General features: G+C 45.9%; 1 protein-coding gene across 1 annotated transcript; it reads left to right on the top strand.

The window, feature by feature from the left end:
- Positions 1-31,496: 31,496 nt before the first annotated feature.
- On the top strand, positions 31,497-86,064 carry LOC120936173 (cysteine-rich venom protein triflin-like). The gene is made up of 8 exons (XM_040348327.1): positions 31,497-31,675; positions 38,879-38,946; positions 45,166-45,285; positions 48,901-48,991; positions 58,448-58,596; positions 66,203-66,300; positions 72,932-73,020; positions 85,479-86,064. Exons 2-8 carry the CDS (start codon positions 38,884-38,886, stop codon positions 85,601-85,603), a joined length of 735 nt encoding a protein of 244 aa, XP_040204261.1. The 5' UTR covers positions 31,497-31,675; positions 38,879-38,883; the 3' UTR covers positions 85,604-86,064.
- The last annotated feature ends 40,830 nt before the right edge of the window (positions 86,065-126,894 follow it).

Genomic DNA, 126,894 nt, shown 5'->3' with positions numbered 1-126,894 from the left:
CAGTAAACTGAAGTGACGTGATTGGAGATCTCGACGAATTGGCTGTTTGGACGGAACATCGCCAGAATGAAATAGTTGACGTGACCGTGCTGGGGGTAGGTTGGAGCCATCTAGTGTACGAGTAAAGGAAGTGCAAGTGCTGTGTGTGGAAAGTATAGGAGACAAAATTCACGGACGAGAAAGCAACGATAAGAGAAGGAAAAATTTGAAAGAGCAAAAGAAGAATATATTGTGTGTGACAAGCAGGGAGAAACTGGAAAATAATAATAATAATAATAATAATAATAATAATAATAATAATAATAAGCAAATAATAGATATAGGAGAATGAAAAATAATAAAACAAATATATATATATTGTCAAATAAAAAATAAATGCACACAAATATGAATACATTTAAAAAATGATATATGAGGAAAACAAAATACAACAAATATCACCACACACTCCGGCGTGTGCGGTGAAATTAAATATTTTATTTCAATCTACGCTTTCATGCACCCTTGACGTGAGCGGTCCTGAAAATATTTTAGGGGGGGTGTAACTTAATTTTTATGTGCTTGGGTGTAACTTAACCACTTCAGCTCCGGAAGGATTCACCCCCTTTATGACCAGGCCATTTTTTTGCAATACGGCACTGCGTTGCTTTAACTGACATGACTGCCACAAATTCTTTTGATGGTATTTGATCACATTTGCGTTTTTTTATTTATTTGTGCTATCAACAAAAAAAGATTGACAATTTTGAAAAAATAAATAAATATTTTTTACTTTCTGCTATAAAATACATCCAATAAAAAATGTAAAAAACATCAAATTTCTTCATCAATTTAGGGCAATATGTATTCTGCTACATATAAAATATAGATGCGCTAATATTAACTTAAAAGGTGATAAAACGTACAAAGAAAACTAATCAGGGAGAACACTCCATAAACTGTGAATTACTAATATGTCCTTAATTAGTGCACAGTGATTAGCAGGATTCCATGCAGGAAAAAAAATCACTCTCTTCAATCTGAATGCTAATCCAGCCCTCCACCGCTGTGATCAGATGATACAGGCACTCACAGACAGGGATTGCATGAAAGAAAAGAGAAAAACCTCATTGCGCAATATTCGATGACAGATCAAAAATGTAATCAGAGCATTGACATATGCACTCACGAATCCCCGCTTTCAGTAAAGCATGAAAACGCCACTCAGTATGCTGTTTCCTCAGCTCGATCCGATGCACTCGGATTCGATCGCAGGCTCCTCCCTACGCGTTACGTCACAGGCACGCGACTTACTCATGGGTACTACATGTTTTTGTTAAAAAAAAAAAATCCCAATAAGCGTAAATTGATTGGTTTGCGCAAAAGTTATAATGCCTACACACTATGGGATATTTTTATTTTTACCAGTAATGGTGGTGATAAGCAATTTTTAGCGGGACAGCAACATTGCGGCAGACAAATTAGACACTAAGTGACACTTTTTGGGGATCAGTGACACCAGTACTGTGATCAGTGCTAAAAAATGCACTGTCACGGAATAAATTACTCTGGCAGGGAAAGGCTTAAAGTGGAGGTTCACCCAAAAACCTTTTTTTTAACATTAGATTGAGGCTCGTTTTGTCAAGGGGAATCAGGTGTTTTTTTTACAATCGATGCCGTACTTACCGTTCTTCTCCGCCGCTTCCGGTTATGGTCTTCGGGACTAGGCGTTCCTACTTGATTGACAGGCTTCCGACAGTCGCATACATCGCGTCACGATTTTCCGGAAGTAGCCGAACGTCGGTGCGCAGGCGCCGTATAGAGCCGCACCGACATTCGGCTTCTTTTGACTACTCGTGACGCGATAGATGCGACCGTCGGAAGCCTGTCGGAAGCCTGTCAATCAAATAGGAACGCCCAGTCCCGAAAACCATACCCGGAAGCAGCGGAGAAGATCGCTCTCTAAAACGGTAAGTACTGCTTCGATTCTAAAAAAAACTACCCGATTTCCCTTGACAAAATGAGCATCAATCTAATGTTAAAAAAGTTTTTTCGGGTGAACTCCCGCTTTAACATCAGGGGCAATCAAAAAGTTAGGTGTGCTCCTAGGGAATGATTTCTAACTGTATGGGGGATGGTTTACTGGAGAAAGAGAGACATCTGTGTTCCTGATTAACAGGAATACAAGATCTCTCTCTTCCTCTTTGACAGAACGGCGATCTGCCTTGTTAACATACGCAGACCACTGTTCTGCCTCTCCAGTCATCACCAGCCATCGCAGCCGCCGGACCTGCTGATTGGGTCCTGTTGTGTCCAATCGCGCCCCCATTCCCTGAAGAGGAAAAACAGACAGGTACGTTGCTCTGTGCAGCCGAGCCACCCTGGCGCTGTAGATGTGTGGTGAGTGGTCCGAAAGCAGTTATATATATATTTTTTTTTTTTACAATTTTTACACAACTTCTATGTGCCATGTTTTCACCATACAAATGAGTCTGTGTATGTTGCATAAAAATTGTGCATGCCTGCATTTTTACTCAACACATTGCAAAACAATGTTTTCAAAGCACAGCTTTGCATTGTTACAGTGTACAGCAACCCACTGGTGTAAACCTGGCTCTAAGGCCTCGTACACACGACCGAACATGTCCGCTTAAACTGGTCCGTCGGACCAGTTTCAGCAGACACGTTCGGTCGTGTGTAGGGCCGACCGGACAATTTTCCGGCCGACCGGACAGGTTTCCAGAGGACAACTGTTTCTTAGCATGCTAAGAAACATGTCCGCTGGAAGCCTGTCCGTCGGACATGTCCGATGGTCAGTATGACTCATGTCACCCGCATGCGTGGAAGCATTGAACTTCCGGGTTCGCGCACGTCGCCGCCACGTCACCGCGTCGTAACCGCGTCGTCACTGTGTCGTCTGTCCGCGGGAAATTTGGTCTGATGGTGTGTACAGCCATCAGACCAAATGATCCCAGCGGACATGTCCGATGAAAACGGTCCGCGGACCGTTTTCATCGGACATGTTGGGTCGTCTGTACGAGGCCTTAAAGTATATTTCCAGCCAAAATGAGTAATGCGGCAACCGAGTAAAGTTTGGTTCACTGGATGCTGTGCAAAGGAATAAAATCTGAAAACCTCAACGCCCCCAAACCCTGTTGAGGTCCAAAGGGGCTGAATCATTATTTATTTTTTGTAGCTATTTTCAAGGCCAACCTTTTAGTGAACAAAAAAAAGCATTGGTAGCTGCGCGCTGCCAAGGAGGAAATATCTAGATTTCAGGCCAAACGGATCCAAACCTGAAGTTCATCCCTTGGCAAATTTCTTTAGGGGGTGAGTATTTTTTTTTTTTTTATTTGGGTAGGGGTAAGAAGGCTTAGAACTTCTGTCAGGTTTCTATTGTTGCCTGTGTCAAAACTAAAAAGATTTAAAGGGGTTGTAAAGGAAAAATGTTTTTTTCATAATAAGCATCCTTTACCTGCAGACATTCCTCTTTTCACTTCCTCATTGTTCGTTTTTGCTCAGAAGTTGCTCTATTTCTTCTCTGTTCTGTTCACTTCCTGCTTGTCTGATTTTACTGACCACCGTGATGGGAAGCTTTACTGCGGTGGTCAGAAACGTGCTCACCCCTCCTGGGAACTACATCTGTGTGGCAGGACGCTCTCTACGTGTTAGGCCCCGTACACACGACCGAACATGTCCGCTGCGGACCAGTTTCAGCGGACATGTTCGGCCGTGTGTATGGCCGATCGGACAGGTTTCCAGCGGACATTTGTCCAGCCGACCGTTTTCCAGCGGACAAAAATTTTCCGTCGGACATGTTTGGTCGTCTGTACAGACTCACCGTACATGTCCGCTCGGCCGCCATCCCTCACATGTGTCGAAGTGATTAGACGCATGCGTGGAAGCATTGACCTTCCAGGGCCGCGCACGTCGCGGCGACGGCGCGGCCACGTCACCGCGTATCGTGTATGCGCGGATTTCTGTCTGATGGTGTGTACAACCATCAGACAGAAATCTCCGGCCGGACATGTCCGCTGAAAACGGTCCGGCGGACCGATTTCACCGAACAGTCTGGTCGTCTGTACGAAGCCTTAGTTTTATGCTTTGAATTTCTTGCAAAAGAGTATTTCACAGCACTTACACCTTAGGACTCCTCGGGAGGAAGGGAAACTTTGCGTTCAGACGTGAGCGTACAGTTTCAAATTCTGACCCTGGAGGTTGTACATACATAAAAAAATTATTTTGATACTTCAGAATGTATATTGTATAGTTTGTATGCTACTTTATCTTTTTTTCCTATACAGGTTTTTTTTTGGACCCACCTATTATCAACACTGCGGAGACTGGGCAGCTAGATAGATAGGGTTGTGTATGTTGTATGTCTTATGCCATTTAAGTATTGTAATACAATGTGTGAATTCTGTCCTTCCTTCTTTTCCTCCTTTTTCTGTCTGGTTAGCAGGTATCAGGCCAGCATTCGGGTTTGAATGCTTTAGGACACTGGAGACAGTGTCATTTCAAGTGGGGGGAGTATGTAGCACCCCCTTACTTTCAGTAAACCATCAGTACAACCATCAGACAGAAATCTCCGGGCGGACATGTCCGCTGAAAACGGTCCAGCGGACCTTTTTCAGCGGACAGTCCGTCCGTGTGTACGAGGCCTTAGAGACTTCAAGGAGGTGTGAATTACTGGGCGTGCCGCAATTCATACTGGGAAATGTAGTTCTTACATGAACGAACAATGCAAACCAGGAAGTGAATGAGAGAACAGAAACTAGAACGCCGGAGGTGATATAGATGAAGGAATTTAATAGGTATTTACTAGTTTTTTAACAGAATCATTAAACTATTCTGTCTGTCTGTCTACCTTGCAGACAATGGGGTAGATTCAGTAAAGAATTACGCAGGCGTATCCATAGATACACCACGTAATTCAAACGCTACGCCGGCGTATATGCTTTCTGTATTCAGAAAGCTAGATACGCCGACTGTAGCCTAAGATACAACTGGCATAAGTCTCTTACGCCGTCATATCTTAGGCTGCATTCTTACGGTGGCCTCTAGGTGGCGCTCCGGTAGTTTTCAGCGTAGAGTATGCAAATTGCATACTTAAGCTGATTCACAAACGTACGCGCGCCCGGTGTTCGAGTTTTACGTCGTTTGCGTACGTCGCTTCCGTCGTAAGGCTGCTCCTGCTATTAGGAGGCGCAGCCAATGGTAAGTATGGACGTCGTTCCCGCGTCGCGATTTTCGAAATTTGCTTCGTTTGCGTAAGTGGATCGTGAATGCCGCTGGACGCCATTTACGTTCACGTCGAAGCAAATGACGGCCTTGCGACGTCATTTACCGCAATGCACGTCGGGAAATTTTCCCGACGGAGCATGCGCAGTACGTTCGGCGCGGGAACGCGCCTAATTTAAATGATCCACGCCCCCTACGGGATCATTTAAATTACGCGCGCTTACGCCGGCCCCTTTTACGATGCGCCGCCGCAAATTACGGAGCAAATGCTTCGTGAATGAAGCGTAGCTCCAGTAATTTACGGAGGCGTAGCGTAAAAATGATACGCTGCGCCGCCGTATTAGTGCGTGCCCGTACCTGAATCTACCCCATTGATTTTAGGCTAATTTTTTTTTTTCCTTTAGAGAACCTTTAACCTCAATCCTGTTAAGACTAGTGATGCAAAATCTCTCAAACAGGCACACATAAAAAAACAAACACCTCTTTAGTAGAGTGGAGAAATTTATAAATGACAAACATGTTATACTTTTTTTTCCCTTTTTTTTTTTTTCTTCTTTTCTGACTGGAAGTAAGGTGTAAAATCTAAAAGAATACGTGTTGAAGACAGTGGCCCAGATTCAAGAAGCTATTGCGCCCGCGCAACCATAGGTTGCGCGGCGCAATAGCTGTTTTGCTCCCGCGTAGCGAATGCCCCTGATTCAGCAACATCGCTACGCGGACTGCAGCCTAGGATATGACAGACATAAGCCTCCTTATGCCTTCATATCTCAGGCTGCATTCTTGCGTTGGCCGCTAGGGGGCGCGGCCATTGTGATCGGCGTATAGTATGCAAATTGCATACTACCACCGATTCACAAAAGTTGCGCGGGCCCTGCGCACGCAAGGTACGGAGTTTCCGTACGGCGACTTTAGCGTAAGGCTGCTCCTACTCATAGTAGGCGCAGCCAATGCTAAAGTATAGCCACCCTTCCCGCTCGTGAAATTTGAATTTCACGTCGTTTACGTAAGTGATTCGTGAATGGCGCTGGACGCCATTCACGTTCACTTAGAAGCAAATGACGTCCTTGCGACGTCATTTGCCGCAATGCACGTCGGGAAAGTTTCCAGACGGAGCATGCGCTGTTCGCTCGGCGCGGGAGCGCGCCTAATTTAAATGATTCCCGCCCCCGGCGGGATCATTTACATAAGGTGCCCTTACGCAGGGCAAATTAGCATAGCGCCCGCGCAATTTACGGAGCTACTGCTCCGTGAATTGCGGGCAAATCAAAATATTTGCGTGGGCGCAGAGCAAAAAACGTTGCCCTTTGCCCACGCAAATATTGCGCGGTTCTACCTGAATCTGGGCCAGTGTATGTGTTAGGTTTTTTAGACTAAGGTCGCTGGTAAATCACCACAGAATAATTCCCCAGAAAGTTACTATATGTTTCAGGAAAAAGGAATTATATATATACATACATATACATACATATACATACACATATGCATATACACACATATATATATATATATATATATATATATATATATATATATATATATATATATATATATATATATATATATATATACATATACACACACATACACATACATATATACACATACAGTACATATTTTTTTTTTAAATCTCTTTATTTAAATTTTCTCTCTTTTCTTTTTTTTTTTTTCCATACAAAAAATAAAATCATACTTATACAATACATTCATATTTCACTTACCGTATTTATCGCGGTATAACGCGCTCCCGCGTATACCGCGCACCCCCAAAGTGACCCCCAATCCTGTGGAAAAAAAAGTTATTTTTGTACTTACAGTTTTGGTGTCTTGCGCGGCGTCCATCGGTCCATCGGCGGCCTCGTCGGGTTCCGGCGTCCTTCTGCGGCTTCGGGTGTCCTCTTCGGCGGGTCCGGCATCCTTCTGCTGGTTCGGGTGTCCTTCTGCGGCGGGTCCGGTGTCCTCTTCGGCGGGTCCGGTGTCCTCTTCGGCGGGTCCGGCGTCCTTCTGCGGCGTCCTCCCCGCTCGTTTCCCGCGCCGAGTTTTGAATACTGCGCCAGCATATACCGAGCGCAGTACACTCGGGAAGGCTCGGCAACTGTCGCGCTCACGTCCTGTACGTCCAGGAAGTGACCGCGGAAGAAGCCGAGACTGGCCGACTATACCCGAGTGTACTGCGCTCGGTATATGTCGGCGCAGTATTCAAAACTCTGCGCGGGTATCGGCGTATATCGCGCACCCACGATTTTGCCCTTGGCAAAAAAGTGCGCGATATACGCCGATAAATACGGTAAATTCCAATAACATTAACATTAAACTTCTTCTATTCTCTTCAAAAACTTCCATTCAATCTCCTTCCATCCAGCACCATACATTCCTCTTTCTCCCTTCCCCCCCCCCTCCCCCAATGGTGTGATTAATTTCCCAATTTCCCCCTTTTATCCTGACGCTGTTATAGGGTTCTCTATCCAATTTGCCCATACTCTCCTATATTTCTCCCCACATCCTCTATTACAATATGTTTCTCTGTATAGTATCAGGTTGTTGTTTACTAAATTTTTCCACTGTATTATTGAGGGAGCCTCCGGCTTTTTCCAGTTTAGCACTATTACTTTTCTGGCATAGAAAAGCAACAGCCCTATCTGCGTCTTCCTTTCTTTTAAAGTAACATTACCCCCTATTAATCCTAAGAGGCAGATCTCCATTTCTTGTTCCAGCACTACCGATGTCACTCTTGCTATCATTCTCAAAATCTCACTCCAGAACACTATTATTTTTGGACAAATCCAAAATATGTGCATAAAGTCTCCCGAAATCACTACACACATCCAGCAATTCTGAGAGTTGATTGGTGAGATCTTCCAATTCTCCCTTAGTTTATTTATATCATAAGGTGTAATATTTATCAAATGTCTATAAAACTTTGAAATTGTCCTCTTCCCACCTTTTACCATTTGTTCTACTTTTGATTCCATCAATTGCGGAGTCCCCTCCGGGAACTGAGCCAATAAGGCATGTCTAAGTTGCCTATACCTAAACCCATAGCCCAAACATGTTATACTTAACTCCGTTGTGCAGTTCATTTTGCACAGAGTGGCCCTGATCCTCGTCTTCTGGGGTCCCTCAGCGGCTGTCTCAGCTCCTCACCGCAAGAGCTAACCCCCCTCTGGGAAGCGCTCTCCCAAGGTGGTTAGCTTGCGGGCGCGCTCCTGCGTGATACAGTCGGCGGCCATAGCCGCCAATTGTATCACTCGGCCCCACCCCCGACACGCCGCGTCATTGATTTGATTGACAGCAGCGGGGGCCAATGGCTGCCATGGCTGCGCTGCTATCAATCATCCAATGAAGAGCCCACTAGAGCTTGGCGAAAGCAATGCGGGATCGCGCACAAGAAGATTCGCATCTCAGGTAATTAATATGGGGGCTCGGGGGGGGCGGTGACTGCAAGTTTTTTTTTCACCTTAACGCATAGGATGCATTAAGGTGAAAAAACACGAAGCTTTACAACCCCTTTAAGACTTCGGACATGGTTTATATTGCTGTCCAAAGCTTTCTGTCCCAGCTGCACCCCAATCTCTTGTATGGGAGGGACAGGCTTCAAAATAGGGTGGGCTCGGGCGCAGAGAGTATGGCCCGATCCTACCCAATTGTGTGACCATAGCGAATAAATTTTCCATATTTTCACACTAACGTTCCTCCCCGCCAATCAGAAGGCAGGTGGTGAGACCTGTTTTCCCGATTGACCAAAGCGTCAGTCGATCCTATTGGATGCCTAGCACTTTGGAGCAACAGAGAGGAGATGCAAGTGTAGCGCCTGGTTACTTTGATGAACCGGTGCTATTTAAATTTAGAGGGAGATCAGAGTGTAGTTAAACTCTGATCCAAATTGTTATGCTTAAAACAGGATCTCTGTCTCAGCTTGGCTGTGCTGTGGGCACATTCTGTTGTACTGGGGTGTTCTTCCCACCCATGTGCAGTAGATGGCAGCAGTGTAGTCAAGGTTTGGGTGCTCTTCCCCAGCAGCCAATCAGGAGAGTTGAGCCTCGCTGTGCTGGGGGAGGGTATTTATGGGGCAGACACTATTGGTTCTGGGTCTTCTTCGTCCAGTGTGGCACCCACCTTTAGGGTGGCCACATCACGGCGCCCCGGGGTTATGGTCTACCTAGCCGGGGCGTGCATGCCACGCGGTGTTCCTGGTTCCGGGGCCATGTTGGCCCGGAACATCTGAGCAGCGACGGGGACCCAGTGATCACCTGTGTCAGGACCTGGATTTGAACCTGGGACCTCAGCTGTGTCTGGCAGTGAACCTTCTCACTGAGCTATCTGGGATGCTGGACAGCTCCCTGTCTGATCTGCTGAACAAACCCATCTGATCCATTGAACATTCCTGCCTTGTGTCTTGATTGTCTTGAACCTTGAACCCCTTGCTCCTCCCACGAACTTCCTGATATAAGCCATGTCTCTGCACTTCCTCCTTGCCAGAATATTGTGCTATCTCCAGCCTGTATCTTGCTCCTGTCTTCCCTGCTGCCGTCCATATTTGCTACTGCTCGTTATCGACCCTTGGCTTGTTATCGACTACGCTTCTGCCTGATCCCAACCTACAAATACTCATTACCGACCCCTTGGCTTGTTATCGACTACGCTTCTGCCTGATCCCAACCTACAAATACTCATTACCGACCCCTTGGCTTGTTATCGACTACGCTTCTGTTTGATCCTTACCTGCTTATCTGCTATTGTACCCCGGCTTTCTCACCTCCTGGTGGGGCAATCCTGAGGACCGCGACCTGGCGCTAACACGCAGCAAAATCCATCTTCACCTTCAGAAGCTCTGGTGAATACCGGTTAGCGCTTAGATTCCGCACCTCAGGTGACCCCGTGTCATCAGCCAGGGTGACCTGTTCTGCTGCTATAGCTACTGGCCTCTGAGCCTGACTCCAGACCGTGACAGAATATTCTGGCCCAAAACATGGAGGCCGTTGTAGCAGCTGCTGTAGCTCCTCTCAGGGTGCAAATCGCTGAGTTGCAGACGTTTGCTGTTAACTACCAGGAAAAATGTTCTGAGTTACAAATTGAAGTGAAAGCACTACAAGAGGAAATCCTTGATATGAATAAACAATTGCGTGACTTTCGTGCTCGAGACACTGCTGCCGTAGATACTAATAGACGAATGCCCCTACCACTTAAGTTTAACGGAGACCGCCGCCATTATAGAGGGTTCCTTAATCAATGTCGCATATACTTTCAGATGCAACCTGCTGCATTTACTTCGGACAGGAAAAAGGTGCTGTTTATTATCAACCTCCTGACTGAGGAAGCTTTAGCCTGGGCCTCCCCTTATGTGGAGAAAGATGATGTCGTCCTGGATAATTTAGATTCTTTTGTGACTGCGATGAACCAAGTTTTCGATAATCCTAACCGCTGCGCTACTGCTGAGGCAAAATTGCACAATTTACGGCAGGGTAGACGCTCTGTTGCAGAGTACACAACTGAATTTCGACGCTGGATCTCAGATACCAATTGGAATCCAGCAGCACAAAAGAGTCAGTTCCGTCAAGGACTCTCGGAACAAGTAAAAGATGAGCTTTCCAGAGTAGAAAGTTCTGACGACCTTGAGGCTTTTATTAAATTGTGTATTCGAATTGATCAAAGACTTACTGAAAGGAGAAAGGAGAGACTGGGAATCTTAGGCAGTAATGGTGGCATGCGTTTTTCTACTACTCAGTATCCTCCTAAGGTTTCAAGATTTACTCCTGATTCTGACACTCCTGAACCTATGCAGGTGGATGCTCTTAAAAGATCTATTACTACTCAGGAGAAAGAAAGACGACGTTCAGAGAACTTATGTCTTTATTGTGGAGACTCCGGACATTACGCAGTTAATTGTCCCAATAAATTTAAAAGAACAATTGCAGCAACAGATATTACAGTATCTGAACAAATAAACTCAATTTCTCAGTCCGTCTCTCCTTTGATTCAGGAAGCAAATAAGGTTAATTCTTTAATAACTCATTTTGTCATCCCCATTAAGCTAATTTCTGAGGGCCGTGAAATCCCCTGCTCTGCTATGCTGGACTCTGGGGCTGGAGGAAACTTTATGGATATAGAGTTTGCCCACCACAATACCATTCAAGCCATAAATACATCTTCTCCTATTGAGATGGAGACAGTTGATGGTTCACCCTTATCCTCAGGACCTGTTACCCATAAAACCGTTCCTTTGGTAATCCAGTTTGAGGCGGATCATCGTGAGACCATCAGCTTTCAGTTGATCACATCACCCAAATTTCCCATCATTTTGGGCATTCCTTGGTTCTCCACTCACAATCCCTCTATTAACTGGGGAGCACGGACCATAGATTTCACATCCTCCCACTGCAAGGAACACTGTAGGGAATCTTATCAAACAAGTTCTCCGCTGGTCAAGGAATTGCAAGTTGGTGTGGTAACTACCCAGTCATATGACGACTTGCCTCCACAATACCATGCATTCCGGGATGTCTGTGATAAGAAAAATGCAGATCAATTACCTCCTCATCGCCCATACGATTGCCCCATTGAGCTGCTTCCAGGGGCCGAAATACCTTTTGGCCGCCTTTTTAATCTCTCAGAACCTGAATTAAAAGTGCTCAGGGAGTGGCTTGATGAAAATTTAGAAAAGGGTTTTATTAGACACTCAACATCTCCTGCAGGAGCAGCTCTATTCTTTGTTGAAAAGAAAGACTCCACCTTGCGTCCATGCATTGATTACAGGCACATGAATAAGGTCACAATTAAAAACCGTTATCCACTCCCCTTGATCTCGGAAATGTTGGAAAGACTTCGTTCTGCCAACTTGACCTACGGGGGGCATATAACCTGGTCCGTATTCGTTCAGGAGATGAATGGAAAACCGCCTTTAGAACCAGATATGGGCATTTTGAGTCCTTGGTCATGCCTTTTGGTCTCTGCAATGCCCCTGCGACCTTTCAGCACTTCATAAATGATGTTTTTCAAGATCTGTTGGACCAATTTGTCATTGCTTATCTGGATGACATCCTTATCTTTTCTGATAACCTGGAAGAGCACCGCAAGCATGTTTGCATTGTCTTTGAAAGATTAAGGCAGAATCGACTTTACATCAAATTGGAGAAATGTGAGTTTGAACAAACCCAGATCCAGTTCTTAGGGTATATTATTTCTCCAGATGGTGTGGGCATGGATCCTGAGAAGATTAAAGCAGTGGTAGATTGGCCTGCCCCCGGAAACATTAAGGAAATCCAACGATTTGTCGGGTTTGCCAACTTTTACCGAAAATTTATAAGGAACTTCTCTAAGGTGATAGCTCCAATTACCCAGCTAACAAAGAAAGGGGTGCCCTTTGTGTGGTCATCTGAGGCACAGGCTGCTTTTGGAAAGTTAAAAACTCTTTTTACTTCTGCACCAGTATTGGTACATCCCAATCCTGAATTACCTTTTATAGTGGAAGTGGATGCTTCAAACTCTGCCGTGGGAGCTATCCTCTCCCAACGACATGGTGAAAAGATGCAGCTACATCCTTGTGCTTACTTTTCTCGTTTAATGTCTTCAGCCGAAAGAAATTATGACATTGGGAATAAGGAGTTGCTAGCAATTAAAGAAGCATTTTCTGAATAGAGGCATTTGCTAGAAGGCGCTAAGCATCCTGTAACCGTTCTCACAGATCATAAGAATCTGGAATTCATTCGTTCTGCCAAGAGATTGTCTTCTAGACAAGCACGTTGGTCATTGTTCTTTTCCAGGTTCAATTTTATTATCTCATATCGACCTGGGTCAAGGAATGGTAAGGCTGATGCCTTATCACGAATGTTGTCTGGGCCTCTCCAGGAAGACAACTCTGAATACACAGTCCTGCCTCAAAAGAACTTTCTAGGCGTCACAAGTTCTAAAGCATTCTTGAGTCTTCTCAAGGAAGGGTACGAGAATGACCCACTCCTCAAAGATCCTCCTATGAACATCATCCTTGATTACAAGAATGGCTTCTGGACTCAAGCACATCGCCTCTATGTACCTGAAGTTGCTCGGGTTGAAGTCCTCAAGTTGGTTCATGACTCCAAACTTGCTGGACATTTTGGAGTTTCTAAGACGGAGGAACTTTTATCCCGTTCCTTTTGGTGGCCTGGGTACAAAAGAGATGTCAAAAGTTATGTAGCCTCGTGCCTGGTCTGTGCTCGCAATAAGACACCCCGAGCTTCTCCTTTGGGGTTGCTCCAGCCACTCCCTGTCCCATCAAGACCATGGGGATCAATTTCTATGGACTTTGTGGTTGATTTACCCCCCTCTAAAGAAATGACCACTATCTTGGTTGTTATTGACCGCTTCACTAAGATGGCTCACTTCATACCAGTGAAGGGGGTACCCTCTGCAGAACAAACTGCAAAGTTGATGGTTCGAGAAGTCTTTAGACTACATGGAATTCCAGAAGATGTAGTTTCTGACCGAGGAGTACAGTTCACTTCAAAATTTTGGAAAAGCTTTTGCTCAGCTTTAGGAGTAACAATTAATCTATCTTCTGCTTTTCATCCTCAGTCTAATGGTCAGACCGAGAGGACCAATCAAACGTTAGAGCAGTACCTCCGATGTTTTGTTAGTTATCTTCAGGATGACTGGGTGGACTATCTTCCTACAGCGGAGTTTGCTTATAACAATTCTAAACATAGCTCCACCTCTCAGACCCCTTTTTTCCTAAATACCGGGCTTCATCCAGCTTTTATCCCTGATCTCCCTATCTCAACTCCAATTCCTGCTGTTACCAACAGATTAACTGCTTTACAGGAGATCCAGGGAAAATTGATCGAGACTTTGAGGGAAGCTCAGGAAAGTTACAAGAAGGCTGCAGATAGACATCGCAGAGCACTTCCTACCTTTCATGTGGGTGATCAAGTTTGGTTATCTACTAAAAATCTGAAGGTTCATGTTCCATCTGCAAAGTTGGGACAAAAGTTTGTGGGACCTTTCCAGATCTTGGCCCAGATCAACCCAGTTGCCTTTCGCCTAAAACTTCCAGCAAGTATGAAGATTCACCCTGTGTTTCACATTTCGCTACTTAAACCTTTTCACGAAAATACTTTTTCTGGAAGAACACTTCCACCCCCTCCACCTGTTGAGGTACAGGGTGAAGAAGAATACGTGGTGGAGAAAATTCTTGATTCCAGGATCTATAGGAACAAATTGCAATATCTGGTTCAATGGGAAGGATACGGGACAGAAGAAAATTCTTGGGAGCCTGAGCAGAACGTTCATGCTCCTAGATTAACAAGAGAATTCCACCAGAGGTTCCCTCACAAACCAGGCCCTAAGACGTCCAGTGGACGTCCTGGGAGGAGGGGAGTACTGTCAGGACCTGGATTTGAACCTGGGACCTCAGCTGTGTCTGGCAGTGAACCTTCTCACTGAGCTATCTGTGATGCTGGACAGCTCCCTGTATGATCTGCTGAACAAACCCATCTGATCCATTGAACATTCCTGCCTTGTGTCTTGAACCTTGAACCCCTTGCTCCTCCCACGAACTTCCTGATATAAGCCATGTCTCTGCACTTCCTCCTTGCCAGAATATTGTGCTATCTCCAGCCTGTATCTTGCTCCTGTCTTCCCTGCTGCCGTCCATATTTGCTACTGCTCGTTATCGACCCTTGGCTTGTTATCGACTACGCTTCTGCCTGATCCCAACCTACAAATACTCATTACCGACCCCTTGGCTTGTTATCGACTACGCTTCTGCCTGATCCCAACCTACAAATACTCATTACCGACCCCTTGGCTTGTTATCGACTACGCTTCTGTTTGATCCTTACCTGCTTATCTGCTATTGTACCCCGGCTTTCTCACCTCCTGGTGGGGCAATCCTGAGGACCGCGACCTGGCGCTAACACGCAGCAAAATCCATCTTCACCTTCAGAAGCTCTGGTGAATACCGGTTATAGCTTAGATTCCGCACCTCAGGTGACCCTGTGTCATCAGCCAGGGTGACCTGTTCTGCTGCTATAGCTACTGGCCTCTGAGCCTGACTCCAGACCGTGACAACCTGTCAGTCGGTACCTGGGCGACATTAAGAAGGAGATCCAGGCGTAATTCACTTAAGGAGGATTACCTCCGTAACTGCAACCATAGAGGGCCTGTGGCAGAGGCGTCTCCCTCAGGTCCATTCAGGAGGGTCTGTGGCAGGGACTTTATCCTACAAATGTTTGAGTGATACTCCGGCTGCCAGGTCAGTGAGAGGGGCCTGTCCGGGTACACTAAACCCACTCAGGCAAGAGTGGTACGGAAAGTGTTACATATGGGAACAGGACTGTTCCAAATACTACGCCTGAATCTGACGTTCTCCGTCTTCCTGCAAACTCTATCCCTTTATCACCAGTTTATTGTTTTTACCTGGCTGGGTAATAAAGAGCACAGCAAAGACACTTGTGCAAGCATGTCTGTGCCATCAATGCCATTTGAAAGGCTGTGACCCCCGATGTCTATGCCGGGAGTCAACACGATGTCTGCTACTGCTGGAGTACCCCTGACAGATACCGGAATCAGAATGCGGACTCCGGAAGAGTTCATCCTATTTTCCAGCGGTAGCGTGGAGGCCCTCGGACTGTCCTGCCCCCGCTGTTCGGAGCTGGCCATCCGGATTTTGCCCTTTGCTCGGTGCAAGAAGTGCCGGGACTATTTGTTCCAAGTGGAGCCACCAACTGAATCCCCCAGGGAGTACATGGTGAATTGGATTACTGGGACAGTGACCGTGGAAGAAGAGGCCCCATGGCCGGAACCCTCTTCAACTACTGCGATCCGGATATAGTGACTCATCAACGCTGACTCTGCCATCGGCTGCTACCCTGATCGTGTCACCGGAGGTAAGCGATGCTGAAGATAAGGAGTGCGTGCCTGTTGTAGAAGCGGATGCCGCAACGGAGACAGCACTTACCAATGTGGTCTCTGTTTGGCACACTATTGGAAAGATGGGCCCCGCTCAGGTCTCCCACGGCTGTGGTAGAGGCCTGCCCTTTTGCAAACATGACAAGGTCAGTTCCTTTGCTGGAGAGCGAGTGTGTTTGCCTGCTGAGTATGACACTTCTGACCTGGACTCATTATCTGATGCTGGGGATGATAAATAGTTCGAGCCGGAGTTTCTCCAGTCACAGCAGGGTAAAAACTCCCGGGTTGCCAAACCCTGCAAACACAAAAGACATTCCAGAGATGCCGCACCACATGCGAGTGTCCCACAGCTGACATGGGGAGTTGAGGTGCCAAGCATCAGTGTTAACCCCATGCCTGCTATTTTGCCTGTGTTAAAAAGAGTGCCTAACGCTATTGTCCTGCAAGGGCTTGGACACCCCCATACCTTCCCGAAACTGGCCCGCCTGCAACGCATCCTAATGAGAAAGTGGCCATGGACTACGGGTGGGAATATCCCTACGTGCCTCCAGCTATCATGCCCCTAATTAAGAAGATGAGAAAGGAGTGGTACAAGGATGCCATTTGGGAACGTCTAAATGTACCAAAAGCCGGCTGCAATATAGAGTATGCATTCATCTGCGTGGGCCAGCGGTTTGAAGGCTGCTTGAAGGACTGGAGTCCCGGTCGGTACATTTTCAATAACAAAGTGGTTCTCAAATGCCCAGGAAAAGTGGATCAAGTTTTCTCCTTTACCACTACAGACAAGAGAAGGCATATCATCACTTTGCCTGATCCAAGGTTCTACAAGTAGGACATTTGCCTACAACTGCTGTGTTTTTTTGTCTGCTGCTTCAAAGAAGTTACGGACGGGAATGATTGCCCCTTTTCAGTTTTGTTTTCATTTTTTACCGGATCCACGTTTGGTAGCATGTGCAGAACTTCGGGGGGTTTGATGAGTTAGTAATAATAGGGTCCCGCCGGCTTCTTCACAACACAAGAAGAGGAAAAAGTTTTTTTTATTTCTCTTTTTCTTCTGATTGCTTCAATTGAGCCATGGACTGCCTTCTTCTGGTAGTACCAGCGCACTGACCGCTAGGGGCAGTGTTCTGAAACTTCTTCCAGCGCAGAGAGACTATTGTACATAGTTATTTTTTTCCCTAACCTTGCAGTCCAGAGGAAAAAAAAATTGATTATTGCTCTATATGCCTTAGCACTTATTTGAGTGTATCTCTTCTGAAGAAAAGGAGATTTCACCCTTTAATCTGGGAAGGGGTGCAGTTTCAGTTCCAACCTTAGTGATGGTACATGCATAGTTAATGTATATTTGTACATGCTTTTCTTTTCCACTTTTTGTTTTACAGGAGATTTCCCAACTATCAAAAACTGTCGGAGAATGGGGCAGAATACATAGTCAGAAGTGTGAAAATGTTCTATGTATCACTGTACATAAATGCATACATTTTAAAATATAATTGTAATTTTCTATTTTCTTTTTCCGCTATCCTTTTACATTGTAATGCAGATTCAGGTCAGGTATTCAGGAGTGAATACCTTTTTGTTGAGACACTGAGGATAGTGTCTATTCAGGTGGGAGGAGTGTGTAGCGCCTGGTTACTTTGATGAACCGGTGCTATTTAAATTTAAAGGGAGATCAGAGTGTAGTTAAACTCTGATCCAAATTGTTATGCTTAAAACAGGGTCTCTGTCTCAGCTTGGCTGTGCTGTGGGCACATTCTGTTGTACTGGGGTGTTCTTCCCACCCCTGTGCAGCAGATGGCAGCAGTGGGGTCAAGGTTTGGGTGCTCTTCCCCAGCAGCCAATCAGGAGGGTTGGGCCTCGCTGTGTATGCTGGGGGAGGGTATTTATGGGGCAGACGCTATTGGTTCTGGGTCTTCTTCGTCCAGTGTGACACCCACCTTTAGGGTGGCCACATCACGGCGCCCCCGGGGTATGTCCTACCTGGCCGGGGCGTGCGTGCCACACGGTGATCCTGGTTCCAGTGCCATTTTGGTCCGGAACATCTGAGCAGCGACAGGGACCCAGTGAGCGACTGGGTTCCCACCTTTGAGGATCCCAAGCGGTATTGCTGTTCGGTTGGGAGTCCATCTGAGGAGCGCCAATGAGAGGCTGGCAATCAAAAAGGATTTTGACAAACCACCGGGGATCAAGGTAGCCGGACACTGAAGGATTGATCACCTGTCAGTCGGTACCTGGGCGACATTAAGAAGGAGATCCAGGCGTAATTCACTTAAGGAGGATTACCTCTGTAACTGCAACCAGAGAGGGCCTGTGGCAGAGGCGTCTCCCTGAGGTCCATTTAGGAGGGTCTGTGGCAGGGACTTTATCCTACAAATGTTCGAGTGATACTCCGGCTGCCAGGTCAGTGAGAGGGGCTTGTCCGGGTACACTAAACCCACTCAGGCAGGAGTGGTACGGAAAGTGTTACATGTGGCAACAGGACTGAATACTACACCTGAATCTGCCGTTTTCCGTCTTCCTGCAAACTCTATCCCTTTCATCACCAGTTTATTGTTTTTACCCGGCTGGGTAATAAAGAGCACAGCAAAGACACTTGTTACGGACATTCTTTTACTATTGCTATATGCACCTTTCACCCCTAGGAATTTCGGAAGAGCCACAAGGTAAATGTGCCACCCAAAACAACCAGCAGCTCCTCCGGGGGTAGTGCTACACGAGAGGAGGGGACACCGGAGCCACTGCCTGCACGAGTGAAGGAGAGAAGGAGAGGACACCACAGCCCCAGCCCCAGGCCTGGATCTGGTAGGTTTTCAAAATGCTGACAGCACGAGGGGGTGGGAGTTGTTAGTCCCATGCCGATGGCTGGGGGGAGTTGGTGTTTGTCAATTCCGCACGTGGGGTGTGAGCTATATACCCTGAGGCTGAGCTGTATACCCTGAGGCTGAGCTGTAAACCCTGAGGCTGAGCTGCATAACCTGAGGCTGAGCTGTATACCCTGAGGCTGAGCTGTATACCCTGAGGCTGAGCTGTATACCCTGAGGCTTAGCTGTATACCCTGAGGCTGAGCTGCATACTCTGAGGCTGAGCTGCATACCCTGAGGCTGAGCTGCATACCCTGAGGCTGAGCTGCATACCCTGAGGCTGAGCGGCATACCCCGAGGCTGAGCGGCATACCCCGAGGCTGAGCGGCATACCCCGAGGCTGAGCTGCATACCCCGAGGCTGAGCTGCATACCCTGAGGCTGAGCTGCATACCCATAGCTTCCAACTGTCCCTGATTTGGAGGGACTGTCCCTGATTTGGAACATTCGTCCCTCATTTTGGTCTGATCTATATAGTTGTATATAAAATGCACTTTTTATCTTTCATAAAGTGTTTCCCAATGCTAAACCTTTCATCCAATTTTTAAATTGCTGCATTTGTATTAGTAGTGGTAATAAAAGGCACTTGTGAGTTTAACTAATCATTATTTTTATATAATTCTCCTTTAATGGGTGTGTGGCAGAGAGTGTGCCCTATGCCTACAAAATTTTTCTAATAGGTATCCCTCGTTCCCATCTCAAAAAATTGGGAGGTATGTATACCTTGAGGCTGAGCTGCATACCCTTAGGCAAAGCTGTACACTATGAGGCTGAGCTATATACCCTGAATCTGAGATATATATCCTAAAGCTGAGCTGTATACCCTGATCTGTGATGTGGAGCTGTATACCCTGATCTGTGATGTGGAGCTGTATAGCCTGATCTGTGATGTGGAGCTGTATAGCCTGATCTGTGAGGTTGAGCTATATACCCTGATCTGTAATGCTGAGCTATATAACCTGATCTGTGATGTGGAGCTGTATACAATGATCTGTGATGTGGAGCTGTATAGCCTTATCTGTAATGCTGAGCTATATACCCTGATCTGTGAGGCTGAGCTATATACCCAGATCTGTGAGGCTGAGCTATATACCCTGATCTGTGATGTGGAGCTGTATACCTTGATCTATGATGCTGGGGTTGTATACTCTCTCCTGTGATGCTGAGCTATATACTGTATATACTCAAGTATAATCCGAGTTTTTCAGCACATTTTTTTGTGCTGAAAATACCCCCCCCCCCCGGCTTATACTCAAGTCACCTTTTTGCGCCTGATCTCCAAGATTTTGGGGAACCGGTACCGGTACCAAACTTGGCACACATATAGCCCCACTCTTCCTCTATAAGTGTGAAAAGTTTGCTGCCTGGGGGACCTACGGCCGGGGAGCACCGATTTTTCAAATCCGGGCACCCCTTCTATATACTCCCATGTTAAATGTAAGTGTAGCACCCCCTTACTTTCAGTATGGGCACTACGCTAAAGTTAGTGGGGAATGGGAGAGTTACTTTGCTCCCATTCACAATTTGCTAAATTGGGACTTCTGTCATTCCAGAAATGTCCACTGGGTCAATCTGTACTCCAGGGATGCAGTACCATCCCTGGCAGACAGTTGGCGCTAGAGGGGTTCTGGCAGAGCAAGTTTTCCCCAGCAGCCAATTAGAGAAGTTTCTCCCTCGCAAGGCATGCTGGGGAAGGGTATATCTGTGACAGGTGTCATGTGTTCTAAAATCTTCGCGGGGTCCCGGTTCCAGGTGCGGCATCCACCTTCAGGGTGCGCGCATCCATGGACTGCGCTGGCGTGGCCCATCTGGCCAAAATTGCAGGCTGCACAGAACCTCATCCGGAGGTACAAGGGGACCCCAATGACTTACTGGGTTCCCGGTTCTTTTGAGAGGATCCCAGGCTGGGTGCCGTTCGATTGGGGGGTCGGCTTGAGGAGAACCCAGAGGCAGATTGTCCAACAGGGCTTGAACGAACCAATCGGGGATCTGGTGACCGGAATGCTGACAGGTATGTTTTGCTGTCATCCGGTGACCTATGCAGAAATCTACTGGGAGGATTCACTCCATTCGACCATTTAGCTCACTTAAAGTAATTGGCCTGTGGCAGAGGCCCTAGAGCCAGGTCTGTGAGAGAGACCTGTTCCTCCCAGAAATCCAAAGTGACACTTCGGCTGCCAGGCTCTTGAGAGGGGTTCTGTCTGGGGGCACTTCACCCACTCCAGCTAGAGTGGCGACGAATCGCAAAATTAGTATTACTGAGAGCAGAGCTGCTCTGTTCATATCCAGGCCTGATACCGCAAGGTTCCCCTTTCTCTTTTCATCAACCTGTCCTTTCCTAATTGATGTTGATGTTGGCTATGTTGGCCTGGAAATAAAGCATGGGAAAACCCTTTATTCACTGTCTGGACATTCGCTCACTGCCTTGTTTCTACAACTGCACCCCTAGACAACACCAAGGTAACTTAATATGCCGATCCCAACATCAAATCAGCGGCTCCTTCGGGGGTAGCGCTACATAAGTCAAGTCATGGACACAGTGAGGCATGGGCACAGCGAGGCATGCACATGGACACAGTGAAGCAAAGTGAGGCACAGTGAGGCATGCAGATGGACACCCTAGGCTTATACTCGAGTCAATACGTTTTTACAGGTTTTTGTGGTAAATTTAGGTGCCCCAGCTTATATTCGGGTCGGCTTATACTCGAATATATACGGTACCCTGATCTGTGATGCTGGGGCTGTATACTCTGTGCTGTGATGCTGAGCTGAATACTCCTGACACTATAGGTGGGAGCAAGTGAAATACAGGGGACGGAGTGGGTGGATTCTATAAGGGGTACGGCTTATGAAAAGTGGGATGGGTCAAAAAGGAAGCGCCTCCCATCCTAAAACTTCACCAGCTGCCACTGCAGATTATGATAGACTTGCCTGATAATGAAGCCCTCCAGCAGCTGTAGGTCTTCCTTCTGGGTTTGCCGGGTTTGGCCATATGAATGGCCGAGTTGTGCTGATGTCACTCCCATGGCATGGAGTTCTGATTGAACCGGTCCATTCAGAATCCAGTGCACATGCACCGGTGATGTCATCAGCTGATTCTAAAGTAACTATCTAATCGTTGCATGTTTAGAAGATATTTACTGTACCTATTGGTAAGCCTTATTATAGGCTTACCTATAGGTAAAAATCAACAAAGGGAGTTTACTGACACTTTAAGGTGGCAAGCCACCTAGATCGATGTATATTCCATTGATATTGGTAAAGCCATTGATTGTACTGAGAATTTTCGTACAAATGTTTATCTGAAATTTTGATAATCTACTAGTGTATAGCCATGGCCGTTTAAAGGAATATGGGGGCCCCAAGCAAAATGCCCCCCCCCCCCCCGCACGCAAAGCCTATGTTAGCGCTACACTAATTTTTTACACCCATGTTCTTACTTCCCCTCCCCCTAGTCCCTATGTTTTTCTATACTTCCCTTCTTCCCTGTAGGCTGCCGCTGTAGCGTGGCCGAGCTCCTCTTCCTCCTGTCAGTCCGGTGTTCCATCATTATAGGTCCCCAGTCCACTATCAGATAGTGCCCCGGCCGGGTACCGCACGGTACAGGAGATTCTGTTTCCTGTGTTCCTGGCCGGACTGAAAGGAAGTGAGCACTCAGTGTGCACTTCCTGTCAGTCCGGCCGGGAACAGGAAACTGAATCTCCTGTACCACGCGCGGCACCCGGCCAGACTGACAGGACTCCAGGAGGAAGGAAGAGGAGCTAGGCCACGCTACAGCCTGGGAAAGGGAAGTTGGGGTCCCCAGGCCAGCTCGGGGCCCCAAGCAATTGTTTGCTTTGCCTGTCCTGTAGCGACGGGCCTGTGTATAGCCAGCTTTGGCATAGACAGACCACATTCCTTCCTTTATCATGGGCAGATCACATCTGGCACTGAGACCTATGAAGGGAGAAGGGGAGATAGGTAGAAGCAGAGGAGGAGAGGCTGCTGGACTTACACAATCGTACTTTCTCCATACAGTCTCAAACAGACATGTAGCAAAATACCCTACACTTCATAGACACCTAACCAATGCAAACATCTGCAAGTTAATACATGAGTGAATCAACTCTCCCCAGTACAGACATTCCAGGTCCCCGGGTCCAGCTGTGTCTGAACCCCAGGTGGGAAATACAAACATGTAGGAATTATTATGTAGCATTACGTGAGCTCCATCCATGCAGACAGGGCCACTACCACAATTATTCATTCAAATGTCATCGTAACATGGTGTTCTACCCACACAGTGTGTTCACCACAACAATGAACATAGACGTATTTTAGCCTCCTGGCTATTTTGACATACAGCTCTGTCTATTTCCTCCTTAAGACAGAGCTGCTTCAGTCTCAGCCTTTTTGTATAAATGGATCATTAAACTGCCAGACTCAACTAAGACAATGGTTTTGCACGGAACAGCCCCGATCCTCTTTTTTTTGGGTCCCCCACTGGTGGTTCTGGCTCCTCTCTTCTGCCGAGTGCCCCCCCAATAGCATAGCAAGCCTCTTTGTCCATTCACATTGATACAAAGACAGAGCTGTGTCGCTCCAGGTGGGAATGATTGCTCCCTTCAACCTTGTGGTGCAGGTCCAGTCCACAGCTCGAATAAGAGCCATTAGTTCAAGAAAGGTTGACAGCACTCTCAGGTATGAAGCAGTGATCATTACTTTATTGAAGAGAAAAATCCATCAAGATATACCATAAAACATCATAAGACCTCTATGCAGGCATGGCAAGATTAACGCGTTTCACGAATCAAGGTTTGCTTAGTCATAATCTAAGATTATGACCATAGGCGTGCGCAGCCTATTGCATTAGGGTGTGCGCATCAAAGCTCAAACACACATGAATGCCACCTGCTGTCACAGGGAGAAGGCTCTGGTGGTGGGAGACAGTTGATTGGGAGAATATTACGCTACACCCTAAATACGAGTGTAATGTGTTTCTAAAGTTGAACCTAGCCTTTAATATAATGGCAGCATTTACACTGGCCCCTGGCACCCCCCAACCACCCATCTGGTGCCCACCTGAATAATGCTAATTCACATGGGGTGATTAGGGTGTGCCCAGGCACACCCGGCACACCCTGTGCGCACACCTATGATTATGACTAAGTGAACCTTGATTTGTGAAACGTGTTAATTTTTCCATGCCTGCATAGAGGTCTCATGATGTCTTATGATATAACTTGATGTAAATTATCTTCAATAAAGTAATCATCACTGCTTCATACCTGGGAGTGTGGTCAACCTTTCTTGAATTATTGTTCATTCACACACAGAGCGTGGATAGATCCCCCCCTCTCTTCATTTGCTCACCTATAACTGGTCTTCACAGCAAGGAGCATAGGGAAGGGCAACACATGTTAGAGAGAACCAAAGATTAGTAGCAGACCTTGCTGGGAAGGCCAGTTATAAGTGGGGGAAGTGACCAGTTGATAGTTACTGATGTATAATTGGTGGGGGGACGCACTGGACACCTTTTCTGCCATTGTGCTGGGTCTCCCCCACCCCCCCCCCAAATGCCTGTTTTACTTACCTGACCCCTTGAAAGTCCCGCGCTCGTCCCTGTCATCCTCTTTGGTTCTCAGCCTGGCCGTTGATTGGCTACCCTGGATGGATTGAAAGCAGCGCAGCCATTGATGCGGTGCGTGGGGGGGCGGACCGAGTGATACAGTCGGCGGCTATGGTCACGGGAGCACGCCTGCAAGAGCTTTCCACCATGTGAGCTCTCTCTCATGAAGGTGGAAAGCTCTTGTGGGGGGGCTGAGACTTTGAATTGGTGGTCAGCAGAGAATACATTTATGGTCCGTAAGGAAAGAACTCTTAACATTGGTGGTCAGTGAAGAAAGGTCCCTGTACATTATAGTTGGGTAAAGAAGGAACTCTAAATTAATGGTGTGTTGGAGAAAGGCCCTATTACATTATTGGTGTTCAGTGGGAAGAATACTATTCACATTGGTGGTCAGTACTGCTTTCCCACATGGAAGAGAAATATATTTCCAATATATTTAGAAAAAGCATATATATGTGACATACATACATTTACAATATATTGTAAATATACTGTAACATATATAGAATATTTTTTGTACATATATTGGAAATATATTTTTCTTCCATGTGGGTCACTTAATTTATAGAATAATCTCAAGCAATATATATATTAATATGAATGCAAAAAGGTCAGGTACAAAACGTTCTCTTCTTGTGATTTTCCAGTTAATTCTTGAAAGGTATTTAAATCAAAAAGGTCATTAAACAGAACTTCTTCCTTCATTGCGTATCACACTTCACTGAATGCACACAAGTCTTATTGTCATCAGGAGGAAATAAAATCAGGGAAGTTTTCCGATGACTTATAAAAATTGTCCTATCTTTTGTTTAGAAAATGAATGACTAAAGGTTCTGGAACATAATCATTTAAAGCTAGCCTGACCTTGTTCATGCAAGTCAAAGTAACATTTCCACTTTGGAGGAGAATGCTGAGCTTATGTAAACCATCGTTTTCCATTGTCTTAATCTATTCCTTCCTAGCAATCCTTGTGTAGCAAGATGCCAGGCCTGGTTTGACCTTATGAGAACCTCCAGGGCCAGGGGTAGCTGACATCCTTCTGTATGTAGTGGGTTGTGAGGCATGGTGGGTGCAGAGCAGGGGTCAAGTCCTGGGGAAAAAAGTGTGGGAACTCCCACCCAAGATCCACTCCCCCACCAAAAAAAAAAAAAAGGTATACGCTCATATGCATATATATTTCACAGAAAATACAGTGCAAGATTTATTTAAAGTGCCAGTTTACAAAAACAAAATAAGTTAACTTGTCAAACTAATAGAATAATCACACATACCTCGGGGATACTCGGTACTGGCCTGGCTGGTCTTGGGGTGCTGTACCCCCCCATGTCCATCTCTGTACATCCCCATGTCCACCTCTGGGTTCATCTCTGTACCCCCCATGTCCACCTCTGTACCCCCTCATGTCCACCTCTGTACCCCCTCATGTCCACCTCTGTGTTCACCTCTGTACCCCCTCCACCCCTGTTCCCCCCCATATCCACCTCTGTACCCCCTCATGTCCACCTTTGTACCCCCCATGTAAACCTCTGTACCCCCCCATGTCCACCTCTGTGTTCACCTCTTCTCCCCCCTCCACCCCTGTTCCCCCCCATGTCCACCTCTGTACCCCCTCATGTCCACCTCTGTGTTCACCTCTGTACCCCCTCCACCCCTGTTCCCCCCCATGTCCACCTCTGTACCCCCTCATGTCCACCTTTGTACCCCCCATGTAAACCTCTGTACCCCCCCATGTCCACCTCTGTGTTCACCTCTTCTCCCCCCTCCACCCCTGTTCCCCCCCCATGTCCACCTCTGTACCCCCTCATGTCCACCTCTACCCCGTCCACCTCTGTGTTCACCTCTGTACCCCCCATGTCCACCTCTGTACCCCCCCATGTCCACCTCTGTACCCCCTCATGTCCACCTCTGTACCCCTGTCCACCTCTGTACCCCCGTCCACCTCTGTACCCCCCCCATGTCCACCTCTGTACCCCCTCATGTCCACATCTACCCTCGTCCACCTCCGTGTCCACTTCTGTACCCCCTCCACCCCTGTTCCCCCCCATGTCCACCTCTGTACCCCCTCATGTCCACCGCTACCCCCTTCCACCTCTGTGTTCACCTCTGTACCCCCTCCCATGTTTACCTCTGTACCCCCCATGTCCACCTCTGTACCCCCTCATGTCCACCTCTGTACCCCCTCATGTCCACCTCTGTACCCCCTCATGTCCACCTCTGTGTTCACCTCTGTACCCCCTCATGTCCACCTTTGTACCCCCCATGTAAACCTCTGTATTCCCCATGTCTACCTCTGTGTTCACCTCTTCTCCCCCCTCCACCCCTGTTCCCCCCCCATGTCCACCTCTGTACCCCCTCATGTCCACCTCTACCCCGTCCACCTTTGTGTTCACCTCTGTACCCCCCATGTCCACCTCTGTACCCCCTCATGTCCACCTCTGTACCCCTGTCCACCTCTGTACCCCCGTCCACCTCTGTGTTCAGCTCTGTACCCCCCCCATGTCCACCTCTGTACCCCCCCATGTCCACATCTACCCTCGTCCACCTCCGTGTCCACTTCTGTACCCCCTCCACCCCTGTTCCCCCCCATGTCCACCTCTGTAGTCCCTCATGTCCACCTCTGTACCCCCTCATGTCCACCTCTACCCCCTTCCACCTGTGTTCACCTCTGTACCCCCCTCCCATGTCCACCTCTGTACCCCCCATGTCCACCTCTGTACCCCCCCATGTGCTCTGTGTTAGTTCCTACCTTTGCACTTTCCTATTCTGAACCACAAGATAATGATTGGTTGCTAGGACCACCTAGCAACCAATCACCTGCTACATCTCCGGCATTTCCTGTCCTCTGTTTAACGCTGCCTTACCATCTCTCGATCTCCCTGCTGTACAAGAGAGCGAGAGACTGTGTTTTTTTTACTCCTGCTCGCGGCGGCCGTTCCGTATGTCACCCGGGTAGCGGTACAGTCCGCACCCGACTCGGGCACCCCCACACCCTGTCACAGCTCTCTCTCTGCACTGTCAGTTTTTTACATGCCGCGGCCACCCGACAGACACGCCGCACTGTCACTGGTGCATACAGGGGACTTGGAGGAGGGGGGTGCCGCGGCCGCCCGACACCCCCCCAGCGTGTGACACCCGGAGTGAATCGCCTCTTACCATCTCTCGCTCTCCCTGCTGTACAAGACCGCCCGACAAGACTGCCGCCCGACACCCCCCCAGCGTGTGACACCCGGAGTGAATCGCCCCTTACCATCTCTTGCTCTCTCTGCTGTACAAGAGAGCGAGACAGTGTGTTTTTACTCCTGCTCGCGGCGGCCGGTCCGTATGTCACCTGGGTAGCGGTACAGTCCGCACCCGACTCGGGCACCCCCACACCCTGTCACAGCTCTCTCTCTGCACTGTCAGTTTTTTACATGCCGCGGCCGCCCGACAGACACACCGCGCTGTCACTGCTGCATACAGGGGACTTGGAGGAGGGGGGTGCTGCGGCCGCCTGACACCCCCCCCCCAGGGTGTGACACCCAGAGTCAATCGCCCCCGCCCCCTAGTTAGTACGCCACTGCAGAGGCTGCTCGAGTCCTGCAAAGGGAACGGCGTTCCTGCTGTAAAATAAGTGCAGAGACGTCGTTTCCACGCGTTCCCGCAGGACTCGAGCCCTGGTGCAGAGTAGTTAAAGTTATTGGGCACCAGACACTTCTTGAATGCAAAAGAAAGTTTATTTCTTTTGACAAACTTTGTGTGAAAGAGAGGGTTAGGGCCAGGATACTCTTAAGTAGTTGCAAAATTAATTGGCAGACTCAGAGACTTCAATAGGAGCACAGCCATGCAAGGAAAGGCATCCAGCAAGACGCCACATCTGCTTGAGTGCTGTCTTTTATGGCAACAGTCTTTAACAGTTCCTAACACAAAGCGTAACAGTTTTTTCACTTTCACTACAATCGCTACTTGTAGTACTTCAGTCCACTGAGCTCCTGGTCTCTCACTAGACTAGATGATTCACTGCCACTGAATCCCTTGAGCTCCTCCAATCTTCACGGTGGTATCTTCCTCAAACATCACACCCGCTTCTCTGCTGGCACTTAAGGTACCTCCCAAGCTTCACCCCACTGGTCTGCTCAGTCCCTGGCTTGACACACAAGGTTTGTCTGCGAGCGTCACATCTGTTGGCTGGGTCCCTGGCTTGATACCCGCTGAAGTTTCTCAATTCTTCACCATCCCCGGTTGGTGAGAATGCTGCTTCGGTACTCGCTTCAGTTACTTACTGTGGTCCCTGGTAATTAGGTGGATAGTCCCTTACTGGCGACAGCTTCTCCTCTACCTCCGACCACAACAGGTTCTCCGATCGGCAGAACCGGCACCCTTGGTTGGACTGCAAGCTGCAGTCCCAACCCTGCGCTGCTTTCTTGCTTCTGGATAGGCCCTCAGACAGCCTAGCAGCCAGATGTGCCAAGGATAGGCCCAATATCCAGTCTAGGATCCTGGGCAATTCAACACAAGTCCACCCAGTCAGCCATCCAGGTGGCACAGAACACTGGCTGAGATGCCCCATATACCCATAATCTGACCTTACGTTGCCCTTCGCATATCTAGTACCACCAAGTACCCGGCCATCTAGTGGTAGAAGAGAAAAGTGAAACCAGGTCAAACGTAGGGAGAAATCAATAGATCTCTACCAATCAACCAGGATAATTATTCCTGGCAAGTGAATTTGTAAGGAGCAACCCTGCCTAAACTCCAGAGTGCTACATCTGCTATGAAATTCAAAATATACACTCTTGTGACCACACACAAGCCTGGGGGATTGGCTGCTTAAAGTGGTTGTAAACCCACATTTTTGACCTTTGCCTACAGGTAAGCCTATAATAAGGCTTACCTGTAGGTATAAAGAATATCTCCTAAACCTGTACGGTTTAGGAGATATTCCCCTCCCAATGCGCCGCTGATTGCAGCGGCGCATGCGCAGGGGGGATCCTCGGCTGAAGGGCCGGCCCCGCCGACCCATGCCGGATTGAAATCTCGCCGCTCCAGCCAATCATAGCGCTGGAGCGGCGATACCCGGAAGACACGCTCGGCTCGGCGTGGACCAGGTAAGTTCCCTACTTCGATCCGAGGTAAGTATTTCATAATGAGCTAATATGCGGTGCATACTAGCTCATTATGGCTTTTGCCTTGCAGGGTTAAAAAAAAAAATGTATATGCGGGTTTACAACCGCTTTAAGCACTGAATGCTGAGTGTCACATGTGCCCACTCAAGTTGCTTCAAAACAAATGGTGTGCAAAGTCAAAGTTATTTTCTTTAGAAAGCATCCACAGAGTAGAAAAGTATGGCCCCTAACAGCATGTTGTAGAGAAGAACTTTTCTTTCCATGTAGATGAAGTGGTCTTACTGCAGAGGTCCCACTAGCCTGCTGCTGTCCTGGGGAGATATATTTCCACTTCATATACTAGAGATACTAAATTTGATACAAGTAAGAGGAAATCTCTACAAAGTGAGGGGACATTTCCTCTTTGAGAGCATTTAATGGGGTTGTAATGGTACATTTTCTTTCCTAAATAGCTTCCTTTACCTTAGTGCAGTCCTCCTTCACTTACTTCATGCTTCGATTTTGCTTTTAAATGTCCTTATTTCTTCTGAGAAATCCTCACTCCCTGTTCTTCTGTCTGTAACTCCACACAGTAATGCAAAGGCTTTCTCCCTGGTGTGGAGTGTCGTGCTCGCCCCCTCCCTTGGACTACAAGAGAGTCAGGATGCCCACTAACACACAGCTCCTTTCTGTATCTGCAGCGTAGAGAGCGTCGTGACTCAGTTTTTTTTGCGGACCTGAACGGGCGCTCCGTGCTCCTCTATGCCCGCTGACATCCGACCCGCTCCGATCCTCCAAAGTGTGACGGAGGAAAAACCTACTTTTCCTTCCGTCTGGCGGATCGGATCGGGTGAACACGGACATACGGTCCATGTTCATCCGATCCCCCCATAGGGGGGAGCGGAGAAAAGACAGGGCGGTCTCTGCACTGTCATCCGCCGGCTCAGCGGGGATCAACAGAGCGATCCCCGCTGAGCAAGCTGAGGTGCACGGGGCGGATCATTACTGATCGCCCAGTGTGAAAGAGGCCTTAGTGCAGACATCCTTCACTTACCTCATCCTTCGATTTTGCTTTTAGATGTCCTTATTTCTTCTGAGAAATGCTCACTTCCTGTTCTTCTGTCTGTAACTCCACACAGTAATGCAAGGCTTTCTCCCTGGTGTGGAGAAAGCCTCTTGAGGGTGGAGGGGGAGAGCAGGAGTGTCAGGACACCCACTAACGCACAGCTCCTTTCTCTATCTGCAAAGTAGAGAGTGTCCTGACTTGCCTGCTCGCCCCCTCCCCCCTCAGGAGGCTTTCTCCACACCAGGAAGAAAGCCTTGCATTACTGTGGTGAGTTACAGACAGAAGAACAGAAAGTGAGCATTTTTCAGAAGAAAGAAGGACATTTAAAAGCAAAATGGAAGGATGAGGTAAGTGAAGGAGGACTGCACTAAGGTAAAGGAAGCTATTTAGGGAAAAAAAAATTCCCTTTACAACCCCTTTAAGCGAGCACCAACCAACAGATCTCACTGCTGGATTCCCACACGTATTTTGACATGTCAATAGGCCATTGTTCACTGAATAAATTATTAGTGTTGAGAATCTTTTCACTGTGTTTGATTACTTATTTAATTTTCAACAGAGCTGTACTGAAATCACAGCAGCAATTAGGTATTGCAATGTCATCATCGTTAATCCCATTGCCCAAGATCTGTGTTGGGTGGATCTTTTCGCCGGTGTGTTCTTTACTCCTTCCTCTATTTGTGTTGTCATTTCCAAGAAACCACATAGAGCATCCCTTATTACTCGGAAGAAAAGCTTAATAGGACAATCAATTGTGGATTTTTTTTTAATTGGTTATCCGAGTTTAATTAGCTAAACCATGTAAGCCACATAGGTCAGTTACACAACCCATTACATCAATCACTAAATCAATGATAGCATTGTTTTGACTCTTTATAAATACAGGACTTTTCGCACTTACCTAAAAACCTGTGTGAGATCTGTTTATCTTACACTTCTCTGGGGAACTGAAGAGTTATCAGGTAAGTGCCTTCAAACTATGTATGTGTATGTATGTGTTTGTTCACTGATAGTATAGCTCAGCCTTTCTCAAACTTTTTACCCTTGAGGAACCTTTATTTTAAGGTCTCAAGGAAGCCCTGCTATTTTTTTTTTTAGATCTACAGCTCAAGGTAAACAACCATGATTGTAAAGTTGTAGAAAGAAATAGAGCAGATCATTTTACAACCTCCCCCTGCTATATAAGACAACAGTAATCTTAAAATGAATAATGTTGACCATCAAAGAAACAGACAGTGAAAACTGTAGTTTTCTTTTATATGCTAGTTAGTGGAGAGTTGAACCACCCACCACCACTACCACACTGGTGGTCAGTGAAAAAGTAACCCCTTATATTTGTGGCCAGTGAAGAAAACCTTTAATTAGCCTTTCTCAACTACCGTGGGGATCGAAAGTTTGGGCACCCCAGGTAAAAATTTGTATTAATGTTCATAACGAAGCCAAGGAAAGATGGAAAGATCTCCAAAAGGCATCAAATTACAGATTAGACATTCTTATAATATGTCAAAAAAAGTTAGATTTTATTTCCATCATTTACACTTTCAAAATTGCAGAAAACAAAAAAATGGCGTCTGCAAAAGTTTGGGCACCCTGCAGAGTTAATATCTTGTACTGCCCCCTTTGGCAAGTATCACAGCTTGTAAACAATTTTTGTAGCCAGCCAAGAGTCTTTCAATTCTTGTTTGAGGTATCTTTGCCCAGTCTTCCTTACAAAAGTCTTCCAGTTCTTTGAGATTTCTGGGCTGTCTGTCACGCACTGCTCTTTTTAGGGTCTATCCATAGATTTTCAATTATGTTGAGGTCAGGAGATTGTGAAGGCCATGGCAAAACCTTCAGTTTACGCCTCTTGATGTAATCCCCGTGGATTTTGAGGTGTGTTTAGGATCATTATCCATTTGTAGAAGCCATCCTCTCTTTAACTTCAGATTTTTCACAGATGGCATCAAGTTACCATCTAAAATTTGCTGAAATATTATTGAATCCATTTTTCCCTCTACTCGTGAAATGTTCCCTGTGCCACTGGCTGCAATACAACCCCAAAGCATGATTGATCCACCCCCATGCTTAACAGTTGGACAGAGGTTCTTTTCATTAAATTCTGTGCCCTTTCTTCTCCAAACGTACCTTTACTCATTCCGGCCAAAAAGTTATATTTTAACCTCATCGGTCCACAGAACTTGTTTCCAAAATGCATCAGGCTTGTCTATTTGTTCATTTGCAAAGTTCAAACGCTGATTTTTGTGGTGAGGACGTAGAAGAGGTTTTCTTCTGATGACTCTTCCATGAAGACCATATTTGTACAAGTATCTCTTTATAGTGGAATAGTGTACAACAACTCCAGTGTCTGCCAGATCTTTCTGGAGGGATCGTGAAGTCAAACATGGGTTTTGAATTGCTTTTCTCACAATCCTGCGAGCTGTTTCTTAATTACATTCCGAACAGAGGATATTGACATCTGAAAATGCTTTGCTATCTTCTTATAGCCTTCTCCAGCTTTGTGAGCATCAACTATTTTCAGTTTCAGTTTTCTAGACAACTGCTTAGAAGAACCCATGGTGCTGATTGTTGGGGCAAGGTCAGATGAGTCTGGGCATTTAAAACCTTTGAGATTGACATCACCTGGTCTTCCCAGACGATGATTGAGAACAATCCATGACACTGGCAGGTCTCAGCTTTGCAAAGGGGGCAGTGCATGCTATAAATTCTGCAGGGTGCCCAAACTTTTGCAGACGCCATTTTTTTGTTTTCTGTAATTTTGAAAGTGTAAATGATGGAAATAAAATCTAACTTTTTTTGAAATATTATAAGAATGTCTAATCTGTAATTTGATGCCTTTTGGAGATTTTTCCATCTTTCCTTGGCTTCGTTATGCACATTAATGAAAATTTTTATCTGGGGTGCCCAAACTTTCGATCCCCGTTAGGTCTCCTGGATCCTAAACTTGGCACACATGTAGCCCCGCTCTGTCTCTATAAGTGTGAAAAGTTTGTTGTCTGGGAAACCTACGGCCGGGGAACACCGATTTTTCAAAGCCAGGCTCCCATTCCATAGACTCCCATGTTAAACGTCAGTCTAGTCATGGGCACAGTGAGGCATGGGCACAGTGAGGAATGGGCACAGTGAGGCATGCACATGGACACAGTGAGGCAAAGTGGGGCACAGTGAGGCATGCAGATGGACACCCTAGGCTTACTCGAGTCAATACGTTTTCCCAGTTTTTTGTGGTAAAATTAGGTGCCTCGGCTTATATTCGGGTCGGCTTATATACTCGAGTATATACAGTATTTCCTAAAGAGGAATCCATGAAATAACTTTCCGGGGTCAGGAATCCCCCTACTAAAAATTACTACGTATATCTACAACTCATGAGACATTAGTGTGATGGTCAGTGGCAAGAATGCTACTGCCCTTAGTGGTCATTGGGAAGAATTCCCCCCTTACAGATAGCCAAAAAGATCATTGGTGTCTGTGGGAACTTATCTAATGCCTCCTACACACAACCAGTTTTCCTGGCAGGAAAAATGCCATGAGAGCTTTTGGCTGGAAATCCCGTCAGTGTGTATACTCCATCCCAGTTTTTCTGACAGGAAAACCGCGGGGAATCACGTGGGAAAAAAGAGAACATGTTCCTTTTTTCGTCCTCGTTTTTCCCCTCGGTTTTTCCGGCGGACCTTTTACCGCCGGGAAAACCGATCGTGTGTACAAGGCATAAGAGGCAGAACTTGCTCATTGCTCAAGGAAGACCTAGCAACCTCTGGTGGAACCGTAGTTGAGAAACCCTGCTCTGAGATGACAACTCCTTGGTTTGGAGAGATTTCCTCACAATTCTTCTTGGGTTTATAGGAACTGAAGGCACATGTCCCCAGTGAGACACAGCAATAAAAGTCTGACAGTGGTGCAAAGCCCTTTTATGTGCACCTTACTTTAAAAGCTAGTTATAAATTGGTGTGGTTGCCATTTTCGTTAATGGACTTTATTCCTCCCCAACTCTATCCAAAATGTAAAAAAAGTGTTGGCTTATGCCGCGTACACATAATCGGAAATTCGGACAAGAAAAGTCCGATGTGAGCTTTTGGTCAGAAATTCCGACTGTGTCTATGCTCTATCGGACTTTTGTTGTCGGAATTTCCGCCAACAAAAGACTGAGAGCAGGTTCTCAATTTCTCAAAGTTCCTATCGGAAAATCCGCTCCTCTGTATGCAATTCTGACGCGCAAAAAAGCCTGCATTGTCAGAATCAAGCAGAAGAGCCGAACTGCCTATTGAACTTCATTGATCTCGGCTCGTCATACATCTTGTACTTTACCGCATTCCTAATAGTCGGAATTTCCGACAAGATTTGTGTGACCGCGTGTATGCAACACAAGTTTGAGCCAACATTCCCTCAGAAAAAATCCGCGGTTTTCTTGTCGGAATTTCCGATCGTGTGTACGCGGCATTATACTTTAGCAGAATGTTACCATGCCAGTACTCTACATATATTGGATATGTTTTCATGCCTTAAATTATATCACCAGCAAAAATCTGAACCAATGGAAGGAGCACCAGACCAAAAAAGAGTCCAAATAAATTTATTGATTTGCACTAAGAGACAATGCATACCAATAACTTAATTTGGACTCTTTTATCATATGAACTAACATTAAAATCCCAGCTCATCTTGGATGATTTTTTCTTCACTGATGAATGAATATCAGGGCCAACAGTCTAGTTATGATTTAACAACTAATTAGCCAGGACAACTTACTAGCCATTCCAGTTAAAAAAATATCTAAAGCCAAAAGTAAAAGTTTTGTTACAGCTTACCAGCCCTAACACCTCGTACACATGGCCGGGTTTACCGACGGGAAAACTGCGAGAAGAGCTTTTGGCCGGGAATCCCGGCCATTTGTATGCTCCTCGCAGTTTTTCCGACGGGAAAACTGCCCAAAAACCGACGGACAAAAAAGACAACCTGCTCTCTTTTTTCCTGCTTCCCGGCGGACTTTTTCCCAGCAGTTTTTTCCTATGAGAAAAACTGCGATGGAGCATACACACGGTCGGGATTCCCGACCAAAGCTCTTAGGCCTCGTACAGACGACCGGATCTATCCGCTGGGATTGATCCGCGGATCAGTTCCAGCAGATAGATCCGGTCGTCTGTATGTCCGAGCGGACATTTCCTGGCGGATAAAAATCCAGCCGACGGATTCCCAGCGGATAAAAATTTTGTAGCATGCTACAAAATCTATCCGCTGGAATCCAGTCCAGCGGACTGATCCGGTCGTCTGTACAGACTCACAGGATCAGTCCGTCCGCTCCCCTCCCTCGCATGCGTCGTAATGATTCGACGCATGCGTGGAAGTATTTACCTTCCAGCCTCGCGCACGTCGCCGCGTCATCGTCGCGGCGATGGCGTGACACGTCACCGCGGATGTATTCCGCGCGGATTTTGATCTGATGGTGTGTACAGCCATCAGATCCAAATCCGCCAGAGGATTTATCCGCTGGAAACGGTCCGCCGTGTGTACGGGGCCTTAGAGTTCCCGACGGGTGTACGGGGGAAAAGTTAGAGAGCAGGGTCTCGGTTTCCCCCTTGGGATTTCCGACGGATCTTTTCCTGGTCGTGTGTACGAGACATTAGAAGTGATGGAGTGTTTCATGAAAAAACACCATTAAAGCCACTAGATGGAGTTGATGAGCATAGGAAATAACCATATTAGACACAATACAGCTTTGTAAACATTGAGACATTCAGACAGAAAAGTTTTATAAGATCCTTTTCACAAAAAAATGTTTACTGTCCACGGAGAACAATTGAATTTGCAGAGGACAATGCCAAAGTGGAGGTAAGTATTGCAGTTGAAAATGCTTTTTTTTTTTTTTTTTAAGGTTTTAGTTATTTTTTTTGCTGTTTGAGTTGAAGGCTTGATTTGATTTTGTCTAGAACCAGAATTAATAAATAACAAATATAATTAGGCCTCATGCACACAAGACATTTTGCAAACTCTCCTAGCCTTTCTTCCTGGCAGCAGGGTTTTGGCAACAACAAAAAAAGCTTTTTTGTGCCAGCTTTTAGCAGCATTTAGGAGCATTCTGCCAGCAAACCACTCCCAAAAATGCAAAATATTTTTTTTTCTGCTCCTAGAAGCTGAAGCTTCAAAAGCGCTTCTAGATTAAAATAGTGTGCATGGACACAAAAAACGATTTGCTCCTAGAAAGCAGAAACAAATGCTTACAAGCTGCTGCTAGGAGGAGCATTTTTTTTAAAGTGTTTGTAAAGCTTTTTTTTAAATTAATAACAAACATGTGTATACTTACCTCCTCTGTGCACATCCTCCTCTTCTGGGGTCCCACAGCGGCACTCCTGGCTCCTTCTCTTTAGAGTACCCTCAAGAAGGCACTTGTGTGGGCGTGCTCCCGAGCCAAGCTGCTGCGTAAATTGACACAGACAGCAGGACTCAGCCCCACCCCCGGCTGCTGTGTCACTGGATTTGATTGACAGCAGCAGAAGCCAATAGCTCCTGCTGTTATCAATCTACCCAATGAGTGGCTGGAGCTGCTGTGCTTGTCCCCGTCACTGGAACAATCGGGTTCAGGTAAGAAAAAGGGGGGCTCTGGGGGGCTGCTGCATCACAAAAAGGTTTTTCACCTTAATGCATTGCAGTAGGCCTCATGTACGCTGCTGCTGGTAAACAGACGTTTAGCAGCAGTTGGGTGTTCTTTCAGCTGCCCCTGAACTCTCCTCTATGTTATCTTATCAGTACGTGTACACAGAGTCGTGTTTTTTGGAGCTCAAAAAAATATGGGTTCAGACGGATATTCCGAGGCATTTGAAACGCCAAATGCCTGTAACAGCTTGTGAACGCTGCTATACGCGGTAACTCGCGTTTAGCAGCGTTTTTTTTACAAAGTTTTTCATTTTAACAAAAAAATACACATTATATATATATATATATATATATATATATATATATATATATATATATATATATATATTACAAATGCTTCTAGATGCAAACAAAGCTAAACAGACATTTTTAGGCTCCATGTACACGGGACGTTTTTACAACTTCTCCTAAATGATTAAATTTAACAGATAGTAACCCACATTTAAAACGTCCATTTTGCCGCATTTACATGCCGCATTTAGCATCATTCTGTCGCGTTTTGCCACGTTTGCGTTTAGAAGCGTTTAAAAAAAAAATATATATATTTTTTAAATAGGCAAAAACGAAAAACACCTATAAACGAAACGCTGCTAAACCCGGGTTACCACGTTTAGTCGCATTTTGCATCTGAAACTTGGAAAACTTCTGCGTCTGAACCCATTTTTTTGCTTTCAAAGAAACGCTGTTAAACGCACCTGACTAAAAATGGCAATAAACGGAACTGTGTACATGGTCACATGGGATAACATTGAATGAGTTTAGGAGCAGATGATAAAAAGCGTCCAACTGCCTCTGAACGTACGTCTAGCAGCATCCCTGGGGCCTTAGATGCCATTTTTTAGCTGTCAAGTTAAAGCGTTCAGTAGAGGTTAAACAACATCCCGTGTACATGAAGCCTTAAAGCGGAGTTCCGCCGAAAAATAAGTATTAAAAGTCAGCAGCTACAAATACATGCAGCTGCTCACTTTTAATATTAGGACACTTACCTGTCCTGGGCACCCGCGATGACGGCACCCAAAGCTCTCCCTCGGCTTTCGGGTACTGCCGCCGCCATCTTCAGTACGGGAGTGAGGAGGTGAAGCTCTGCGGCTTCATTTCCTGGTTCCCTACTGCGCATGTGTGACTTGTGCTGCACGGTCCCACTGGCCCCATCTGTCTTCTGGGACCTATGTGTCTCCCAGAAGACAGCGGGGGGTGGGGCGAAGTAGGCGCCAGACGTGGCGTAGGTCACCGCGATCACCGAGATGATCTATGCCCGGAAGTGGGAGCAAATTTCCTGTATTACTCAGGTATCTGGTCCCTCTCTCCCACTCTCCTGCCACCAAACGCTGCTAAAATCAAATGTATGGACACATAAGCGAACATGCAGGGGAGATTAGAGGCAGGCAAAAACAAAAAAAACACCAGATGCTCCTAGAAGCAGCTGCCAAAGCATCCAGTGTGCATGAGGCCCTACAATTTATGTTGCATTCAAACTATTGAAAAAAGTACCAACAAATACACAAAATATGTTACAGGACAAATGAAGACCATACTGATCACCACCCTCTGCCTGCTGGCCTTGATAGCACAAGCTGCTGCACAGGTATGTCATTCATGTTTTGTTTGCCTTCACTATACTTACCTTCCTCATTAGAACTGTACCATACCTCCCAACTTTCAGAGATGGGAATGAGGGACACCTATCAGCAAAAGTAAGCAGGTATAGGACACACCCCTTGTCACGCCCCCTTAAAGGAGAATTGTACAAAAAAAAATTAAGATTGGTTCAACCCATAAGTGCTTTTTTTACCGCTACTATTCATTTATATTGGCTTTTAGAATTTACAAATGCAGCAATTTAGAAATCAGATGAAAAGTTTAGCACTGGGAAACACTTTTTGATAGATAAAAAGTTCATTTTATATACATCTAAATAGATCAGACCAAAATGAGGGACACATGAGAAGGAATGAGGGACAGAGGGACATTGCTCCAAATCAGGGACAGTTGGGAGCAATGGAAACATCAGATCACCCATCTCTAAGTTCCACAGAATAGTCTTTTTGATAAACCATACCTCCCAACTTTTTGAGATGGGAATGAGGGACACCTACTAGCAATAGCATGCAGGCATAGGTCACGCCCCCTGCCACACCCCCTTAAAAGCAGCATTAACCACTTGGCTACCGCCCGCCGTCAAATGACAGCGGGACGATAAGCCTCTCGTTCTGGGATGACGTCATATGATGTCCTCACCTTCCTGAGCCACTAGGGGGCGCCCGCGCTCCCGCTGCGTCACTGGGAACCCGATGCACGTGCCCGGCGGCCGCGATGTTTGCCGGGCACCCGCGATTGCCCAGTAACTGAGCAGGACCGTGGATCTCTGTATGTAAACACAGAGATCCACGTCCTGTCAGGGAGAGGAGACCGATGGTGTGTCCCTTGTACATAGGGACACCGATTGGTCACCTCCCCCAGTCAGTCCCCCTCCCCCTACGGTTAGAATCACTCACTAGGGTACACATTTAATCCCTTGATCGCCCCCTAGTGTTAACCCCTTCCCTGCCAGTCACATTTACACAGTAATCAGTGCATATTTATAGCACTGTTCGCTGTATAAATGTGAATGGTCCCAAAATATTGTCAAAAGTGTCCGCAATATCGCAAGTCACGATAAAAAAATCGCAGATCGCCGCCATTACTAGTAAAAAAAATAAAAATGCTTTAAACCTATCCCCTATTTTGTAGCCACTATAACCTTTGCGCAAACCAATCAATATACGCTTATTGCGATTTCGTTTTTTTACCAGAAATATATAGAATACGTATCGGCCAAAACTAAGGAAAATAATAGTTTTTTTAAAAAAATTTTGGGGGATATTTATTATAGCAAAAAGTAAAAAATATTCATTTTTTTTGAAAATTGATGCTATTCTTTTGTTTATAGCGTAAAAACTAAAAACCGCAGAGGTGATCAAATACCACCAAAAGAAAGCTCTATTTGTGGGAAAAAAATGATTAAAACTTCAGTGTTGCATGACTGCGCAATTGTCATTCAAAGTGTGACACCGCTAAAAGCTGAAAAATGTCCTGGGAAGGAAGGGGGTGAAAGTGCCCGTTATTGAGGTGGTTAACCTAAAAAAAAAAGATTAGTAAACCCACAATTTTTTTTTTTACCACTGCTATTCCGTTTTACTGGCTTTTAAAACTTACAAATGCAGCAATTTAGAAATTGGATGAAAAGTTTAGCTCTGGGAAACACTTTTTGAAAGATATATAAGTGCAATTTATATACAACTATATAGATCAGACCAAAATGAGGGACAAATGAGGAGGAAAGAGGGACAGAGGGACTTTATTCCAAATCAGGGACAGTCCCTTGAAATCGCGGACAGTTGGGAGCTATGGATAAACCAGCTCAAAGGGCCAGATTCTAAGTCGAGATACGACAGCGTATCTCCAGATACGCCATCGTATCTCTGCGTTGCACCGTCGTATCTATGCGCCTGATTCTTAGAATCAGTTACGCATAGATATCTGTTAGATCCGACAGGCGTAAGTCTCTTACGCCGTCGGATCGTAACTGCATATTTACGCTGGCCGCCAGGTGGCGCTTCCGTCAAATTCCGCATCGAGTATGCAAATTAGCTAGATACGCAAATTCCTGAACGTACGCCCGGCCGACGCAGCAAAGTTACGCCGTTTACATTAGGCTTTTCCCGGCGTATAGTTACCCCTGCTATATGGTGGCGTAAGTGCGGCGTAACAATGTTAAGTATGGCCGTCGTTCCCGCGTCGAAATTTTAAAAAGTTACATCGTTTGCGTAAGTCATCCGTGAATGGGGCTGGACGTCACTTCCGTTCATGTCAAAACCAATGACGTCCTTGTGGCGTACTTTGGAGCAATGCACACTGGGAAATTCCACGGACAGCGCATGCGCCGTTTGGGAAAAACGTCAATCACGTCGGGTCACACAACATTTACATAAAACACGCCCCCCTGTTCCAAATTTGAACTAGGCGGGCTTACGCCGGCCGATTTACGCTACGCCGCCTGAGAATACAGCACTTGCCTGTCTAAGTTGCGGAGGCGTAACGTAAATCAGATACGTTACGCCCGCACAAAGATACGCGATCGGACGTGAATCTGGCCCAAAGATCTTCTGCTGAGTCTGTAATTCTTCACACACATGGGATTGTATATGCCCACTATCAAAATGCACAATTTAGACAACAAATATACATGAAAAAATAGCAGCAAACAAATAACGATTGGCAGCACATAAAAATAAGAAAATTGTATAAGAATGTAGAAAAAAAAATGCACGTTAACTTTTTTCCCTCCAGAAGAGTGCGCCCACATCACTTCTAATAACCTTGAAGTGAACAACTTTGTACCAAGTTTACTATTTAGACTTTTAATTGTACAAAGTGGTCATCTCCCCTTAAATACTTCTTCCCAAGAGAGTAAGTTCTGTTCGGTTAATCTTTCCTCGTAGTAGAGCTCCTCTATGTTGCCTCTTTATACTTTCTCCAGTACCGCATCATCCTTTTTGTGAAATCGTGCACCAAATTAAACTACACATTTAAAGCGGTAGTAAAGTTTAACCACTTGCCTACTGGGCACTTTTACCCCCTTCTTGCCCAGGCCAATTTTCAGCTTTCAGCGCTGTCACACTTTGAATGACAATTGCACGGTCATGCAACACTCTACCCTAATGACATTTTTATGATTTTTTTTTCCACACAAATAGAGCTTTCTTTTGGTGGTATTTAATCACTGCTGAGTTTTTTTTTTTGTTTTTTGTTAAAGAAAAAGAAAAAAGTTTATTCGTTTCTGTCAGTAAATTTTGTAAATAAGTAATTTTTCTCCTTCACTGATGTGCGCTGATGAGGCGGCACTGATGGGCACTGACAGGTGGCACTGAAGGCACTGATTAGGTGGCACTGATGAGGAGGCACTAAGGCCTCGTACACACGATAGGTTAAACAGAGGACAACGGTCTGATGGGCCGTTTTCATCGGTCAAAACCGATTGTGTGTGGGCCCCATAGGTTATTTAACCATCGGTTAAAAAAAAGCCAACTTGCTTTAAATTTAACCGATGGATTCCTAACCGATAGGTCAAAACCGATCATTAGTAGGCACAACCATTGGTTAAAAATCCACACATGCTCAGAATCAAGTCGACGCATGCTTGGAAGCATTGAACCTCGTTTTTTTCAGCACGTCGTTGCGTTTTACGTCACTGCGTTCTGACACGATCGTTTTTTTAACCGATGGTGTGTAGGCGCGACGGACCATCAGTCAGCTATATTGGTTAACCGATGAAAACGGTCCATCGGTCTGTTCTCATCAGATGGACTGATCGTGTGTACGCGGCATAATATGCTGTACTGATAAGCACTGATAGGTGGCACTGATGATCACTGATAGTCAGCACTAAAAGGTGGTACTGGTGGGCACTGATAGGTGGCACTGATGGGCAGGGATAGGTGGCACTGGTGGGCATGGATAGGCAGCACTGATGGGCATTTATGGGTAGCACTAATGAGCAGGCACTAATGGACACTAAAAGGCAGCACTGACTGGCATCCAGTGGAGGTGTGTCGATAGTGGGTGTAGGAGCGCCGCCCCCTCTCTCCTGTACCATCACCGAAGTCAACAATACATAGATTCATGCATTGCATGAATCTATGTGTTGTCGCCGACGCCGATGCTGCCCACTATTCAGATGGCTGGCCCCTTGGTGAGCGCCGGCCATCTGAATAACAGCAGTTGGTTGGTTTTGGAAGGGTCTATCAGAGCCAGTGGCTCTGATAGGCTTTCCGATTACAGCCTGTTAGCTCCAATTGGCTTCCAAATAGTTAACCAATTTAGAATACCATAAATATGGTATTCTAAATTACGTTATATGTTAAACCTGGAACACCACTGATCTGCAATACTATGCGTCCCCTGGTTAACTATTTGGAAGCCAATTAGAGCTAACAGGCTGTAATCGGAAAGCCTATCAGAGCCACTGGTCAACGTAATTTAGAATACCATATGTGCGCGTATAGCGCGCACCAGTGGCTCTGATAGGCTTTCCGATTACAGCCTGTTAGCTCTAATTGGCTTCCAAATAGTTAACCAGGGGACGCATAGTATTGCAGATCAGTGGTGTTCCAGGTTTAACATTTAACATAATTTAGAATACCATATTTATCGGCCTATTGCGCGCACCGGCGTATAGCGCGCACCCCTAATCTGGACGTGAAATTCATGATTTTTTTTTTTTTTAATTACTTACAGTTTTGGTGTCTTGCCCGGCATCCATCGCGGCCTTGTCCGGTCCGGTGTCCGCCTGCAGCCTTCGTGGTGTCCTCCCCGCGTCTCCCGTGCTGGTCTCTGAGCCGATCCCCGCTTCCCGCGCTGTGTTTGAACGCCGCCGCCGACAACATATACCGAGCGCAGTACACTCGGGCACGCTCGGCCACGCTTGGCTCCTCTTGGCTTCTCTCGCATAACCGCGAACATGGCCGAGTGTACTGCACTCGGTATATGTCAGCGGCCGCGTTCAAACACAGAGCGATAAGCGAGTATCGGCGTATATCGCGCACCCACAATTTTGCCCTGATTTTAAGGGCAAAAAAGTGCGCGGTAAACGCCGATAAATACGGTATTCATTTGGGGTACTCTATGTTGCTGAAGAGACACCTCAATTTTCTGCTCCGGTAACCAGAATGTCTGTGAAGAACAAGTGGTGTCCCTGCGCTGATTCTACTCAATCAGGAACCTTACCCATGCTCTAATAACTATGCCTGACAAATGGTGTCTTTGGGCCAGATTCACAGCCAGTGGGCGCAACGTAACTTTTCTGATTTAAGTTACACCGCCGCAAATTACACAAGTTAGTGCCCGATCCACAAAGCACTTACCTGGAAATTTGCAGCGGTGTAACTTAAATCCGTCCGGCGCAAGGCGGGCCCAATCGAATGGGGCGAGTCCCATTTAAATTAGGCGCGCTCCCGCGCCGGACGTACTGCGCATGCTCCCGACGCTATTTTCCCAACGTGCTTTGCGCGAAGTTACGTTGCGCCGAGTTTTGTGAATCGCGACGGGTAAAAAAGAGTTGCGGCAGGAAAAATAAAAGATTTAAAACAAATTCAAAACCGACGCGGGAACGACGGGTATACTTTTGCATGGTAGAGTACCTTTACACTTTTGTAAAGGTACCCTATCTTTGCGACGGCAAACTAACACTTACGGCGACTTAACGAAGGGAAAAAGCTTTGTGGATCTCCGTAAGTGCTAATTTGCATAACCGACGCTGGATTACGACGAGAAATGCCCCCAGCGGCGGCCGCGGTATTGCATCCTAAGATCCGACAGTGTAAGTCCATTACACCTGTCAGATCTTAGGACTAGCTATGCGTAACTGATTCTATGAATCAGCCGCATAGTTAGAAACAGAGATACGACGGCGTATCTCTTTTGTGAATTTGGCCCTTTGTTCCGTACCTATTTACTTTCTCCCGGTGCACCCAAATGGCGTAGGTGCCCTATTTTATAGAGTCCCACACCAAGGTGGCTGCCAGAGGTCCTCAGAAGTTGTGGCGTACCAACAGACAGCTGCAACATCTGTGACAACTATGGAATCTCTCAAGAAACAAATTTCCTATAAAGATTCAGCCCCCTCTGTATAGTGGCACAGGGCCACCTACTGGATGGAGGTTGAATTGCATCTGCCTACATGGAGGGGACAGGAAGGTGTCCTTATAACTGTTTCTATTATTTGTATAATGAAAAGTACTGAATGTGATGACTGAAACTCTTTCAGGCTACTGATCCATCAGCTATACGGTCAACTAAGATAGAAGCCAACCGAAAAGAATGTCTCAATGCAATAAATAAGTGTAGAAGGAATGTGAATCCAACTGCGTCCAACATGGCAGAAGCGGTAAGAACGTTTTTTAATGCTCAAAGAAATTCTTTACTGAATAAAGTTTGAAGGCTGCCACTGCTAACCTCTCCTTCTGAAAAAGGTTAATTGATTGGCTGTCATGCCATTTTATTGGTTCCAATACACTGAGTGATTCCCTCAATACAAGTTCGTAGATTGGGAGTTGTACCTGTGCTCTGACTTCATTGACTGAATTGTGTTCCAGGGAAGGCTCAACAAATATTAAATTCAGAAGCATACAGTCTAGTAGCATTTTCAGAAGGTCATCAGCAATGGCAATCTTCGTATTTCCCACATTTAAAGCGGTTGTGTTATGCTCATAGGTGTGCGCAGCCTTTTACATTAGGGTGTGCATCCCAAAGCTCAAACACACATTAACGCCACCTGCTGTCACAAAGGAAGAGGCAGTTGATTGGAAGCATATTAAGTTGCACCCTAAATACAGGTGTAACATGTTCCTAAAGTTGAACCTAGCCTTAGATTACACCTGGCACCTAGCCTAGGTACACCCGGCACACCCTGCGCGCACGCCTATGGTTATGCTGTATAAGAACTATGTGTAATATGAAAGTGTTTTATTCCCAATGTGTTGTGACTGAACTAGAATGTATGTTGTTCACATAACCCCAAAGACACAGGGAATTTAATTTCCATTATAATCTATGAAGTACTTCACATTAGAGCCCAGTCACACCATTGCATTGTTCCTGCTCTAAAATACCCCAAAGTTGAAGGAAAAAATGTTTCTGTTATTATCTGTGAAGCTCTTCACATCAGTATGTTGCATTAGGCTCCATGCACACTGGACTGGATTCAAGAAGAAATTGCGCCTGTGTAACCATAGTTACACAGGCGCAATTGCTTACTTGCCCCGGCGTAACGAATGCTCCTGATTCAGGAACCTCGTTACGCCAACTGCAGCCTAAGATATGCGCGGCATAAGGCTCTTATGCCCGCATATCTTAGGCTGCATTCTTGTGATGGCCGCTAGGTGGCGTTCCCATTGTGCTCATGCAAATTGCATACTAACGCCGATTCACAACGTTGCGCGAGCCCTGCGTACGCAGTTTACGTCGTTTCCGTACGGCGTCTTTCGCGTAAGGCTGCCCCTGCTATTAGCAGGGGCAGCCAATGTTACGTATACCCGTCGTTCCCGCGTCGCGAAATTTGAATTTTACGTAGTTTGCGTAAGTGATTCGTGAATGGCGCTGGACGCCATTCACGTTCACTTTGAAGCAAATGACGTCCTTGCCACGTCATTTGCCGCAATGCACGTCGGGAAAGTTTCCAGACGGAGCATGCGCTCTACGATCGCCGCGGGAACGCGCCTAATTTAAATGATTCCCGCCCCCTACGGGATCATTTAAATTGCGCGCGCTTACGCCGGGCAATTTTAAAGAGCGCACACGCAATTTACGGAGCTACTGCTCAGTGAATCGCGGGTAGCGCAGTAAATTTACGGGGGCGCAGGGAAAAAACGTTGCCCTGCGCCTCCGCAAAAAAAAGCGCAAAGGTACCTGAATCCAGCCCACTGAAGCTAAAAAAAAGCTATAAAAAAACGCCAGTAGCTTTGCCTTTCAACGTTTTTTTTGCATTTTTGCAACAGCTTTAGCCTAGGTTCACACTGCTGCGAATTCAAAATCGCGGTAAAATGCGCAATTTTACCGCGATTTCGCGGCCGCGATTTTGCCGCGATTTCGGCCGCAATTTAATGTAAATCGCGGCCTGAAATCGCAAAAAGTAGTACAGGAACTACTTTTTGAAATCGCAGATGCGGCGTCGCACTGATTAGGACAGTGCCATTGCCGACAATTGCCGCCGATTTGAGATGCGATTTGACATGTCAAATCGCATCTCAAATCGTTCCAAATCGTGCCCAGTGTGAACCAGGGCTCAATCAGCATTTTTCAGTTTTTCTTTACTTTTTTTTAATTGATAAAAAAACGCTAAAAAACGCTGGCGCGTTTTTCAGCGTTTTGCATTTTTTTTTTTGTTTTTTTTTCCGCCAAAAAACTGCACTTTGAACACAAATTTCGGGCTTTCAGAAAAAAGCCAATAAACTCCAAAGCTCATTAACACTAAAAAACGCCCAGGTGTGCATGAGCACATAGGCTAACATAGAGTTTAGGGCTTTAAAAAAAAAAAAGCCAAAAAAGCCAAAACGCCAATAAACTACATTTTATCAGCTTTAGTGTGCATGGAGCCTTATAGTACACAACGTGTTGTTGAAAATATATTGGCGATACTCCCTTTTAGTCAATGAAACTAATTGGATTGAATGACTTTCAGGGAAGACCCACTATGGGGAGGCTAACGGCAAAGCTTAGCTTTTACTACAAAAATAAATGTAATTTGTCCTTAGCTATAGATCTACTGATTGTTTTGAATATGTTTTTCACTAAAGGGCATTAAGTATGGATTTGGCAGCCTCCAACTCTGGGAACTAAGCTATGTTGTACCTACCCCCACCTCCACCAATGTAATTCTGTGAGTCCCAATTACCTAAACAGAGGATTGCATGGCAAAGCAAGTGAGGTGGCCAAATCAAAAATCTGACTTTCTGTAAAAAGATTTGATATGAAGTTCTATGACTTTTCCAGGATGCACCTGAGCACTACAAAAGGTGTGTGTGGGCATATCTAATGCCGTGTACACACGGTCGGAATTTGCTAAGAAACATGTCCGCTGGAATCCTGTCCGTCGGACATGTTTGGTCGTCTGTACAGACTCACCGTACATGTCCGACCGGCCGCCATCCCTCGCATGCGTCGAATCACTTTGACGCATGCGTGGAAGCTTTGACCTTCCAGCGACGTGCACGTCGCCGCAACGGCTCGGACACGTCACCGCGCTGTCTTTCCACGCGGATTTCGGTTTGATGGTGTGTACAACCATCAGACCGAAATCTCCCAGCGGACATGTCTGATGAAAACGGTCCGGCGGACCATTTTCATTGGACTGGTGTGTACGAGGCCTCAGGCCTCGTACACACGACAGAGTTTCTCGGCAGAATTCACAGAGAAACTCGGTCAAAACCCAGATTCTGCCGAGAAACTCTGTCGTCTGTACACTTTTGGCTCGATGGAGCCGCCGAGGAACTCGTCGAGAAAATAGAGAACATGTTCTCTATTTTCTCGTTGTTCTATGGGAGAAGGCGGCCCGCCGAGCTCCTCGGCGGCTTCATCCCAGAACTCGACGAGGAACTCGACGTGTTTGGCACGTCGAGTTCCTCGGCCGTGTGTACGGGGCCTTAGGGATACAAGGCGGTTGAGTGATTAGTGTCAGGGTTGTAGGAAGCTTTAGTGTTATGCCACATACACACGCTCAGAATTTCCACAAAAAAATATTCAATGGGAGCTTTTGGTTAGAAATTTTGACTGTGTGTACTGTTGGGTTTTGGAGCTACAATTGCAATTAAAAACATTAAATGACTTTTAAATTGCTCATTTTTAATACTGTTGGTTGATGCCTAAGATGATGGCTTTGATTGCAAGAAGATGTATGTTATTCTGAACAATTAAATGATTTTTTTATTAGTGGTCCATTAGGTATACATTTTGAAAGAAAAAACATGCTCCATTAGAATAACAGCAATGTGTTGTCCTCCCTTAGGTATGGAATACGGAGGCTGCTGATTTGGCTTTAAAGTATGCAAAACTTTGTATAAAAGATCACAGTGCACTATCAACAAGGAGACTGTCAAGTAAGTTGCCTGATATTAACTTATGAACGTATATAAATGATATGCTACAAAACTGACCTGCGCTGTACAGGATCATGTTGGGATCCCCACTAAGTCAGGTTTTAAAGACGGACTCCACCCAAACATTTTATATGGTGGCAGATGTTTACCATTTAAATATAGTGACCCAGATTCTCGTAGGAGATACGACGGCGTATCTCCAGATACGCCGTCGTATCTCTGAGTCTGAGGCGTCGTATCTTGGCGCCTGATTCAAAGAATCAGATACGGCAGAATTTGTATAAGATACGACCAGCGTAAGTCTCCTACGCTGTCGTATCTTAACTGCATATTTACGCTGGCCGCTAGGGGCGTGTACGCTGATTTACGCCTAGAAATATGTAAATCAGCTAGATACGCCAATTCACGAACGTACGCCTGACCCTCGCATTACAGATACGCCGGTTACGTTAGGCTTTTCCCAGCGTAAAGTTACCCCTGCTATAAGAGGCGTAGATGAGGCGTACCAATGTTAAGTATGGACGTCGGAACAGCGTCAAATTTTTCACGTTTTACGTCGTTTGCGTAAGTCGTTCGCGAATAGGGCTGTGCGTCATTTACATTCACGTCGAAAGCATTGGCTTCTTGCGGGTTAATTTGGAGCATGCGCACTGGGATACTTTCACGGACGGCGCATGCGCCGTTCGTAAAAATCGTCATTTACGTGGGGTCACATTAAATTTACATAACACACGCCCACATCTTCCACATTTGAATTAGGCGGCCTTACGCCAGCCTATTTACGCTATGCCGCCGCAACTTTGGTTTGAGAATACAGCACTTGCCTGTCAAAGTTGCGGAGGCGTAACATAAATAGGATACGTTACGCCCGCACAAAGATGCGCGCTTCTACGTGAATCCGGGCCACAGTATATAATTGACTACCTGCATAGTTTTTAAAACTTTTTTCGAGTGGGGTACAGATAGAAACACGAAGGCCATAGATACCTTTTATAGCTGCATTTGTCCCAATTGGGCATTCTGTGCCGTCACCAGGACCGGGAGGGAGGGAAAATCTCTCCAATAGAAACACAGACAGCCTGAAACCTGACCGATGGTCAAACTCTTCCTCATCCTCACTAGAAAATGAATATGGTCTATTTTGGAGTCCACTTAAATTTTTATCTCAGCATTAAATCTATATGCCAGGCTGTCAAGGACGCAAGCTTGTGATGACTAGCTATCCGGAGAGAGGACTTTGTTTTGTGTAGAAGGGAATGAGTGGAAGCTTACTTTTTACAGCCCGCAGTGCCTCCATCACGAGAGAGAGACTATTTTAACCACTTCCATACAGGGCACTTACGTACCTTCCCGCCCCCACGCCAATTTTCAGCTTTCAGCACTGTCGCACTTTGAATGGCAATTGCGCGGTCATGCTACATTGTACCCAAACAAAATTGGCGTCCTTTTTTCCCCACAAATAGAGCTTTCTTTTGGTGGTATTTGATCACCTCTGCGATTTTTTTTTGCGCAACAACTAAAAAAAGACTAAAAACTTTGAAAAAAAAATATGTTTTTATTTGTTTCTGTTATTTTTTTTGTAAATAAGTAAGTTTTCTCTTTCAATTACGGGCACTGATATGGCGGCACTGATGAGATGGCACTGATGGACATCGATGAGGTAGTACTGACGGGCACAGATAAGGTGGCACTGATTTTTCGGCGCTGGTATGCGGCATTGATGGGCACACATAGGCGGCACTGATGGGCACACATGGGCGGCACTGATGGGCACACATAGGCAGCACTGATGGGCACACATGTGCGGCACTGATGGGCACACATGTGCGGCACTGATGGGCACACATGGGCGGCACTGATGGGCACACATGGGTGGCACTGGGCACTCATAGGCAGCACAGATGGGCACTCATGGGTGGCACTTATGGGTGGCACTGATGGATACTTATGGGTGGCACAGATGGGCACTGAAATGTGGGCACTGGGCATGGATGGGCACTGTGGGGTGGCACTGATGGACACTGTGGGGTGGCACTGATGGACACTGTGGGGTGGCACTAATGGACACTGTGGGGTGGCACTGATGGACACTGTGGGGCGGCACCTATGTTGCCAGTCAGTGCCCATTTGTGGGCACTGATTGGCATCTTTTATTTTTTTATGTTTTTTTTTTTTCCAGCCTTTTTTTTTTTTTTTTTTTTTGGGGGGACATTTTTTTCAGTTTGCCCTTCCCTGGTGGTCCAGGGTGGGCTTCCCTGGTGGTCCAGTGTGGCGATCCGAGGGGGGGCTGCGCTGATAAACAATCAGCGCGAACCCCCCCTGTCAGGAGAGCAGCCGTTCGGCTCTCCTCTACTCGCGTCTGTCAGACGCGAGTGAGGAAGTGTTGCGGGGTGTCAGACTGACACCCCACAACAACGATCGCCGCGATGTGCGCCCCCGGGGGCGCGCAGCTGCTCAGAATCCTGAGGACGTCATATGACGTCCGGTCAGGATTCTACAACCACTTTGCCGACGTCAATCTGTCATTGGCGGGCGGCAAGTGGTTAATATATCTGGCTGACCACACACAGACACAATTATTACATGCAATCTGGTGCACTCAAAGGGTTGGGAGCAGTCTAGCAATTAGTACACACTTCTAGGATTCCCCAACAATCCTTCAAGCTAGAACCCTTGTGTTAATCACTCTTCTCACTGTCCACGCACACCCCCACACCAGACCCATACCTCCCAACTTTCTGAGATGGGAATGAGGGACACCTATCAGCAAAAGTATGCAGGCATAGGACACACCCCTTACCACGCCCCCTTAAAGGAGAATTGTACAAAAAAATAAGATTGGTTAAACCCACAAGTGCTTTTTTTTACCACTACTATTCCTTTATATTGGCTTTCAGAATTTACAAATGCAGCAATTTAGAAATCAGATAAAAGGTTTTGCACTGAGAAATACTTTTTGATAGATACAAAGTGCATTTTATATACAACTATATAGATCAGACCAAAATGAGGGACAGAGGGATATTGCTCCAAATCAGGTACAGTCCCTCAAAATCAGGGACAGTTGGGAGGTATGCAGACCCACGACTCATGGTAACTTACCACCACCCAGCAGTTTTTTTGTTGACTGGTCTGCTAGACAACTACACACAAGCACACATAGCTAGATTCACATATATTGCCTTAACTGTAAGGCGGCGTAGCTTAGCGTATTTACGCTACGCCGCCTTAAGTCAGAGAGGCAAGTACTGTATTCTCAAAGTACTGTACTTGCCTCCTAACTTACGGCGGCGTAGCGTAAATGCGGCGGGCGCAAGAAAGCCTGCACCGTTTCCCCCTAGGGAAAGCGGCTTTCCGTGGGAGCACCATATGAAGAGGAGTGGCCTGGAGCGCAGGCGGGGCCTGGAGCGCAGGAGGGGCCTGGAGCGCAGGAGGGGCCTGGAGCGCAGGAGAGGCCTGGAGCGCAGGAGGGGCCTGGAGCGCAGAAGAAGAGGATCAGGGCTGCTCTGTGCAAAACGATTGCACAGAGCTGGTAAGTATAACATGTTTGTTGTTTTTATCTAAAAAAAAAAAAAGTAGTCAGGGCTGTCTGATGTGTTGCTTAACCACTTCAGCTCCCGAACATTTTACCCCCTTCATGACCAGGGCATTTTCTGCTATTCAGCAATGCGCTAATTTAACTGCCAAAAATTGAATTTCAACACAGAGCTCTCGGCTGGGAGTGTATACAGCCGATCAGCACGTACCAGCTGTGAATCATTGGCTAATGTTCTGTCAAAAGAGCCAACTCATCAAAGTCTCCAATTACGTCACTTCCGGTGACTCTCCAGCAGCAGTAATTGCAGATCTTGACGACTTTTCACAGAGTACTGGCCAAGGGCACTACAGCACAGAAGTAAACTTGCAGGGGTCCTTTGTTGTAGATTAGGATCACTGGCAGACACTGGCTTGAATCGAAATGGCTGTATTCTCTGACTTCCACAAACCAATTTACTTGTCCATACTTATTATTTATTGTGCAATTATCTCAATCAAATAATTTTTATTTTTATTTACAATAATACAAACAGATCGAACAAATTACATCCCATAAAACAAATACTACATAGAAAAACCCACAGAAAAAGAAAAAACCCCACTAAATTAATAAGGTGATAAAAAAAAGCACAAATTTGTGCTTACTAAATAGAATGGACTAAACGTGACCATAGAGTACGATTCTCTGTGAAAAGGAATATGTATACATATATAGTCAGGTACAGCCCTGTAAATTTAAAGCAATACTTAGTGCAGATTGGTCTATACCAGGGGTGCCCAACCTTTTGAAGAGTGAGGGCCACTTAAGGAACTTGGTAACCAGTCGCGGGCCACAATGAGCGGAGCAGGCGGATGACAGGTCACGGCTACTCTATAGGGCCTCTGATCTGATCCGCCCAGATGGAAGGGGATGAATTCCCTTCCATTTTTTTTAGAGGATCAGATTGGAGGTAGGCGGGCGTAAACGGACAAAAGTCTGTTTATATTTGCCGCTCTGTAGAGGTGAATTGAGGATCCGATTAGGTATGGACGATCGTGTGAAAAGGGCCCAAGACTGCTTTTCACACTGATGTGCTGCAGTTTACCCACACCGTGGGTGCAGCATAGTGCACCTATGTCTATCCTGCGGGTTAGCTGAACTTTGCCATAGACTCCACCTGTGGCAAAAGCCGGGGCTATACAGGAAGCATTGGCTTCCTCTACCACCAGCTTCATTCACAACACTGATGCTGTGGTATGACGGGTTGGCAACCTGCAAACTGGGCTTGTCAAGCCGCCATTCCAGAGCAGGAGGTCGCCGGGCCACATCAGAGGGCTCCGCTGGCCACATGTGGCCCCCGGGCCACTGGTTGGCCACCCCTGGTCTATACCAATACCAGGGACTTAGACTCAAGCTCGAGCATCAAACTTCCTCATGGAATTCCTTGTTGCTGTTGTTAAGATGCAAGGAAATAATGTATATCCTCGGGTTAGGAACTGCCAATCCCCCAGCATGTTTTGGGTATTGCAGAACCTCCAATTTAATGCAGGGGTGTTTTATATCACCATATTAAATGCCTAAATATACTGTTAATTTTAGTGAAAATCCATAGAGGTATCCAAATAGGAGCATTGTGTAGAAAATACAAAAGCTGAGGCATCCCAATTATCTTAATTGGGTTAATACGGCCTACTGATGAAAGAGGCAACTTATTCCAGGTTTTACTTTGAATTTGAAATCTAGAGAGTAATGGAAGTATATTATCTAAAATCTATGACTGAGAAGAAGCAGAGATAATTATACCCTAGTACTTTATGGAAGACACTTCCATAAGATGAGACGCTTTAGGTGGTAAAGAGTCCGGGAGGGGATCCAAAGGCAATACCATAGATTTCTCCCATGTTATACCTATCCCAGAAAACCTGCCAAATTATTCAACGTATTTCATTACTGCCGGCAAAGATGAACAAATATTAGTTAGATGAGGCCCATATAAGACAAGCCAGGGGCTCTATGGCAATGGAAAAAATCAGGGGAGACACAGGGAACCCCTGCCTGGTGCCCCGACAGAGCCTAAAAGTAGACTGGAGACCATTAACCCTAATTGACGCTCTAGGAGCAGTATACAACAGCCCAAGTTTGGCCAAAGTTAGAGCCGAGGCTAAACTTTTCGAGAATGGCCCACAAATATGGCCACTCGATGCTATCAAAGGCCTTAATGGCATCCAGTGTTAAAAAAGCATGGTCTAAACAGTCCGAGACTGGAACCTGCATATTTAAGTATGTACGTCTAATATTAACCACCGTTGACATATTGGGCATAAATCCTGCCTGATCCAAGTGGATAATATGCTTAATAACCTTATTTAGTCTAGTGGCAAGTACTTTAGCAATAATTTTAAAATCTGTAGACAATAAATTGGTCTATATGATTCAGGCTATAATGGATTTTTATCATTTTTATGTATAACTACTATAACGGCTTGGTGAATTTAGTCTGTAAGCCGACCCATATAGAGGGCCTCATTTAGTGTATTAAGAAGGGCTGGAAGCAAAACCCCTCATTATATTTTTTATAGATCTCAATGGGCAGATCGTCAATTCCTGGAGCTATTTGGAGTTAGGAAAACTAGCTTTTCAAGTTCTTGTAGGGTAAAGGGGGCATTAAGAATTTCCCGATCTTCTAGTGAGAGAACTGGGAAATTGAAGCCTCGTACACACGACCGAACATGTCTGCTGAAACTGGTCCGTGGACCAGTTTCCGCGGACATGTTCGGTCGTCTGTACAGCCGACCGGACCGGATTCCCGGCCGAGCGGACAGGTTTCCAGTGGACAAATGTTTCATAGCATGCTATGAAACATGTCCGCTGGAAGCCTGTCTGTCGGACATGTTCGGTCGTCTGTACGACTCACCGGACATGTCCGCTCGGCCGAAAGCCCTCACATGCGTCAAACTGATTCGACGCATGCGTGGAAGCATTGACCTTCCAGGGTCGCGCACGTCGCCGCGTCATCGTCGCGGCCACGTCACAACCACGTCACCGCGTTCACTGTCCGCGGGGATTTTGGTCTGATGGTGTGTACACACATCAGACCAAAATCCGGCAGCGGACATGTCCGATGAAAACGGTCCGGCGGACCGTTTTCATCGGATTGTCCATCCGTGTGTATGCGGCCTAACAGTAGTCAAATAAGCTGTGGATGATTAGCTTCAAGTGAAGAGTTTTCAGAAAGGTAATCCAGCCGTATGCAAGGTTAAGCGCTTCCTGCCCATGTTTGTTTGGTCAGCAAATAAAGCAAACAGAAAGGCTTCCCGCACAGGGGTAGAAAACATAGTCCAAAGCAAACGAATATAAGCCTCCTGGCTAATAGATTGACCTCACTAGGGCTGCTTCAGTCCTGCAGACATGTTCCCTCATAGCCTGCCTTCTTTCTCGGCACCAAACTGATTAAAGCTAGTAAGGCAAAGGTAAGGTAAATTATACCCCAAGTGGGGAGCAAGATGTGGCCAGTACTTTAACTCCTTGCTGCCTACAGCCTTCTCACTTCCAGCCACCCATTTACCTTAAGAATCTCAATATTCTATGTGGCAGATATACTCCATCAATAACTGACACGGCTGTTTGTCACTAAGCAGACAGCTCGGCTGGAGTATAGTCAGCCCTAGAAGTATATAGATCTTGATAATAAGACTGGAAAATGTATACAATGAAGCTAATCTGATTGGTGATCTCCCCCTCTCCATTCATCAAAGCAGAAACATGAGTAGGATTAAATTGAGACCGTACTATCTGAGCCAGCAACCTACCATTCCCCTCTCGCTCAGCCCAGGTCAATCTCTTCTGAAAAAACAGTTTATTCCTCGCCCCTGCTTTTCATTCAGTTCATTCAGCCTTCTTTGAGATGATAACCACACCTGTTGGCCATCCAAACAAGGATCCTGGATGTAAATGGCTTCCGCGGGAGAAGTTTTAGCCTTGGCATGTTCCAACTCTCTACGGGAAGCAGTTTTAATGGCACTAATCTTTTGGATTAAAAAACCCTCAACAAAGGCCTTAAGAGCATCCCATACCACCCGTAGGAAAGCAGAACCCACATTGAAGGACAAAAAGTCCTCAATAGAGGCAGGGTTGATGTCTTCTTTGGGAAATATCTTCCCCCAAAAGGGATTCAGTTGCCAAGGCATTTTAGACGCTCGATGCCCTGATGTTAAGGTCAGTGCTGGGACAAGGCCATTTGGTGCCCAGGGCGAAGATGGCAAACTTTTACAATATACAAGATATTTACTGTAAAATAGTTTCTCTTTTCATCTTCAACATATATAAATGAGTACTCAAAACACATGTATCTACCAACCCCCCCCCCCCCATACCTACCCCACCCCACCTCCCATTCCTAAAAACCTCCAACCACTTTTCTTTTCTCTCGCCGAGTCTGTCGTAGGATTTGCTATTTTATGCTCCCATCTTTTCTGCAAACTTCATTGTATGCTTGTAATCTTCCCATCGCTTCCATTTCTCCTCAAACTCATCTAAGCCCTCTATATCACTGAACCTTAAGTATTCTAAGTTTTGGATTTAATTTATTTTATTACACCATTTCTTCACCAAAGGACTTTCCAGCTTTAACAGCTGTGTGAGCAAAGTTTTCAGGTATCGCTTTGTTGGAATTCTAATCCAATGATGTAGGCATCCCCACGGGTTGTCTGGGACTTCGATACTGGTTATATCTGTTATTAAATCCCTAATCTCCCTCCAATATTTTTTTATTTTGGGACATGTCCACCAAATATGTGCCATAGTCCCAATTTCTTTGCACCCCCGCCAGCATAGTTCTGAAGTTTCCTTTTGGCATTTATGTGCCTTATCAGGTGTTACATACCAGCACGCCAGGCACTTGTAATTCAACTCCGTCATATAATTATTTACTGACGTGGAATGTACTCTCTTCATTAGCTGTCTTATCTCAAAATCATTCAGCTGTGCCCCCAATTCCTCCTCCCATTTCCTGATGTATGGCGGTATCTCTAACTTTTCTACATTTCTTTCAGTATTTTATAAATCCTAGAGATTACTCCTCTCCCTCCTTTTTCTCCACACAGCCTCTCTAGGGGCCGTAAATTCTCTGCCAATCTAATGGGCTAGGGTTGGACCTCGAAAAAATGTTTTAGCTGGGTATACCGCCATTCATCTATCACCAATAGAACCCTCTTATTTTTAAATTCTTGATATGTACTCAATGTATCCTACATCATTACATCTTTTAGTTGTGCATTTTCTTGTATAATCCATTTTCCAAATATTTTATCTATCCCCGGCGAAAAATATTTTGTGTCTGTTAGTGGTATTAGTGGAGAATTATATTCCCATTTTTCCCTTTTATGTAGCTTGTCCCATATTTTTAGTGTGTTCCAGCAGCGCCTCTGTTCTGTGTTCCTCCTATCACGGATTCCTTCTCATCCTCGGACGAGAGGATGTCCGTGATAGGCGGAACACTGAACAGAGGCCCTGCTGGGAAAATTTGTGTTCCGCCTATCACAGGACAGTCTGAGAAGAAGGCGCGGCTTTTAAATCGTGGACGCCCGCAACAGGTGGTTAAAAAAATGTTTTTTTGAGCTGGAGTTACACTTAAAAAATGTACCTGTTGCAACTTACATACCAATTCAACTTGAGAAGAAACCTACAGAACCTTTGTAACCCGGGGACTGCCTGTATCACTTATCAAAGTACAAAAAAAAAGGGTTTTATTGTTTTTGTTACTTGTCTACTCTATTGATTGCATACTAAAAAGTCGGATAATGTTTGCAAGACAGTATTACCATGGAAAGGGTGCAGGATGGGACGTACAAGTGTAAGAGCCGCAGTGGTTAAGCAGGGCAAGGGAAATATATGATAAAGTTTACCAATATTAACGATCTTTTTTTTTGCAATGTGTACAGGTGGCGTAGATTGTGGAGAAAATCTTTTCTTTGCCACTTATGCTGCCTCATGGACTGAAGCTATTGATGCTTTTTGCAATGAGTCCAAATATTTTGTATATAACAAGGGACCCGTCCCATCAGATGCTACGATAGGACATTATACACAGGTATGCTTTATTTGAAAATGTGTCTGTTGAATTTTATAACAATGACTTATTACAACCATATATTATGTTTGTGTAACACAACTAAAAATGAGAAAAACTAGCTGCATGGGGAGGGTTCAAGAAAGGAAGACTAATGGAGCAGGGGCTGGAAATGGGCTTAAACATTTGACAAAATATGCAAAACCACTATGGCATGCTTGCTACAGGACCAAATGTTAAATACTACCATATCGGGATTTCCATGAAAAACAGCTGCACATCTTATGAAAAAAGGTCAAACATACACTATATTACCAAAAGTATTGGGACACCTGCCTTTACACACACATGGGGGGTAATCCACAAAGATCCGGCGTAACTTAATTTTTCCATTTAAGTTACACTGCCTTAAAATTACTACCTAAGTGCCTGATCCACAAAGCACTTACCTAGACATTTTTGGCTGTGTAACTTAAATTCCACCGGCGCAAGGCATTCCTATTTTCATGGGGGCGATTCCCATTTAAATTAGGCGCGCTCCCGCGCCGGCCGTACTGCGCATGCTCGTGATGTCATTTTCCCGACGTGCATAGCGCGAAATTACGTTACGCCGAGCTTTGTGGATTGCGACGGGTCAATAAAGTTGCGTCGGGAAAAAAAAAAGATACGGCGCGAAAAAAAAAATTCAAATAAAAAAAAAAATCGCGTCGCTGGACAGAAGGGTCTGTTTTTACAAGGTGTAAACAGTTTACACTTTGTAAAAGCAGCCCTAATTTTGCGTTTGCAAACTAAAACTTACGGAGAAAAAACGAAGCTGAAAAGCTTCGTGGATCTCCGTAAGTGCTAATTTGCATACCCGAGGCGGCATTTCGACACGTAATGCCCCCAGCGGCGGATGCGGTACTGCATCCTAAGATCCGGCAGTGTAAGTCCCTTACACATGCCGGATCTTCTGCCTAACTATGGAAAACTGATTCTGTGGATCAGTTCCATAGTTAGAAACAGGGATACGACGGCGTAACAGCAGTTACGCCGGCGTATCCCTTTTGAGGATCTGGCCCATGATCTTTCATGGCATCCCGGTTTTAGTCTGTAGGGTTCAATATTTAATTAGCCTACCCTTTGCAGCTATACCAGCTTCAACTCTTCTGGGAAGGCTGTCCACAAGGTTTAGAAGTGTGTCTATGAGAATTTTTGACCATTCTTCCAGAAGCTCATTTGTGAGTTTAGGTAGTAATGTAGTCCCTCCTGTGGGAAGGTGTGTGTGTGTGAGACACAGTACCTTCCATGCAGTGCCCATTCTCATAGCTGGGTGGTCACAGGAGGTCACGGAGCTGCTCCATCTGGTGAATCTCTTTGCTGCTATCTCTGGCTGCCTGCACGTCCTCGTTCTCCAGTCAGCCTGTCTTCGGAGATCTTCTCCCTGCTTCAGGGAATCAGTTCTGGCCGCCCTCGCGGGCCGCGGCTCTTCATCCCCACCGTCTCATGGAGCCCTCAGCCACAGACAACACAGTGCACTAGTTCCCAGCCAAAGACTCCCGGCTGGGAGGCAGGTGGAGACAGAGCTGGCAATGAAGAGATGACACTGACGGCTCATCTTGGAGATGTGCACCCGCTCCCAGCCACAGACTCCTGGATGGGTGATGGGGGAAATCAGAGCCGCCCCCTGTAGATGAGCAGAGCCGGTAAAAATGTTGAATGACAGGTCGGAGATTGAATGTTTCTTCCTGCGGGGGAGGAGATAGTGCTGCGCACAGGAATGCCCTGCTTCCGGAATCCTCACACGGAGTGGAACTCAGTGGCGGAACATGGACCAGCACTGTTTTCCGGGATCTAGTCAAGATCCGCGGGACCCGGGACACATTTGGAATTGCGGGAGGGTCCCGCGGAATCCGGGACGGTTGGGAGGTATGAGACTGGGATATCATAAAAGTTCATGAGGGTGTAAAGGCAGGAGTCCCAATACTTTTGGTAATATAGTATACATATATACTTTTGTTAAAATCAAATACAATATTAAACACCCTATCCTAACATACATTTATATATAATTAGGCACATTATGTAATGTGTTTATCAACATCCGAGGTACGCCACTCAACTATTTCTAAAAGATTAGAGAATCTTTGTAGCTTGGTCCATTTTGAATACCCAGTCATGTGCAGGCGAAAATGTATAGAAATTCAATCTATCCGTGATTTGATTATTGAAGTAAATGTTTTGACTATTAACTGAAGATTCTCAACGCATTTAAAAAATAATGTTTAAGTGTATGTAAATCCGATTTTTAAAAAAAAATAATTTTATGTCACAATGTATAGTATAAGATTTCCTATCATCTGTGCCCAGTCCTGCCACACAGAGTTAATCCAGCTCCAGTTAATCCAAGCAAGTTCCCATGTTTATGGGAACTTGCTTGTCCTTCCTATTCCATTTGATAGACAATGAATCCTAAAAAACTATATAAAACTTTAGGTCTGCATGTATAATTTTATAGAGGCATGAGTGTAAAAGTGGAGAACTCCTGCGCTGTCTAATGGGCTGGGTAAGGGAACTGCAGCAGTGACCTGTGTATCTGATTCTGACAGAAAGAGTGATAAATGTATAAAAATGGTGACTGCGCTGTGGGGAAAAGGAGGGGGGGAGAAGGAGGAAGGGGAAAGACCGTGGGTGGAATAGACAATGAAAAGAAAAATGACTATGACACTGCAATGTACAGTAAAAACTGAGTGCATATAAATAATACAGTGAATGAACACCTATAGTGTTGCAATGGATAACAGTGAAAACTCAGTGCATATACTGATGCATACAAAAAAAGGAAATTAGGAGAAGGTGCTTGCCAGCTTCTACATCCAGTTTGACCTGTGACATTTTTTAGCTCTTTGGACAAACAGCAGTGAGGTGAGCTGCTAGTGCACTCAGAGGTGATTTCACTGAAGATCCCATTTAGCACGCTGCATTTGGTGGAGGTGTTTTATCTGGACACTGTTCTGTGGACTATTTATTGGACTTATATATTCTCACTTTTATAGATGGGATTTTATCACATGTGTCATTAATATCATATATGCACTTTATCCATGCATTGTGTTTTTTTTTTATGCATCAGTATATGCACTGAGTTTTCACTGTTATCCATTGCAGCACTATAGGTGTTCATTCACTGTATTATTTATATGCACTCAGTTTTTACTGTACATTGCAGTATCATAGTCATTTTTCTTTTCATTGTCTATTCCACCCACGGCCTCTCCCCTCCCCCCCCCCTTTTCCCCACAGCACAGTCACATTTTAGCCAGGTTTTGAAAAATTTTAAGTCAACAGCTGAAAAAGCTGCAACTGCTGACTTTTAATAAACAAACACCGTCCTCAACTGGGCTGGTTCTTCATTGGTCTTTGGGTCTCTGTCACTGGCACTGTTGGAAGACAGCTGTGACTCCTTGCAGCTTCACGGCCGGCTCTCCACTGCACCTTGTGAGCCACACTGCACCTTGTTATTGGACCTACAGCCTCCTGTGATGAGTCCCAGAAGACTGCAGGCAGAGATGGAGGTGTCAAACTTCCACTCTCATTCCCTAGGTACCGTATTTATTGGGGTATAGCGCGCTCCCGCGTATAGCGCGCACCCCTAAAGTTGCCCCAAAATTCCTGTGGAAAAAAGATTTTTGTACTTACAGTTTTGGTGTCTTGCGCGGCGTCCATCGGCGGCCTCGTCGGGTCCGGCGTCCGTCTGCGGCTTCGGGTGTCCTCTTCGTCGGGTCCGGCGTCCTTCTGCGGCGTCCTCCCCGCTCGTTTCCCGCGCCGAGTTTGAATACTGCGCCGCCATATACCGAGCATACACTCGGGCAGGCTCGGCTATTGTCGCGCTCACGTCCTGTACGTCCAGGACGTGAGCGCGGGAGGAGCCGAGACTGCCCGACTATACACGAGTGTACTGCGCTCAGTATATGCCGGCGCAGTATTCAAACTCGGTGCGGGAAAGCGGGTATCGGCATATATCGCGCACCCACGATTTTGCCCAGTTTTTGAGGGCAAAAAAGTGCGCGGTATACGCCGATAAATACGGTAGTTGGAGCAGAAATGGGAGCGGGTGCCTCTCAAAACAAGGTATCCACTAGCTCCCTCCAAAAATATATATATATTCCAAATATGGCAGAAGAGGAGGCGGGGGGGGGGGATGGGATGGAGGAAGAAACGTGGAACTTTCCCTTTTGGGTGAAGTTTCGCTTTAACATTTCGCAAATTAACTTTAGTGGGGTTTGGATCAGGCACCTGAACTTTTGCTCGAACCTAAAACTCAGGTTTTCTGTTCATCACTACTTATCATTAATTAAGTGCATGGCCATAAACTCACAGGAATCTAAACAAGGCAAGTAAAAGGATTCTGATACTCAGGCTTTCAGGGCCCGAAAAGCTCTAGAAAAATTCTTCCCTTTAAAATCAATTAATGTTTTCCCACAGGGGCAGTGTGCTTTTGTTGCTGTGAATATTTTTTTTATCTTAACCTATATGCTATACTGTTGTGTTGTTACATCTGTACTATATTTATTTGTTTAATGCATGTGAATTTTGGGAGTGTCCTCATAAACTGGCACTATACAATAAATGTTGCACTTTATTTGCTAAAAAAGGAGTACGTAATATATATATATATATATATATATATATATACCCACATACCCAAAATTTTAAAACATGCTTCAAAACCGAACCGATGGACCGCTGCCCGATTGGTCCAAACCGATGGTTAGTACAGAAAAGCATTGGTTCAAAACCCGCGCATGCTCAGAATCAAGTCGACGCATGCTTGGAAGCATTGAACTTTGTTTTATTCAGCAAGTCGTGTGTTTGACGTCATCGCGTTCTGACCCGATCGGTTTTTGGAACGATGGTGTGTACGCACATCAGATCATCAGGCCACTGCAGCGGTGAACCGATGAAAACGGTCCGTCGGACCATTCTCATCGGTTTGGAACGACCGTGTGTACGGGTTCTTAGAAGTCGTGGCTGCATTAGTTACCTTTTTTCAGCAAGTACAAAATCTTGTCTAAGGCCGTGTACAGACGACCAAACATGTACGATGAAACCGGTCCGCCGGACCGTTTTCACCGTACATGTCTGCCCGGGGATTTCTGTATGGTGGCTGTACTCACCATCATACAGAAATCCGCGCGTAAACAATACGCGGGGCGTGGCCGCGCCGTCGCCGCGACGATGACGCAGTGACGTGGGCGGCCCTGCCAGTTCAATGCTTCCACGCATGCGTCTAAGTCATTCGACGCATGCGAGGGATGGCGGGCGCTCGGACATGTACGGTAGGTCTGTACAGACGACCGAACATGTCCGAGCGGACAGGATTCCAGCGGGCTGTTTTAAAACAAGTCCAGAAATATCTGCTCGCTGGAAAAAGGCCCGGCGGGCAAATGTATGCTGGAATCCTGTCCGCTCGGGCCTACACACGACCGAACATGTCTGCTGAAACTGGTCCGCGGACCAGTTTCAGCAGACATGTTCGGTCATGTGTACGGCCCATAAGATTACGCATCCTTGACCTTTCTGGGAATTGACCTGAAACTGCAATCAACAGGGCCGTCTTCAAGGCAGGGCAAAAGGGGAAGCTGCCCTGGGCCCTGTCATTGTTGTGGGACCCAAAGCAGCTGCCTCATACTTGCCAACTATCCCAGTTTAAATTCCCTTGTCCCTTAAAGTTTTAGTCCTTTGCTGTGTTCTGATATCTCAGTGTGAAGTGCTGCTACTAATGCTGCCCAGCTCTGCCCTATTGTTGTGTACAGATGACTCACCCGCAGACCCTGTGTTTACATGTAAATAACCATCATTCATATGTAAATAACTGGAGAATTAATATGTAAATAGCGGTGGCATTCATATGTAAATAGCTGAGGCCGGCGGCACTACTATGTAAATAAAGGCAGTATTCATATGTACAGTATATCATACCCCTCTGCAGTGAAGAGATGATGTTCTGTAACCTCTAGAAACCAATCAGTGAGCAGTATTACTGTACAGTTATCTCTAGCAACCAATCAACAAGAAGAAATCATGTGCTGCAACCTCTAGCAACCAGTGAGTAAGTGGTAATGATATTCTGTAACCTCTGGCAACCAATCACAATCACTGCCTGATCTGATACAGTAAACAGATTTTAAGTCTAGCTGATATTTATTGTATGTCTCAGAGCAGGTGGAGAGCAAAATTGCATGGGGGGGGCAAAAATTTTTGCCCAGGGTCCACTCAACATTAAATACGGCCCTGGCAATCAATATTATATGCCTACTGTAAAATAGCCACCCATCATGTAGTGGGAATGAAGAGAGGAAGACGTGTTTGAAGTCCAGTCTGGATGACAGCCATGGTTTCCTCCATAGATACAGTGGAGGAGAAATTGTAGCCCCCTTAGGACAGGAAGTGTATTATTCACAATAATTCCAGGTTAAGAAAAAAAAGAAAACTAACAAAACCACAACATCTAGAAACTGGTACATTGGGCCAGATTCACATAGAAGTGCGGCGGCGTAACGTATCGTATATACGTTACACCACCGCAAGTTTTCATCGCAAGTGCCTGATTCACCAAGCACTTGCGCGAAAACTTACGCCGGCGGCCTCCGGCGCAAGCCCGCCTAATTCAAAGGGGCGTGTGCCATTTAAATTAGGCGCGCTCCCGCGCCGGACGTACTGCGCATGCTCCGTTTTGAAATTCCCGCCGTGCTTTGCGCGAAGTGACGTCATTTTTTTTGGACGGCGACGTGCGTAGCGTACGTTTGTATTCCCAGACGTCTTACGCAAAAAAAAAAGATAACGGTGGTCTCCGCGGCGCATTCGCCGCAAGATCACCATTATCGGCGGCGGGAGGGGCCCCCCCCTCCCGCCGCTCTCCCGCGCCCTCCGCCACTTACCGGAGCCGTCGGTAGCGGCGGAGGCGATTGGGTGCTTCAGCCTGCTCTGTGGGAATACGAGTGAGGGCAAGATGGCCCCCACCCGTCCCCATAGCATTTCTGGGCGGAAGTGACGTCAAAACGTCAGTCCCGCCCAGCGTCTTAAAGAGACAATTTTTTTTTTTGTCATGAATCAGTCGCATTGATACTCTGAGAGATACGACGGTGTATCAGAGATACGCCGTCGTATCTCTTCTGTGAATCTGGCCCAGTGTTTAGACATTTTTGTTTTTGGGTGTAGATACGTTTTAAGGCTTCATTTCCACTGGCGTTTTTACAGCCACTTTTCTGAGCGTTTTTTTACAGGTTAAAAACGCCTGTCCATGTTATTCTATGGCATCATGCCCACATAGGCGTTTTTGAGCTGCAAATGGCATAGGCGTTTTTGAGCTGTAAAAAAAACGCGGGACCATGGCGTTGTGTGGCTCCAGCAATAGAGCTGTAAAAATGCCAGACATTAAAAAACGCTCAAAAACGCTACCGGACAGCTGTAAAAAGCTGTAAAAAAGGCTAATGAAAGTGGCTGTAAAAACGTCCATGGAAATGAAGCCTGAATGTTGTTGCAGTTTTGGAGGTGATGAAGATAAACTACATGTTTTTTTGTGGTTATACCTTTCTATTTCCCACCTAACAGTATGAATCTAATAAACTATGATTTCCAATTTCAGCAAGCGTGGTACAGTTCTTATATGGTGGGGGCTGATGTCAGTTATTGCCCAAGCCGAACTGACTTCCAATTCTTTTACGTTGTCCGTATGTGTCCACCGTAAGTACTAATAACATATGTAAATGAATGAAACTTTTTATCTGAAATTGTATTATAAATATATAGGTAATGCAAAAAGTGAGATCTGAGAACCACTGGTGATAAAAGCCTATACAACATAATGCCTTTATTAAAACGACACCTAGAATTCAGGAACATGTATTCAATTAAAATGTACTACCGTGTTTCCCCGAAAATACACCCTACCCCGAAAATAAGCCCTAGCTGGATTATTGGGGTGGGCTGCAATATAAGCCCTACCCGGAAAATAAGACCTAGTCAATCTCCGTGAAAAACTTTTTAAATGCTTGCTATTGTTTACCTTTTGCTGCTATATATATATATATAAGAAAAACTTGTTTGCACCCACCGCTGCCCCGCCGGAGGTCCTCTTCTCTCCTCCCGGCTGATGTCTGCTGCTGCTTCCTCTTGTGCGCACGTCAGCCAGGGATCTCGGCTATTCTGTTTGCTCCCCTCCTCCCACCAAATGTCTTCAGCACACTGGCTCTTCTTTTTCCTCCTCTCCTCCCGCGGACATCTGCGCCCCCTCCCTCTTTAGTGCACAGAGCGGGCTGACGAGCGCACTGACGTCATCACGTCATACAACTGCACTGAACCACAGTACCAGAATTGATTATCTAAAAAACGGACAATGTAAAGGGAAAAAACGGACTCCTGACATGATAAGGGGGGGGGGGGGTGGTGGTGGTGGTGGGGGGAGACCTGAGGGGAAGACAGGACACAGAATTTTTAGATTTTAACATTTTAAAAACGGACAATGTAAAGGGAAAAAAACAGACTCCTGACATGATAAGGGGGGGTGGTGGTGGTGGGGGGAGACCTGAGGGGAAGACAGGACACAGAATTTTTAAATAAGCCCTACCCTGAAAATAAGCCCTAGTGTGTTTTTTGTGACTAAAATTAATATAAGACCCGGTCTTATTTTCGGGGAAACAGATAAACACCAAGCACAAACACATGTGGACTAGTGCACTAGTAAGAACTTTATTGGTGGTTTTGATGTGAAATATGGTAACTGCGCTGTGGGGGAGGGAATGGGAAGGGGAAGTGAAAAGGGAATGCAAAGTAAAGGGATCGTGGGTGAACTAAACAGTGAGAGAAAAAAAATAAAAAAGGTATCTGTTGATACTACAATGAACAATACAGATGAAAGTGAACAAACACATATAATCCTGTAAATACATCCTGAAAATACATAGTAAAATGGCTGCTACATATACAAACACCAAAACTAGCATAAAATAAGTGGAAAAAGTGCAAAACTATCAAAAATCACACATGTGATAAAGTCCTGTCCATAAATAAGTATCAGATCTAGCAGTCCAGTAATTCCTCCACAGAACAGTGTCTAGATGGAACACCTCCACCAAAAATGCATTGTGCACAAATGAAATCTTCAGGCTCCATTCACATTGTAACGCCACGTACACGGTGTATTATGCAGCGATTAGTTTACTTTTCACAAAGAATTTACATTGATGTCTATGGCCGAACGCCAATGCCGCCTGAAAAAAAGGGTCCGGGACTTGTTTTCAGGCGGCAGGCCTACGGCGTTTATGAGATGTGAACCATCTCATAGACATCAATGGAAATTCTCCCCTCCAGCGGCACGGGCGTCGCGCTTCACGCGGTTTGTCGCCTAGGTGTAAATGCAGCCTTAGTGATGACACCTCTGAGTGTGCTAGCAGCTCACCTCACGGCTGTTTGTCCAAACAGCTAACAGAGATACTGATCGCAGCTGGATGAGTGGGCTGATAAAACACCTCCTCCTGACTCCTAAGACAGCTCTCAGCCGCCAGTGTGTGTCATTGAAAAGAGAAGATATATGCAATGCATATAGCGTGACACTGTGAGGGTACCTCGAACAGGTAAAGATTTGAGAAAATACACTCACATGAATGAAAGGACAGCAGGCATAAATCCACGAGTGCCGAACTCATTTCCCCCTCAGAGTGTCAGCTATACAGGCGAGAGTGCGATCTGATCCTCATACGTCAAAATGGCAAGGCTCAATGTATCATAGGAGCATTAGGAAGAGCGAAAAAGAGACCATAGCGTGACTCCATATAATGGATACATTTTATAAAAAACAGATAAAAAAACTCACATTTAGGTAGTGAAGTAGAATAAAACATCCATGAGTGCCAAACTCGTATTAAAACTTCAGACTCTGTCTGTATCCGGTGCTCCAATTCCTACGTATCTTCACATCACGTGACTTCATCAGGGGATCTATTTCTACATTGGTGGTTTTGATTAACCACTTCAGCTCCCCCCTCCCGCCGCCATCCGGTGCTTCTACTGGCTCGCACTTGCGATCGGCTTGCCAGAGAAGGAATCCACCGGTGCCGGAAGTTTATTATAGAGAATCTTGTGGGTCACATGGCCCCCGAAAGTCTTTAAGACCTTTCAAAAGCCGGGTGCGATGTTATGACATCACGCCCGGACTCTGCATTTGAAAAAAAATACCTTTGCCTTGGCTGTGAAGCCGAGATTGTTTTTTTATTTTTTATTTTTAATTCATGCTTCCCAGCCTAGAGGCGAGATCTGGGGAATTACAAACCCCAGATCTCTCTGCAAAGAGGACCTGTCATGCCCTATTCCTATTGCAAGGGGTGTTTACAGGAAGGAAATATAGAAATAAAAGTGATAAAAATATAAAAATATAAAAAGGAAGTGTCAGAATAGAAAGATTGAAATAAACCCCAAAAAAAAATGAAATGAAATTAAAGCGCTCCGATCCGAGCATGCTCGCTCGCAGAAGCGAATGCATACGTAGGTCACGCCCACATATGTAAACCGCGTTCAAGCCACACATGAGGCTTGCCATGGTATTGCCATGAACGTTATAGTCAGAACAATAATTCAAGCACTAGACCTCCTCTGTAACTCTAAACAGGTAATCTATAAAAAAAATTAAAGCGTTAACTATTGGGTTTTTAAGTATCGAAGTTTAGGGTCATCCCACGAGTGTTCGCAATTTTAAAGTGTGACATGTTAGGTATCTATTTACTCTGAGTTACATTATCTTTCACGTTATACAAAAAAATTTAGCTAATTTTAGTGTTTTGTTTTTTTATAAAGCAAGAAACAGTTCTTTCCCAATGAAAACGTGATTAAAAAATTACTTTGCAAATTCCGTGCGAGACAAAAAGTTGCAATGACCGCCATTTTATTCCCTAGGGTCTCTGCTAAATATATATATATATATATATATATATATATATATATATATATATATGTTTGGGGGTTTTGAGTAATTTTCTAGCAAAAAAAATATAATTTTTACATGTAGGAGAGAAGTGCCAGAATTGGCTTGGGAGGCAAGATGTTCACTGACAATTGCATGGTCATGCAATGCTGTACGCAAACAACATTTTGTATATTTTTTTTCCCCACAAATAGAGCAGTGATGGGCACTGATGGGTGGCAATGATTGGCACTGATCGGCACTGGTAGGCGACACTGATAGGCAGAACTGCTAGGTGGCACTGATTGACACCTCTGATGGGCATTGATAGGTGGCACTCGTGGGCATTGATATGTGGCACTGTTTTCCACTGGTGGGCACTGATTTGTGGCACTGGCAGGTGGCACTGGAAGGCGGTACTGGTGGGCACAGATGAGTCGGATGTGTCTCTTCCTCTTCGGGATCGATGTCCCTTGCACAAAAGCTGGTGATCACGTGATCAGCTGTCATTGGCTGACGGGATCGGCCCCTTACTCCGATCTGTGATCACCCGAGTCTCAGTGACTCGGGTGATCACAGTGCGTGCCCTGCAGGGGATCAAATAATTATTTTCCCCACTGTATTACAGTACTGTATATGATACATGTTTTGTGGGGGAAATCTTCCAGCGGACACACTAGTTCTGGTGGCCTGGAGAGCCCCAAGAAATTCCCTTAATTTTCAGGTATTTCCTCTTAGTTTGCTATGGGACAGGAAGTGAAGATAAATCTCCCCAATGGGACACAGATTGCAAAAAAAAACAACTAACAGGGGTTTTTGCCTATAGTTCAACTTTAACCACTTCAATACCGCACATAGACATATGACGTCCACAAAGGGGATCTCCCATCCCAGGTGGATGTCATATGACGTCCTGTACTTTGTGCGGTGATATCTGAATGATGCCTGCAGCTAGAGGCATCATTCAAATATCATTGTGTTCTGGCGGCGATCCTGCGCACCATAAGAACGATCATAGCGGCGGTTCCGCAGCTTGATCGTTCTTATAGGCGGCGGGAGGGGACATCCCCCCTCCTGCCACCATCCGGTGTTTCCCCGGGCTCTCCCGCACCATCGGGGGCCCGGAGAAGGAATCGCCCAGCGCTGTATAGGAAGCAAAGAGATGACTGGTGACCAGATGGTCACCAGTCATCTCTTTGACCATCGGAGGCCCGGGCGCGATGTGATGACGTCATGCCCGGGTACCGGAATGTAAACAAAGCCGCAATTGCGGCTAGTAAGCATGAGATCGGTGAATTTTTTTTTCACGATCTCATGCTTTCCAGCCTGGAGGAGAGATGTGGGGTCTTATTGACCCGCATCTCTCCTTAAAGAGGACCTGTCACACACTATTCCTATTACAAGGGAGTGTTACATTCCTTGTAATAGGAATAAAAGTGATAAAAAAAAATGTAAAAAAAGTGTCAAAAATAAATAAATAAAGTAAAAAAAAAAAAAAATTAAAAACGCCCCTGTCCCCGGTAGCTCGCGCTCAGAAGCGAACACACGCGTAAGTCCCGCCCACGTATGTAAACATAGTTACATAGTTACATAGTTAGTCAGGTTGAAAAAAGACACAAGTCCATCCAGTTCAACCACAAAAAAAATTAAAAAAATAAATAAATAAACAAACAAAAAACAAAAAAAACACAATGCAATCCCATACACCCAACTCCATACCCACAGTTGGTCCAGAGGAAGGCAAAACAACCCAGCAGAGCATGATCCAATTTGCTGCAGCAGGGGAAAAAAATCCTTCCTGATCCCCCGAGAGGCAATCGGATTTACCCTGAGTACCTATAAATGTTAGTACTCAGTTATATTATGTACATTTAGGAAAGAATCCAGGCCTTTCTTAAAGCAATCTACTGAGCTGGCCAGAACCACCTCTGGAGGGAGTCTGTTCCACATTTTCACAGCTCTTACTGTGAAGAAAACTTTCCGTATTTGGAGATGAAATCTCTTTTTCTCTAGACGTAGAGAGTGCCCCCTTGTCCTCAGGGTTGACCGTAAAGTGAATAACTCAACACCAAGTTCACTATATGGACCCCTTATATATTTGTACATGTTGATCATATCCCCCCTTATTCTCCTCTTCTCAAGAGTGAATACATTTAGTTCTTCTAATCTTTCCTCATAGCTGAGCTCCTCAATTCCTCTTATCAGTTTGGTTGCCCTTCTCTGCACTTTCTCCAGTTCTCCGATATCCTTTTTGAGAACTGGGGCCCAAAACTGAACTGCATATTCCAGATGAGGTCTTACTAATGATCTGTACAGGGGCAAAATGATATCTCTGTCTCTGGAGTCCATACCTCTCTTAATACAAGAAAGGACTTTGCTCGCTTTGGAAACCGCAGCTTGGTAAACGTAGGTCAAACCACATATGTGAGGGATCGTCGCGTGCGTTAGAGCATGTGCAACAATTCTAGCACCTCCTCTGTAACTCTAAACTGGTAACCTGTACATTTTTTCAAAGCGTCGCCTGTGGAGATTTTTAAGTAACGAAGTTTAGCGCCATTTCATGAGTGTGCGCAATTTTAAAGCGTGACATGTTAGGTATCTATTTACGTGGCGAAACATCATCTTTCATATCTTACAAAAAAATTGGGCTAACTTTACTGTTTTTGTTATTTTTTAATTAATGAAACCATTTTTTTTTCCAAAAAAAAGGCGTTTGAAAAATGATTGCGCAAATACAGTGCAAGATAAAAAGTTGCAATGACCGCCATTTTATTTCCTAGGGTATCTGCTAAAAAATATATAATATATATAATGTTTGCGGGTTCTGAGTAATTTTCGAGCAAAATAATGATGATTTGTACATGTAGGAGAGAAGTGCCAGAATAGGCCCGGTATGGAGGTGGGTATAAAAGCCCGGTATTGAAGGGGTTAAGAAAAGAAAAATGAATTCAGCCACCACATTTATAAGTGGCAATATAATTATTTTTTTCTGTTTAATACCACTTTAATTATCTGACCTTATAATTTGTTGGTATTTTGTGTTGCTATTTGAACAATTGAGAACTATCCCTGATACAGTTTTTTTTTTATTTGCACCAACAGTTCATTTTTTTTTTTTTTTTTTTTTAACAACCTCCTTTTTCTAGGTCCAGGTAATAGTGATACAGAGTGTTTGGACACAGAAAAATACAGTAGACCACTGAAAGCTTGTCCTGAAAAATTGAACGTTAGTTGACTGTTTTTGCAGGGACAGTTCTCCACCGTTCAAAACAAGGCAGTCATTTAATTTGTTCAAATAACAACACAAAACGGCAACAGATTACTAGAAAAAAAAATCACATATAGTTCTAAACTGTTGTCGGAAATTCATTAATACAGCTATAATCATCTTATATGTGACTTGTTTGGTAACTATTTCAGAGGAAATATCGATAGCTCCCTCTATAAACCATATACTGTAGGAACACCGTGTGCGATGTGCCCGAACAATTGCAACAATGGATTATGCAGTAAGTATTTCAAATGTATTTTAAAACATCACTTTACATAACAAAAACTCTTGAAAGTAGAGGAAAGACAGTGTTTGGGTTAACGTGGATCTATGCCATGAAGAATGAAGGCAGTTCTGAGGCTAAAAAGGGGGTCAAACCCGGTACTAGCAAGGTGTACAGTACCTAATAAAGTGCCCGGTGAGTGTATGTTGTGGTTTTTATGTACAATGAAATAGACATGTGCACAGAATTTTTTTTCGTTTTTTTTTGTTCTGTTTCGTATCGTTCCGTAGGTTCGTTTCCGTTCGTTTTTCGTAAGACGCCCGTTTTCCTGTTCGTTCCCGTTCGTTTTTCGTACGACGAGATTTTTTCGTATTCTGATCGTTTCGTATTTTCGTTACCGTTTTATTTTCGTACATGCGGGATGGTTCGTTATTCTGTTTAATTCATGTTCGTTACTTGTTAGACAATGATTTTCGTGAATTTTCGTCGTTTTGTACTTTCGTAAATATATCGCGGGATTCGCGGCACTTTCAACACGTGGCTGATCCATATTAACTATTGTTAAGCCCCATACACTTGGTCAGACTTTTTTAACAACAAACATAAAAACGATTGTTTTACTGAACGTTCGTTTGTTTTTAAACTCCATCAGAAAACCATTTTTGGGTTCCAGGTTCAAAAGTCTGGCCAACTGATCTCTCCCTTCAGACGAAAATCCACAGAAAAGTTTATTTGGCTTTACTGTACTACTGTACTCAGCACAAAAGAGAAGCTGCTTCAATAACTAACTACACTCACTGCCCATTCAAAAAAACGAAAATTACATCTTATAACAAAAGATTTGTATTCTGTATTTTGAAACCAAATTACGAACAGAAAAAAGGAATTCAGAATACAAATCTTTTGTTATAGATGTCATATGAACATACAAACAGAAAAAGCATTCAAACAAAATACAAAATGAAAATCTTTTGTTAGATGTCATATGAACATACGACTGAAAATCAAAATACGAACAGAACAAGGATTCAAACAAAATATCATTTTCGTTCTTTTGCTGTTTTCGTTTTGTCGTATTTTCGTCGGATCGTTCGTTCGTATTTGCGGTTGTTCGTTATGCAGCTCATTCGTAATCGTGTTGTTTTCGTATTTTGGTGCTTTAATTTTTTCGTATGTACACATTATTCTGCGGGTACGAAAATGAACATTTTCGTACGAAAATAACATTCGTACGAACGGGAATGCACATATCTACAATGAAAGGAAAGAGCAATTTCAGACAACAAGCAAGAACAAATCAGTGAACTTTTAGGCTGGGTTCACACTATTGCAATTTCGATGTGGGTTTTCAGGAGATTGTGACCGGCTCTCAATTGAGCCGGTTCACACATCTCCGGAGCAAATTGCACGGGAGTCCTGTGCGTCTTTTGGTCCATTTCAGGTCCGAATTTCGACCAAAATTTGGACCGAAATTGGACCTGAAATGGTAAACAGGGACACACCGGGCCCCTGCTGTGAGCCGCACCATACGGCAGTGGGAACCCAGCCTAAACACTATCCAAGCACTACAACTGTGTGTAATGCCGCGTACAGACGGTCGTTTTATGCGATGTAAAAAAACGACGTTTTTAAAAACGTCAATTTAATTGACTGTGTGTGGGAGAAAACGTCGTTTTATGTCTTCTGAAAAACGACCAAAAAAAATTGAAGCATGCTTCAATTTTATGTGTCGTTTTTCAAAACGTCGTTTTTTACTTCACAGAAATTGACCGTGTGTAGCAAAAAACGACGATTCAAACGACGTTTTTACACCCGCGCATGCCCAGAAGCTAGTTATGAAGCGAGCTTCAATGGAAAAACATGGTGAACGTATCCTCGCTTTGCTAGAGCATTGTGAAAAAACGATGGTGTGTAGGCAACATCGTTTTTAAAAATTGAAGTTTCAAAAACGTTGTTTTTTACTTCACAGAAAAAGTCGTTTTTTTACATCGCATAAAACGACCGTCTGTACGCGGCATTAGACTATTCAGTTTACCTTAAAATATTACACCTTCCGTATTTATATGCTGAATATATATAATGATATACAGGGCTTTTTTTATCAAAGAATAGGTGCAGGAACTCTCCCTTTGGAGTTCCCCCGTCTTCACCACTACCTAACTCCGAGCACCGTTCCTTGGTCTCGCCCCCTACCCACCTCCCAGTACTGCACCTTTAATTTTTTAATGATAACAAGAAAAGCAGTAATATAGATCCCCTGCAGCCAACAACAATAGACCCCCAGCAACAATAGATCCCCCGACAACAATAGATCCCCCCAGCAAAAAAAAATCTCCCCGCAGACAGTTTCGATAGGCCATCCAGCAGCCAGCTACAATAGAATTCCCCCTCAACAGTAGATCCATCCAGGCAGAAACTGACTCTCCCAGCAACAATAGATGCCCCATCAGCAAAAATATACCTCTCCAGCAACAATAGACCCTACCCCCTGCAAAAATAGATCCCTTCCAGCAACACTAGATCCCCCAGCAGCAATAGACACTGTAGCACAACCCAGCACCTCTTGACATCACATACATTCAGTGCTAGAGGTGCCGGAACTGCGTTCCCCCGCGTTCCCGCTGAAAAAAAGCCCTGATGATATATAACCATGGCAGCAGAGGTCCAGTGTCATCTATTTTGTATATTCGTTTTCCTTTAAAAATGTCCCTTTCCTCCTATGCTGGTGGATCCTATGGCCATTGTGCAGTCCTTTCTAGCAGGTCGGGTGTTAAGCAGACACTTGTGTATGAGCAATCCTGTCAGGTTCCCAAAGGTGATCATACATGGATCAAAATGTATCCAGTTCAGCAGGAACCAGACAAATTTCGATCCATGGGGTATGGCCAGGAATGTCTTACAAACAACCCTATCAAATTTTCCCCACTCTATCAGTGGCACTGCCCCACTGTCAGGATGCAATAGATCAGTGGGGAGTGTTCCCCTATCCGCATTGAGTGTGTAGATGAGAGAATCAAGTCTCTTTTTTTTTCAACCCGCTGGTTAATCGGAAAAAAAAATACTCCTCTATGGGCTGCCTAATCTGAGCTATGTGCATCCATAGACAAGCTCAGCAATTGGGACACAACACCCATGCTCCATCCTCCTCCCAGCAGGTTGACTGATGGCAACAGGAGCCTGTTGCTTCAATGCCTTCAGTGTCTCCACAAGAACAAGAAAGTTTGGGGAACAATCGATCCCCAAGATTACAGTAGTGACAAGGACAGCGGGTAAATGTTTAAGGGATTCAACCCCCTACATCCTTACAGAATATAGCAGTGAGATAGCGGTTTAAGGACAACAGGGAACAATGACATCTGGCAATCTTGGAAGTATCAAATCCCGAAGTTGAAACTTTTGCATGGAGGGAAGGTAGGAGACATGGGCCCCTAGAGCAGGGGTCTCAAACTGACTGCCCTCCAGTAGTTGCGAAAGGACAAGTCCCATAATTTCTCTGCCTGTGGGAGTCATGCTTGTAGCTGTCAGCCTTGCAATGCCTTGTGGGACTTGTATTTTCGCAAAAGCTGGAGGGCCACCAGATTGAGACCCCTGCCCTAGAGAGATGAGTATAAAGCTGGGTATACACTAGCAGAATTTCCTCCGGCATTTTTCGCTGTTCATTTTTAAAATCATTAGAGGGGCCGAATCGATGTTCTTTTTCAACCACAGTGATCAAAAACTTTGAAGGAGCAGAATAGAATTTTTTTTTGGAATGTACAAATTTCTAACACTGGGGTAGATTCAGGTACAGCTGCGCGCTCCTTACGGAGGCGCAGTGTACCCTTTTTACCCTGCGCCTACGCAAATTATTTGCGCTACGCTTCATTCATGAAGCAGTAGCCACGTAATTTGCGTGGGCGCTCTTCAAAAATGCCCTGCGTAAGGGCGCCTAATGTAAATGATCCCGTAGGGGGCGGGAATCATTTAAATTAGGCGCGTTCCCGCGCCGAGCGTAGAGCGCATGCTCCGTCGGGAAACTTTACCGACGTGCATTGCGGTAAATGACGTCGCAAGGACGTCATTTGCTTCAAAGTGAACGTGAATGGCGTCCAGCGCCATTCACGATTCACTTACGCAAACTACGTAAATTTCAAACCTCGCGACGTGGGAACGACGGGTATCCTTAGCATTGGCTGCCCCTGCTTTTAGCATGTGCAGCCTTACGCGAAACCCGACGTACGCAGACGACGTAAACTGCGTACGCAGGGCTCGCGTAACGTTGTGAATCGGCGTTAGTATGCAATTTGCATACTATACGCTGAGCACAACGGGAACGCCACCTAGCGGCCAACGTAAGAATGCAGCCTAAGATATGAGGGCATAAGAGCCTTATGCCACGCATATCTTAGGCTGCAGTCGGCGTAACAAGCTCTCTGAATCAGGAGAACTCGTTACGCCGGGGCAAGTAAGCAATTGCGCTGCGTAACTAGGGTTACGCAGGCGCAATTGCTTTTTGAATCTGGGCCAGTGTGTGTAGTTTTGTTCAGGAAAAGTCCATTTATTCCAAAATCAAATGTTGGAGGCAAAAGAAAACTTTCAAATGACATTCGAATGTACATAGAATTTTCTGTTTCGAATATTTTATTGAATTTTATAATTATCAACAAAATTCCTTTAACAGAGCATGTACAATAATATAATAGAAATAGATATTCCATTAACAGAACATGTACAATAGCATAGTAGAAAAAAAAAGCGTAATCGTTTAGGAAAGTAACTCTTATAAATGTAAATTAAAATAGATAACCTAGCGGATTGCAGGATAAGATTATCTAATCATAGCTTCATGGCAGCTATTTGATGACAAGTAATTGAGAAATTAAGTTGATTGAAATAATATAATATAATTATGTCAATCGAATAGAATGAACCTATGAAGAAATCTAAAATTAATGTGTTGTAGAATAGCTGGGGGAATAAATTAGGCTAAACCAGGGCCAAGTTCCTTCTCTTGGCTTTATCTGGTGCGAAGGTCAAAAATCCCAACCATTCAAAGCATCTTCTATTACAGTTGGTATATCAGATAATTAACAATAATAAACCTGTACAAATAATTTTCATACAAATTGTTATTCAAAATTCGAGATTTTCCTAGCTTGTGACGGAAAATATTGATTATATGAAGACAGGAGGCGAGTATCTTATGCATGATCTTTCTTTATTCATGCTCACAGCAGAAAACAACTTTAGTGAAATGTTATAGAAAAAAATGTTTCTTTAAACTGACAACCAGAAGCTACACCCCCGGCAGCCCTCTAGGCGGGTCTGCCAATCACGAGGTAGCCCAGTCAGTATATAAAGGCCTGTCCCTTTAGGAACCTCCTCTTTCTTGAGGCGAACTGCAAACAATCCGGATATAGATAACAGGCCGACCTCTATCCTAGGAACTGGACCTCTGGAGCCGTAGATGATCGACAGCCGGACATCTGGATGGAGCGGGGGCCCCCGTCTCCGATCTGTGAGGACAACCGGTCCAAGTGTTGAACAGCAACATGAAGAAAAGGATCCCAACAGGAGATCAAACAGGACGTGCTGGAACAGTCAGCCATAGAACTGGTTCAATAACCTGGAATAGATGAGATATAATACAGTGAAAGGGACGGGTCGGGAGGGAAGATACTCGCCTCCTGTCTTCATATAATCAATATTTTCCGTCACAAGCTAGGAAAATCTCGAATTATATATCAGACAGGAGGCTCATATCTTATGCAAGTTTAAAGCTATAACAAGCATACAGTAAAAAACACACATAGTTATAACACAGTCATAGATACGTGTTCCTCCGGTCTGAAATAAAATTGACGGAAAGTGGTCGCTGAAGACCAGTCTGCTGCTAGTAAAAGATCCGATAAGGAGCCTCCCGTAGTGATGACCTTAGTAGCCATAGCCCCTCTGGTTGAGTGAGCGCCAAATAGGGACGTGTCGATCCCTGCCATGTCCATGACAGAGCGTACCCACCTGGCCAATGTGGCCGAGGAAACTGGAAGGTGAGGTCTAACGTAAGAAATAAGAAGCTGCGAAGAACGCAGAGACCGTAATGGGAACGTCCTAGACTCATAAGTCTGTAGGCAGCGAACCACACAAAGGCGTGGGTGAGATGGGAAGAAAGGGTAAAAGACCGACTGAAGCCCGGTCTTAGTACGGCGTACGACCGTAAACCTCACCCCTTGAGGTGAGAACTGGCGTCTGGAAATGTCCAGAGCTCTGACGTCCGACACCCGTTTAATGGAGATTAGACATAAGAGGACAGTCATTTTAAAGGATAGTAACTTTAAAGGTAGCGAATCATTGTCGTCCCAATCTGAGAACATGGAGAGGACTTTGGTTACGTCCCAAGTCTGTTGGTACCTGGGTCGAGGGGGTCGTTGAAACCTAACGCCCCGCAGTAGGCGGCACACTAAAGGGTGTCTTCCTACTGGAAGCGAGTCAACGGGAGCGTGGTAAGCTGAGATCGCTGATCGATGTACATTGAGGGAATTGTAAGACCTCCCGGATCCATAGGATTCCGCTAGGTAATTAACCACTAGGGTCACAGGTGCTTGAATGGGATCAATCTGTCGTTGATCACACCAACGAACCCAGAGTTTCCAGGCTGATTGGTATGCCGACCTAGTTCCGGGGGCCCAGGCCATGGTGAGGAGATTCCTAGCTGCTCCTGAAAGGATGCAGCCTGAATCGGGCACCCCGAGACCAACCAAGCGAGGAGAGGGAGTGAGCTGTCCACGAGTAACGGATGAAGGTCCCCGTTGGGGCCGGTGAGAAGGTGAGGGGAGTGAGGGAGGAGTCTGGGGGGGTCCACCGTCATCCCCAGGAGGAGAGGGAACCAAGGTTGCGTCGGCCACCATGGTGTGATTAGAACGGCCGTCGCTCTCAGGTGTGTAATGTGAAGAAGAACCCTGAGGATCAGGGAGAAGGGGGGAAACGCATAGTGCGTCCCTCGGGGCCAGGTCTGGCGAAGGGCGTCTACCGCCTGAGCCTCCGGATCCGGTCTCCAGCTGTAGAACTGTGGGAGCTGGCGGTTGAGGCGGGACGCGAAGAGGTCTAGGGTAAATGGACCCCACAGGAGATTGAGGGCAAGGAATACTGCCTGATCTAGTCGCCAATCGCTGGAGTCGGATAGGTGCCGGGAGTTCCAGTCCGCTACAATATTGGAGATGCCGGGAATATATTCCGCGATTGGGATGATGTTGCGTTCCAGGCAAAAATGCCAGAACTCCCTCGCGAGATCCGCTAGGATCTTGGACCTGGAACCCCCCAGACGATTGACATATTGGACAGCGGAGACGTTGTCCATGCGAAGTAATATACAGCAGTTGAAAGCGTGAGGCAGTAGACTCTTGACGGCGAAGAAGGCTGCCAAGAGTTCTAACGCATTGATGTGAAGTAGTGATTCCTCCGCGGACCACGTCCCCCCTGTGGAGGATGAACCGCACCGAGCGCCCCAGCCAAGGCGGCTGGCATCCGACTCCAGAATGAAGTCTGGGTTGGAGCTGAATATGGTCTTGCCGTTCCACTCTACGGCGTGGCGTAGCCACCATCGAAGCTCCTCCATGGCTTCCGCGTCGAGTTGGACCTCGTCCGCGTAGCGGAGCCCCTGGCGGAGATGAAGGGCTTTGAGCCTCTGAAGGGCTCGGTAATGGAGGGGAGCAGGAAAAATGGCTTGGATCGACGCTGCCAATAGGCCGACGAGACGTGCCAGTCCGCGTAGGGATACCCTCTGCTTGTTGAGCACGAGGCTGATCTCCTTGCGTATGGTTAAAAGTTTGGCCTTGGGTAGACGCAGGACCGCTAGGTTGGTGTCTACCAGAAATCCTAAAAACTCCATCTCCTGAGATGGGATAAGGACCGACTTTTCGTGGTTTACTAGAAAACCCAGGTCTTGAAGTAGGGTAACTGTCCATGATGCATGGGCGTTTGCTTGGTGGGGTGAGCGAGCCATTATGAGTATGTCGTCTAGGTAGACGATCAACCTCACCCCTCTGCTCCGAAGGGATGCTATTACAGGTTTTAGTAACTTGGTAAAACACCAAGGGGCTGAGGAAAGACCGAAGGGAAGACAAGTGAACTGCCACACTCTGTCCCTCCACAGGAAACGGAGTAAATGTTGAGAGGATGGATGGATGGGAACCGTAAGGTAGGCGTCCTTCAAGTCTACCTTGACTAACCAATCCCCCGGGCGTAAGAGGTCTCTTAGGCAGTGAATGCCTTCCATCTTGAAATGTCGGTATACGACATGTTGGTTGAGGTTCCTCAAGTTTATGACCGGTCGGAAACCTCCGCCCTTTTTCCTGACAAGAAAAAGGTTGCTGAGGAAACCGGGAGAGTCTGGGACCACCTCTGTTACAGCTAATTTGGCCTGGAGATCCTGTAATTCGCTGTCCATAAGACTGGCGTTTGGGATAGAAAATCGGATGGGGTGAGGAGTATGGTCCATCACTGGAAGGGCATATAACTCTATTTGGTAGCCCGCCACTGTACTGAGTATCCACGAGTCTGCCGTAATCGCAGACCAGGCGTGGATAAAATGTTTCAGCCTTCCCCCTACAGGCATGTGGGACAAGTGTAGAGGTATCGTACTCACCGGAAGATGGTCTGGAACGGGGGTAGCCTCTAGCACCTCGGCCTCTCCATGGACGTCCCCGGGGGGGGAAAAAGGGTGCTGGTTGGGCAACCGGAACGGAGTAGGGTGGTGGAGTCTGGTAGTGTACGGGAGCTCTTTGAAAGGGCCTGGAGGAGGAGAAACGGCCGGTAGAGCGGCCTCTATATCTACCGGCCTTGTGAAAAACTCTAGTGTTAGTTTTCTTCAGAGATGTCTGGGCCTTGTCCAGGCTGGAATAGAGCCCTACCATTTTGTTTATGTCCTTTATTAAGGACTCTCCGAATAGCATGCCGTCGGCAGACGGCCCCGGTTCAGAGTCGGCCAGATGAGAGAGTTGGGGGTCGAGTCTCATGAGAATTGAGCGACGACGCTCCATGGAACATGCAGTATTTGCTGAACCCAGGAGACAGACAGCTCTCTGGGCCCATCCCCTAAGTTGGGATAAATCGACAGGTTGACCAGAGGCGGAAGCCTGCTCACTGAGATTTAGAATCTTTGTGATGGGGCCAAACAGGTCCAATACCCGGTCCTGGATCATTTTGAAGGACCTCTCAATCCCCTTTTTAGAGTATTTCCCACTCTTAGTGAGGTATCTCAAGAGGATGGGGTCCACCTCAGGAGTGCTCACTACCTTTTTTGTAATACACGGGCGGGGACATTCCGCGCGTAGTTTGTTCCTGTTGGCCTTGTCGACCGACCTCCGAGCCCAGTATTCAATGTATTGAGCCACCTCGGGTAGAGGTGTCCAATCACCGGATCTAGGATGACTAATGGCTTCGGGGTCAAAGAATGGCTCCCCGTGGGAGTCCAATAAAACCTCACCCTGGGGTACAGGGTTGTTGTCGTTTTTAACTGACAGGTGCCCACTGTCCTCATAGTCTTCTCCAGACTCATAGGCGTCAGACGCCTCGGACTCCGCGGACGACTCAGGAGAGGAGTCCACGAAGGAGTCCGGTTTTGTCCGCCTGGCGGATCGTTGCCTCTGTAAATTTATCTCCCCGAGGCCCGGGGGTCGTACCGAGTCTGGGAGAACAGTGGGTCGACAGTCCTGGGATGGTACTGTCTGGAGCATATTTAGTACTTCCCCTGCCGGGGAGTCGTGGGCCACTTCAATGTGGCGGCGTTTCTGAGACGCCTTACCCTTTTTTATCATAGGTATGCCGGTGTCAGGAGACCCGGATCTATGGGGTATAGGTGGGGCAGATACCACCGAGGCCATGGCAGCCTGCACAGACTGAGTTATCAGCTGTTGGATCTGTGCTGTAGTCATGACTACAGGCGTGTCCTGAGAAGGATCTAGCAATTCTATGGGAATGTCCATACTGGTGGGGTCCCTGCCTTCTGCCATGCTGCAGCTGTAGGTAATAGTGTTGTTAGAAGTGAAAAGGCAGCGCTAGGCTAAAGGGAGGCTAGGGATGCTGAAAATCAGATAGGCTTAATAAGAGTGCAGTAGCACTAAGGGGGGAGCTGCAGCGTAGATCTAACTAATATATTTATATATATAGGTATAAAGGGTAAATCTATATTGTGGGTAAGTATATATATATAATTTTAGGGTAGTAGGGGAATAAATTCCCAGGAAAAATACCGCAGGTCCGTGCTCCGTCCACCTCTCCGTTCGCTCACACACTGCTGAGCGTGACGGAGGAGCGGAGCACGGGGGAGGAGGGCGAAGTCTCGCGAGAACTCCCGTCCTGATCTGATAGGACGAGAGGTCGCGACACGCCCCCCTGGTTGAAAGAGCGCGCTTGATGGTGAACAGAAAGGCGCGAATGATCCGATGGCGTCGACGTCTCGCGAGATTAGGCGAGACCGCGCAGGAGAATGTGAGTGATGCGGGGCTGGTCAGAGCGGGGGTTGCGCGCTGACCGCGATCCCATGGAAAACGCAGGTAATAAGAGATCTGCTAAAACGGAACTTAACAGAGCGGTATAAAGGTTGAAGATGATAAAATAAAATATATACCAGTACAGAAAGGTGGAAATAGATAGCGCCCCGAAGGGGGGGCGAATCAAAAGGGAAATCCAAAGAGGAATGAGCTAATAATAAATTCCCACAAGGGGAAAAAGGAAACCAAATGTCAGATTGTGACAGGTTACAGATATTACAATTGAAACAAAGAGTATATCTATATATGTATAAAGATAATCTATAGAGTTCAATGAATTTACTTATCTGAGTTCTGATCTGTGAGCAGAAAGAAAGAGGAGGTTCCTAAAGGGACAGGCCTTTATATACTGACTGGGCTACCTCGTGATTGGCAGACCCGCCTAGAGGGCTGCCGGGGGTGTAGCTTCTGGTTGTCAGTTTAAAGAAACATTTTTTTCTATAACATTTCACTAAAGTTGTTTTCTGCTGTGAGCATGAATAAAGAAAGATCATGCATAAGATATGAGCCTCCTGTCTGATATATAATTCTACTAGTGTATACCCAGCTTTAGAGTTAAAGTGTTACTAAACCAACACCAGTAAAATCAGTGGCCCAGATTCTCGTAGAATGGCGTAACTTAGGGCGGGCGTAACATGTCTCATTTACGTTACGCCGCCGCAAGTTTTTCAGGCAAGTGCTTTATTCACAATGAACTTGCCTGTAAAGTTGCGGCGGCGTAGCGTAAATCACCCAGTGCAAGCCCGCTTAATTCAAAATAGGCGGGTAGGGGGCGTGTAGCATTTAAATTAAGCGCGTTCCTGCGCCGAACGTACTGCGCATGCGCCGTCCGTAAAATATCCCAGGGTGCATTGCTCCAAATGACGTCGCAAGGACGTCATTGGTTTCGACGTGAACGTAAATGGCGTCCAGCCCCATTCACGGACGACTTACGCAAACAACGTAAATTTAGACATTTCGACGCGGGAACGACGGCCATACTTAACATTGGTTGCCCCTCATATAGCAGGGGCAACTTTACGCCGGAAAAACCTAACGTAAACGTCGTAACTTTACTGCGTCGGCCGCGTGTACGTTCGGGAATTCGCATATCTAGCTAATTTGCATACTTGACGGGGAAAACGACGGACGCGCCACCTAGCGGGCAAAAAAAAATTTCAGTTAAGATCCGACGGCGTAAGAGCCTTACGCCTGTCGGATCTAATGGATATCTATGCATAACTGATTCTAAGAATCAGTCGCATAGATACGACTGCCCAGATTAGGACTTACGACGGCGTACATGGCGTTGCGCTGTCGAAAGCCCTTTGAGAATCTGGGCCAGTCTGTATATATAATGCATGCTTGTTATATTCACTGTGGAACCTAAGGGGTTAATCCTCTTCATTGTGTAAAAAAGCAGTTTCATCCTGTCTTCTCTGATCCTCCTCTACTTCCACTGTCCCCAATTCATCTGCTGATAGTACAGAGCCCTAGGGGGCACTCTGCACATGCTCACTTTGGTGTGTATTGCTAGAGAGTTTTTTTTTTTTTCCGGGAGGGTACATGTGATCAGCGCAGGGCCAATCAGCGCTATACAGACAGAGGGTCAGGTGTCTTTCAGACTCATAGGACTATCAGACGAGAATGAAAACTCCTCCCACAAGCTTTAACCAGATACTCACAGAAGTCACGAGACTGCTAAATACTGCTGATGAGAAAATGTATTTAGCCGTTAATATTTACTAAAACAATTGCATTTCCATGTTCTGCGTACTGTGGGAGACTAGATATAGTGAATGCAGGGACCTGGGTTTAGTAACAGTGCAGAGAATATTATTGGGAATTATCAGAGCAGACAAAGTTGCCTAGGGGTTATGAGTGGATAGGTATACAGTAGAAGTATTTATTCTTTAATTTGTCATTTATTCATCCATTAATTCATTCATGTCATCTTTTTCTCTGCAGCCAATCCATGTCCTTATAACTTTGAGTCCCCACAGTGCAGTAACTACAAATCAATGTGCTCATATCCTATGGTGAACACTCAATGCCCAAGAACATGCAATTGCACCCGTGGGGAAATTGTGTAACTTCTGTGCTATGTCCGATTGCATCAAAATCCAAAAGGATATTCATGTTCATCAACGCTCTGTACAAGATTTTAATGAATGTTTTCTTCTGAATGCTTACAGTGCACAGTATATTTAATTCCTCGCTTTTATCAACTAACACAACTTTAAAGAATGTATGCAACTCTGAACTATGTTGTGTACCGCTGTATGCACACCCTTCTGATTCTGTAACCTCTAGCAATTCTGACCAATCACTGTACTGGCGATCTGCCGAATCTGGCTGTGCGATCCATTTTCCAAGGTTAACCAGTTTACCATTTTTGCCTTCCAGTCAATGGACCAGTTATTATTATTATACAGCATTTACTTGACTGCTGAGGCGCAATACATCCAGGTACCCCTTAATACAAACTTATGTACATAAACCTTCCCCCTTGCCCCTTCATCCAATAAATAAACACTCTTGCAACCATTAAGTTGGAAAGGGCAAGGCCACAGCTTTATTAAAGCAACATAACAATTTTAACAATTTATAACCCGTGCCAGTCACAGTTGTACTGTGAGCACCATTCCAGAAGGGAGGGGGAGGGGCCTGTCCTTACCATAAGTGCTGGACAGGCCGCCTACTTCCGGTGTCCATAAAGGGGCATGGCCCACTACGGCCATTTTCTGCTGGCAAGGTCAAGAAAAACCGCAGCAAGCTGTGACGTACCATAACCAAAAAAGGGGCGGGAGGGTGGGCAGCTCTTCCCGGCGGGCTTCCAAAAGACCCAGAATTCCCTGAGGGGATCCCTTTTATCTGAACTCAGGCCCGACCCCACCCCCCCAAGTAGCCAATCCTGCCATGACCACCGCCTTGTCCAGTACCTGGCCATGCCCCCATCAGTCAAGGCTCTCTTTCCCTAGGGGGCTCAAGAGGCCTTCAGTATATAGCGTCAACAGTTTACGCAGCGCATAAAGATACCAGTAAAGCCCTGTACACGCGGTCGGTTTGTCTGATGAAAATAAAATAGTTTTTTTTTATCCATAGGAACATTTTAAAACATGTTCTGTTTTTTTTCCTCCGATGGGGCCCACACACGATCGGTTTGTCTGATGAAAACGGCCCATCGGTTTGTTTTCCATCGGTGAAAAAAAAATAGAACATGTTTCAAAATTTTCCTATGGATAAAAAATCGATAGAAAAAAACGTTTGTCTGTGTGGAACTCCATCGGAGAAAAATCCACGCATGCTCAGAATCAAGTCGACGCATGCTTGGAAGCATTGAACTCAGCACGTCGTAGTGTTTTACGTCACTGCGTTGGACACGATTGGATTTTTGACTGATGGTGTGTAGACAAGACTGATGAAATTCAGCTTCATGGGATATCCAATGAAAAAATCCATCGGATTAGATTCCATCAGATATCCGATCGTGTGTACAGGGCTTAAGAGTTTGCCTGATCCTGTCAATAGAGATTGGACTGCACATGCCCGTAAGCCCCGAACACAGGAGCGGTTAGGACTTACAGGCGGTTCAATAAAAAACATCCGACATTTGGCCCGTGTGCATGCCAGCTGGTCCCACAGAAGCCGGCCGGCTTCTAATAAAAGTGCATGAAAACCAGCAGCCAACCGGCTCCAGCTCAACGCTCTCAGCCAATGGCTGAGAGCGTTGATCAGAGTGTTCTGTCGGGGGGGCGGTCTCCCTGTTAGAACACAACAGCTCAGCAGGGGAGATCGCCGTACTTGCATCGGATTGTTAGTACAGAAGCTCAGACCGGAGCTGACAACACACCTCATAGTGTGTACCAGGCCTTACCCATCTGTGTCATGGAATCAACATGTATGTGTCCCTATTTTGTCCCCACTAATTGCTTAGTAGGACTGGAATGGAATGTGTAACCAAATAAAAAAAAAATTGTGCCACAGTTCGTACAAGTCTAGAAAAAGTTCATTATTCATGGTAACAAGTCAAAAGACAAAGCCAACACATTTTAGGGTCTCAATGCTCCCCCTTCATCAGGGCTTGGAAGCTGGCTGCAATAGAGACTATACACCCATAGTCCACTGGTGGCCCGTCCATTAGTGGGGCAGGGGCACCGCCCCCTTCATCCAAGTGTTCAGCCCCCTAATCTACATGCGGGGCGCCGGACGCATGGATTCCAATGTTGTTTTTTTTTAAAACGATTAGAGCCAGAAGCTCTAGTAGGCTTTAAAAAAAGGTGGGCCCGGGGCGCAAAACACTGCGCCCCAAGCACACCCACTTTTGTGACAACAGCAAATAAATATTCACTATTGTCACACTGATTCTTCTCCCGGCCAAACAGAAAGTGGGTCCTGGGACCCGTCACCTGATTGGCCGAATGCAGAGGCAATCCGATTGGCAGCCTAGGAGGAGGAGGCAGGAGATGCATAGCCAGCGCACGGAGGAGAGGGGGGAGGATATGCGAATCGTGATGCAGGGAAGGAGGCGATGCAGGGGAAGCTGTCGCACGCTTTGCGGAGGAGCGGTGCCCGCGACCTAGATGGGGCTGACCGACCGACCAGGGGGTTTGGGGGGGTGATGGGAAGCACGGGCACCCCCCAAAAAATATACCACCATCTGCCACTGACCGATACTAGTGTGCTATGTCACCATGATGTCATTTTTTAATCCACTAATTCCTTAGTAGACCTGGAATGGAATGTGTAAGCAAAGTGTAAAAAGATGGGTGCTGCATGGTTCAAGTCTAGTACAGTAATTGTAATCTTGGTAAAAAGTTATACGATCAAGCCAATGCATTTCAGGGGCTCAAAACTCTCCCTTCATCAGGGCTTGGAAGCTGGCTGTAATAGAGGCTTACACAGGACACATGATTGTAAGGCAATGCAAGTTATGACAGCAGGGTTATCTCTGACTGACTGTCTGACTTTCCACTTGAGCTCCCGAAACGCGTTGATTTTGGCTTCTGACTCTTTACCAAGATCAGTACATTTTTACTGGACTCGAGCTAACCTGTGGTGCTCTCATCTTTTTAAACTTTGCTTGGACTTTCCCGGGAACCCTCAGGGATAACACACATAACAGGAAGCCGCTAGAGGTCAAACGTGTTTTTCCCTTCTGGATTCAGCTTTTGCATTGAATGGAATGTGGGCTTTCCCAACACAGAAGTGAGCTGGTAAAGGCATATAAATAAAATTATTTGTGATTTCCATTCACTGATCCACAGAATATATCTGCTTGCTTGATACCTTTTGACCAATCATTGATATAATAGACTGCAAATAGAATGTAAAATTATGTAATAAATATACAATATGGCTGTTTACATTGGTGTTCTTCTTTAGTGTACTGTTTGGGGAGGGGGGGGGTAACAATTCCTGTAGTCTTCAATAATGGACCTACTTTCCAATATGATCTTCCTGATCTGAAGATTTAAAGGCTAAGTTCACCTATTTTTTCTTCTAATATCCAGCTCCCATATGTACCAATATACCATTAATGTACCTCTGTTGATTTTGAAAACAAGGCCTTACCTCATCCATGGCTATATTTCTATAACTTTAGAAACTCCCTGGTATACAGACACAGACAGACCAGCCAGTAAGACCCAGGAAGGAGTTTACTAGCTTACCTCATTAGCATACCTTCACACATCAACTAAGATTTCACAGCACCCCCGGTGTTCTGTCGAGAAGTGCCCCCCATTGAATAGTGCCCACGCATGTGCATGATGGAGCCACACTCCAGCTGAATTACCGCTCAGCTGGAGTTACGTGACCAGGGAGTAAACGCACATCATAGGCGGTATCTCTCGATGGGAGATACCATTTCATGAGCACAATTGAAACCTATACAAACAGGGGGGGTAGACCGTAGTTCTCACATTGTGCCTCACCTTTGAAATGGTATCTCCCATCGAGAGATACCTCCTAGCTCCTACGATGTGTGCATGCGCCTTGGTTACGTCAGCCCAGCTGAATGGTAAATCAGCTATTGTGCTATGACATACAGCGCAGTTCATCCCGGGCACTATTCGATGAGGGGGGAACTTCTCGACAGAACACTGGCATTCATCTATGTGTGCATTTGCCTGGCTTCCCCAGCGACCTTTCAAATGGGCTCAGAGTGTATGGTCACATTTATACGCCTAAATGGACCTAGCTGCACTTTCAAGCCTCATACACGCGGGCCAGAATCTCGTCAGGAAAAAAACGTTGTTTTTCCTAGGGGGGATTCCTGGCAAGAATCTCTTGCCTCCCGAGTGTACAGACTCTACTTTTAAAAGAACCGTGGTTCTCTTGAAAGGCAAGAACATGGTGACATCATCACGTGCGACGAGCATGCGCTCGTCACATTCGATGCAGTCGCCGCCATCTTGCTGCACCCTACCTATGCCTAGGAAGCTGCCGCGCACGTGTCAAAGTTAGGGATGAGCTTCGCGTTCGATACGAACGTATGTTCGACTCGAACATCGTCTGTTCGTACGTTCGACGAATTTCGAACAAAACGGGTCGTTCGCGCCAAATTCGAGTGACGCGCGTCCGCCCATAATTCACTGCGGCGTTGCGCGCTGATGATTGGTCAAGCATGCACCATGACCCTGCATGCTTGGCCAATTACAACGCGCAAAAAACGAAGAACAATAATTGGCCAAAGCCAGGATGGCTTTGGCCAATTATGGCTCAGGGGGTTTAGTACACGCCCCACACTATAAAAGGCAGCCTGCAAGGTGGCCTCGTGTAGTGTGTTCCGGCTTTGTTAAAGAGAAGATCAGTCAGACAGTTAGAGAGAGAGAGATAGATAGAGACACGGTGTCTTTTCTACCTGATAGATAGATAGATATATAGATAGATAGATACAGTAGATAGATAGAGCAGGAAGGCTAGTCAGTTTAGTTAAATTTGCAGTGTGTAGAGGATATATATACATCCCTAGGAGTTGTACATATATTTATACACTGTGTAGCTTAGCTAGATCAGCTATTCCTATTGTTAGGCAGTAGATTGTGCTAGATGCAGTGATCTAACGTGTTGTATTGCCTGCATAGTGTTTAGTTTACACCTAAACATAGTACTCAGTGTTAGTGGACGTGTGCTATTTAATTGCACATACACGCATTAGCTGTTACTGCACGTGTGCTATTTATTTGCACATAAACGTAGTCGCTGTTAATGCACATGGGCTATTTAATTGCACATAAACGCAGTCGCTCTTACTGCGCGTGTGCTGTTTAATAGCAACTAAACGCATTTGCTGTAACTGCGTGTGTGCTGTTTAATAGCACCTAAACACATTTGCTGTAACTGCGCGTGTGCTGTTTAATAGCACCTAAACGCATTTGCTGTAACTGCGCTTGTGCTGTTTAATAGCACCTAAACGCATTTGCTGTAACTGCGCGTGTGCTGTTTAATAGCACCTAAGCGCATTTGCTGTAACTGCGCGAGTGCTTTTTAGTAGCACCTAAACGCATTTGCTGTAACTGCGCGTGTGCTGTTTAATAGCACCAAAATGCATTTGCTGTAACTGCGCGTGTGAACGCAGGTATGTTCGGCTCATCCCTAGTCAAAGTCATTTCGAGCATGCGTGGGTTTCCACGGCGACCACGTAAGTATACACACTCTCGGGTTTCTCTGCAGGAAAACTGCCCAGAATCTCACGACGAGAAAATAGAGAACATGTTTTCTATTTTTCTCCTCTAGATTCTGGGCAGTTTTATTGTCGAGAAACCTCGGTTTACTCAGCAAGAAAGCTCTGCCAGCAATTTTTTTGCTGGTTCTTGCCGAGTAAACCGAGCGTGTGTACAAGGCTTAAGTGTCATTAATTGTTAACGACACACCAAACACAGAAGCAAACACACATTTTGCCACATGAAATAACAGGTGACTAATGCAGTAAGAAACATGCAACAATGTCCCACAAGCTACTTCGCCACAGGTTGCCCTAGGTGTGTCACTGGAAAAACTAGCCAAAAAACATGCACTCCCACAACTCTATGTGTAAATGGGGCTTGAAAGTAAAATTGGTGTGTTTACACAAGAACAACGAGGCTCCATTCACATCTGTGTGTTTCCAAAGGCATGGCAAAATGCACGTTTAGCCATGTGTTTCAGAAATGCTGCGAATTTCCATTGTGTTTGTGTTGTCATTACATGTTAAAAGCACCTTGAGTGCAGCAAACGCACCGAAAACTGCAGTAATGCACCACACGCCGCTCAAAAAAAAGTTCAAGTGAATAGGCTGCCCTATGCTCCAAAACATCCAAAACAAAGCGCATGCAGGAATGTGAGTTTTCACTAGGCATTGATGTGAACTAGGCCTGACAACTGAGTGTCTCCATCCACTCCCTCCTATGTGCTTGTGTAAAGATGGCCATACACAATGCAATCTAATTGTACAATTACCTTTAGATTCACCAGAACTATGAAATAGAGGACACACCTAAGCAATCCATTCAATTTGTATCCAATCAGACAGGTCGTCGCACTACATAGCTGATTGTATAGGGAGTAGGTGACGGTGGAAGGTGGTATTGTAATGAGGAAGGTGTGGTCCATAGTGGTGAATACACCCTATCACACCCTCTACTATGATGCAACAAGGAAGTAAAGGCTTCTGGGAGTTTTCCTAACAGGAAGTGAAAGCTGAGAGACCATCTATTCTACAGGAAGTGATGGAATCTTAAAATCCGTTAAAAAATACAAATAAACTGACAAGATTCTAAACCTCCTGTGGATTAGGCAAAAGAGAGAAAAGTACATTGGGATGGCTGGGCCAGAAATAGCATTGGAAAATGCTTCTATTTATTTTGAAATTCTGCCTGAAAGGTGAACTTTAACCAACCACCATTTAGGTGGTTAAATCTGTGCAATTTAACCACCTAAAGACCACATACCTGGTTCTCAAAAAACTGTCAGCTACTGTAGGTGTCCTGATTTGTCCTGCTAAAAATCACTAATAAAAACAAAAACAAAAAATGCCATAAAAATATCCCATAGTTTGTAGTCGCTGTAACTTTTACGCAAACCAATCAATATACGCTTTTTGGGATTTTTTTAATCAAAAATATGTAGCAGATTACATATTGGCCTAAATTGATGAATACATTTGTTTATTTTAAAAAAAATTGGATGTGTTTTATAGCAGAAAGTACAAAATATATATATATATATATTTTAATTGTCACTCTTTTTTGGTTTATAGCACAAAAAAATTAATCTGCAGAGGTGATCAAATACCACCAAAAGAAAGCTCTATTTGTGGGAAAAAAAGGACATCAATTTTATTTTGGTACAGCGTTGCACGACCGCGCAATTGTCAGTTAAAATAACGTAGTGCTGTATCGCAAAAAATGGCCTGGTCATGAAGGGGGTAGGTAAAACTTTCCGGGGCTGAAGTGGTTAAAGATCTACCTCACTGAGTTATAATTTAACCACTTGACCACCAGGTGGCGTTACCCCCTGCATGACCGGGTAATTTTTTCTACTTTAACTGACAGTTTCTCAGTCATGCAACAGTACACAAATTACATTTTTTTCACACAAATAGAGCTTTCTTTTGGTGGTATTTAATTGCCTTGATATATAAAGCAAAGAATACCAAACATTTTGAAAAAAAAATACAATTTTAGCAGTTTCTGTTATATATATATATTAATGATTCAGTCCTGATGTATTGATGATCTCATTTCTTGAGGCCCTAAAATGCCAGCACAGTACAGATACCCCCCAACTGACCCCTTTTTGCAAAGCAGACAGTCCAAAGTATTTAGTAAGAGGCATGGCGAGTTTTTTGAAGTTGTAATTTTTTTTGTCACAATTGTTTGGGAAATTAAGAAATATATAAAATGTGTGTTTTTCAATTTTTTTTATACATACTGTCACCAGTGCAGTACAGCATTGTCATATGACTTGTATGATGGTGATCAGGGATGCTGACTGGTGACAGTATATAAAATAAAATAAATATTTTTATTACATTTTTACCGATACGTCGTGGTTCCTGCTGCTGCTGCCTGCTCACAGTAGATGTGCTGTAAGTGGTTTGGCAAGTGGTTAAATGCATTGTTTAGGGATGCTTTCATAACACATGGCTGTTAGTGAAATCTCCAGATCTGGTAGATCGAATCCATACCTCCAAACTGTCTATCTTTTATGCAGACCATCCCTCTTTTGGAACCACATCCCTCTGTCCCTCTTTACTACTCCTCAGCTATCCTTCTTTTTGGTCCAATATATAGACCTCTATATAAAATTTACTATTTATTTACTAATAGGTAGATTCACAAAGAGTTAAGCCGGCTTATCAGTAGATAAGCCGACCTAACTCTGAATCTACGCCGGCGTTTGTTTAAGTGTATTCTTAAACAGAGATACACTTAAACAAAGCTAAGATAGGTCGGCTTGCGCCGTTCTATCTTAGCTTGCAATGTTTCTGTTGGCCGCTAGATGGCGCTTCCATTGCGGCCGGTGTAGATTATGTAAATGAGGGGATACACCGATTCACGAACGAACGCCAGGCCTACACCGTCGCATTACGTCGTTTCCGTAAGGGATAGGCCGCCTAAAGTTATTCCATCTATGAGGTGGAATAACAATGTTAAGTATGGCCGCCATTCCCCCCCGCGAGGTTTGAATTTTTTACGTCGTTTGCGCAAGTCGTCCGCGAATCGGGATTTACGTAGTTTACGTACACGTCGAAATCAATAGGCCCGTACGGCGTACTTAGCCGCAATGCGCACTGGGAAATGTAGTCGCCCGGCGCATGTGCAGTGTCAAAAAACGTCAAAAAACTTGAGGTCAAGCCTCATTTCCATACAACACGCCCCCCTCCAAGCAATTCGAATTAGGCGCGCTTTAGCAGGTAAGTGGTTTGTGAATCACTACTAGCCTAAATAATTTACGGCGGTGTAGTCTAAAAAGGCTAGGCTAGGCCATCCTAATTTTAGGCCAAGGTACGCGAATCTACCTTTAAAACTTCTATACTGCACTAAGCCTTTCATTTAACATCTAAATGGTCCAATTTGTTATTTTAAAAAAACAAAACAATTTAAAGTAAAAGTGGGGACAAAAGTATGTGTGGGGGTATAGAAGGGGTTTGTCCCGTGCCTACACACTTTATGATAAAAGTATGCAGGGTTGCAGTTCAGAAAGTTGGGAAGTATAACTGAAATAACAATTGACTGTGGTTGGCAAGCTCTGGGCAACATCAAGCTTCTGTTGACTTTGGATACAAATGTTCCATCATACAAGTTAAGCACACAATCTGATTCAATGAAAGCCCTCTTCATGTCCACATCAAGAATTAACACACTTTCTAGAAAGTAGGTGAAGTACCTCTGTTGATGGCCTTACATTTACAGAACTGCTTTCCCCCCTATACAAATCAATGGGCACTCAAACATCAGACAGGTGCATCCCCCACTTCCTATCTTTTGTGAAAGCAACCCCCCCCCTTACATTAGATAAAGAACCACCCCACACTCTCCCTTACATCACAGAACACCCCCTTACCTTATGCTAAGGGTCTGGAGGAGGACCAGAGGAAGACTGGAGCTCTCCTGCAGCTGCAGGAGAGGTGCGAGGGCCACATGAAATGGCCTGGAGGGCCGGATCCAGCCCGCGGGCCTTGTGTTCAACACCTGTGCTCTATGGTTTCCTGGGTCCTTGGAGCAGCAATCAAGTTGGACTCTGGTCGCCATCATCAGGTCACCCATCTGTCAGGGACAGAATAAGCTGCAGGGTTCCTGACTAGGAAGGAAAGCATAGGGAGTCACTACTCTTCTGGAAACCTCCGCACTTGGACCTGGACTGGCCAGTCCGCATTCCTCCCCTCGAGACAAATGTTGTCATCTCAGCTAAGACCTGCAGCATTACATGCTGTTGCTTAGTCTCTGTTATAACATTTTGCAAAAAAAAAAATATTTTTCTTCTTCATTGATATCTGCTAATGAGGCTGCACTGATGAGCACTGATAGGCTGCACAGATGGGAACACTATGATATATTAGGGTAGGGGTAGACGTGAGAGAATTATAACTCCACAGAGCCACCGTCCCTGCAGAATATGAAATTCAAAAAGTACAAAGTGGGGTGGGACTTTAAATGTGCCTTGGTGGGGTTAGAGAAAATAAATACACTTTACCATATTTTTTTTAAATAGCATAGAAAAAACTTTATTCACCATCCATCCATGGAAATAAAAAAAAAAAAAAAATCACAGTTTGAGAGAGATTACAGTTTTACGGTTTCTTTGGTCCAGGGTGTGCAGATCCTGGTGAGATATTTCAAAGGTGTGGCCTATGCGTTTCGTCAGGGCCTTTAGAGTAGCGCACAACAATGCATAGAGAAATATTAGAATAGAGTTTAAAAATACAATGCTAACATCATTCTAAAATAGTGATGAATATAGATATTATATATACAGTATATAAAGAGTTTTTATTATTTTATAGAAACCATATAATCATATAATCACAGACACATCAGCTTAGAATTTTAACAAATCATGTGCAGCTACAGAGGCCCAGATTCTCGTAGATGGGCGTAAAACTGCGGCGGCGTAACGTATGTCATTTACGTTACGCCGCCGCAAGTTTTACAGGCAAGTGCTTTATTCACAAAGAACTTGCCTGTAAAGTTGCGGCAGCGTAACGTAAATCCCCCGGCGCAAGCCCGCCTAATTCAAATGAGCCGGGTAGGGGGCGTGGAGCATTTAAATTAGGCACGTTCCCACGCCGAACGTACTGCGCATGCGCCGTCCTTAAAATTTCCGAACGTGCATTGCGCTAAATGACGTAGCAAGGACGTCATTGGTTTCGACGTGAACGTAAATGGCATCCAGCCCCATTCACGGACAACTTACGCAAACTACGTAAATTTTTAAATCTCGACGCGGTAACGACGGCCATACTTAACATTGGTTGCCCCTCATATAGCAGGGGCAACTTTACGCGTCGCAAATCTAACGTAAACGTCGTAACTTCACTGCGTCGACCGCGCGTACGTTCGGGAATTCGCGTATTTTGCTAATTTGCATACTCGACGGGGAAAACGACGGAGGCGACACCTAGCGGCGAAAAAAAAAATTGCATTTAAGATCCGACCGCATAAGAGCCTTACGCCTGTCGGATCTAATAGATATCGATGCGTAACTGATTCTAAGAATCAGTCGCATAGATACGACGGCTCAGATTAGGACTTACGACGGCGTACATTGCGTTGCGCCGTCGTAAGCCCTTTGAGAATCTGGGCCTCAGTGTTTTGTTTGATGCCCATCTGTGTTGACTAAATATGTTATGCATACAAGTACCTTATTTGGTTAATATTGAAGTTCATTCACGGTTTACCTTTAAATTGTGCGGTTGGTATATCGATCCAGGAGGAACAGGAAGCCTGGGAATGATGAGGCAGCACTGATGAGACTGCACCGATGAGGCTGCACTGATAGGTGGCACTGATGGGGCTGCATTGATGATCAGTGCCATGATTATCAATGTAAACAATGTGCTGACAAGTCTGTTTACAGTACATGTGATTAGCTTCGATTAATCACCTGGTAAAGGGCCATTGTGATTGGCCCTTTACCGAGAACTATTATCACCCAAAGGACACAGCAGTCAAAAACGAGTGCCTGATGCGTGCTGCAAGAGGTGTGCAGGAGGCGGACGCCCTCCCAGAACTGGATGGCCATGCTGTAGCCATCTTTTGGATAGAGGATCCTGCATTTGACAAAACCTGAGTGCTCTGGAAAAAAAAGGTGAGAACAGGCCTCCTTTAAAGAATATGTAAATTTAACATTTCATATTGCTTCATGTGTGCCTGTGGTATCATGCACTTGTATGAAAAATGTTCCTGTTTTCTTTGTATTGCTTCCTTTGTGTTAAGTCCCTGATGATCCTGCCACTCCCTCTGCTTTCATATTAAAAACTGACCACACCAGGCATGAGCTCACATCCATCCCAGCCTGGTCAGTTCTCTAGCTGTGCTGGGAGTTCAGCCTGCTCTCCTCCAATGATCAGACTTGTGCTGACATGCCCTGTCATGCCCCCACCCCTCCTGCACAGCCATTTACTGGAAATATCAGTGTGCTGCTGGCCAAATTTGATAAGGTATAGGGGTGGTGGGGGGGGGGGGTTGGATGGCACCTGCAGACACAGCTTCTGATTAAATCCATATATATGTATTATATGTTCCTTGGTACTGGCTGAATAGCTGAGGGGAGTGTACATCTGGGAGGGGGGGTTTGGATGACTTATTCCATTATAATGTTATAACCTTCTGAGTGCTTTTATGGAGCTTCATTTTCCTGATGAGAGGGGGTTGAGGGTTTTAGGAACTGTAATAACTGTATTAGCTCATATGGTTGAAGGAGATGTCATCACGCCAGAGTAGCTGTATATCTTCCTCCTGATGGAGGTTCATGAACTGTGCATGTTTTGTATAGGCCAATGTGGGGTGTTTTTGTTTGTTTTTCTCTTCCTTTGTTTAAGTTTTGCTGTAGTCTGGTACTGTTCTTATTGTGACCGGTCTGTTTGTTTCCATGATGTGTGGTTTTCTGTTGTGTACACCTGTTCTAAAAAATTTCAATAAAATGTAACTTACAAAAAAAATACAAAGATCCCTGGGTCAGGATCATGCCCCAGATGACGTGACATCTGACGAAACATGTAGGGCGGAGTCTATGTCTGTCACACCACGCTAGATTGATTTCTGTACCAGTGGATCCTGACCCGGGGATCTTTGGATTTATTGTTGGTTTATTTGTGTACGTTTTTAGCAGCGCTTTTTCTTATTAAATCATCATACGATTTTACACTATGTAGATACTCTTCTCTTCTTTATGGGACATCCATGAGAGCGATTAGGAGCCAGCAAGGTCCACCATGACATTATCTTCACCTTTTTCAAATGGATGGATTTTTGAGTCCGTGCTTATCTAGACTCTTATAATGTGGCGTCTAGGGTTCTGGTAAGCGCACATCTTACTCAATTACGGTGAAGGTGCACTCGGGTGAATGGTCATTCATTTCCTCTTAGACACATTCTTAAAGGCTTTGTTTCCATACATTGCATTTACTATTTATTCTCACATGGAAACACGTTATGGACTGTTGTTTGACTAGTAATTGTTTTCACCATTGTTGCTCACTAAGGCCCCGTACACACGACCAAACATGTATGCTGAAACTGGTCTGCGGGCCAGTTTCAGCAGACATGTTTGGTCGTGTGTAGGCGCGAGCGGGCCGAATTCCAGCAAACATTTGCCCGCCGGGCCTTTTCCCAGCGTGCAAATATTCCTGGACGTGTTTTAAAACCGTCCGCTGGAATCCTGCCCGTTTGGACATGTACGGTCGTCAGTACAGACCTACCGTACATGTCCGAGCGCCCGCCGTCCCTCGCATGCGTCGAATGACTTTGATGCATGCGTGGAAGCCTTTAAATGGCAGGCCCGCCCACGTCTCCGCGTCATCGCCGCGTCATCGTCGCGGCGACGACGCGGACACGCCCCGCGTATTGTTTACGCGCGGACTTCTGTACGATGGTTAGTACAACCATCGTACAGAAGCCCTCTGGCAGGCATGTACGGTGAAAACGGTCCGACGGACCGGTTTCATCGTACATGTTTGCTCGTGTGTACCGGGCCTAAGGGGCAGATCTACAGAGCGAGTACGCCGGCGTATCTTCTGATACGCCGGCGTACTTTCAAATTTCCCACGTCGTACCTTTGGTTTGAATCCTCAAACCAAGATACGACGGCATCTGGGTTAGATCCAACAGGCGTATGGCTTCGTACGCCTTCGGATCTTAGATGCAATACTTCGGCGTCCGCTGGGTGGAGTTCTCATCGTTTTCCACGTCGAGTATGCAAATTAGCTATTCCCGGCGATCCACAAAAGTACGCGCGGCCGTCTCATTCTCTTACGTCGTCTCTAGTCGGCTTTTTCCGGCGTATAGTTAAAGCTGGTGTTTTGCGGCGTATAGTTAGACTTGCCATGTTAAGTATGGCCGTCGTTCCCGCGTTTATTTTGAATTTTTTTTTTTGCGTAAGTCGTCCGTGAATCGGGATGGACGTAATTCACGTCTATGTTAAAAAATATGACGTCCTTGCGACGTCATTTAGCACAATGCATGGCGGGAAATTTAGGGGCGGCGAATGCGCAGTTCATTCGGCGCAGGGACGCGCTTCATTTAAATTAAACACGCCCCCTACTCGCCGATTTGAATTAGGCGCCTTTACGCCGCGAGAGATAGACTACGCCGCCGTAACTTACGGCGCAAATTCTTTGAGGATTCAAAGTTTAAAAAAGTAAGTTACAGCGGCGTAGCGTATCTCCCATACGCTGCGCCGGTGCAGATCTCTGTGGATGTGCCCCATAGAGCGTAAATTTAGGTTTTACATGTTTTTACACAATTTGTTTTGTTGTGTTATTGCCAGCAGTTTTTTAGTTATTTCTATTTGTATATCTTCTTTTCTCACCTGCGCAATAATGTTTTTCTATGTATACAGAATTTTTATTTTAAACCAAATGGGTTTAAAAGGTTTACATACTGTACATGGTAAAGTTTGGCTGACATTTCATACAAGTTTATATAGTTTGCTTTAAAATGAAGGATTTATGTGTGTCACTTCCTAAGTTACTTTGTTCAATTCAGGAAATAAAACTCTAATATGACTCTCAAATTTGTAACAACACTCAGGCAAACATGTTTGTCAAACTAATTTTTGTGCGAGTGCAATTAACAAAATAAAACAGCTGTCAAACCACAATCTGGATCCTTCCCAAAGTATCTGGCTGAAATTCTTTGAACAATAAAGTCATTATTCCATTCCAAGGAATGTCCCACAAACATTACGTTCTAAAATTCTTTCCTTGTAAACATTGGCAGACAGACAAAGATTTAAACCCTAATTAATGCCATTTAGTTCTTCGCATCATAAAAAATTGCCATTTTCTTGAAATGAACCTTGTATGAAAATGCTAGGTCTACTTTATTAACAACACCTTACCCCCGAAAAAATATAACTTAACCACTTCCAGTCCTGGCCAAAATGTAAAAAACATCATTTTTTTTGCTAGAAAATTACTTAGCACCCCCAAACATTATATATATTTTAAGCAGAAGCCCTAGAGAAAAACATGGTAGGTGTTGCATATTTTAATTTCACATATTATTTGCGCACTTTTTTTGGAAAAGTACACTAATGGTCTTTAATGCACAAAAACACTATATAATGCCCATTTTTTAAATATATATTTAGGGGCAGGTCCACAGAGATCTGCACCCGCGCAGCGTATCAGAGATACGCTACGCCGCCGTAACTTTCCCGGCTTTGGTTTGAATCCTGAAAGATTGGGCACCGAAAGTTACGGCGGCGTAGTCTATCTCTGGCGGCGTAACGGCGCGTAATTCAAATCGGCGATTAGGGGGCGTGTTTCATTTAAATGAAGCGCGTCCCCGCGCCGTTTCTAAATTTCCCGCCGTGCATTGCGCTAAATGACGTCGCAACAACGTCATTTTTTTTAACTTAGACGTGAATTACGTCCATCCCGATTCACGGACAACTTTCAAATTACCCGCGTCGTATCTTTGGTTTGAATCCTCAAACCAAGATATGACGGCATCTGGGTTAGATCCGACAGGTGTACGTCCTCGTACGCCTTCGGGTCTAAGATGCAATACTTCCGCGTCCGCTGGGTGGCGTTCACGTCGTTTTCCGCGTCGGGTATGCAAATTAGCTATTTCCGACAATCCACAAACGTACGAGCGGCCGGCGCATTTTTGAGTATCTGCTCAAATTTGCAGCGTCGTATCTTTATTTGTAATTCACAAACAAAGATACAACGGCATTTGGCTAAGATCCGACAGGCGTACGGCTTCGTACGCCTTCGGATCTTAGGATGCAATACTTTGGCGACCGCTGGGTGGAGTTTGCGTCGTTTTCCGCGTCGGGTATGCAAATTAGCTATTTCCGACGAATGCGCGTTCGTCGCATTCTCTTACGACGCCGCTAGTCGGCTTTTCCCGTCGTAAAGTTGCGATTGCTATTTAGGTGGTGTAATATTAGACAGCCCATGTTAAAGTATGGCCGTCGTTCCCGCGTCAAATTAAATTTTTTATTTTTTTGCGTAAGATGTCCGGGAATACGAAAGGACGTAACGCACGTTGCCGTTCAAAAAACACGTCGGGACGCCGTAATTTCGCGCAAAGCACGGCGGGAAATTTCCTAACGGAGCATGCGCAGAACGTTCGGCGCGGGAACGCGCCTAATTTAAATGGTACACGCCCCATTTGAATTAGGCAGGCTTGCGCCGGACGGATTTACGTTACGCCGCCGCAAGTTTACAGGCAAGTGCTTTGTGAATCAAGCACTTACGCTTAAAACTTGCAGCAGTGTAACGTAAATGACATACGTTACGCCGCAGCGCAAGTACGTGAATCTGGCCCTGCATTTTTATAGCATTTTTTGCTGTGAAAATGACAATGGTCCCAAAAATGTGTCAAAATTGTCCGCCATAATGTCGTAGTCACGAAAAACATTGCTGATCGCTGCCATTAGTAGTAAAACATAATTTTTTTTATAAAAATGCAATAAAACTATCCCCTATTTTGTAAACGCTATCAATTTTGCGCAAACCAATCGATAAACGCTTATTGTGATATTTTTTACCAAAAATAGGTAGAAGAATACGTATCGGCCTAAACTGAGGAAAAACATTTTTTATATATATATTTTTGGGGGATATTTATTATAGCAAAAAGTAAAAAATATAAAAAATTTTTCAAAATTGTCGCTCTATTTTTGTTTATAGCGCAAAAAATAAAAACCGCAGAGGTGATCAAATACCACCAAAAGAAAGCTCTATTTGTAGGAAAAAAAGGACGCCAATTTTGTTTGGTAGCCACGTCGCACGACTGCGCAATTGTCAGTTAAAGCGATGCAAATTGCAAAAAACTGGCCAGGTCCTTTACCTGCATTTTGGTCCGGGTCTTAAGTGGTTAACAACTGATAATTGTTGGCTTTTTTTTTTTTACATTTCAGCTGTCAGAGGGGGAATCCCGCTGACAGATGAAAGAACCGAGCCTAAAGGTATCGGTTTCAGGTATTGGAGTATTTGCACGAGTACCGATACTCATGAAAATGCTTACTATCGGTATCGGTGCAACCCTAACCATTAGGCCCCTTTCAGACTGGGGCGGGAGCTGCGGTGGCGGTATAACGCCGCTAAAAATAGCGGCGCTATACCGCCGGAATTGCCGCGGGTATCAGCCGCTAGCGGTGCGGTATTAACCCCCGCTAGCGGCCGATAAAGAGTTAATACCGCCCGCAATGCGCCTCTATAGAGGCGCATTGCGGGCGGTATTGCCGCGGTTTCCCATTGTTTTCAATGGGAAGGAGCGGTGAAGGAGCGGTATATATGCCGCTCCTCTCACCGCTCCAAAGATGCTGCTGACAGGAGATTTTTTTGTCTCCCGCCAGCGCATCGCCTCAGTGTGAAAGCCCTCGGGCTTTCACATTGAGTCTGCAGTGAAGGAGTTTTTCAGGCGCGATAGCAGCGCTATTTTTAGCGCTGTACCGCCTGAAAAACTCCTCAATGTGAAAGGGGCCTTACTGTCTCTTCTAATAGAGCCCTCTATATTTTTATTCTTTATTAAATTAAAACATTAAATATTTTTAAAAATGTAATATTAAATTGGACGTTATATAGTGTTTTTATATATTAAAATTAATTAAAGTGTATTCTTCCAAAAACTTTGCATTCGAAAAACCAATGCTCAAATATTGCGTGAAATTAAAATATGCAACAGCCACCATTTTATTCTTTAGGGCTTCTGCTAATATAATATATAAGTATGAACTGAAGAAGAAAAATTATTTAACACATTAGTCTTATTTGTGTCAGACCACAGTCCCATATTTATCCTTTAATGAGCCTATTCATTATCTTTTTTTTGTTGATATATTTGTAGAACTTTTTGGGGTATTTTAAAATTTTCATCCCAAAGCAATGTGTTTCTTATAATCAGTTTTTGCTGCTCTTGTTCCCTCTTGTATTATTGTTGCAATCCCTTTAACCCTTAAATGCTGAAACTGTCCATACTATTTAGTATTTTCTGAAGGAGAGGATTTTTTCCTTAATTTGCTTTTAATATTAAAAAGCCCAGCATACTTTACCAACAGGGTGCTGTACATAAGAGTGCCCTGTACTAAAGGTTTGTTTTTAATACAGTGAAGATTTTATACACAGGATACAATCTGCAATATAAAGCAGTTGATCAACTTGAACAATATGGCCCGGATTCACATACATCGGTGCATATTTATGCCGCCGTAGCATATCTCCTTTACGCTACGCCGACGTAGCGCAGAGAGGCAAGCATTGGATTCACAAAGCCAGTGCTGCCAAATCTGCGCTGGGTTTCTTAGGCGTAATGCCGGGTACAGACGAGAGGATTGATCCGTGGATACGGTCCGCCGGACCGTATCTGCGGATAAATCCTCTCGAGGATTTCCGCGGATTTGGATCCGATGGAGTGTACTCACCATCGGATCGAAATCCGCGCCGAAATCCCATCGCGATGACGTGTCGCGCCGACGTGCGGCGACGTGCGTGACGCTGTCATATAAGGATACCCACGCATGCGTCGAATCATTACGACGCATGGGAGGGAGGGAATCGGACGGATCGATCCAGTGAGTCTGTACAGACCACCGGATCGATCCGCTGAAGCCGATTCCAGCGGATAGATTTCTTAGCATGCTAAGAAATTTTTATCTGCTGGAAATCGGTCGGCCCGAAAAAAATCCGCGGAAAAAGATCCGCTGGGATGTACACACCAGCGGATCTATCCGCTGGAACTGATCCGCAGATCAATTCCAGCGGATAGATCCTCTCGTGTGTACGGGGCCTAAGTCGTCGTAAGTGAAAGTGGGCGTGAGCCATGCAAATGAGGCATGACCCCATGCACATGATGGGCTGAGTCTCAGACAGATAGGTATAATAAACGGCGCATGCGCCGTCCCGTGGACGCAACCCAGTGCGCATGCTCAGAATCACGTCGGAACTACTCCCTAAGATACACCGGATCACTGCCTACGGAGTGAACGTAACCTACGCCTAGTCATATTCACGTCCTACGTAAACTACGTAAAATACGTCGGCTTGTGTTCCCTGGTGCAGCCATTTGCATGGATGCTGCTGACTTACACCTGCTTTATGGGGCATAACTTTGCGTCGGACGTAGGACTTTTCGTGCACTGCGTCGGACGGACGGACGTTTGTGAATCGGCGTATCTCCCTCATTTGCATATGTGAATAGAAAATCAACGTGTGCGCCAAATACGGCCAGCGTAAATATGCGCCAACAATACGCCAGCGTAGGAAAGTTACGTCGGTCGGATGAAGCCTATTTTCAGGCGTATCTTGGTTTCAAAGTCCGGCGCATAGATACGACGGCGCATATTTACACTTACGCGGCGTATCTCGAGATACGTCGGCGTAAGTGCTTTGTGAATCCGGGCCTATATAAATAAAAGTGACTTAAATCTATTGTGGTTTCTAGTTTTTAAAAATATGCTAATTATTTGTAATGCTTGCCGCTTCTTCTACTCTACATAGGTACAAGATTTATGTCAGTTTATTAACTCACGTGTATTCATCATGTATTACACTTGAGTGGGTGTGTTTCTATGTGTCATTCATTTATATAGCAAGATTAGTGTTTGATCTTCCAAATGCAATAAGAAGAAAATTAATGAATACACTTTTTAATCAGAGTATAGCATCAAGTCAATTAAACTCCTGGGATATTCATCTAGTCACTTAAGTAGCAGAGAGGGTTGTTATTCAGGTTCAGCTGCTTTGGTGTTAAAGGGGTTGTAAGGGTTAACAATTTTATTTTTTTAAATAACAAACACACCATACTTACCCCCACTGTGCAGTTCGTTTTGCACAGAGTGGCCCCGCTTCTCGTCTTCTGGGGTCCCTCGGCGGCTGTCTTGGCTCCTCCCCGCAAGAGCTAACCCCCTTCAAGGAAGTGCTCTCCCAAGGGGGTTAGCTTGAGGGTGCGCTCCCGTGTGATATAGTGGCGGCCATAGCCACCAAGTGTATCACTTGGCCCCGCCCCCCGGCGCGCTGCGTCATTCATTTGATTGACAGCAGCGGGAGCTGCTATCAATCTCCAATAAAGAGCCGCCTCAAGCTGGGAGAAAGCATCGCGGGATCACGCCCACGGAGTTTCGTGGCTCAGGTAAGTAAGGGGGGGGGGGGGCTGGGGGGCCTGACAGTGCAAGGTGTTTTTTCACCTTTATGCATAGCATGCATAAAGGTGAAAAAACACAAAGCTTTACAACCCCTTTAATGAAATTACTACCTGGTGCACTAGATGGGCAACAATGAGACAACCTCCAAAACAGAAATGGTTTTACAGGTGGAGGCCACTGATATTTTTTTCCCTACTCATCATTTCTTTTTTGAATAATCTTTATTTAACATTTTAATCAGCGAAAACAGAGATGGAAAAATAAAAAAAGGAAAACGACAATTGAATAAGTATAGTAAAATATAGTAATATAGAAAAAATACGAGTCATCACTCACAATACAGGTAGACACTTTTGAAAGAGAAACTGAGAGCTCTAGACATGTGCACAACAAAAACATTTAATTTTTTTGCTTTGTTTCGTCTCGTTCCGTAGATTCGTAAAGATTCGTAATTTCGTAAGACGCAAGTTTTCCTATTCGGACCCGTTCGTATTTTCGTAACAGTTTTATTTTCGTTGATACTGAATGATTCGTAATTCTGTCTAATTTATTTTAGTTGATTTGAAATTTATAATTGTTTTAGATAATAATTTTCGTTTAATGGATTCGTAATTTTGTACTTTCGTAAATAAGACGCCGCGCGGTCATTTCGCAATCTCGTATTTTAGTTTCATTTTCAACACGCGGCTAATCCATATTAAGATAGACTTTCTCTTAAGCCCCGTACACACGGTCTGACTTTTTGCCAACAAACTTCAAAATTAGACAACATTGGACAAAAGTTCGCTCTGCAAATGGACAAACTTTTCAGCAACAAAAGTCCGGCCAACTCCCTTCGAACAAAAATTTTACGGAAAAGTTTGTTTGAAGTCCGATCGTGTGTACGAGGCTTTACACTGTCCAATGTGACTCAGCACAAAAGAGATAAGCTGATTGGCTATCATATTAGGTAAGATACATCACTCACTAACTACACTGCCCAGTGACCATTCGAAAGAATGATATGAGTACTGTGAGGGATTAGCTCGTGGGGATCACCTTTTCTGAAATCACAGTCTGTAAGCAGGCACTTTCTTTTAAGTCTGGCGGATGCCAGATTTTATTTATAAACGGTTTGCAGATTAAAATAAACAAAACAATAAATTAAATCCTTGCCGTCCGGCGCTAAACTAAACAAACAGGATCTCCTCTCTATACAGTGTGGGGCTAGTCCCTGACACCCACAAAACATGTAGTAAAGCAAACCTTTTCAGTCCAGCACTCAGCGCTCCCCTCACTCAGGTCCCTTCCTGAGTTTCAAGCCAGAGCCCTGTTGTGCTCTCTTCCTGGACATTTAAAGTCCAGCTGATTGTGGACTCCAGTGGACCCAAACATCCGGACCGGAATCCTAGCCAGGCCCAGAGGCTGTAAAACCCGGAATGGATTCCGGTTCAGTCTCTCATAATGGAACGTATGCGAGGTGAAATGTACCTATGATCATGTATCGCACCTCGCATACTGTCACATATCCTCCCCCTCTGCTCAAGCCCCTGCGGCTGAGCACTTGACCCAACCATACAGTGCACACGGGAGAGGGCATCTGCATTATTTTGGAGCTTCCCTGGCCTGTGCTCCACCGTAAATTTAAAAGGCTGTAGAGCCAGGAACCACCTTGTCACACGAGCATTTTTCTCCCTGTTATCACACATCCACTTCAGGGGAGCATGGTCTGTGACCAGCTTAAATGACCTCCCCAGTAGGTAATACCTCAGGGAGTCTAAGGCCCACTTAATGGCGAGACACTCCTTTTCTACGATGGCATAATTTTTCTCGTGCTTGTTCAGCTTCCTGCTCAGGTATACCACTGGGTGCTCCTCACCATCCCTGATCTGTGACAGTACGGCCCCTAGTCCCACCTCAGAGGCATCCGTCTGTATAACAAACTCCTGGCTAAAATCCGGGGTTACTAGTACGGGTACCATACAAAGAGCCTGTTTTAACTTCTGAAATGCCCCCTCGGCTTCGGGGTTCCATTTGACCATGACCGACCCCTTACCCTTCGTTAGATCGGTCAAGGGGGCGGCAATGGTGGCAAAATTGGGTATAAAACGCCTGTAATACCCCGTAATGCCTAGGAAGGCCCTCACTTGTTTTTTATTGACTGGTTGGGGCCATTTTTGAATTGCCTCAATCTTATTGGTCTGCGGCTTGACCATTCCCCGGCCAATAATGTACCCAAGGTATTTGGCCTCCTCCAGGCCTATGGCACATTTCTTTGGATTGGCCGTGAGATGTGCTTCCCTAAGGGAATCTACGACCGCTTGTACACGGAGCAGGTGCGATTCCCAATCTGGGCTGTGGATGACCACATCGTCCAAGTACGCCGCTGCATACGAGCGATGTGGTCTCAAAATTTTGTCCATCATTCGCTGGAATGATGCAGGGGCTCCGTGCAGACCAAACGGCATCCGCTTATACTGAAACGAGCCCTCAGGAGTGGAAAAGGCAGTCTTCTCCTTGGCCGATTCAGTAAGCGGTATCTGCCAATAACCTTTCGTTAGGTCTAGGGTCGTTATGTAGCGAGCCTGTCCCAACCTGTCCACAAGTTCGTCGACCCGGGGCATCGGGTAGGCGTCAAATTTGGACACACTGTTAAGTTTTCTAAAATCATTACAAAACCTAATACTGCCATCAGGTTTTGGGACCAGCACTATGGGACTTGACCACTCACTGTGAGACTCCTCGATCACATCCAACTCTAACATATTTTTTATTTCTTCCGCAACTGCCTCTCGCCGGGCCTCTGGAATTCTATATGGTTTTACATTTACCCGAACCCCTGGTTCCGTCACTATGTCATGTTGGATCGTGTTGGTCAGTCCGGGTAAGGGGGAGAAAAAGTCTCTATTTTTCTGCACGAATGCCCTAACGTCACTTTGCTGTGCTACAGACAGGGAATCCGTGATGGGAACGTCAGGTATCACGGGTATCCGGTCTGTTGGAAGTGGGGACGTGGCCAGTAAAGTCTCTCGGTCCTTCCAGGGCTTTAAGAGATTTACATGGTAAATTTGGTGTGGTTTCCTTTTCCCTGGCTGGTAGACTTTGTAGTTTACCTTCCCCACCCTTTGGACAACCTCAAAGGGACCCTGCCACTTGGCTAAAAACTTGCTTTCTACCGTGGGAACCAGTACCAACACTCTGTCCCCCGGGTTGAAAGTACGGACCTTGGCACCCCGGTTATAGACCCTCCTTTGGGCCTCCTGGGCTCGCTCCATATGTTCCCGTACTAGGGGGAGAACGGCTGCAATTCGGTCCTGCATCAAGGAGACGTGCTCTATGATGCTCCTATATGGGCTGACCTCTCCTTCCCACGTTTCTTTAGCAATATCTAGCAGGCCCCTGGGATGCCTACCATACAAAAGCTCAAAGGGGGAATAGCCTGTGGAGGCCTGTGGAACCTCTCGTATGGCAAACATGAGATATGGTAGCAAAAAATCCCAGTCTCTCCCATCCTTGTCAACCACCTTTTTCAACATACTCTTCAAGGTTTTATTAAACCTTTCGACCAGACCATCTGTCTGGGGGTGGTAGACAGAAGTACGGAGATGGGAGATTTTGTACAATCTACACAATTCCTTGGTAACCCTTGACATAAAAGGGGTGCCTTGATCGGTCAAGATCTCTTTTGGGATCCCTACTCGACTAAACACCTGGACTAATTCCTTGGCAATAACCTTGGCGGAGGTGTTACGCAAGGGTATGGCCTCAGGATAGCGAGTCGCATAGTCCAGGATCACCAGAATATGCTGGTGACCTCGGGCAGATTTCACGACCGGCCCCACCAGGTCCATGCCAATCCTTTCAAAGGGGACCTCAATTATTGGTAGAGGAACAAGGGGGCTGCGAAAATGGGGCGATGGTGCTGACATTTGGCACTCGGGGCACGATTCACAGTACTCCTTGACCTCTGCATGCAAACCGGGCCAGAAGAATCTTTGGGTGATTCTCTCCCTGGTTTTTTCGACCCCGAGATGTCCCCCCATTACGTGACCATGAGCCAGGTCTAGCACCACCCTGCGAAAGGGTTTGGGAACCAGTAGCTGTTCTACCTCTTCCTCTCCATGTTTTATCACCCGATATAACAAATGGTTTTTAATTGCCATGTAGGGAAAGGACACCACCCAATTAGGATCCACCGGTTCCCCATCCAACACCTTAACATTTTCCCTGGCATTCATGAGGGTGGGCTCTCGCAGCTGCTCGGTACAGAAATCTTCCCTCCTGACCTCCAAGTCGGGTACCACATTTTGGCTACTCTCCATGTCAGGGTCAGGCGAGGTTTCCTGTTCGTTACCCTCAGGCTGGGTGCTAGCTTCTAAGTCCTCCGGTTCCCCAGCCATGGCAGGGAATGGTGGAGGATCTCCGGCCTCCTCGATCCCACCAACAGCATGCCCTTCCCTTTGGCAAAACGGGTCTGGTGAGAGTTCTCGAGTTTCCCCAGGAGGGGGAGCGCTATCTACGGGCCTCCCTTCACTCTCCCATAACTTCCAAAAATGAGGAAAGTCCCTTCCCACTAAGGCTTCATGGAGCAGTGAAGGTACCACCCCCACTGAATGTGTTACACAGCCCCAGGGGGTATCAACCTCAACCACCGCTGTCTGGTAGTCCCGAGTGTCCCCATGGATGCATATTACCCCAATACAACTGGGGTGTAGTTTTGCAGGGTCTACACACACACTCCTGACTAAGGTCACCACACTACCAGAGTCTAGCAGGGCTGTAAGAGGCTTGCCATCTACTGAAATAACGCACATTTGTTTTTCCAGGCGACGCTGACCTGTCGCAACACATGCGACCTGTGCAAACAGAGAAAGGCGTCTTACCCTATCAACATAATCACATTGCATAGGTTCATCATTTAGAGGGCAGTTTGCAGCAATATGGCCTAATGCATGGCAACGAAAACACCGTATTTGCCCTACCCCCAGTCCTCTTACCGGTCTCAAAAACCTTCCTGGCTTCTTTGGCCAGTCTCCAGGTCTAGGACCTACAGTCTCATCTGCTGTAACAACAGTCTTATCCACTCTCCCCAAACTCTTGAACCCCGGAACAGTCTTACCCGAACCGTTGGGAGATCTTGCACCCCGAGACACTCCGAAGTGGGGCGTGGGTGGGTTTATTAAGTCCTCGGTAGCACTGTACCTCTCCACTAGGTCCACCATTTGGGCTGCAGTGTTGGGGTCCCCCTGTCCGACCCACTTTCTCAGGGTAGCAGGGAGCGCACGCAGGTACCGGTCCATTACCACACGCTCCACAATCTGAGGGCTGGTCAGAGTCTCTGGCTGCAACCACTTCCTGGTGAGGTGGACCAGGTCAAACATTTGTGACCGGGGTGGCTGGTTGCTGGAATAGGACCACTGATGCACGCGCTGGGCCCAGACTGCCATGGTGACACCCAAGCGTGCGAGTATTTCTGTCTTTAGAGTCTCATAGTCCTGGGCCTCATCTGGTTCTAGGTCAAAATAGGCCTTTTGGGGTTCTCCTGTTAGGAATGGGGCCAATAGTCCCGCCCACTGCTCTTTTGGCCATCCTTCGCGGTCAGCGACTCTCTCGAAAGTCGCCATGTACGCCTCAACATCATCCGCCGGTGTCATCTTTTGCAGGTGGTAGGAAGCACGTACAATCTTTGGTTCTGCTAACACCGGAGGTGCGGACCCCTTTTTCAGTTCCACCAGAGCTTCGGCAAACTGTCGGTTCATCTCCTGCTGGGCAGCGTGTTGTGCTGCAACGGCCTCTGCGACTTGGCGGTGTTGTGCTGCAACGGCCTCTGCGACTTGGCGGTGTTGTGCTGCAGCGGCCTCTGCGACTTGGCGGTTTATCTCCTGCTGGGCAGCGTGTTGTGCTGCAACGGCCTCTGCGACTTGGCGGTGTTGTGCTGCAACGGCCTCTGCGACTTGGCGGTGTTGTGCTGCAGCGGCCTCTGCGACTTGGCGGTTTATCTCCTGCTGGGCAGCCTGTTGTGCTGCAGCGGCCTCTGCGACTTGGCGGTTGGTTTCCCGCTGGGCTGCATTGGCCTGTAGCAGGGCCTTTAACATTTCTTCCATTTTCAGAAAAGTGCCCGCTGAATCCACCACGTGTGAGGGATTAGCTCGTGGGGATCACCTTTTCTGAAATCACAGTCTGTAAGCAGGCACTTTCTTTTAAGTCTGGCGGATGCCAGATTTTATTTATAAACGGTTTGCAGATTAAAATAAACAAAACAATAAATTAAATCCTTGCCGTCCGGCGCTAAACTAAACAAACAGGATCTCCTCTCTATACAGTGTGGGGCTAGTCCCTGACACCCACAAAACATGTAGTAAAGCAAACCTTTTCAGTCCAGCACTCAGCGCTCCCCTCACTCAGGTCCCTTCCTGAGTTTCAAGCCAGAGCCCTGTTGTGCTCTCTTCCTGGACATTTAAAGTCCAGCTGATTGTGGACTCCAGTGGACCCAAACATCCGGACCGGAATCCTAGCCAGGCCCAGAGGCTGTAAAACCCGGAATGGATTCCGGTTCAGTCTCTCATAATGGAACGTATGCGAGGTGAAATGTACCTATGATCATGTATCGCACCTCGCATACTGTCACAGTACACAAATTTACCAACAGACAAAGAAATGGATTTACAAAACACACAAATGAAAATACGAACATACAAATGAAAATACGTATATACGAAATTACGAACAGACAAGGGATTTAAAGCGGAGCTCCACCCTAAAGTGGAACTTCCGTTTATCGGAACCCTCCCCCCTCCGGTGTCACATTTAACACCTTTCAGGGGGGAGGGGGTGCAGATACCTGTCTAAAGACAGGTATTTGCACCCACTTCCGGCCACACAGTCTGCGGGTAGACTGCGGGCAGGACGTCAGATCCCGTTCCCCCCGTTGTGTTCTGTAAAACACACAGCTCCCAAAAACCCAGCGGGAACCAGTCAGCTCGGTGCATCGCGACTCGCGCATGCGCCGTAGGGAACCGGGCAGTGAAGCCGGAGGGCTGCCCCCACCTCACCAAGGATGGCGGTGGGGGCAGCAGAGTGACGAACGATCGCTCGTCCTCTGCTGCGGACGGCGCTGGACTCCAGGACAGGTAAGTGTGCTGATATTAAAAGTCAGCAGCTGCAGTTTTTGTAGCTGCTGGCTTTTTCGGCAGAGATCTGCTTTAAAATACGGATTGCAAATCGTTCGTTATAGATGTCATTTTTGTTCTTTTGCTGTTTTGGTGTTTCGTATTTTAGTAAGTTTGTCCAATCGTACGTTCGTATTTTCGCTTGTTCGTTAGTTTGCTTATTCGTAATTCTGTAATTTTTAGTATTTTAGTACTTTCAGCTATTCGGATGTTCGAATTGATCCGAATGTAGGAATACTAACACATTCGTACGAAAATCCATTCGTTACGAATGGAATCGCACGTATCTAATATCATCACTGTAAATACACAAGGGAAATCTCCTAGGTCATGGACATTCCGTCCCTGTGGATATATCTCCTCTCCCAACTGAAAGACGGTCCACCCACAGGTCCTAAAAGAATTGAGCTCTGTCATTTCAAGGCTATTGTTTCTAATTTTTAGGGATTAGTTAACGACTGGAATAGTAACACTGGATTGGCGCAGGGCCAATGTGTTGCCTATATTTAAAAAGGGATCAAAGTTTACTTTGCCAAGTAACTATAGACCTATTAGTTTAACATCTATAGTTGGGAAGATACTGGAGAGATAAATAAAAGACCACATAGGCAAGTTCTTGCTGGAAAAAAATATTATAAGCAACAGACAGCATGGATTCATGAAAGACAGAAGTTGTCAGACAAACCTGATTTCTTTTTATGAAGAGGTAAGTAAAACCTTGGACAGAGGCGTGGCGGTGGACGTGGTATACTTGGATTTCGCAAAAGGCGTTCGATACAGTTCCCCACACACAGCTAATGTGTAAGGTAAAGGAGACATCATGAAGATCTGCTGTTCCCAGTGATCTAAACAGCGATCTCTGTGGTGTTCCAGTGAGCCCAGCCCCCCACACAGTTAGAACACACCCAGGGAACACAGTGAACCCCTTGATCTCCCCCTAGTGTTAACCGCTTCCTGCCAGTGTCATTTATACATTGATCAGGGCATTATTTTAGCACGCATCAATGTAATAATTTCACTGGTACCCAAAAAGTGTCACTTAGGGTCAGATTTGTCTGCCACAATGTCACAATCCTGCTAAAAATCTCAGATCACTGCCATTACCAGTAAAAATATAAAAAAAAACGATAAGTCTATAAATCTTTCCTATAGCTTGTAGACGCAATAACTTTTGCGCAAACCAATCAATATCCGCTTATTGCGATTTTTTAACAAAAATATGTAGAAGAATATATATTGACCTAAACTGATGAATAAATTCGTTTTTTTATATATTTTTTTAGATATGTATTATAGCAGAAAGTAAAAAAATATATGTTTTTTTTTCAAAATTGTCGGTCTTTTTTTGTTTAACCTCCCTGGCGGTATGATTCTGTCAGAAAAAACATGCTGAAAGCGGTACCATTATTTGCAAGGAAATTTGGCGTTTTATATTGTAGGTCTGTCATTTTTAGAAATAACTCACTTAAATCTGACCAAACAAGATTCTAATAGGCATCCCGGGTATGACATTTTTTTAAAAACAAAATTATAAATTATAATATAATAAATAATTATAAATAATTATAACAAATAATAATATAATTATAATAAAAATTATTCAATAATGTAATCAAATCAAAATCACTGAAATTTGCTCAGTTGCAGAATTGTTGCTGTCATTATTTTTTTTTTTTTATGACGAATTTCCCCACAAATCGCTATCGCACAATTCTGCAAGTGATTATAATTTATTATCGCTGTTTTTTAGCTGATCTAAAACTATTTTTGACATAAAGGGACACTTTTGGTTGCTATGGACAATCTACAGTTTGCAAGGAGAAAGAAACGTTTTTATTATATAAAATGACATGCATGACACAGGACAGACCACTAGGGACAAGGGGGGTGTGTTTTTTTTACATACAGTACTGTAATCTATAAGATTACAGTATACTGTATGTATAGTGTTTGTTTACTTTTTTGAATTTGGCGCCGTTCTCCGTCCCCGTGCGTCGTAACGTCGCAGGGAACGGAGATCGGCGTCACACGGAGGCACTGTGTGAATCGAGCGAGGTCCTGCTCGCTCACACAGCGCGGTGGCATCGCTGGATCCAGGGACAAGGTAAGTAAAACTCCCTGTACATCCAGCGAGGCGAGCCCGAGTCTGACTCGGGGTTACCGATCCTAGCCCAAAAATCTCACCCCGAGTCAGACTCGGGAACACCGCCCAGGAGGTTAATAGCGCAAAAAATAAAAGCCACAGAGATGATCAAATACCACCAAAATAAAGCTCTATTTGTGGGGAAAACAGGACATCATTTTTGTTTGGGTACATCGTCGAAACGACCGCACAATTGTCAGTTAAAGCAAAAAATGGGCTGGTCATTAAGGGGGTAAAAACTTCCGGGGCTAAAGTGGTTAATACAGTAGGAATCAGAGGGCCTTGCTCATTAGAGCTTACAATCTAAGAGGGAGGGTAGAGTTCATTCGAAGCATCCTGTTCCAGGATTTATGTCTTATGATCTGGAAGTGTCACTGTTTCCAACCTCCAGTAACACTTAATATTTACATTTGCAATTTCTGGTATTACACTTTACATGCCTGGGCCAACAATACTAGGTGTGGTTCCTATTGAGAATTATTGAGGAAGTGTACGCTGATTATACAGAGGGTGATTTAACTTTGTTATTTACAATGTTGTTTGAAGTGAACCTGTTTAACTCTTTTATGATCTCGGCTAGTTTAAAAACCCTCTTCTGAGTACCTCTCTAGTGCTACCTTGTTGAATATAAAATGCCTTTCCCCGCCTGTAGCACTGCCCCTCACAGAAGCTGCTGGTGAATGGTATTGTCCACTCACATCCAGACACAAGAAACAATCGTTGAGCTTGTTTGTGGTGTTTTATTAGGGGTAATAACTTGGATGGGGTCAAAAAGTGCTTATGGGATGCCCAACTTGACCAAAAAACGATAGTTGAAGACAATGTCCTCAATACCCGAAGTACAAAAAAATCCTGGACTGTTCTCCCTCCTGGCCTCCAACAGTCTTTGGTGATCCAAAGAAAAAGCCCCTAATGGGACTAGGAAGTCCCTTTTAGAAAATAGCACAGTGTGTTGTAATTCTAGATTTTCCTAGCTTGTGACGGAAAATATTGATTATATGAAGACAGGAGGCGAGTATCTTATGCATGATCTTTCTTTATTCATGCTCACAGCAGAAATCCAACTTTAGTGGAATCAATAGAAAAACGTTTCTAAACTGAATACAAAAGAAAACTACACCCCCGGCAGCCCTCTAGCCGGATCTGCCAATCACAGGGCAGGACGGCCTGTATATAAGGGCCTGCCACCTTAAGAACCTCCTCTTTCTTGAGGCGAACCTGTAAAAAACTGAAACCAACAGCAGTCCGAAGAAAACTTCAATCCCTGGGACCAGGCCTCCGACACCGAAACCAGCTGACATCCGAGACGAAGTGCAGAGGAGGAAACCCCTTACAGGTCTTCGATGGGCGAATGGACCGAACTTGAACAGGAACGGCGATCTCAACAGGAGATCGAAATGGAACTTCCGGGAACGATCAGGCACCGATCTGTAGCGTGCGTGGTTCAATAACCTAGAATGAATGAGAGATAATCGTGACAGGGTTGGGTAGGGAGGGAAGATACTCGCCTCCTGTCTTCATATAATCAATATTTTCCGTCACAAGCTAGGAAAATCTAGAATTATATATCAGACAGGAGGCTCATATCTTATGCAAGTTTAAAGCTATAACAATGTACCGTACATGTAAAGTTACAAGCGTCCTAGCCTACAATACTGACATAGATACGTGTACCTCCGGTCTGAAGTAAAATTGACGGAAGGTGGTCGCTGACGACCAGTCTGCAGCTAACAATAAATCAGATAGGGAACCCCCTGAGGTGACGACCTTAGTAGCCATCGCCCCCCTGGAGGAATGAGCACCAAATAGGGACGTATCGATCCCAGCCATGTCCATGGTTGAGCGTACCCACCGGGCAAGCGTAGCCGAAGAAACTGGAAGGTGGGGTCTGGCGTAGGAAACAAGGAGTTGAGAGGATTGTGATGAGCGTAGCGGAGTCGTCCTAGACTCATAAGCCTGAAGGCAACGGACCGCACAAAGGTGTGGGTGTGTGGGAAAGAACGGGTAGAAGACCGACTGAAGACCCGTCTTAGTTCTACGCACCACCGAGAATCTAACCCCATGGGGTGAAAATTGACGCCTGGAGATGTCCAGGGCCCTGACGTCCGAGACCCGTTTAATAGAAATCAGGCATAGGAGAGTCGTCAGTTTGAAGGACAGTAGTTTCAGGGAGAGTACATCGTTGTCCTCCCATTCGGAAAACATGGAGAGGACCTTGGTCATGTCCCAAGTCTGCTGGTACTTGGGTTGTGGAGGGCGTTGAAACCTAACGCCCCTCAAAAGGCGGCACACCAAAGGGTGTCTGCCTATCGGTAAGGAGTCTACCGGAGCGTGATAAGCAGAGATCGCTGCACGATAGACATTAAGGGAATTATAAGACCTTCCGGATTCAAAAGAATCCGCCAGGTAGTTGACGACTAAGGACACAGGTGCCTGAACGGGATCAGTCTGCCGCTGATCACACCAACGTACCCAGAGTCGCCAGGCTGATCGGTATGCCGATCTAGTCCCGGGGGCCAAGGCGAGGAGATCCCTAGCTGTTCTCGAAAGGTCGCTGCCTGCAGCTGACAACCCGAGACCAACCATGCCAGGAGAGGCAGGGAGTGATCCATGATCAACGGATGTGGGTCCCCGTCCGGATTGGTGAGGAGATGATGGGAGTGGGGAAGGAGCCTGGGGAAGTCCACTGCCATCCCCAGGAGGTGGGGAAACCATGGTTGCGTTGGCCACCATGGTGTGATCAGGACGACCGACGCTGTCAGGTTCACAATGTGGAGAAGAACCCTGAGGATTAACGAGAACGGGGAAAACGCATAATGGGTCCCCCGAGGCCAAATCTGGCGTAGGGCGTCTATCGCGCGTGCCTCCGGGTCCGGTCTCCAGCTGTAAAAGTGCGGGAGTTGCCGATTGAGACGGGAGGCGAAAAGGTCTAGAGATAGAGGACCCCATAAACGAGCGAGTGTTAAGAATACCGAGCGGTCCGGTCGCCAATCGCTGGCGTCGGACAGGTAACGGGAATTCCAGTCTGCTACCAAGTTGGAAGCCCCTGGAATATATTCCGCCACTGGAATGATGTTGCGTTCCAGGCAAAAATTCCAGAAGTCCCTCGCAAGGTCCGCTAGGATCTTGGATCTGGAACCCCCCAGACGATTGACGTATTGGACCGCGGAGATGTTGTCCATACGTAGTAATACGCAACAGTTGGACGAATGAGGAAGAAGACTCTTGATGGCGAAGAAAGCCGCCAGTAGCTCCAGCGCGTTGATGTGCAGTAATGATTCCTCCGCGGACCACGTTCCTCCCGTGGAAGAGGAACCGCACCGAGCGCCCCAGCCGTGTCGGCTGGCATCTGACTCCAGGACAAAGTCCGGGTTGGAACTGAAGATGGTCCTGCCGTTCCATTCGACGGCATGGCGCAGCCACCATCGAAGTTCCGCTATGGCCTCCGCGTCCAGCCGGACCTCGTCTGCATAGCGGAGGCCCTGGCGGAGGTGAAGGGTCTTGAGCCTCTGCAGGGCTCGATAATGGAGGGGAGCCGGGAAAATGGCCTGGATCGATGCTGATAGCAGGCCGACCAGGCGAGCAAGTCCGCGCAAGGACACTCTCTGTCTGTCTAGTACGAGACTGATCTCTTTGCGTATGGCGACTAATTTGGTCTTGGGCAACCGGAGCACCGCTAGGTTGGTGTCTACTAAGAAACCTAAAAATTCCATCTCTCGAGAGGGGACGAGGATCGATTTCTCGTAGTTTATGAGAAAACCTAGCTCTTGGAGCAAAGTGACTGCCCAGGAAGCGTGGATGCTTGCCTGGTGTGGAGATCGGGCCATTATGAGCAGGTCGTCTAAGTAAATGATCAACCTCACTCCCCTGCTCCGCAGGGCTGCTACCACTGGTTTCAGCAATTTGGTGAAACACCATGGAGCGGAGGAGAGGCCGAACGGGAGGCAAGTGAATTGCCACACTCTGTCCCTCCACAGGAAACGAAGCAAGTGTTGGGAGGCCGGATGGATGGAACTGTGAGGTAGGCGTCTTTTAAGTCCACCTTTACTAACCAGTCCCCGGGATGTAAGAGGTCTCTCAGACAGTGAATGCCCTCCATTTTGAAATGTCGGTAAACGACATGTTGGTTGAGGTTTCTCAAGTTTATTACCGGCCGGTAGCCACCACCTTTCTTTATGACCAGGAAAAGATTGCTGAGGAGACCCGGGGAGAGTGGATCCACTTCTGCCACCGTCTGTTTGTCCCTGAGGTCTTGCAACTCGCCGTCCATGAGTGCGGCGTTTTGGTTTGAGAACCGAATGGGAGGAGGAATGAGATCCATCTGCGGTAGGACACATAATTATATCTGGTAGCCCGCTACAGTGTTGAGTATCCATGCGTCTGCCGTAATCGCAGACCAGGCGTTGATAAAATGTCTCAGCCTTCACCCCACAGGTATGTGTGAAAAATTGAGGTGTGTTGTACTCACCGGAGGAAGGTCGGGAACGGGGAAAGCCTCTCCCTCCTCGGCCTCTCCATGGGCGTCCTCTTGGGGGAAAGAAGGGCGCCGGCTGCGCCACTGGCATAGGATAGGGCTGCGGAGGTTGGTACTGCGCGGGAGCCCTATTGTAAGGCCTGCTAGAGAAGAAGCGGCCGGCAGAACGGCCTTTGTATCTGCCGGCCCTGGGAAAAACTCTAGCGGAGTTTGCCTTTTTTAAGGAGGTCTGGGCCTTGTCTAGACTAGAATAGAGGCCGACCATCTTATTGATGTCTTTTATAAGGGAATCTCCGAAGAGCATTCCCTCTGCCGACGGACCTGGTTCGGACTCGGCAAGATGCGAGAGCTGGGGGTCCAGTCGCATAAGGATGGAGCGGCGGCGCTCCATAGAGCATGAGGTGTTTGCGCAGCCCAAGAGGCAAATTGCTCTCTGGGCCCATCCTCTGAGCTGGGCTAGATCCACTGGTTGTCCGGTGGAAAAAGCCTGCTCACTAAGATTAAAAATTTTAGTGAGGGGTCCAAATAGGTCTAAGACCCTGTCCTGAATAGATTTGAATGACCTCTCTATCCCTTTTTTGGAATATTTTCCATTCTTTGTGAGGTATCTCAGGAGTATGGGATCCACCTCGGGGGTGCTGACCACCTTTTTGGCGATACTAGGGCGGGGACATTCCGCCCGTAATTTGTTTCGGTTGGACTTGTCAACTGCCCTACGTGCCCAGTACTCAATGTATTGAGACACCTCGGGAAGGGGTGTCCAGTCACCGGAGCGGGGGTGAGTAATAGCTTCCGGGTCAAAAAATGGTTCTCCGTGGGAGTCCAGTAAAATCTCACCCTGGGGTGCAGGGTTGGCGCCGTTCTGAGACGACAAATGCCCACTGTCCTTGTAATCATCATCATCCTCCCCAGACTCGGAGGTATCGGCTGTCTCGGACTCTGCGGACGACTCAGGAGAGGAGTCCACAAAAGAGTCCGGCTTAGTCCGCTTAGCAGATCGTAGCCTCTGAGGGCCATATTCTCAAACATTTCAGGCGGCGGAACGTATGTACTTTACGTTACGCCGCCGCAAGTTTAAGTGGCAAGTGCCGGATTCCCAAACCACTTACCTGTGAACTTGCGGCGGCATCGCGTAAAGTCCACCCGTGTAAGCCATCCTAATTCAAATGATCCAGGCAGGGGGCGTGGATCATTTAAATTAGGCGCGCTCCCGCGCCGATCGTAATGCGCATGCTCCGTCGGGTAAATTACCCGACTTGCATTGCGCTAAATGACGTCTCATGGACGTCATTTGTTTTGACTGTAACGTAAATGGCGTCCAGCGCCATTCACGGACGACTTACGTAAACGACGTTCAATTTTGAAATTTCGACGCGGGATCGACGGCCATACTTAACATTGAGTACGCCACCTAGGGGGCATCTTTATCTTTACGCCGCGTATCGCTTACGGAAACGACGTTAAAACACTACGGCGGGCAAGCGTACATTCGAGAATCGGCGTGACTAGTCATTTGCATATTCTACGCTGACCGCCACCTAGCGGTCAGCGTAAATATTGCAGCCTAAGATACAACGGCGCAGGCTGTTGTATCTTAGGCATGTTTAAGTGTATCTCAGTTTGAGAATACACTTAAACATAGGAAACGGACTTACGTAGGCGTATCTGTTGATACGCCTACGTAACTTGTTTGAGAATATGGCCCATAATGTTTGTCTCCCTGAGGCCCAGGGGTCGTTTGGGGTCTGGAAGGACAGCGGGTTGACAGACCTGGGAGGGTACTGTCTGGGGCATCATTATTACTTCCCCTGCCGGGGAGTCGTAAACCACCTCAATGTGGCGGCGTTTCTGCGACGCCTTGCCCTTTTTTACGTATGGCTCGAACGAGCCGAGTGTAAAGGCAGTAGGTTGGGGCACGGGTGGGGCAGGTGTGATTGAGGCCATAGCGGCCTGGACAGAGCGACTAATCAAGTCCTGGACCTGAGCCGCAGTCATGACTATAGATGCCTCCTGAAGTGGGTCCACTAAACCTTCAGGGGCATTATTAAGGGGAGAATCTCCGTCTTCTGACATGGCAGAGGGTAAGGGCGGCACTTCTGTACTATCAATCTGGTTTGGAATGCAGCTTGGTGGCCAGGAGACTTACCAGTACTCTACAAGGATTGGTGGTTAGTAAAGTAGTCAGGATAAAAGCCTACCTAGCCTGGCAATCTACAGTGAAGGGAATAAATTCCCAATCGCAAATCTAATGTGGGGAATCCCGCGCTCCGTACCTCTCCGCGCTCACCGACACACTGGTGTAGCGGTGAGGAGAAGCGGGGAACGAGAGAGGAGGGCGAAGTCTCGCGAGATTAGAGGCCTGCTCGTGATAGGACGAGCGGCCGCAAGTACGCCACGCCCCCCCGCAGGACGCGCCGAGAACTGAATCGGCGCGAACAGAGAGAGAGAAGACGCTGGTAAGATGGCATCGAAGTCTCGCGAGAGTACCGGAGGGTACTCTGCGGGAGATCGTGAGGAGATTTGGCCGGTCAGTGTGCTAGAAGAGCGCGCGCTGACCGGAGCAGCATAAAGGGGGACAAGCAATAAAATAAAATATAAAGGTTGGTAAAACAAGCGGCGGATAATATCTGTTCTAAGGAAGGGAATGAAAGCTAGGCATCCCCAGAGCCCAAGTGCGGCAGGCACCCTGGGGCAAGATCCGCCAACACATACAATAAAAAGTTTTATAGTGAAAGTAAAATACTATATATCAATTGAATGAAGCCATAGTTACTTATCTGAAGTCTGTCATGTGAGCAGAAAGAAAAAGGAGGTTCTTAAGGTGGCAGGCCCTTATATACAGGCCGTCCTGCCCTGTGATTGGCAGATCCGGCTAGAGGGCTGCCGGGGGTGTAGTTTTCTTTTGTATTCAGTTTAGAAACGTTTTTCTATTGATTCCACTAAAGTTGGATTTCTGCTGTGAGCATGAATAAAGAAAGATCATGCATAAGATATGAGCCTCCTGTCTGATATATAATCTGCATTTAGGAAGTATCTCCAACTCCTCCATAGAAACTGCTCCCAGCTCTACTGCCTGCAGGAGCTACCAGCCCTCCTGGGTTCTTGTCCACCAGCCCATCTTGCTGTTCCGAAGATCTGAAACCATTGACTGCTTTGGGTGCTGCCCAAGCTCACTGGAAAGGAGTATGCATCCCAAGCCTTCGCTGCTGGAAGTTGCAGACACAGGAGAGAGCTCATTCCAGTTACTACAAGCATTGGCAGTAAAGAAAGGACTCCCTGGAGCTGTCCCTAAACTAGATGTATGAAGGGCAACCTCAGTCTCTGAACTCCGACCGGGCCACGCCTCCAACATGTTTCACCCTTGCCCCCCTGGAGCTTAGTCATGGGGACTGAAGATCACCCAGGGAAATGGATAGGAAAGATTAGGAAACAGTGCTGTCCTCCTAAAAGGCTTGTTACATGTAGAAATCGCTTCCCTTGTGAATCCCTGGGTGTGCTGATATACTGACTCTGTCCTCTATGCCCCCTGCTGCTCCTCAGGCAAGATTCCTTTCAAACTGTAATGCTGTCAAGATCTTCCTAAGCCAGCTTGAGCCAACCTGGAGGCAGAGCCCCCCCCAAACCCAGGGGACCCTCCTAGGCCACGAAAGACTCCTTGCCACTCCATCTTCCACCCGTCTCTACTGCTAGCATGGCTCACCCATATTTAAAGGGGTTGTAAAGGTAAAAGTTTTTTCACCTTAATGCATCCAATGCATTAAGGTGAAAAAACATCCAACAATACCGCCCCCCAGCCCCCGTTTTACTTACCTGAGCCCTACAAAGTCCTGTGCTCGCCCCCGTCATCCTCCTCATTTCTGAGCCTGGCCGTTAATTGGCTACTCTGGATGGATTGAAAGCAGCACAGCCATAGGCTCGCGCTGCTGTCAATCACATCCAATGATGCAGCATTCCGGGGCCGAGTGATACAGTGAGCGGCAGTAGCCGATGTCTGTATCACGGGAGTGCGCCCACAGGAACTCAACACCATGTGAGCTCACATGAAGGTGTTGAGTTCTTGCGGGGAGGAGCCGAGACAGCCGCCGAGGGACCCCAAAAGACCAGGTTCGAGCTGCACAGTGGTGGTAAGTATAACATGTTTGTTATTTTAAATTTTTTTTTTTTAACTTTACAACCCCTTTAAGGGCTGACTCAGCCACCCTGCCAGGACATTCTGCCTGCCAAGTTGCCTCAAGTATGAAGATCAGCCCTCCTGGCCTCCGTCCACTGACTTTTATAAATTTCTCCAAATTTCAAGATCCAGTGGGAGGTACCAGAGATCTGATTCTGTTGCCTTGCACACACGACCAGTGTCAGGACTCAAGTACTCACCGAGACCAAAATGCTGAGGGCGGCTCACCTTTACGACCCAGCGTGCCCGCCCCCTGGAGTTGAGACAGGAAGCTGAAGCACGAGGAGGTACCGGTGCCAGCGGGATAGCGGAACTTGATGGTGGCTGTAGTAGGCAGCAGCAGATCATGCAGGGCGGCAGCCGGAAACAGGAGACAGGTGGAAACAGGTCCGGGATGCAGGTGTAGTTCAGGTTCAGGGAACAGACAGAGATAAGTCCGGGGTTCAAGCCAAGGTTCAGGGAGCGGAGACAGCAGCAGGTCCAGGTCACAAGCCAAAGGTTCAGGGGCAGGAGACAGTAGCAAGATCCGGGTCACAGGCCAAAGGTCGGGGTCAGGAGAGAGCAGCGAAGTCAGAAACAAGCCAAGGTCAAAGTTCCGGGAGAGAGCTGAGTCGGGAGGAATTCCAAGTCCAGGTACAAGGGAACAGCAACAGGGACACATGAGCTGACGATAAACCAGCAACCTGTCCATAGACAGGGGCTGGTTTAAATAAGGCGGTCATGCCTCTGATTGGTCCCGCAATGGTGCGCGCCCGTGCACGCGCTCGTGCATGCAACGCGCCGCGCATGCGCATGCGCAACAGCTCACAGTGCCCAGGTAAGCGGCGGAGCGCAGATCTACCACGCATGCGCGCCGCACGGACGCCTGTAGAGCTGGGGCCCTGACAACCAGTTTTCCCGTCGGGAAAACTGCCATGACAGCTTTTGGGCGGGAAAACTGTCCGTGTGTATGCTCCATGGCAGTTTTCCCAACAGGATTCCCGGCGGGAAAAATGAGAACATGCTTTCTTTTTTCCTGCCGGGATTCCTGGCGGTCTTTTTCCTGGCAGTTTTCCTATGGGAAACACTGCAAAGGAGCATACACATGGCCGGGATTTCCAGCCAAAGCTCTCAAGGCAGTTTTCCTGCCAGGAAAACCAGCCGTGTGTAGGTTATAAAAAGCTGCCGGGAAACCTGTACGTGTGTACGAGGCATGTGAGTCATCCAGCCTGAACTGCAGTAAACCCTGACCCAATTTCAGACTCACAAACTAACCATGAGTCTAATACTAGTAGAACACTAGAGTGTGCTACACACCCTTGATGGGGTTCTTTCATAAGAATACTGTTTTCTGATTATGAGCATCATGGTTTTGTCCCCGGATTGGATTTCAACAGGAGCTGGGGCAATTTCAAAGATAGTCAGTGCAGAATAAAAAAAAAAAAATTGTATTACACACCCTCACTCCACTGCTCCTCTTAGCTTTGGGAGGTGTATTTTTTTCCATTATCTGTGCCCCTTTCTGATGATCATGTGCTGGTCAAGGCGGAGGGACTTTTTTTCAGTTTCGGGCGCATGCCCATTCAGCTCCGCTCGCATGTTTTAATGCCTGCCTGCTTATCTCCTTGCTTTCCCCAGCAGAGTGATCTTCTTCCGCTCCCCACCCAGTAGTAGCCGGGGCCCAGAGAGTGAGACTTGAGAGGCTGTGAGGTGGGTGGCAGTGGTGGCGGGCAGAGAGAGGCAGCTGAGCTCAGCTGACGATGTGCAGCAGGAACAGAGGGGAAGCGGATCCTATTGTGGGGCTGCCAGTGCCTTCAAGGCTTCAACACCGGTGTACTTTGGGAGTGTCTGTGAATAGATTACATTGCACTTTGTCTGTTTCTCTGGCATAATGGATGGTATCATAACTCACAGGCAGCAGGCACTTATTGGTCATAAGTTAACAAAATCAGCACCCAGCAGCCATGTTATGTGACGCACTGTGACAGAGCCAATCCAAGCCATGATAGAGTGCCTGCTGCCTGTGAGATGGCTTAATGGGCTCAGTAGCCGCATGACGGACAACTAGCACCAGAGACTTTCTATTTTGCTACACTATGGGGGCCCATGGTTCCTGCCTGAAAAGGGCAATTGCTAAAGGCCTGGCTGAGGCAGTTTTAGGCCTGACCACTTTGTGCTGGCTGTACCTGAAGATTAGAGATTAAGTGATGTGCTGGAGGAGAAATGGAGAGTATACTGTATACTGGACTGTATATAGTTGTCCCAAACAAGTTCTATAAATTCTACTGGGCATCCCATATTTCCCTTACCCCATCCAAGTTCAATCCCCTCAATAAAACAAACAATAAAATCATGTGGACTGTTCTGTCTCTGAGTGTTTGAGAGGTGAATGTCGGGCTGGGCATGGTAACAGACCATCCAAGAATTCAGAAACCCTTATTACAGATAATTGTTTTGGATGAGTAAACTAGCACTTGTTTTACATGTACACAATGAACAATATACCAGCTTACTAATGCCCTGAGGCATGTTGTTTTACTTTATTATGTTGGTCAGTGTTCATCTTTGGAAATAAAATAATTATAGTTTATTTGCAAAGTACACAGAGGAAGTACAAATGATGGACACGAGGAAGGAAAGACATTTAACAAGCATTTGTTTTTGGGATTGCACAAGTAACATCCTTTGTTTCCTTACTGTCAGAATTAAAGTAGACTAATATCAAAATAAAAAAATCTGAATTTTAATCAATATGGTCAACATTGGTCACATAACCTCTACAGATGATGAGTAGGGATGAGCCGAACCCCCCCGATTCGGTTCGCAGCAGAACATGCAAACAGGCAAAAAATTTGTTCGAACACACGAACACTATCAAAGTCTATGGGACACGAACATGAAAAATCAAAAGTGCTAATTTTAAAGGTTAATGTGCAAGTTATTGTCATAAAAAGTGTTTGGGGACCTGGGTCATGCCCAAGGGGACATGTATCAATGCAAAAAAGTTTTAAAAACTGCAGTTTTTTCGAGAGCAGTGATTTTAATAATGCTTAAAGTGAAACAATAAAAGTGAAATATTCCTTTAAATTTTGTACCTGGAGGGTGTCTATACTATGCTTGTAAAGTAGCGCATGTTTCCCTTGTTTATAACAGTCTCTGCACAAAAT

The sequence above is a fragment of the Rana temporaria genome, chromosome 4 (genome assembly GCF_905171775.1).
Source record: "Rana temporaria chromosome 4, aRanTem1.1, whole genome shotgun sequence".
NCBI classification, from domain to species: Eukaryota; Metazoa; Chordata; class Amphibia; order Anura; family Ranidae; genus Rana; species Rana temporaria.
Note: the sequence above shows the minus strand (reverse complement) of the source record. Positions and strands in the feature narration are given on the sequence as shown.

Bases quoted from the DNA above. Each gene is read 5' to 3' on its own strand.
- LOC120936173 (XM_040348327.1), top strand. From the start codon at position 38,884: ATGAAGACCATACTGATCACCACCCTCTGCCTGCTGGCCTTGATAGCA. The intron at 45,286-48,900 runs GTAAGAACGTTT...GTCCTCCCTTAG, and splicing joins CGTCCAACATGGCAGAAGCG to GTATGGAATACGGAGGCTGC. The intron at 58,597-66,202 runs GTATGCTTTATT...TTCCAATTTCAG, and splicing joins CGATAGGACATTATACACAG to CAAGCGTGGTACAGTTCTTA.